Source organism: Lacerta agilis, chromosome 15, assembly GCF_009819535.1.
Source record: "Lacerta agilis isolate rLacAgi1 chromosome 15, rLacAgi1.pri, whole genome shotgun sequence".
In the NCBI taxonomy this organism is placed as follows: Eukaryota; Metazoa; Chordata; class Lepidosauria; order Squamata; family Lacertidae; genus Lacerta; species Lacerta agilis.
In genome coordinates, this window is record NC_046326.1 from 27,358,982 (window position 1) to 27,503,160 (window position 144,179).

Sequence of the window (144,179 nt, forward strand, 5' to 3'; positions counted from 1 at the left end):
GATAGCACAGCTCAGAAACGGCACCGAAGCTCAGGAACAATGAGTGGAATTTCCTCTGCCCAGCGCGGGCTCTTCGTTTGCCACAAGATAAAAGTCCCGGGTCAGGAAAGGAGGGTTATCAGGAGGGCCCAGAGTCCACTCAGGAGAGATCCTGGAGGAAAACTCTTCCTGTACTTTGACATCCCATGGCCATTAAGAGAAAGTTCGTTTGACAGGATAAAAATAAATGTAATCTTCCAGAACAGGCACTGGGGGTGGGGGAGAGGTTAAAAGCAGGGTGGCCTTGCAGTGGCAAGGAACAACAAGGCCTCAGCCTGTTTCCAGCCTCCCACTATGTTGCAATTTGTGTTCAGATCATTGTGAGGCACTCAGAGCAAAAGTACTTCAAACAGCAACACTGGACGAAGCCCTCAATGGAACCTAAGGTCGTGTGTTGAACAGGGCTAGCCCGAGATATTTTGCTGTCCAAGGTGAAGGACAAGATGGCCGCTCTTCCAATCGATGCATAAAAGCTACCTGAACTGGCAACTGATTCTTACTTCAACCCTGGCAATGAGAGGGTGTTCTCCAGGGCACATGAGGGCAGCAGACTATCTACTGGGCCACTCCCTGCCTTTCAGAATCTGCTGCCTGAGGTGGCCACCTCACTCTGCCTAATGATAGGCCAGCCCTGATGCTGGAGCCAGACAATCCTGGAACTGAAACATTTTCTGTTAACGATTATTCACCCCCAACAAATTGTGGGATGTAAAACGCAGGAGCAGTCAAACACAACATTGCTAGAGTGGACATAGAAAGGGAACTCTAGGCCAGCCAGTTGGAAATCACTGTTTCCCCTGGGCTGGCATGGACTTCCTCTGTGTAACTGGAGATGGGTGTGGTCTCACCTGGGCAGGTTAACACAAAACCACAGAGGTGAGACTCCATCTTCCTCTTTTGGACCACACTCTCAAGGAAGGAGCATCACTGAGATGCTCTCTTGGCTTCCAGCCAAGAGACCACAAAGGAGATGTTTTTCCCTTATGGAACAGTCCCCTGAGTAAATGTTACTTTTACTAAGTTTAAGCCTGCTGTCTGGGATCCAATTGTGAACAGATGATTTCTCATGAGTAAACGTTTTATACTTTTATAGAAGACTGTGTAGTGTCTTATTTTGAGAGGGATTAATGGGGAAAATACCAGGACATTTATTACAGAGGTTTCAACAAACCTGAGCAAGCTATCTGCTGCGTGTGTGTTTAAAGGGGAATGAGAACTCTGTTAATTTCTGGGACTTGTAAACACAAGTTGGAATAGGATATCTTAAACAATATATCCTCTCCTGCATCCCAAAACATTCCCACACAAATGACAATGATTCAGGTCCATTAGGACGTTAGTGGCACCAAGTTTTCCTTGGATCATCGTAGTCGTCATCACCACCACCATCTTGGCTGATTGTCATCGCTCGGTTCTTCAGCTATGGCAGAGTTCATTCTGATACCCAGTGGGATACATTTTGCGCAATTGCAGGGGGTGGGGTGGGGAGAGAAGCTTTGGTGTCAAAGGGGAATTTAAGATGAAGTTAGGCTGCTCCTTGAAAAGGAAAGTAGGAGGAAGAAAGACAACACAAAGCAGATAAATACTTTTCCCTTTAGAGGGTAGATCCAGACACAGCTTTAAAATGCTATAAATAAGTCAGAAATTAAATTGTTACAACAAAAGGGAGGGGAAGCCTATGTAAAAATCCACATAAATTCCTTTTGCTCTCTGGCACCATCTGGTGTGGAAGTTTATAACACATTCAAAACGTATTATTGTGACAAATGTAGCTGAGTCCCAAGTCTTCATAACCTAATACTAGGAATCCATTAGAGTCGTCCCTTCCTTTTCCAGCCCTTGTTCAGGTTCCTTAATTCTTCATGTTTCTCCAGGAAGTCTTTCTCTCTCTCTCTCTCTCCCTCTCTTTCCTCCAATACATTTTCTACAACACTACTTTAAACAGCCATGGCTTCCCCAAAGAGAATTCTGGGAACTGTAGTTCATTAAGGGTGCTGAGCAGGGCTTTTTCTTCAGCCGGAATTCACCACAACTCAGTTCTGGCACCTCAGGGGGGCACCATTGCCCCTCTTTTTCCAGAAAAATACCACTGGTGCTGAGAGTTGTTAGGACGCTGCTGTCCCCCTTTCAGCTACAATTCCCAGAGTTCCATGGGAAGACAGCTTGATAATTAAACCACTCTTCGAATAGAAGGCTGCCCTCTTAACAGCCCTTCAAATAGAGGTCTGTCATTGTCATCACCCAGCCCAGGACTGGCCAGCGGGATGCTCTCCTGATGCTTTTGGAGCCCTAACCCCGGGGCTGATGGGAGTTAGAGTCCAGCAACATCTGTTTGGTGCCATGTTGGATCCAGCCTCTGCCCTGGCTCCTTCGCTGAGCTATCTATTAGGAGTGCTGGGTCTTTATAGACCTCTCCCCTGCCCTGCCAAATCTTCTTGTGTGACTTCGAATCGAGGGCTCTGTGAGCAGTTCTATCCTGTGATCCATTTGCCAGGGGTTTGGGAGGTAGGAGAAGAGGAGCAGGGAGCAGGGAAAGCCACAGAGAGGAGCTGCAGGATTGAAGAAAGTGAATTCATGGCCATGTGATTAGAGTGAAACGGCCACCAGGTGGCACATCTCTTTCCCATCAGCTACGTCTGCAGGCATAGGAAACACTCAGCAGAGGCTGGAGGCAGCAAAAGAAGAAATACTTCTAGCCCTTTCTTGATTGCATTGCTTTGCCTGCATTTGAAATTTACTTTTTTTAAGGCTTCATCAAAATTCATCAGTGTTTTGATGTACATTTTTTCCTAATATATACATGTTTTCTAATATTTTTGCAAAACCATTTCCACTAATATAAAGCATCTGTGTATATAATTTTCAGTAATATATACTTGCACACACCACTCCAATCTTCAAGTGGTGTGAGGTTCCAGGGGTTCCAGGCGCTTATCCAATATTTGCGTTTTCTTCGGAATGAGGCTGTGGTGTCTTTCTGATACCTGGTTTATTTACACATGTATACAACCTGAGCCTGCGATGGAGGGGTTCACGGCATTTACACCCCTAATGGGTCTTGCTTGCCCCCCATAGCCACAGCTGTGAATTCAAACAGAAATCAAACATTGTTCTTCTCTCTCTGTCCCCAGCTTGCTGCTTTGCTTCTCGTGCATATCACTTAAAACTCTGCAGCCTTTTGTCTTTCTAACTACCCGTGAGTTGAGGGAGGGGGCTTCATTCATTCACCATCTTGCACAGAGCCACTTCATTTGTTCCCCTTAATGGCTCATCACCTCACCAGGAAGCTAGCTTGGCTGTTCCAGAAATCAGAAGGGGGTCCAGGTTTTCAGCCTAATGCCCCACCCCCTAAACTCATAACTATATAGGCATTGTATGCCCATTTACCCCATATATATGCATTTTGTACACATTGTTTGGCTGGAGAACTGCACTGCAGAATTCGAAGGAGCATGGATTTCAGTTAACATCTTGTTTGGGAAAATATGAATTAGGCAGCTCCAGCTTTAAATGTGAATTGAATCGAATCTCTTCCCCATCCCTTGCTAAGTCCCGGCACTGGAGCCTCAATGCCTGATCTATGGCTAACATCAAAAACTTCAAGAGACAACGCATCAGCAAACTGGGGGGTGCATTCCAAAAGTGTGTTCTTGTGAGGTTGTTTCCCATAGCAACCCACAGGGTCCAAGTCCTGGGGTAGGTTAGGGACCCCTTTCCCTAGGTCTGGAGGTCCTGGGATTCCCGGCACAGGAGGCAGTGCAAGCCCATTAGCCTGAGGGCAGGGGAGACGAAACTAAATGTTAAGCTTTGCTTGAGGATGTTTTTGCCGTTCTGTTTCCTTGTATCTGCATGGTGGTACAACCTTGCGATAATTGCTGGAGCAAGCAATTTTAGCACAAGACATGCCACACTTAAGATTACTGACTGTTATTGCTTACATGCGAATAAAGGGCAAGCATCGTTTTGAACAATCGTCCTGCTAACTCAGACCCTCCTTTAGAAAGAGGGGAGGTAGTGATTTAGCTCTGATTCCTGCATTGCAGGGGGTTGGACTAGACAATCCTTTTGACTCTATAATTCTATGATGCTATTAACCTGAAATGAGAAATGACTGATGCCTTCCCTTGTTTCGGTGGAGGGAAATATCTGCAAACTCCCCATCTAATGTTCCCTGTTACGGGAGGAAGTGCTTGTGCAAAGAGAAGTCTCGTCTGGCCCTTTTCCCAACCAGCTCGCATTCCACTCCAGTGGCATCAGGCCTGACGGAATTGTTTAAGGTGGTTAAGGGTACAATATACGTTTTAATATTTCCTTCCCATTTCCCTCCTTTGCTAATGTGAAAACAAAGAGGCGTTAAGGCAGGAAAAGCCCTCACATTTACAAAGTCTACAAAAGCCAGGGAGTTCATTGTCAGAAGTGTGTGCACAGTGGGTGGAATAATTCCTCGGTGCATAAATATTAGGCTACAAGCCCGCTGAGCCTCATATTTGGTTCTTTGATGGTGGATGCTTTGGGTGGTGGGGGGGGGGAGTGTGGGTTATTACAGGCATATTCATGTGATCAGCTGGCCCAGGGTAACTGCGAGAGAAGGGGGAGTGCTCAGGCTTTGCAAGCTGAGCATGAAAAAGGTCTCAGGTTCAATCCTTGGCATGTCCAGGTAGGCCTGGCAGTCTCCAGGCTGGAAAAAATGGAGAGCACCTGGCAATCACTGCAGACATGAGCTTCCTATATTTTCATGTAATCTCTGGACATGGTTTTTAAGCAGAGGTGGGATGGCCGTCTGTCATGGATGCTTTAGTTGAGATTCCTGCATTGCGGGGGGTTGGACTGGATGACCCTGAGGGTCCCTTCCAGCTCTACAATTCTATGATTCTATGCGCAATGAAGTTTGCTTTCTGTAGGGCTGCCCAGAGGCTGCAGTTTCTGCAAAATGGAACATCTGCGCAAGACCACACTTGACAGGTTCTCAAGGATCGGTTCCGGCTTCCCATTTGTCCCTGGGCCTAATTTAAGGTAGGGAAAGATCCATCTGTTTGGGCCAGCTCCAGTTCTCGTTTTACCCGTCTTAAATCTAGCTCTCCAGATACCTGCGGCAACCTTAAAAAAATAATAATAATCCTCTCGGAAATTCTTCCAGCATTTCAGTGCAGATTTCCCCTGATAAACACAGCTTTGTGTGAGATTTTGACTAAAGGACACATTCTTGCAGGCCATTTCTCCTAATACATTTTATATGTTCTTTTCACTGATGGATTCATTTTTATGAATTCTTTTACCAATACCCATCAACTGTACTGCTTTGAGTGGTACATCCTGGAACCCAGGTTGTCTCATTTTGGCTCCAGTGAGAGCACATCCAGATTTCCAACTGAGGCATGTTGGAGGGTATTCTTTACCTAACATATGCATTTTTTATAAACAGGGTTTGGTTGGAGAACTGTGCTGCAAAATTCAGGTAAGTGCAAATTTCAAATGTTGGCTGTGTTTCAGTTCTCATATTCTTCAGAAAATGCAGCTTTTTATGGATTCACCTTTAAATGCAAAACAAGTCGAATTTCTCCGCCATCCAGAATGGTAACCCATAAGCAGGGAATCTATACCAGCTGCTGGAAACCACAGGAGGGGAGAGGGTTCTTGTGCTCGGATCCTGCTTGTGGGTTTCCAACAGGCATCTGGTTGGCCACTGTGAGGACAGGATGCTGGACTTCATGGGCCATGGGCCTGATCCAGCAGGTTCTTCTTGCGTTCTTATGTTCAAGGTCTTAAGACCAGGCATGGCCAAACTTGACCCTCCAGCTGTTTTGGGACTACAACTCCCATCACCCCTAGCTAACAGGACCAGTGGCCGGAGATGATGGGAACTGTAGTTCCAAAGCAGCTGGAGGGCCAAGTTTGGCCATGCCTGGTCTTAAGGCCTTGGATGTGGGCCTCTGAAAAAGTTCCTCTCCCCTTATCATCCTTTCCAGCCCATGAGGTCATAGAATCATAGAATTGTAGAGTTGGAAGGGTCATCTAGTCCAATGCCTTTCAATGCAGGAATAATAGCTGTGAAGGCTCTCTTGGTGGTGCTGAATGAAATCTGTGGCTTGGCAGTGGGTCCTCTTCCCAGGCCTGGGACCTCTTCTTCTCCTTGAGTTTCAGCTTATGACTGCTGAGGTTGCCTTTCAGTGTCAGTTGAATGCTTTCCTCTTTCATCAGACTTTCTGTGAGACCTGGAAGGCTTGCTCCCTGCCTTGCAGGCCCTTTCCCACCAGGCAGGGTGGCTTGGAGGGCCACACAAGGTCCCCTTTCCCCACTCTCAAGGAAAAGACCCTCCCATTCAAAAAGGCAGCCAAGGACACACACACACACACACACACACACACACACTGGCTCTACGCCTTATCTGTTTGAAAGGATCATCCTGACATGGTTAGAGCCCTGCAGCTTATACAGTATGCATGAATGGTCAAGAAACACCACCATACAGGGACAGATTTAGGTTTGATGAGGCCCTAAGCTACTGAAGGTAATGGGACCCTTTATATGTCCAGCTGTCCTTTGTCAACAACAAATTGTTGCTGGTTTTTTGTGTGTGGAATATATGGTGATTTATAGACCTAATAGGTATCTAAAGCCATTTGCACATAACAAATAGGAGCCTACACAACACAAAACACTGTTGCTGTATGTAGGTTTTATTTTTATTTTTTAATTGGAAATGTACATCCAGGTTTTTTTGCCTTTTATTTTTTTTGGGGGGGGGCACCCAAGGGAGTAGGGCCCTAAGCTATAGCTTGTTTAGCTCATACGTAAATCCGGCACTGCCACCATATATAAATATATATCTGAAGAAATCCTCAATTAGAAAAAGAACCATTTATTTTATCACTTTTAAAACATCATAATTCAGCATCATCATACAACAGTCTTTAGAAAAACAAAAGGCCCCAAAGGTTACTTGCAAAATTATACACACACACACACCCCAAAAATACACTGCATATATAAAGTAGAAAATACATCTTTAGGGAATGTTTCATTTTGCAAAGTATCTTGCAAGCATCGCAGTAGGATTGACCCACATTCCAAAGAGCACAAACAGGTAGAAAGATTACCTTGGCCTCTTGTTTCTGTTCAGCAAATAAACAGCATCAGTGCTTGGGTTGTATCCAACCAGCGTCTCCTCAAGAGTAGTTGCATTTGGAATTAACAAAACTAAGCTAGCCACGTGTGTTTATTTCAATGGGTCTACTCTGAGCAGCACTAGCATGGGATACTGCCCGTTGTCATGTAAGCTTTTCTACATTGTGCTTGGGATGGCACACGCAAATTGGAGGTGTCAGTCTTGTGGCTAGGGGAAGACTTACAACCAAATTTCTGCCATGATAGCCCAAGTTTGGGGGGACCTGTGGCCCTCAAGATGCTGTTGTTGGACCCCGCCAAGCCCCAACAGCCAGCATGACCAATGGTCGGGGATGGTGGGAATAGTAGTTCAGCAGAATCTGGATGGCTACCAGAGGTTTCCCATCTCAGAAATCAATTTTTATGGACTTTTGCCCCCTGTGGTTTTTCAGGTTAGATCTTCCGGGGACCTTTTCTACACTGATTTGTCTTCCGAGGAAACCCTGGCACACCTGCCATGGGACTCGTGTCTCGTGGAGGGTTCTGAGAAGGCTTCTGGGGAGCACTCTCAGGTCTCTGAGGCCCCACCTTCGTCCTTCTTGGGACACACCCATGAGAACACTCTTGTTGGTGTGGATTTTATGAAGCGGCTACTTGTGGTGGGCAAACTGGTGGTGGTGGTGGTTTTTTTTGGGAAAGTGTTTCCATCGTTAGGAACACAGGGAGCTGCCTTATGCCAGGTCCAGCCATTAGTGGAAGAAGTTCAGGGACCCACTCAGCAGAAGGACTCCCAGACACAGCAGGACTGGCTTACCAGGCACAAGAAATGGGTGGCCTTTATTCCCAAAGTGGAAACCAATATGGTGCCCTCACAATGCCATCAGCATGCCTGGTGGCAAGGGATGGGAGTCCCAACAACCTCCAGAGGGGGCGCCACAGTAGCTGCTCCTGTTTTGCTACCTAAAGAGGCCCTTTGCTCAACACAAGAATAAGATGGATAGCTCAGCTGGTTAGAGCATGGTGCTGATAACGCCAAGGTTGCAGGTTCAATCCTCGTATGGGGCAGCTGCATATTCCTGCATTGCAGGGGGTTGGACTATCATCCTCAAGGTCCCTTCCAACTCTATGATTCTATGACATATTTCTATGAATCTGGAGCTTGGGGGGGACCCCAGGGTCCCCGGGAACACAGTATAAAAACTAGGGATTTTAAGTCAACCAATTCATTGTTGAGTTTGAATTATGGCAGAGGTGGGGAGCCTATGTATGGCCCACCAGATTTTGTTGGGCACCCAACTGCCCCCCCAACAGCCCAATCCAGCTTGTTCAATGGTCAGAGATGCTGGAAATTGTAACAGGTTCTGCTGGACTAGGGAGAAACAACAGGTCCCAGTTTATAAGTGACGTGTGCTTATTTTAGGTGACAAAATATATATCGGTGGTTGTTTGTTTGCTTTTAGCCTGGTGCCCTGCAGGAAAAATTTATCAGGGTGAAACAAATCTCTGCGTCTGGACGGCAACCAGAAGAGCTGGGGCAAATGTCCATTTTAAGGAAATGACAAGCCAAAAATGGTTTGTGTTGTGTGACGTGTTCGTCATCAAGTTATTGCATCCATTCTGCTCTCCTCTCATGGAACTGAACCCTATTTAATCATCACTGTTACATACTCACGGCTTGAATCAAAACACCAGGTAACAGGCATTAATCAGAAATAAACTCAAATGTAAATTGGTATTTTAATTACCCAGAATGCCTTAAGACATATCTACACTTTGAACTGAAAGTGGTTTTAAATGCAGTTACAGGTGGGTAGCCGTGTTGGTCTGCCATAGTCAAAACAAAATCGAAAATTCTTTCTAGTAGCACCTTAGAGACCAACTGAGTTTGTTCCTGGTATGAGCTTTCGTGTGCATGCACACTTCTTCAGGTATCTTCTTCAGGTATCTGAAGAAGTGTGCATGCACACGAAAGCTCATACCAGGAACAAACTCAGTTGGTCTCTAAGGTGCTACTAGAAAGAATTTTCGATTTTGTTTTGGTTTTAAATGGGCATTTTCTCCCTCCAGGAAACTCTGGGGACTGTAGTTCTGTGAGGTGATTTAGGATTTCAAACATACAGCCGTACCTCGGTTGTCCAACTTCCTGCAGCCAATCAGAAGCAGCAGCAATTGCATTGGACATTCAGCTTCAGAAAAACATTCGCAAACCGAAACACTCGCTTCTGGGTTTGTGGCGTTCGGGAACCAAAACATCCGATTACCAAGGCATTCAAGAACCAAGGTACGACTGTACTCCTGTCCCTCTCATCAGACTTCATTTCCCAGGATTCTCTGGGGGTAGCCATGGCAGTTAAAATGTTATAAAATCAATGTAAGTTTGTAGTGTAGATGCAGCCTTAGTTTCCGGATATAACCATTGTTCTTTTCAAAACCACGGGCTTGTTTTTTCCAACAGACACGTTGCATACATTTTCCTTTTTTTAAAGTTTATTTTTTTTAGCAAAAAAAAAAAAAGTTACAAAGCTGCACCCCAAATGTACAGATTGAAAAGATGTACAAATTACATTTTTTAAAAAACGACAACAACAACAATGGATTTGATAGTAAAAAACAACAACAACTGCATTTGTGACCGAGGTCAACTCGTTTTAGTTTTCATCTTTCCTTTTTAATACTGTGAGATATAGGTAAAAACATAACTCTGCATAATTTATACAGTAAGTTGCCTTCTGACTTGGTTGACCCTCTGAGTAGCGGCCTGACAAACGCACAGCGCTCGTGAATCGGTTATGCTCTCGCAGCCCCTGAAACCCTGGCCAAGCTTGGGAGCCGCTGTCATTTAAATTAGTTCCATTTTGCATTCATAAGACTACCTGCCCATGATCCACTATAACTTCTTCTTTTTCCCTTGGTCTCAGATGCTTCTGGAGATATTAACAAAACTGACACAACAAACAATGCACATTCTCAAAAGGTCCTTTCAATGCCCTTGTCTTAAAATATACATATTTATTTATAGGAATATATATATTTATTAATTTCTCTCTCTCTCTCTGTCTCACTTTTTTCCAGTTGGGTGAAAAGCAACAAGCCACAATTGGCTTCATAGCTAAGATTCCAGTTGGGTGTCTCCAAACCAAGTCCTATAATATAGGAGCTTGCTTCTGCTTCCGCCCCCAAACCGGAAACAAAACAAAACAAAAAAACTGGTCATCGCCATTAGTCTGGAACAAACAAACATTTATCTTCTAAGACTTAGAGGTCTTGGTCTTTTCCTTCCAAAAAAAAAAAAAGAAGTGCCTTGGACTTTACAACACTTTGTCTAAGATCTGAAGCGATAACTACTGCAAATTCCAAAACGCATTCCACTTGGCTCTAGAGAGGATATAAGGCTTAGAACCAAAATAAAACGCGTAATACTGGCCCGCCGCAGAATCCACCTGCCTGTCCAAGACAGTGTTACAAAAAAGAAAAAGTTGACTCCAATAATAATTATAATAATAATTATAATAATTATAATATCCAGTTTTTTTTCAGCTTTCTTCCCAACGGAAAGGCACATGTCCAACAGCAACAAGAAATGTCCAGAGAAATCCACGGATGGAAAAAGAACAGCTCGTCCCGTGGAGAAAGGCCACCTAGTAGTAGCTGCCCAGGTGCGATGGCATATGGGAGTTGGCATGGCGTGGCATGTTTGGGTTGGGGTAGATGCTTCCTGCCGGGGAAGTCCAATAGGGCGATGCGGCACCAAAGAAACTGGAGGAAGTGACAGGCATGGAGGAAGGGTGCGGGGGCACAAAGTTCACCTTCTGCTGGTGCGCGTGGTACGAAGGCACGTAGGAGAGATCCGAAGGGTATTTGTACATGGAGGACTCGGTGGGGTGAGGCTGGAGCGCCTGGGCGATGCCGTGAAAGTCAAACTTGTAGGCATACCTCTTGCCGTGCACCTTGGTCATAATGTTCTTGTCGTAATAGTAGCGCAGGGCCCGGCTCAGCTTGTCGTAATTCATGTTGGGCTTGCTCTTGCGCTCGCCCCAGCGCTTGGCCACCTCGTCGGGGTCCGTCATTTTGAACTCCCCGTTGGTGCCTTCCCACGTGATGCAGCTGGCGTTGGAGCTGTCAGACAGCAGCTCCAGGAGGAACTGCCAGAGCTGGATCTGACCACTCCCTGCAAGAGAAGAGGCCGCAAGACGTCCAGTTAACAGGAGGTACAAAGCCCCAAAGCCAAGGGGCCGGGAATATCATCTGCCGAGTGACAATTGATTGAGGCCAAAGTGGTAGAGTGGTTAGAGTGCCAGACTGGGACCAGGGAAAGACCAAGGTTCTTTTTTTAATATATAAAAATTATTTATTTGGGTTTTCAAATTAGAATTTTACAGAGATATATCAAAAATAAATCATAAAAACAAGATTCTAAGGAATCTCCTGGACTTCCATCCTCCCCTTTGTGGGTCCTGTTATTAATCATTTCCTTCTGCATCTTTTATGATTATCCAAATCTTTTACATTTCCATTGTGTCCAGAATTCACCCTTAAACTACAAGTGATATTCCAATACTACTAACAATTTTAACTGTTTACAATGATCTTCAAGATCAGTTATAATTTCCCCCCATTCCTTATTAAAAATTTGGTCTTCCTGATTTCTGATTCTTCCAGTCATTTTAGCCATTTCAGCATATTCCATCAACTTCATCTGCCATTCTTCTCTGGTAGAGAATTTGTCTTCTTTCCATCTCTAGGAAAGACCAGGGTTCAATTCCCCTGACTTGGCCATGAAGCTCCCTGGGTGAGCTTGGGGGCTGGTCACTGCCTCTCAGCCTAGTCTACCTCACAGGGTTGTTGCAGAAATTAACTGAGGAAGGGGAGAGGACCATGCAGGCCACCTTGAGCTCCTTGTAGGAAAAGGTGGGCTATAAATAGAATAAAAATATCAGTGGTGGTTTGCCTCCAATGTCCTTCCAAGTGGCTTGGAGATGTCTGTATCCTATTAATCCCAATATCTCCTGGATGTGAGTTGGTCAAGATCAGGCATAGGCAAACTCGGCCCTCCAGATGTTTTTGGCCTACAACTCCCATCATCCCTAGCTAAGAGGACCAGTGGTCAGGGATGATGGGAATTGTAGTCCCAAAACACCTGGAGGGCCGAGTTTTCCTATGCCTGGTCAAGATGATACATGGAATGTATCTTCTCTATCTGTTAGGCTGTGTGTGTGAAATGGTAGCCATTATGTGGGGTTGCTAGTCAGGACTGCAGCTTTAGGAACTCTTTTCTCTATTTACTGTAGTCTAGACAAAAACCTCCCTCCTCTGAAGCTGCCATTGCCTATTAGTTGCTGGTGGCAGCAATAGCCAGTTTCCTCTGGTGGATATAACAACCCCCCCCCTTGACACAGAGTGACAATGGACTGTTCCCCATTAAACCAGTTGTTCCCAAAATGGGTGATACTACCCCATTGGGGGGGGGTGAAATTACCAAGGAGGGCACTAAGAGGCAAGAGGTGCTAGAGGTGTAAATGACTATCGGATTCGGAAAAGCTGATGTCACTGGATCAAGTACATCAAATTTTGTTGAATTAAACTAAATAGTTTTAATTGGATTTTGAATAAATGTTCAGTTAATTGTTACTGTTGCAAATTTTATTGCACTGTGTTCTTTTGAATGATGCTTTTTATAGAGTTGGGTATAGGGAACTGGGGGTGAGTTTATGGAATCAAGGTGGTGGGGGCCTCAAAAGGTTTGAGAACCACTCAATCAAATAGAAGTTTCAGAGGGGATTTTTGTTGTGACTTCATAGGGGTGGTGAAAAGGGTTAAACCCTTCCTCACAGCTTTACTCCTGGTCAAACCTGGTCAGGCTTCCTCCCCCTGCAGCTGTTTTTTTTTTAAAAAAACAAGGATGACCAATTATCCCCAGTAAATTTTATGTGTCCCTTTGGGGCCCCTGGACAGCTGGTCTACCTGGTGGCTCCCATGAATGAAATCACAACACTCTGCTTGATTGTTTTCTGTTAAATAGCAGCCATTGGAGAAGGAGGACATTTGCCTTGTGAACATCCACTCTGGTCGGCTCCCAACGGAATATTAAAAACACGATGAAACATCAAACATTAAAAACTTCCCTAAACTGGGCTGCCTTTCAGATGTCTTCTAAAAGTCAGATAGTTGTTTATTTCCTTGACATCTGATGGGAGTGTGTTCCACAGGGTGGGCGCCACTACCGAGAAGGCCCTCTGCCTGGTTACAATGTAATCACATGCTCAGAGCAGCTGCAGAAATGCAAGCTACTATTTTGTGAATGAGCAAACTGGATGTGGTGAGGTATAAATGCAGAAGTAAATCATAAGCTGATCCATCAAGTCAATGCCATACATTGGTTTATTATTTCTTGGACCAGATGAAACTGACAGAGTTTTTTTGGGGGGGGTGTTTGTTTGTTTGTTTGTTTTGTTTTGTTGCCAATGCAACTGTGACCCACCCATACCTGCCTTTGGAATTAAACAATGGCATTCCTTGTGCTTAGGATGTCTGTGCTCAGGGTATGATTTTTCAAGCCTTGTGAATCTTGGCATTGGATTTAGAAAACTCCAGCTAGCCAACATATATATTCAACAAAACTCCTCTCTCTTTCTTTCTCCAAAACGAATACTGTGCTCGTACCCCCCCCCCCAAAAAAAAAAGCTCTCAGCAAACAGGAATGCTCTCTGGACAGAAACCCAGTGACCCCTTAAACTAAAACAACATGTGACCCAAATAGTTGGTGAGTATTTCATTGAATGGGCTGGGGGGGGTGGGACCCAGAGTGAGAATTGCAGCCCATACAGGAGATGAGAGCCATAAGGTATTGATCTAAGAACTGGAAAGATAGAATGAGCCCATGGGCTGTTAACCTGTTGACCCACTAGACTCACCTGGGTTGGCTAAACGGCTGCTGGTAGGTCCTAAAATCTGGTAGGGATCTAAGTAAAGAGTCCAACAAAAGGAAAAGAAAATTAGACACTGTTCAATCCTCTGCACCAAAGACTACTTATCACAGCTGCAAACTGCAATGTTATTGTTAGCTCCAACGTGATGCTATTTCCCTGTCCATAAGAGCACCTGACAGATCCCTGGTTGCTGTTCGTTTCCTGGATAACCAATAGTTATATATAGAATATTTATTAAGGGTGTGCATCACCTCTGTGTACTTTCTGAATTACGAGGCAAATAGGCATGATTTGGGTAAGCTTAAAACCACTCTTGTGCCATAGTGGTATAATAATAATAATAATAATAATAATAATAATAATAATAATAATAACAACAACAACAACAACAACAACAACAACAACGCTCCACCCATCTGGCTGGATATATACGTATTTTTCTAAGGGAATAAACTTCCGACACCAGTACCTGGCTGGGGTCGCTGTTGCTCCACATTCTTGCTCACAGCTTGCGTCCCTCCTAGAGGAGGACCTGGGGGTATCAGAGAAACGAAAGCATTTCAGAACGCAGGAGAAAAAAGGAAACAGATTCCATGCACAATAAAAGAAGACAATGTAATACGGTATTTGAAGGCAGACCTTGTCACCATAGTCCGTGTTTTTCACCAATGAGTGATGCTGGTGAAGTTCTCCAGAGCCAGGCCGAGCAAGAGACTTTCTGAGCTCATAAAAGTCTGCCTCGGAGAAGAGGTGAGCTTTACCAGCACATGAATTTTTCTCTGGTTTGGATTCAAATCCAATCCAGAGAAGAATTCCCAGTTGCCCTGCCCCACCTCACCACTAGGCCACTCTGTCCACCTCACCACGAAGCCGCTCTGTCCTTCAACTCCAACAGTCCTGCTAGCTCCCCCCCCCCACTACCCTAAATATTCTCAGAAGGTTCTCTTATTTGTGGTCTGTTTATGTGGGCCTTCCAGACAACCTACATAGTTTGGGTCTCTCTGTTTTTGTAAAACAACCCTGTGCATTTTAATCATAGGAGTATTCTGTGCCCTATTTTCATTGCATTTGTTTAGTTGATGTCAGTCAGTTTTATTGTATATAGCCAAAGGCCTTTACAATGGAGAATAAAAGGAAACTTTCATCTAAAACAGGCATAGGCAAACTCGGCCCTCCAGATGTTTTGGGACTACAACTCCCATCATCCCTAGGTCAGGGATGATGGGAGTTGTAGTCCCAAAACATCTGGAGGGCCGAGTTTGCCTATGCCTGATCTAAAATCATACAACATAACCTGTAGCAGTTTACAGCATAAAAAGAAATTTACAACATTAAAACTTAAGGTTGGAATGCAGTCACATAGCTGGAATGGAGCTTCTTGGCTGCAAACACAAATTTGTCTACCTGATGTGTAATATATACCTGTAGATGTATATCTGCTAGGAGTTCAACTGCTATGTCCTGTGCAGATTGACCTGGAAGCCATTTAAGAATTGGCAGTATAAATTTTCCTCTGGGCGTTGTATACAGGGGGCAAATAAGCACATAGTGTGTGATGGCCTTTGCCAGACTGCATCCATGTGTACATTTGCAATCCATATGGGGAATCTGTTGAAATCTTAGTTCCGCAAAGGCCCTGCATACAGTAGTTGTGGGAAGGTCAGAGTCTCAAGGTAATGGGGCCCTGATTGATTGGTCTTAATTTGGGGGTACCAAGTAGAGTAACGGGCGGCAATGATGTATGCTCTGTCTTGGTTGGCATCCTGATCAAAAATAGTAGTTCTCCATTTGAAGATTATAAGCACTAAGCTTCCCTTGGCACTTTTGTGCTCAGTCCCCCGTCCTTAGTTGCTCTAACCAGCAGAGCTTAAGTTACAGGTAGGTAGCCGTGTTGGTCTGCCATAGTCAAAACAAAATAAAATAAAAAATTCCTTCCAGTAGCACCTTAGAGACCAACTAAGTTTGTTCTTGGTATGAGCTTTCGTGTGATCCTCAAAGGCATTTAGCCTGTGCCAGTATCTCAGATAGGCTATCAATTCTGGCTGCTAGTGAGGGGTGGCCCAACTCAGCTTTGAGGTGGGCTGTCGGTGTCCCACAGGGAAGCCCCAAAATCTGCCTATTGTAGGACCTCTATTTCAGATTTAACACCAATTCCCCATATCTCAGCCCCGTAAAGCCTTTGGGCAATGATCTCTCTCTCTCCCTCTGTCTGTGTCTCTCTTTCTCTCCCTTAAAAAAACAAAACAAAACAAAAAACACCTAATAGCTGGGTTGATTAACTGTCCGTCCTTTTACAGGTAGGTAGCTGTGTTGGTCTGCACATGTATCTGAAGAAGTGTGCATGCACACAAAAGCTCATACCAAGAACAAACTTAGTTGGTCTCTAAGGTGCTACTGGAAGGAATTTTTTATTTGTTTTGTCCAACCTTTGAATGGAAGAACTTATATTTGAATGGCCCAGTAGAATGGCCCAGCTTAATTGCTTCCAGGTGGGATTTCCATGATGACTTCCCATTGATAAGTAATCCTAGATATTTAAGTCTGGATACTTGCTCAAGGGTGTGACCACCTGGACTTGGTAGTCCTCTTGTTTTATCGTAGTTAAGTTTTAATGCTCTTTTTTTTTTTTTACACAGCTGTCCAAATTTAACCAGCATCCTTCTAAGTGCGATTTTATTCTGAGATAACAAAATGAAATCATTGGCGTAGAGCAGGATTGGCATTTTACGATTACCAAGGGTGGGGGCGAGAAAAGATGGGTATGCCATATCAGGGATGAGATTATTGATATACTAATTAAATAGGAAGGGTTCCAGTATACAACCTTGCTTGACATCTCTGTTAAGTGGAATTGCTTTGAAGGCCCAGTCTCATGAGGTTCCCTCGAAGTACTTGTTGGATGAGCCAGTCTTTTATCTATATGTGAATGGGCCAGTTTGTTCCACAGCTGTCCCCTAGCTATTAAATCAAAGGCTGAGGAGAAGTCAACGATTGCAGCATAGAGAGTCTTATGTGGGCTTTTGGTGAATTTACAGATTAGGTGGTATGAAACAAAAACTTGGTCTGCCCTTCATAAATCCTGCTTGCATTTATTTAGTTGTGATTTTAATGCTTTCTAAAAAAATGTTTCATTTTATATTTTATCATTGTTTTATGACTCTAAGCTGACCAGAGAACTTTGTGCTACGAGGGGATGCTAAAGAAAACATCCCTTCCGCAATGTTAACTGATGACTGAAACTTTTTGATGGTTTTTATTGTATGTTTTTAAAGCTATAAACTGCTTTGATTTTTTTTATGATACAGCGGCATTCAAATATTTTAAATACATGAATGAATGAATGAATGAATGAATAGATGAGTTGCTGAGCAGAACTCCCACTGAAATTAGGAGGATTCAAGTGAAGTCATGCCTAACTTGTCATGGGTCCTTTAATAAAGCCCATGTTTCATAAAGCAAGTCTGAATCCAACTCAATATTTATGCATGTTTACTAACAGAAGTTCTTGAGATGGCTGAAAATAAATAACACAGTAACACAGGCGGTCGGGACTTCAGCGTCACTTAACCCCATTCCTCCATGGTATGAACATCAACAGAGCCAATGACACTGCTCTCCCTTTCTATATGTCAGCTGAACACCTTATGTTCTCAAGCCAAGATACAGATGAGAGTGACAGCTGAGATTCCTAACCGAAGAAATCTGCCAAAGTCTCTGCTTATTTTGAGGTCAAAATGGGTTAAAGGCTCTCTCTTTCCTTTGTGTGGGAGGAATCGGTAGACACAGCCATTGTTTTAGTGCTTAATTTAATTTTTTTAAAAAAAGTTAAACAGGGTACAACGAACCCTTGGGGTGTGAGTCTAAGGGCTCGAGAACAACAAACATGGAAAATGCAATATGTACCGGAGAGTGGGGGGAGAGATACTTTATGACAATGTCAGAGCAACTACTTATCAAGAAGAAAGCTACAATCTGGAGGAGAGGAAGCTACAACGAAGAACACCAAGTTTAAAACTGAACATGAAGGAAATAACAGAAGAAGAAGAAGCTGGAAAGGGTGAATTTGGGTGGGGGGGACTTGTGGGGGATGGGAAAGGTAATGGGAAGGGTTGTGATGGACAGGAGGGGGGTGGGGTAAAGGAGGATACTTAAAGGGGATATTATAAAGGCTGACCACGGAACTCTGAAACCAGAGGGAAAACGGTGTATGAGACTGGAAGAAACATTTAGGTAAATGATAAGATGTGATTTTTTAATATTTGATAATATTTTAATATTTGATAATATTTTAATATTTAATATTTGAAATTGGAATCAGAAGAAATATAGGCTACAGCAGTGTTTTTCAACCACTGTTCCGCGGCACACTAGTGTGCCGCGAGATGTTGCCTGGTGTGCCGTGGGAAAAATTTGTTTATTTGATTCCTATTCAAGAGAATTGCTTTATATATAGTCAATATAGGCACAGAGTTAAATTTTTAACATTTTCTAATGGTGGTGTGCCTCGTGATTTTTTTCATGAAACAAGTGTGCCTTTGCCCAAAAAAGGTTGAAAAACACTGGGCTACAGTATAACAAAGTTTACTTAAGAGAGGATAAAAGAAGTTGAGATGTGGAATTTGATGTTTTGTTTGATAAGAATAAGATTTAAGATATGTTGATTATAATTGTAAGATTAGGTGTAAGAAAGTAGATTTTACAATGTTACAAAGTTACTAAAGAAGATTAGAAATGAACGCAGAAGAGAGGACGCAAGGAAGTCCCAAACTTAGGATTATAAAGAGGATAAGGATGGATAAATAAGTGTTTTGCTTGTGTGTATTTTGTTTTGTAGTTTTTGTAGTGTTTGTATTTGTGTTTGTGCATGTTTATTATTAAAATCCAATAAATTCTTATTAAAAAAATAAAAAATAAACAGGGTATGCCAGTTGCCATCTAGGCCATCGGCAACTCACTTTTGTTGTTGTGGCCAGAGTTCATGCTATTGCCCCATCCTGATCTTCTGACTGCATCATAGGAAGAAGCATCTAGGAAAAAAGAAGAAGCGAATGTTTCATTTAGAGCAGGGCACAGAGGCAAGAACGAGAGAAAAGAATGGCTGGTGTTAGGAGGTGGTTTAAAATTTGTGCTTGCTTTTGTTACAGTCTAGGGATCGAGGTTAGCTAGTGCTCTCTGAGATGTCGATGAGCCATGGCTTCCGCCTTCCCTGACCATTGGACATGCTGGCTGGGACTGATGGGAATTGGGAGTCTGACAGCATCTTAAGGGCCACAGATTCCCTCGCTCCTGTTGTCCTGGATATGCTGCAGCGAACCAGTGCGAGAGGTGGACATCATCGCCATCGGCAGCTGTGAGGTGCTCTGAGACACCTGAAAAGTCAAGCTGAGCCCAGGAGGTGCAGCATGCAAATAACGGACGTAGCCAATAGCACCTTGAAAGGAATATGTAGGAAGCGGAGACAGGGGGTGTCCTGTTTCACATGCAGAGGGTGCTCATGCCGTCCGGCAGCATAGACCACAGGCACCATCTTCCTGTGGAACCTTTTTTTAAAAATGTGAATACTCTTGTTGACACGCAACCCTAAGCCAAATCGTAACCTCTCTTACCATTTGCCTGCCCTCCCTCAGTTCTCCTACTTCCCTTTGTTGACTCACTGTCTTGTTTTGCTTCTTGGTGGCAGCTGCAGCAGCCCGAGCACATTGGGGTTAGACTCGATGACCGCTGGGGGTCCCTTCCAAGCCCACATTTCCATGATTCTATCATCTGAATACTCAATGGGTGTACATGCTGGCTTTGATCTTTTCCAGCCAGCAATTCCACTAAAATAATAATAATAATAAAATCCTGGAATTTCCATGTTCCAAGAGAGCAAGAATTTTGCCTCAGGGTAACAGCTCTGAATCAACAGGATCTGAAACCGGGACATATTCTCGAATGAGTATCCACAGGACCAAAGCCTAATACTGTACCAAAAGGAGTTAACAGGGTGAGCCACAGCCTTACTCAACAATAAAAGAACCAGCATTTCTAAAAACTAAATGCTTCCAACATTTTACCATCAGCAAATGAGATGCCCTGTTTTTGTGGCTCATTGTTTTTTGGGGTTTTCTTTTTCTTCAAAACAAAACAGCATTGTGGAAGTATAAAGCTACAACAGTGCTCCCTGCACAGCACTTCTGTATACTACAGGTTCATTAGACTCTGGTCCAAGGTCACCTCCATGCCATGCATTTAAAGAAATTGTATTCCACTGTTAACACTCACAGAGAATCCTGGTAGGCATAGTTTGTTTTTTTAAAATGGTGCTGCCCTCCCGGAGCTACAGTTCCCGGCACTCTTTGCAAACTATGGTTCCCAGGATTCTTCATGACTGTTAAAAGCTGTATAATCATGTATTAAATGTAGAGTAGATGTGACCACGCCGAGTCAGTGAAATAATACACTTTGCAAAGAAGAAGAAATTGACAACCTGCCACCAGAAAGTTTGAAAAGACTTTTGGTCCTTGTCAATTATTTTCAGTTACAGGTGGGTAGCCGTGTTGGTCTGCCATAGTCGAAACAAAATAGGAAATTCTTTCCAGTAGCACCTTAGAGACCAACTGAGTTTGTTCTTGGTATGAGCTTTCGTGTGCATGCACACTTCTTCAGATACCACACGAAAGCTCATACCAAGAACAAACTCAGTTGGTCTCTAAGGTGCTACTGGAAAGAATTTCCTATTTTGTTTCAATTATTTTCAGTTCTATTTGTAAAAAAATAAAATAATAAAAACACCACCACTCAGCAGCAAAGGGGTCTTTCTGTCGCTTTCCTTTAGCCACAAGAGCAAATTCCCATCCCTGCCATCTGGTGAACATGGCACTTGAGAGACCCTTGAAAGGGCAGCTTTAAAACCAGTCCTGAGATGATGCTCTTGGGATGGGAAGGAGAACAGCTTTAATCTCTCAAACGAATTAAAGCCAGGAGATCCTATTGTCTGCTCCTTTTGGGAATGACAAAGACTTCAAAAATTGTCAGATGGAAAAAACCTCCTCATGTTGTTGTCTGTTCCAGCTGGCGTGGGGAAAGCTTCCTTGGTATTTCCCTGGTTTCGTTTTTTAAATGTTAGAAGCTGGTGTGGATTTTTTAAAACAACAACAGACAAACAGAGGCCGAGTCATCTGTATGCATGATGCATGTTTTGCCAGTTATTTGTGTTTATGCGGGATTTGGGATGGTTGTGGGACTGTCTCATTGCCTAGGGATTAGCTCGCTAGGAACACAGGAAGCCGCCTTACACTGAGTCAACCTATTGGGCCATCCAGCTCAGTACTGTTTGCACTGACCGGCGGTGGCTCTCCAGGATTTCAGGCACAGATCTCTACCAGGTGTACCTGGAGATGCCTGGGACCTCCTGCATGCAAAGCAGATGCTCTACCACTGAGCTACAATCCTTCCCTTAAAAACAAGCAAGATCCCAGTCCTCATCGTTCTGCGCTGGTTTAAATAGAAACAGAGGAATCTGCCTTATATGGAGTCAGGCCATTGGCCCAACGCTACAGCTAGAATGGAGAAGAAATGAGGCTAAAAGCTGGGGCAGCTTAGTAGATGGCACATGAGACTCTGAATCTCAAGGTCATGGGTTCGAGCCCCACGTTGGACAAAAGATTGCAGGGGGTTGGACTAGATGACCCTCCGGGTACCTTTGAACTCTACAATTCTGTGCTTCTATGATTCCAGCTGAGACCTATGAGGGAGACATGACCCTAAGGAAGAGCAGCTTTGGGATGGGCATTTTGGAATCAGCAACAACTGGGAACTTAATGAGTGCTTTTCCACATCTTTCCAAAATGACAATGACAATAGTTGCTCAGGGAAGCCAACATTTTTCCGGTTCTCTGGCTCCAAAGGCCCCCCCCCCCCACATCAGCCAAATGAATGCAATGTGTGCACCACAGCAGCACTCGACAGCCACCTACCCCGGAGCCTTGCAAAATGTGTTTCAAACACAATGAGGCATTCTCTGCCAGGGAAGCAATCCAGAGCACGGGGTTTCTGTTTATTTATTTTGCAAAAACAATCCCATTCTTGTGACAGAGCTCGCAGTCAGCCTGTTGAGTTGGGCAAAGTTGGCAGCAGACGCTGGATTTCAGCCCCCACCCCAGTCAAACAATGAGATGCAACTCTGAGCTATGGAAGTTGGGGATAGGGTCGGTCTGAATGATGCTTCGAGGCCCTTCCCAACCTCTAGTTCTAGGCAATGGCCATGGCTGACTAGTCAAGCAAGTGATTAATGTAATGAAAAAAATTGCTCTGTGCCATAGAACAAATGGATGTGCCTTACTGCCCCGCCCACAGAATGAATGGGTGGTCCCAGGGGTGTAGCAAGGGGGGCGAGGGGGTGGTCCGCCCCGGGTTCCATAATGGAGGGGGTGACAAAAAAAAAATAATTTGTTTTGATTTTTTTTTTTTGAAAATGCCTGCTCTGAAGGTCTTATCTTACTATACTAGGGATTATATAGCTATATATGAATTTTCATGTATATCGGTTAATATCTTGACCCTCCTCCACCAAAATAGCTGTTCACTTGGCTGTTTTCCTATGTCACGAAGGCTGAAATTTCAGTTCAGAGAACACTTACTGTTCCCAACCCTAACCCTGTGGAAAGCCATCTAATTAGACTTAAATTTGATTTTGAGATGTTTTTAGGAAGTAATTTAATTATTGTTTGATTTTATACCAATGTTATGTATCTGATGTTAGCCACCCTGAGCCCGACTTCGGCCAGGGAGGGTGGGATATAAATAAAAGGTTTTTTATTATTACTTGTTATTATTCCTTTGTAAGAAAATATGAAATAACGTAAAACCATTTTTGCGGGGGGGGGGGGGAATCAATGGGGGTGTTGACAAGAAATTTTCCGCAGCGGGTACCACCTGACCGCCCCATGCCTCGGGGGGGGGGGGGGGGTGACAAATTTTTTTTTGCCCCCAGGTACCAATTTAACTTGCTACGCTCCTGGGTGGTCCTTCCCCTTCCCCTAGCTGCAAGGTGGGGGGGGGATAGGGAAAGAGAGGGTGTGTGGGAGCTGATTAGAAAGCAGGCTGGAAGCTGGAGACACAGAGACATGCTTGCTCTGTGCTGGATCCGGACCTGCAACTAATGGAGAAGCAGTATCTGTTGGGGTATTGATGCTGGGAACCCCTTCATCCTATGCTCAGGTTAAGTATATGTGGAAATAAAACCATATATCCAACAGACACCACAGTCTCTGCTGAGCTTCATTCCAAGGAAACCAAACCTGGGTAAGCGCCTAGAATCCCTGCAGTCTCTCACCACTAGGTGACCCTCCAACTGTCCCTATTTTCCAGGGACAGTCCCAGATTTACAGAATCCGTCCTGGTTTCTGATCTGATCCCAAAATGTCCCGCTTTTCCTTAGGAGGTCCATATTTTCATCAGAGAAATGTTGGAAGGTACAGAACCCCTGGTACGCTACCCCTGAGCCAAGGAGATAAGTTGCAACTTTTAGAAGACCTCTGAAGGCAGCCTTTTAAATGTTTAATGTTTTATTCTGCTGTTATCTGTATGCTGGAAGCCGCCCAGAATGGCTGGGGCAACCTAGTCAGGTGGGTGGGATATAAGTAATTAAGATTATTATAATTATTATGGAATAGGGCATCCCTATTTTCATCAGAGAAATGTTGGAGGGTGATGTAGGAGACGGAGGTGGCACGTAACAATATTTTGCAAATGATGAGGGAAAAAAGAGCTGCCCTCTGGTGTAGCTCGCTGCCATCCTGCCAGCTTCAGCAGAGATGAGGATCTCTGTGACGGCTCCCGTGACAAATGTGCGTCCAATTCCAAACAAAATTAAAAAGCACAATATAAATCCTACGAGGCTTCCAAGAGCCGTCATCTCGCAGCCATCTGGTTTTCATCCAGATGGTCCTTGAATGAACACAGACTCTATTGCAAACCAGAGAAAAGGGATATTAAACAACGTCTACAGCGTCACAGACCCTTTCATCCAAAGATCTCTCAGATTTGCAGACCATTTAGGCCTCATTGATAATTTCTGGGAGCAGCTCTGCCTGCCGCCTTTGTGCTGGTGTTTCCCTCCCAGTTAGCCAACTGCTGAAATGTGCACTGGAAGTTCCTTGGAGCAGGGACCTCTTCAGCTGCTAACCTTGGCCTATAAAAATACTTCAAGCCTCAGTAACTCCCATGAATTCAGTGGCGCTTACTTCTGATTTATATAGTCAGGATGCGGAACCTGTGGGGAGGCACTCCGGATACTGCCACACTACAACTCCCATCATTCTTGACCTCGCTCCAAGCTGGATGGGACTGATGGGGTTTGGAGTCCGGCAGCATCTACAGGGATACCTCTGGTGTACAGGATGCAGTGGAAATCACGGCTTGCCTAAAGAAATCGAGTCCTCCCTAACAAAGGGTAAGTGTTGCTGTGCAACCCGGCAACCAGACCCAGTGTTGTGCATGAGGATCGTTTGGATAGCCACAACACCCTATTGGTAGGTCCCTCGATCCTGGGAGCAATCTGGCCAATGGGACGCAAGGAAAGGGCATCGAGGGACCTACTTATTTAAGCCCATGCACGTGCACCTGAGCTTCCTCTTGGGGCTGCTGCATCGGAACACCCACCCACCTCTCCCTATATTTAGGGCTTGCGCTTGACATTGCTAAGCCGTCGTGTGTGTCGTCTGTCATTGGGGCAGGGGCACGGCAGGGATTTCCCCACTTAGCTGATTGGCTGTGGCCACTTGGGTTTCGCCTGCCGCGTAGCAAATCGTCACAACTTGTAAGGTTGTGGATAGGCTCTGGTTCAAGTGATAGGGGTGGCAGGACGGTCTGGCCACTCCTATGCAAAGGGTATTCCGGTAAAGGAATCCATGGGACTCAAGGTGGCTTTGAAAGTGGAATAGGCAAATTCATGGAGGAGACGGCTATCGATGGCCACTAGCCACGATGGCTATGCTCTGCCTACACAGTTGGAGGCAGCAATGCTTGTGGATGCCAGTTGCTGGAAGCTGCAGGAAAGGAGAGGGCTCTTGTGCTCGGATCCTGCTTGTGGGTTTCCCTTTGGGACCCCTGGTTGGCCCCTGTGAGAACAGGATGCTGCACTTCCTGGGCACCCATGGACCTGATCCAGCAGCCTTCTTCCTATGTTCTTATGAATCTGGGGAGCTGTAGCTTACCCTTCCCAACACTACGGTTCCCAGCACCCTTCAAACTGCATTCCTTGGGATTCTCAGGGGAGGGGAAATGGGATTCAATTGCATGGTGTGTATGCAGCCAGAACTGTGCGGAAACACAGCACTCATACGCATGAGCACAGGCGTAATGCAAGCTGGAGATAGACACACGCTGTTGGTCTGTAGAAACACACCATCAGGAAACGCATTAACTTTTTGTCTTAGGAAAAAGCCCGGATCAGTCTGGGATCTTTCTGAAGGGGGCAAAGGTATCCCCTCCAGCGCATTCCTTGCACACATGTGCCAGAGGACTGTACTCCATGCACTCAAAGCGGAGGGAGGGAGGGAGATGGATGGGGGCAGAGAAGCCCCCTTATTTAGCAAGGGGCAAAGGAAGGATAATGGTTACTTAGAAAGTGCTCCAGACAAGCTGTCAGGTTGAATTCAGCACACTGGAGTCTCGCACTGGGACAGTCCTGGCCTTCAGGGATCCCCTGTGAGCAGTGTTTCCTGCCTGCTCCAGCGCAGAGACAACAGGGCTTTGTTTCCAGGAGGGGTTGCCTTCCCCCCCTTCCCCCCCTTCTCTCCCTCCCTCCCTCCCTCCCTCTCTCTCTCTCTCTGAAAAATGCACATGGCCACCTCCAAAGAGGGTCAGGGAGAAATGCAGACACAACACCAGCCCTGGAATTTCAAAGGAAAACAGTGGTGTGTTTTTATATTAAGCCCCCAAGAGCAAGCTACTGTTTCTCCTGGAACCCAAAAAATCCCAACTTTATAGTTCCACACAGGAGGAGCAGGACCAGGAGCAGCAGCAACAACAACATAAAGTATACGTGGTGGTGGTTGCAGGTGGGGGGACGACAGCAAATTTCGGTGCGTCAAGTCCTGACATGGATTTGGGGTTGTTTGGCCAGTAAAAGGGGGGGGGGAAGAATGGTGGAAAGAAGCAAAAGGTTCATGAGAGGGAGAGGCGGTTAAAAAGAAAGGAGATCCCAACTATATGTCAGGAAGAACATAATGAAGGGAAGAGCTGTTTGACAGTGCAACCGACTCCCTCGGGAGGGGGGTGGAGTCTCCTTCCTTGGAGGTGTTTCAGCAGAGGTCGAATGCCCATCTCTCATGGGTGCTTTAGATTAGTTGATATTCCTGCACTGCAGAGGACTGGACCAGAAGACCCTCGGGGGTCCCCCTCCAATTCTATGAAATCTCTCAGGGTTAAGCAAAGGTGTGTTTTTCTATCTGCAGAAGGTCTTCCTGGCAGGACGGCCTCGTGCATTCACAGAAGATGTTTCAAAAACCAACATATTACTTATGGGGGGGGTGATCCTTCCCTTGTGGAAAAAGGTCTAGAACTCATTCTTTCTAGAGTAACTCTACTTCTGAGGGCGCAGCGAGATGTGCTATTTGTTAAAGAGTTTTTAGTGTTACATAGCTGTTGCTGTTTTAATTAAATTGCCGTGTTTGGACCTCACATGTGGGGTAGGTTGTGGGGTTTTTTTTTAACTCATTGCCCTGACTGCCATCCTCGTTGGAACAGGAGTGGCGGTGTCTGTCTGCTATCTGCAATAGGCTAACCACTTGCACATTGCAACTCCCCCCACCCCGCCCGCAAAAAAGAAAAGGAGGAAACACATGCACGTGCTGATTTATATACAAATCTATAGAAAATTACAATAACCTGAATAGAATTATGTCCTGTTTGTGCCTTTTTAATGCAGAGGGGTACATGAGTGCCTGCTTTGCATTACACTGGGACATCAAAGCCATCAAGGTCATAGAATTATTCATTCATTCATTCATTCAAACAAGGTATGTGCCACTTAATTACAATGTTCTCTAAGCGATTTACAAAGATACAAAATAAAAATAAGTAACAACTATAAAATTTAGCGGGGCAGAGAGGCATTACTACCCCCATCCCAATCCCAACGCCAATAATAATTATCTTCAGGGATAACGAACAAAACAACTCAAATTTGCATTTTGTGTGTATGTTTAATTTTCATTCGGTTGTATTGTCTGTCTGTCTGTCTCTTTTCTTTCTTATATTGCATGTTACTTAACTGTACGTCCTTTCTTAGATAAATAAACAAATCAAAAACTATAAAATGAAACTACACACACACACACACACACACACACACACACCGCCTGTGGTTCCCCTATTGTTATGCCATTTTAACAAAAGGCACTGGTGCCATCTCCAGGGGGTCATGGATACCCCCAAAGATTTCACTCTGGGTGCCCATTATCTGCCTGCCAGCAACACCCACTGCCTTAGCTCCAGCTCTCCGGCACCACAGTGGCAACTGGGCTGGGGCCTCTGCCTCCACCATGGGTCCTCTGTTGGTTTTTTGTGTCCCCAACCCCCCCGCTGCCACCCCCCCCCCATTTTAAAAACTGTGTGGCCAAAAGCTTTCTGCGGACTCCCAAGACCCTCACCAAAATCTGGCCTTTTAAAAACAAAAATGTAACTTCCCCCTTTAAAAAACAACATTCCTGAACGTTCCTGTGTGCTCACCGCTGCGATGCCAAAAGGTTTTCATGTCTTCTGCACACACCCCTTACGTTTGTCCAATTAAATTGTTGTCGCTGCTGTTTGCTGAATTGAACGATGGATGATAAAATAAGGATTTAAAATGGCGCTGAACAGCCAATGGGCAAAGAAGAAGACCTGAGAATTCTAAAGTTCTCACCCCACCCACTTTTGCACATTGGCCACACCCACTTTGATGAACGGCCCTCAGAATGTTGACAGGGGTTCAATGCCACCCTCAGCCTCAAAAGATTTAGCCACTCCTTGCATAAGCCATGCCATTTTGCACTGCCGTATTGAAATCTGGGTTTGGCAAAACGCGAACGGTGTTCTGAGGATGCTACCTTGCCTGCACATAAACTACCTTGTGGTGTCTCCCATTTTCCTTATTTGCCTGCAATATCTGACCTGGTCTGCCAAGTCATGGAAACCGAAACAGACTCTTTCCCATTAAAACAAAATAAGCAGAGAGGTCCAAATCGTTCCACTTAGCGATGAGAGGAGCCTCATTTCGTTTGCAAGAAAATTGTTCCTTGGCCAGGAAAGCCTGATGATTCTCATTAGGACCACTCAGGTCTCCAAGGCAGCTGAAGACAATTTGTACCAAGGACGTGAAATCCCGTACATTTGTACGGTTGGGATGCTTGCTAGCGGGGAACCTCAGCCAATGTCCAGAGGAGGCTGGGCTTGATCCCAAAGGAACCTGCCACACGAACCACAAGGCAGACTGTTGTGGAGGGAGCCAGAGACAACCTGAGCATGTTCCCCAGCAAAACCACAACCGCCTGTGATACTTTTAGGAGCAATCTGCTCTCTGGCTTAGTGGCTTGGCTCCTAACCATGAATGCTGATTAATAGCCAATTAACACCAGCAAGGAATGCATAGCACAGCCCCTCCAAGCGCCCCTATTTTCCAGGGACAGTACTGGATTTGCAAAAGTCATCCCAGTTTCTGATTTGATCCTGGAATGTCCCGCTTTTCCTTGGAAAAATCTTGGAGGGTATGATAGCATACCTACCAACTAAGGGGGCAGCCAAGCTAATTGTTGTTGAGGGGGGCTGTGTGTGTGAGAGAGAGGGGGGGATCTCCTAATTTAGCAGTAATTTCTGTTCCCCAGTTATACTGTGCAAATAAACACAACCCCTGAAATGCTGACGATGAGTTTCATGGTCTTTTGGTTCCACAGTGTGCAATATCCCCTGCTAACCTGTGGTGCATTTCAAGTCCTGGTCTGCAATACCACTTAATTCCGGAGTGCCCTTTAGATTGTTGCTCAACTACAGTTCCCATCATCCTACGGACAGTGGCGTCGCTAGCCTCTGCGCTGCTGGGGGCGGCGGCAGCGCAGAGGCACCCCCCTGGGGGAGGGGCACGATGCGTGCGTCGTGACGTCGTCACGACGCACGTGTATGCAGAAAGGGGGGATTTCCCCCTTTCCGAGGCTTTTTTCGGCAGGGGGTGGTGACCAGCGAGGAGGGGGTGAGAAGCGTGACCCCCCCTCGCTGGTCGGCCCCCCCCCCGCCGAAAAAAGCGGGCAGAAAGCCTGGAAAAGAAGCAGAGCGGCGCTTAAACGCGGCTGCTCTGCTTCCTTTCCAGGCTTTCCCCGCCCCCCCGCGGTTTTTTTCGGCGGGGGGGTGACCAGCGAGGAGGGGGTGACAAGCGTGACACCCCCCCTCGCTGGTCGGGCCCCCCCGCCGAAAAAAAAGCAGCGGAAAGGGGAAAAGGAAGCAGAGCGGCGCTTAAACGCGCCTGCTCTGCTTCCTTTCCCGCCCCCCCCCCGCGGTTTTTTTCGGCGGGGGGTGGTGACCAGCGATGAGGGGGTGACAAGCGTGACACCCCCCCTCGCTGGTCGACCCCCCCCGCCGAAAAAAGCGGCGGCAGCACCCCATCCGTGTGCTGCTGCTCCTGGGGTGACGGAGGGCGCAGCGGCGCGTGGGAGTGGCGGGAGGGGCCGCCGCTTGTCACCCCCACCCGCCGCTGCTCACCCTGTCACTGGGGGCGTACCGCCCCCACCGCCCCTCCCCAGCGACGCCCCTGCCTACGGAAACAAGCCCAGGCCCCATAGCCTTTATCAGATATCCTTCACAGTGTTCTCTTCCAGGGGAGGTGTGGAGGGTGGCCACATGGACATGCTCTCCCTGGGGAAATCTGCCTAGTGCCATCCTTGACCATTCTTAGGCACCAGGCTAGGATGTTGTTGTTTTTTTCACCTAGCCCTTTGGTGGTTAAATCATCCTCTCCTGTGGTGCTCATCTTTTAGTTCATTGTTGGATGCGCATTTTGGGAATGTTGTACTTTGCACTTTTTAAAATGTGGTTTTTAATTAATTTTTTATCTATATTTTATCTTGAGACGTTTGAGACCCTTTTTTTGGATAAAGCAACTAAGAAATGTGAATAGCAAAAGCAAAAAAACAACAACCCACAAAACATCTCTAACCACTGGGCATGCTAGCTGGGATTGATGGAAGTTGGAGCCCAAGAATATCTGGAGAGCACCAGGTTGGCTGCTCCTGACTGCATCCCATAATTCACTTTCTAGTCCAGAAAAAGCTTTCCTTATGTCACACTGGTTGCTAAACTTAGAACACCATGTACTTGCACAAGATAAGTGCACTTGGGGAAAATCCAAATTTTTCAAATATGGGATCCATTTGCTGCATTCTGGAAGTCTTAATTTCAAGAACTGACAGCCAAGTTGTTACTGTTGTTTGAATTAAAAATTGTTCTGCCCTTAAGTGGGGTGGGGGAAAGACAGCATTTCCCTGTGCTAGTTTCCAACAGATTCTTAGGTCTGCAAAAGGAGACCTTTTCTTTTTCTTGGGATTTTTGTGGGCAATTTTTTCTTCTTCATTCGACTCTGATCCTTTCCCCCCCTTTTATTTAGAGGCAGACAAACGAGGAAAGCATCCCTGTACATTAACGGCGTGAAGGCCAGACACCAAATAAAATGCAGCCTCTTGCATACTCTCTGCACAAAAAGATATCTAACCAGGTTGGCTTTTGAAAATGAACACAGGGCTACTCTCGAACAACAGAAGTTACGCCAGATTCAACAAAACCGCACAAAACCCAGAAGGGTCACTTTTGCAGCCTGAGCGCTCTCTCTCTCTTCTCTGCTTGCCTTCCTGTGTTTACATTCACAGCACCTGCCCCCCAAGGGGTCCAGAAAGGAATGAGCCTCAGCTCTCTCAGTGAGGTTGATGGGTTTGTGTGCACTCCCCGCTTGCAGACGGAGGCTCCGGGCTCTCCTTGTTTGCTTCGTCCAAACAAGCTTTTGTTATTATTTTCAAACAGATACCCATTCACCCAGAGAAGGAGATGGAGGCAAGCATGGTGAGCTTTGTTGCCACCTTGCAGCCGGGCTGCTCAGAGGAGGGCGAGGAGGGTGCAGGGCGGCTCAAGTGGGCGGCTGCTGCGGAGACAATGGCAGCACCTGCAGGGTTGCCGCATTCAAACCCACCCCCACCCCGTGTTTGCGTGCTGCTTCTCTCTGCCTGCGAGGCAGGTGGCGGCTGAGGTTAGAAGGCGCAGCAGCGGAATCAGATAACATCCTCTGCTGAGGCCGAAAAACCACACAGAGCAGGAAACACGAGGGTGTCACCCCAAGCAGGCACCCTCGTGATGATCTCTCACCGCTCGGGCCGCAAGGCCTACGCTCATCTTCACCTCTTCAGGGAGTGCATCGTCACAACCTGCAAAATCACACCCCGCTGCTCACTGCAGCCGATAATGATGTGGTGGTGGTGGGGAGGGAACTCAGAAGAATGCAGAAAGAAGAAGCTAGTCCTCATCAGCACCAGCTATCGAGGTTTAGTTCCACAGACCCTCCTAGTGTCTCTGTTTACAGAACCCACCCCAGTTTCTGATTTGATCCAGGAATGTTCCACCTTTCCTCAGGACGTCCCTATTTTCATCGGAGAAATGTTGGAATGGTATGCGTTCATTGCAGCCGTCACGGGCTTGGGTGCCCTCTGCAGAGTTTTGGACCACAACTCCCATCAACCCCTAAGTTGTCAGGGAAGGTTGGTTTAATGAGAAGCTTGAGGCAGTCCCCTCCTCCAGGAGCAAGCTTAAGGCTTTCTGAAGCAGCTTACCCAAATCTCTGAAGCAGGGGATCTAAAAACAAACAACCCCACAGGCCTCTTGTCCCTGATAGCTGGTACCTGCCACTTTCTCCTTTTTGCATTCTTGTTGCTTTCATTGCCTCCTGCCTGTCTTTTTGCCTTCCTGGTTGTAGAAAATCACAGTCCCATTTCAGAGCCTTGCCTTTTCTGTAATATGCAATGAAAACCCTACAGGTAGGGGAGGGCAAAGATAGAGGAGCAGAGCTTTTTTATGAACAGGGCTGATGATGTCATCTGCCAGGGCATTGAGCTTCTAGACGGACCCTTCTTGCTCTATTGACAGAGGTGAGGGTTTTATTAAGTCTGCACTAGTTTTCTTTCTGTACAATGCCCTGCAATCATAAGATGAAGGGTGGTACATATATATTCATATAAATAAACAAAGTAAGGAGGCTTTCAAAAATTTTTGAACTTGGGAGAATCAGGGAAATAATTAAGTAGAGGCTAGGTCCTTCTTTCCTTTTCTTCAGTGGGGTTCCCAGTTCATGCTAGCAAACTTAATGCTAAGCTTTCTTTGCAAGAGGGTTTGCATTTCTAATTAAAAGGTTAAGCCAAGGTTGCATTTCAGTTGGCTGAAGATCTTTTGTTAATGCTAATGCATCTTTATTTTATTTTTTTACAAGTAGAACCTACGCAGGCAGCAGTAAGCACACCTGAGCTCAAAAGAGCCCACTCCAAGCACTTCATACAAGCTTGCGCTGGGTTCCTTTTAGAATCCAGTTAAACCCTAAAATAATATCTATGTTACTCTGATTAACAAAACAGAGCTTTTTTAAAAAAATGTACAGTACGTGGCGAGAGGTTTTGGCTTCCGTCTTTATCAACTGCTCTGATAAAAAGGAAACGACACTGTTTCCAAAGTGGCAGTTGCGGAGACTGGAGGACATCGTCCATGATGCAGAGACCATTCTCCAGCCTGAGGCCACGCTAACATGTCCTGTATACACACCCAGAGGTTCTCCCTCCCACTATGCTTGTGTTGTTGTCATCCCTACAGCAATTATTGATCAATCCAACAGGCTGCACTTCTCTGAACTGAAATATTTTGCAGCTGGTTGCACCGCTTCTTTTAGTCAAATTGCAGGTTTGTAGTTCCTAAAATGCGTGTGTAGGCCAGTTGTAGTTTTACCTTATGTACTGGATATATCCCTGCCCCCCCCCTTTTTGCACTCAGTTATATATTATATTGCAGGTCTTGCATGTGATGCCCAGGACAGGGCCTTCTCTGTGGCAGCCCCGAAGTGGTAGAACTCCCTCCCAAAGAGATACATTTGGCAACTTCACTATATAGCATCCAGAGGATACTGAAAACACAGCTCTTTACCCTGGCTTTTGACACCTAAGATGTATATTTTCAGGACCCACTCTATTTTGGGTGGCTGCATCTTTTAAATTCTTAAGATCTTTATTAAATGGTTGCACCCAAGGACCTTAGGGAGAATGGCAGGTAATAAATTAAAATTGTGATATTGAATTGCATTGTTTTGATCTCGATTAGTATATCATCGTTTTATTTACGGCTGTAAATATGAAAAACATATCTAAAAAAGAAAATGTAATCAATGAAACATCAAGTTATAAAAAGCCCTGGCCATTTTCCCTCCCTCAAAATCTCCTAGAGCCAAACCCATCAACCGTCAGCACACAGGAGATGTTGGCAGAGCTTAAACTGAAACAGATAGCTGCTTGCTTCTTCTTTTTTTCTGTAGGTGGGGAGGGTTAGCCTTATAAAGCTAGGATGAAGCTGGGATTTAGATTAAGTGATTGCTAAGGGAAATGGGCTCAGCGGCTGCAGGATGTGGGAATGTGGAAGTACCACAAGGCACAACACTTTGCAGAAGGGGTTTTTTATATAGAATGTGGGCTTCGTGCTGAAACAGACAGTTGCAAAGGCATGAATTAGCTAAAATTCAGGGCCCCACCCCCCTTGTCAGAGAACAAGCAGGCACTGGTGGGGTGCTGTGCCTGGAAAGTCATCAGGAGGATTCTTCGCTTGTTGGCCTCTAGGCGATCAGACGTCCAAAGAGTAAATGTCTGGCTTCAACATTTGAGTTGATCCACAGGACATTTTCTCCGTGGATCTAGAGAGCAATGCAATCCCATGGGGCACACTTATCTGAAAGTAAGGGCTCTCCCAGAGAAGTCATTGTTTAGTGGGTAAAACTCAGATTGCATACTGCCAAAATTCAAGTTGCAGGATTAATGTGGGTTTGGTGCTTTTGTGCAAAAAACCTGCTCCCCCGCTCCCCAGATATGCAAGAAATATTTTTGCATTAAGGTAAATGAGCAAATCTGTCCATTTCGGTACCCCTCATTTTTTCCCCCAGGCTTAAATTTAATCTGCCGCGTTTCCACATCCGTTTGCAATTTTTCCTGTACAAATCTGCACAAACGTTTTTGTATCCAATTTGGGTCCATTTCTGCAGTTCTCCAATCAACTCTCCTTATTATAATACACACACACACACACACACACACACACACACGTATACTTATACGTTTTATATATATTACACATTTTTTATTTTTTTATGCATCCTTTTAGGGTAGAGAACTGCCTCACAAATTTCAGAGGAGGGAGGAAGAGAGGTCAGGTAGGGATGGCGGAGGGGGCCAAGCAGACTTGCACCATGCTAGACACAATACAGTGGTACCTCAGGTTGCGGACCCGATCCGTTCCGGGGTGCAAAAAGTCTGCAACCCGAGCGGCGCTTTTTCGCATGCACGAAAGCGCAAAAGAGCGCTTCTGCGCATGTGCGAACCGTGCAGAACGCTTCTGTGCATGTGCGTGTGGCGAAACCCCCCCCCAAAAAAATGCAACCCGAAGCGAATGTAACCCGAGGTATGTATTTGATCAAAGTAACTGTTGAACTGAAATACAATTAAGAAGTATATTAATATTGATATGGGGGGCAAGAGAGTGGGGTCCCAAGCTATAGCTTGTTTAGCTTATACGTAAATCTGGCACTGGCCACGAACGCAACGCAAAAGGGCACATGAAGATAAAAGCCCACAGGGGGACAATTACACACCTGTTCAGCTGCACTGACTAATGCAACAAACAGAAAAGCAGAGCAGGATCAACACACTTGGGTGCATTAAAAGCAATATACAGCAAAAGAAGGCAAGTCTCTGCCCCAGCGAGGTGAGGATCTGAACTTCAGACCAGGAATAAGGGAACCTGTGGCCCTCCTGAACTTCATAGTATCATAGAATTGTGGAGTTGGAAGGAACCTCAAGGGTCAACCTCTTACAAGGCAGGAATTTCAACTAAACTACCTATGATTGATGCCCATCCAACCTCTGCTTTAAAACCTCCAGTGAGGGAGAGGCCATAATCTCCTGAGGGAGTCCACTCCCCTGTTGAACAGCTCCTAATGCCAGCAAGTTGCTGGACTGCAACTCCCATCAGCCCCAGCATGCATGGCCAATGGGCAGGGTTGGTGGCAGTCGTAGTTCAGCAGCTTCTGGAGGGTCAAAGGTTCCCCACACCTGCTTTAGACAATGGGGAAGAAAGGAAAAGGAAGCAGATTCTGTGCATTTCCAAACTGAGTTCCTTGTTTGGTGCTTTTTACAGCAAAAGAGCCTCAGACAAATTATCAAGATCCAGAAGAAGGAACTCACCTTCTTTGGCATTGAGTCGAGAGGATTGTTCCGTGTGGGCTGGTGTGTTGTAAGACAGCAAGGAACTACCTGGAAGGGGGGGAAAAATAAAGGACAAGAAGAGGTTTAGCCTTTGCAAAAATGGGTATTTTTAAAAACAATGTGTGTGGGGGGGGGAGCCTTTATTTTGGATGGGGGTGGGGTAGAGAAATGCTGCAATTAAGTATTCGTGATCAAATTATTTGCTTGGAAGGGATCTGTGCACTGAAAGGAAGGAGAAATGAACGGTTTCCTAGTTCCCTCCTAGAGCTGGAAGAATCACCCCAAGGATCATCTAGTCCAACCCCCTGCAAAACAGCGAACCACAGCTAAAGAATCCCTGGCGTTCATTATCTCAAAAGGAAAACCAGCAGGTGTTCTGGAAAGTGCATCATCATAATCAGATATCAACATCAGGGATCACTTCTAATCTTGATGGAGCACTATCTTTGACTAGTTGCCATAGTCTATAAATGAAGGCCGTAAATCAGTTCAAAGTATCTAGCCAATTAAATCTCCCTGTCGGAATATAAACGAAACAATAATTTTGAAGTAAAAAAACATCCCCGTGTTAGAGAAGAGGCATCATCTGAGAAGAGGCATTTCCCCCATTCGGACAAGTGTTTTAAAAACTGGGGATACCTTTTATGCTATGACACATACCAAAACTACCGTTAAGTATTTCTATCATGTATCTATGGGTTGTATCCAATGTTGGTCATACTCAGAGTAGACCCCCTGGCATGAACGGACATGACTAATTTAGGTTTATTAATTTCAGTGGGTTTGATCTGAGTAGAACTTAGACACAGCTAAGGTTGGGAAACAGTGATTCAACTAAAAATTCATGAAACTGACCTTGTAATTTGAGATGAAATCAGTTTGCACTGATTTCTTCAATGGAATCTAATCTCAGATTCTCCTCTCCTCTCTCTCCAAGTGGCATATGATTCCCATCATGCCCATACGATGCCCATTAGGGGAAACGTGCAAGCAGGATTCAATGCAAAATAGCAACTCTCCCCTCCTGTGGCTTCCAGCAACTGGTATTCAGAAGCATTGCTGGCTCTCAACTGTGGAGGCAGAACACAGCCAACCTGGCTAGTAGCCGTCAACAGCCCTCTCCTCCTCCATGAATTTGCCTAATCCTCATTTGAGTGCCAAGGTCTCCTAACGGAAACACATTTGCAAGCAATTTCCCTTAATGCTATTTTCGCAAATGCTGGCCTTTTTATGCACATTTCTCCTTACAATACAGATTTTTGTTCACATTACTTGTTTGGAGAATCACATCACAAACCATCAGAGAGGTGCAAATCATAGAATCATAGAGTTGGAAGAGACCACAAGGGCCATCCAGTCCAACCCCCTGCCAAGCAGGAAACACCATCAAAGCATTCCTGACAGATGGCTGTCAAGCCTCCGCTTAAAGACCTCCAAAGAAGGAGACTCCACCACACTCCTTGGCAGCAAATTCCACTGCCGAACAGCTCTCACTGTCAGGAAGTTCTTCCTAATGTTTAGGTGGAATCTTCTTTCTTGTAGTTTGAATCCATTGCTCCGTGTCCGCTTCTCTGGAGCAGCAGAAAACAACCTTTCTCCCTCCTCTATATCACACCCTTTTATATATTTGAACATGGCTATCATATCACCCCTTAACCTTCTCTTCTCCAGGCTAAACATACCCAGCTCCCTAAGCTGTTCCTCCTAAGGCATCGTTTCCAGGCCTTTGACCATTTTGGTTGCCCTCCTCTGGACACGTTCCAGCTTGTCAGTATCCTTCTTGAACTGTGGTGCCCAGAACTGGACACAGTATTCCAGGTGAGGTCTGACCAGAGCGGAATACAGTGGTACTATTACTTCCCTTGATCTAGATGCTATACTCCTATTGATGCAGCCCAGAATTGCATTGGCTTTTTTAGCTGCTGCATCACACTGTTGACTCATGTCAAGTTTATGGTCTACCAAGACTCCTAGATCCTTTTCACATGTACTGCTCTCAAGCCAGGTGTCACCCATCCTGTATTTGTGCCTTTCATTTTTTTTGCCCAAGTGTAGTAAAAAAAAAATTGCCCAAGTGTAGTAAATTCCAAGGAACTACTGCATTTTGGTTCACCGATCCGTTCCAGAATGTGTGATTTATTTAGGTTGGTTCACATTAAAATACAAACCAAACCAAACTTCTCACCCACCCCCTTATCCTTGGTTTTCAGTTGGTGTTTCGTTTCGCTTTTAATTTGTTCCTCTCAAATATCTCAGCGAGGGAACTAATTCATGCCTGACACGTTTTCTGGCTTCTGGTTGGAAACGGATCCAGATTTTGATGTTCAGTACGACCAGCATCAGCCAGCCAGCCAGCCAGCCCAGTGCCCCATCAGACAGACAGCCTACATGGCTGAAGTTGCAGACAGTGGGGCAGGGAGTGGGGCTGGCAAGGGAGAGGGGGAATTCTCGTCTAAGTGAACTTGTCAGATAAAACAAGGGCCACTCTCTGCTGAAAAGCACAAGTTGTGGCCGTCAAAAGGGAGAGAGTCGCCCCGGGTTTATTGCTGAAAGTTCTCACCTTTGCCCGACAGTCTGAGGTTTCTAGTTGGGAACACCAGAAAAGGAAGAAAAATGTGTTTCCTATTAAGATGCTTAAATGAAAAAAGGAGGGGAATGTGGGGGGGGGGGGCGGCGACGACGAAGCAGACATCAAGACTTTAAGGGCACTGAGACCAGCAGAAATACCAGACCTGGAATCCTTAACTGACAACTTTTGCATTCTAAAAGGCGGCTCGTGCCGGAATGGCAAGCCCTCACTGCTAATTCCGGGTTATTATTCACTTTATAATTTTTATCGGAGTAAGTTAAACAAAGGAACACGATAAAAACAACAGAAGTTCAAACACACGACAAAGAAGCAGAGTACTTAAGACCATTAAGGAAATTTCACATTGTACTACGGAAAGCTGATAAATCATTTGGCTGCGGAGTGCAGGGCTGCTTGAAAGCCCTTTTGCAAACAGCCCCATGCTGCCTTTTAAACCTCCACTACCCAAACATTTGGAGCTGCAAAACAAATGGTGTGTGTTGAACATCCCTATGCTATGCTTTGAAGCCCAACAGTTGGGGGCTTCAAAGCACAGCATCACCTGATGTCACTAAGTTATTGTGCGACTGACAGGTGGGTGACCCCGCCCATCTGTCAGATTTGGTCCTTCAAGGGTAGGGAGGAAAGGATCTGTCCTGCTGGGCAGAAAAGGTCCTCCAAGCATGGTGTTTCATTTCAGAAAGTGCAAATGTGTTAAGTTTGCCTTTAGATGACAAGCGAACCAGATCTCCTCCCACCTCACCCCTTGAGACTGAAAAAGGATGTGGCTGATCTCCCTGTAAGCTGCTTGTCTGTGATTCTTACCCTAGTGCCTTCAGGGCAGGACTCTGGCCCAGGACCCCATTCAGCTACCATAGGGCTGGCTTGCCTTACTTTTAAGCAAGTGACCATCCAGAGAACCATTAAACCCAGAGTCTAAAATTCCCCAGCTGCTCCACTGGTCTCTGCAAAGTGTTGCTCACTCACTGCAGTGGATTAAAGTGCCCCCGATGTCTCTCTGTTGTGGGGAAGTAAGGAGCCATCTCCTCGAGTGCCCTTCTTGGTTCAGAGATGCAGCGCAAAACATCCAGTGGAAATTAAGTCTGGAAAAACAATAAATTCCCTTCAAAGGCATGACGCCACAAGGGAGTTGCCCAGAAATCCAGAAACCAGACTGTCATGAAGCAGACATAGGAACAGCTGCTTGGAAAGGAGTCATGTCCAGTAGCCTGGCTTGGCCTATGAACACGCTTTAATGAGAACAAGGCTTTGCCCTATCTCCCTCAAAGCCCACACCTCTTCCCACCCCCAATTACAGCCAGAGATGCCGGCAGCAAGAAAGCAGCGCAGAGGATCGCAGCCTCATCCCATGGAGTCAGTGTGCAAAACAGAAGAAAGGAACAGATCAGGTGCCCAGGGAGGCAGGCTCGTGCAAGTCATTGACCACAGCAATCAAGCTGAAAAGTGTGCAGAGGAAGGCAACCAAGATGATCAAGGTTCTGGAAACCAAGCCTGAAGAGGAGCGGAGGAGGGAGTTGGGGATGCTTAGCTTGGAGAAGAGAAGGATGAGAAGTGATATGAGAGCCATCTTCAAATATCTGAAGTGTTGTCACACAGAAGACGGAAGAAGCTTGTTTTCTGCTTCTCTGGAAGAGAAGATCCAAACTAATGGATTCAAGTTACAAGAAAGGAGATTCCAACCAAACATCAGGAAGAACTTTCTGATGGTAAGAGCCATCCAATAACGGAATGGATGAGCTTGGAAGGCGATGGACTCTCTTTCATTGGAGGCTTTTAGAGAGAGGTTGGATGGCTGTCTGACAGGGATTCTTTAGCTGTGACTCCTCCATTGCATGGGGTTGAATTAGATGACCCTTTGGGTCTCTTCCAACTCTACAATTCTATGGTGGTTGAGCGCAGGTCACTGCACTGTGATGGCAGGAAAACACCAAGAAAGTGATGTTGATCAGCGCAACTCTCCTAGTTGCCAAGTCAGACGTGGGTGGAAAGAAGCCTCAGAACGTGGCGGTGCTGAGCATTACGTCCTCAAAGTTGCTGCACTCCAGGAAACCACATTTTGAGGAAGATAAGAGTGGGAGGCTGCTGCACTGGGGGTTGCTGGCAAATCCGTTTGGCTTTGGGTTGCACTGAAAAAAAGACTTTGATGCGTTCACTCATTATGAACAGAAAGGATCTAATTGCTTTGAGGGGCTGGTTGAACCCCAGAACTGGGAGCCAACTAACGTCTATGCAGAGTGGACCCACTGAAATTAATGGACCTAAGCTAGCCATGCCAGTAAATTTCAGCAAATCTGTTCTATATTTGATACAAGTCTTCGGGACTGGATCTTACAAATTGCAGTTGTACAGAAAGCACTCTCCCCTCTTTTGCACTCTCCCCATGCAAAACAGATTTGCACGGATCTCATTTCTGAGTTCACATGCATATAGGCATTCTGCTCTAGCTCTTTATTATGACATACATCTGCATGCAAGCCCAACTGCACATTAAACTAGCCATGGGACTTGCAGCCAATCAGGTGATAAAAAACAACAACAACAGCATCCTAGGCACACATCCCATGGATTTCCATTGGGAATACACCATGCTTGGAGGGGGCATGTGAACCTTCCCTCCCCAATTGCAACCCTAATAGAAAAAAACTACCCTGTGCTGCAATTAGCAATGAGGGGGAAAGTTCCCATTGGCCCCTATAAGTGTCATGTGTGCTGTGCCCCTAAGGAGAGGCTCCCCACACACTTCACTGTATATCGCTTGCACAGGGACAGAGCTTCTATAACTATTTAATCTTTCCATCAATTAATTGGAGACACCTTTTTTCAGTCAGACAAAATGTTTGCGGCTTGGTGTTTTAAAAGGTTGTTCTCAGTGAGATAACAGAGCTAAACAAATAAGCAATTGATTGATCTGCATTTTCAGAGGAAACCCGGTGGATCTGCTCTTCCACACCGCCAGCTAGGCGGACTTTGGGGTGGACTTTGGACTTTCAAATTTCAGAGGTGCCCTGTGTGAGGCCAAAATTCAGTGCCCCACCACCTCTCCCCTTCCTTTCTGCTCAATTCATTACTATGTCTTTGTTGCAATGCCCCCTTGGCTCGGTGCCCAGCGTAGTGGAACCAGTTGTGCTGCCCTAAATCCACCTCTGAGAGCGGGTACAAGAAAAAACCAGGCAGAACAAGTACAGCTTGGGAGATTTTGCTTCAAGCTTGGAGAGACTTTGGCCCTCCAGATGTTCCTGGACTCCAAATACCATCAGCCCCAGCAAGCAGGGCCATGGGCAAGAAATGATGGGAGTTGGAGTCCAGAAACATTGGAAAAAACACTGTTTTCTTGCATTTCTTGCTGTATTTATTTACGTGGGATGTGAAACATGGGAGCAGTCAAGTACAACATCCCTAGAGTGGACATGAAAGGGGATCTCTGAGTCAGCCAGTCGGAACTTCCTGTTTCTCCTGGGCTGAAACAGACTTCCTCTGCGTAACTAGAGATGGGTGTGGCTTCACCTGTGCAGGGAAAAAACAAAACCACAGGCTAGCCACCATTTCTCTCTCTCTTTGACTCTCTTTCAACGGGGCAACATGTGCTTAGGCAAGATGCTCTCTTGGCCTCCAGCCAAGAGACAAGAAGGAGCTATCACCCTTAAGGGATAGTCTCCTAATGTATATTATATTTTCTAAGCTAAAAGTCTGCCTTCTGGGATCTGATTGTGAACAGATGATACTTGTAAGTAAACTCTTTATACTTATATAGAAGACTTTGTCGTGTCTTATTTTAGGAGGGAATTAGAAGGGGAAGATACCAGGGCAGTATTATTATAGAGGTTCTAGTGAACCTGAGCAAGCTATCCACTGTGTGTGTTTAAAAGGGGAATGAGAAGTTCTGGGACTTGTTAACACAAGTTGGAATAAGATATAATAAACAATATATCCTCTCCGGCATCCCTAAACACTCTATCTATCTATCTATCTATCTATCTATCTATCTATCTATCTATCATCTCTTTATTACATTTATCTATTTATTACATTTATATACCACCTTTATTTTCCAAGGATCTCAAAGAGAGGCACGTGGTTCTCTTCCTCCCCATCTTCATCCTCACAACAACCCTGTGAGGGAGTGAGTGGGTGGCCCAAGGTCACCCAGTAAGCTTCATGGCTGAGTGGGGATTCAAACTCTGCTCTCCCAGGTCCTAGACCAACACTCTAACCATTGTGCCACACTGGCTCTTGCTGTTGACCCTGGCCACCCTTTCAACCTCTTTTCCTTCTCTCCTCCCAGCTACCCTTCTGACTTCAGCTCTCGGCCAAAGGAACCTACTCTTTGTTTGACATGCCAGGCAGGCCTCCCAAGAAAGAAGAAGGCAAAACAGAGCAGTCACTTACTTTCCCTGAGGTAGCTGAGGTGAGACAGCAGAACTTCCGTGTTGTAGAGAGATGTGGTCCGGAGGAAATCCTCCTTGTTCATCTTGCAGAGCTCCTTCCCGTCCATGTTCTGGAAGAGGTTGGTGTCGATCTCCATCAAGCCGTACTCCTTGATAGCCCACTCGAGCCACTGGCGCACATGCTCCTGGGTCCATAATGTGGGGTCTGCCAGAAGGAAGCAGGGAGGGGGGGCACTGATAAAGCAAGAGTCATCAAGGTTTTTCTCTTACAACAGGTATGGGGGACTTTTGGCCCTCCAGAAGTCATTGAACTACAATGTCCATCATCTCAGGCTGTTGGCCATGCTTCCAGGAGCTGATGGGAGTTGTGTCTCAGTAACATCCAGAGGACAAAACAACAACAACACCCCCACCCCTGCTTTAGAGCAACAGTAAAACTGTTATCCTCCTCCACCCAACAATTTGTATAGCCTTTGAGATTCCAGGTGTTTGGAGTGGACTGTATGCCAATGTGTTTATTATTGATTCAACAAAATTTATGTACTTCAGTGCTGTAAAACCTGCAATTATGCTTTGCTGTAAAAACCTGCAATAGCAAACACATCCTGGCTACCGGCTTGAATAAAACCACCACTTCCAGAAGATGCACAGGCTCTGGCTTTAGAGAGTCTTCAGGGAAAGGAAATTCTGAAAATGAGGAGCAGCCACTGAGAACATTTCTCTGTGCACCTTTGTTCTTATGTAGGTCACAGTTAATCACAGGAGTGAAGACAGTTCTGCAGGTAAGTTGGGCCAGATTGTTTAGGGCAGGCATGAGCAACCCGTAAAGGCCTCTGGATGCTGCTGGACTCCAGTTCCCATCGGCTCCATCCAGCATGGCCTATGAACAGGGATGATTGGAGTTGTAGTCCAAAGTCATGGGCGGGGGGTCGCCAGGGAAACCCCCCATAGCTTTCCTGCCCTGTCAAAGTACAGGTAGCTAAGGACCATTTCCCTGTGTGACTGTGAGACTGAGCTATGAGTTGGAAAAGTCCACAGTGCAAATCCCACCTCTGCTATAAATTGACCACTTGGCTTTAGGAAAGCCACTCCCTCTCAGCTTCAATCTCCCCTGTTTGTGATATTCAGAATAATGACACTGACTTACTTTACAGGGTTGTTGTGAGGATTGCAACTAAAAAAAAAGCAAGTGGGGGGCCTCTGGGCACTTGAAAACGCAAACAAGCACCAAAAGATTGTTGGAGGTGGTGCTATTTCTATTGATGAGAAATCAGTTTCAGATACTGAAGAGATTAGAACAGGGGTCAGCAAACTTTTTCAGCAGGGGGCTGGTCCACTGTCCCTCAGATCTTGTGGGGGGCCAGACTATATTTTTTTTGGGGGGGGGAACTATGAACAATTCCTATGCCCCACAAATAACCCAGAGATGCATTTTAAATAAAAGCACACATTCTACTCATGTAAAAACACGCTGATTCCCAGACTGTCCGCGGGCCGGATTTAGAAGGCAATTGGGCCATATCCGGACCCCGGGCCTTGGTTTGGGGACCCCTGGATTAGAATCATAGCATCATAGAATTTGTAGAGTTGGAAGGGACCACAAGGGTCATCTAGTCCAACCCCCTGCAATGCGGGAATATTTTGCTCAATGTGGGGCTCAAACCTGTGACCTTGAGATTAAGAGTCTCGTGCTCTACCAACTGAGCTAGGTGATAATTTTTTTTCCATCAGTAAGACTTCAGTGGGACTAAGAGAGTTGCCTATGCCTTCCTCTCTCTCTTGCTTCAAACTGGCCAGTGGGCTAACCTTGGCCGGCCAGGGCTCCCAATTTGGCCTCCAGTGACCTTTGCCCCAAGCCACGCTCACCTGTCACTCAGCGGACATACTTGTGACATCAGCGGATGGGAGAGCAGAGCTCAATTCTGCATTAGCTGTGGGTGCTTGTGCCAGAAGCCAAATCGGCAGGATTTGACCCCACCACTCCACAACTCACTGCATTCACCATGCTGACCCCATCGCAGCACCTCTGTTTTCTGAAGAGCAGGAGGTCTTACTCCCCACCCCGCCCCACCCCCTTCAGCTACTCCTGCAGGTCTCCAGTCGCAAAGCAGCTACAAACAGGCAGGCCAGCACATTTGGTCCTACTCTCGGCCCCGTTGCAAATCTCGTACAGATGGGTTATTAAAATTTTTGGACGGATGTTCCTTACTGCGCTCCAGAAAGTAGTAAATTCTGTGAAAATGACCTCTCCTTGCTCAGACAAGCTGGCTTCCTTGGTCTGAGTCATATTTCCAGACCCTGCTGACAAAAACAAACTCTCCCCCGCCCACTCACCCTTCCCTTCCCTTGCCACGCTAGCCCTGCAGAGTCAACACAGAAGGAGGAGGGCAGGAAGAATGATGGATTCCGTCCACAACGACACATTGCTGCCAAGGACTGACATACAGAATGCTAACCGCCAGTGGCGATTCTAGGAACTGATAGGGCAATTCCACGCTTGGCTTTTGCAGGCTGGAGGAGTTTAGAGTACCAACTACATTAGGCTGGCTTTATGCCAACTTTATTGGACTCTGATATAGCAAGATCAGAAAGCTGCCTTAAGTGCAGACACATTTGTGTAGACACAAGCCCATGGTTGCCTACTCTGACGAGCAGCAGCTCTCTAGGAAGAGATCTTTCCCACATCTCATTCTGCCACCTGTTTCTTTTAACTGGAAATGGCAGGGAGGGAACCTAGGTGGTTCAGACTGCAGCGCACATGCTCTACCACTGAGCCATGGCTTCTTCCTCCAAAATCATTCACTCTGCAGAATCTGCTGTAGCCATGTTTGGTCGTAATGCCAGACCATGGTTTAGTGGAAGGTCACATGATCCTAGATTTCCCCAGGCTCCTAGATTTGCTCCCTCCTCTCTTCCTTCCACACAGCTGAGGAGTTCAGAAGCATGCTCAGCTGAAACAAGCCAGCTCCATAAACCATGGTTGGGGTTATTTAAAGCTAACCATAGTTACCGTGAACCACAGTTAACTATAAAACAAAGTAAGTCTAACTATAAAGTTTCTACTTTAAAAACAACACCCTCGTGCCTCTCCTTAGGGAGCAATATATCAGGGTCTGAAGCTGTTTTTACAGAGTTACCTATCATTGCATGTCTGCCTCTTTATCTGCATCCTGTGCTATTTTTCTCATGACTCTTATCTAGACACGCAGGGGTACCCTTCGGGAAAAGAGTCAGAGCAGAATATATTCTGCATGCCCTTTACTTTCCTTCTCTGCTCTCCCAGATTCTGTCCTCAGGTGAACTCTTGCAATTGTAATTACAGCACGATAGCATCTTGCATGGGGGTTATGATCCAGGGTTGGTGCGTATAAGCAAAAACATGTGCACTTGAACCATCTCCTTGGAACAGTCCTCGCATGACCATCCTTGCTTACCAAGAAAAGTTTACGACAATGAAACATACAGAATGTTAAAATAATAAAACAGGTTGAAATCCAGCTTGGCACTTCCAAGCACCTGGACAGTCTTGCCTGTTTTTAGCAGATGCCAAAAAGAGTACAGTGACGGTGCCTGTCTGATGTCAAGAGGCAGGGAGTTCCATAGCACAGATGCTGCCACACTGAACAACCAAGTTCTTACAAATGAGGAACGAGTGTTATTTGGCACGTGTAGTAGTGCCAATTCAGCAAGTGGGCACATGTGGGATAAGGTGATCTCATAGGTCCCAAGTTGTTTAGGGCTTTCTAACCAATAGCAGAACCTTGAACTTGACCTGGCAGCAAATTGGCAACTGGTGCAGATCTATGAGCACAAGGTGTTATATGCTGGCAAGGCCTTACACCTGGCAGCAATCATGCTGCAGCATTCTGCACCAACTGCAACTTCTGGATGAAGCGCGAGGGAAGCCCTACATAGAGCGTGCTGCAGTAATCCAGTCTTGAAGTAATTCAAGTGCATGAACTTCTGTGGCAAGGCTTTAGGTCAGGGATGAGGATCCTGTGGCCCTCCAGGACTATAGCTCCCATCAAACCTGCCCATCAGCCATATTGACTGGGACTGATGGGAGCTGGAGTCCATCTGGGGGCAGGGCAAGGGCACAGGTTCCCCAAGTTTGGGACCAGATTCATGCATCTTCAACTTGCCATCTTGCCATGGTGTTTGGATTCATCACTGACCCCAAATGGAGCGTTCGGGAGCAACCACAATAACCACCCTTCATTGAAGGCCTACAGTATTCCTGTTCATTTCTCTGGTGAAAGAGGTCGTGTTAGCACCGAAACCCAATTTGGGCCATGCAGATGGGTGTCAGTGTCCCAGAAACTGTTGAGCCCCTACCTGCTGGCACAATGACTCTCCTCTCATTGGTTGTCATGTTGGGGGGAGGAGGTCCGTTCTTCTCATCCATGTAGGTGCCATAATTTAAGGGGTTGGATTCAGTCCCGGCACCAACCAGCTTGTTGCATTTGCTGACGCTGCAATCCACTGGGGACTCCCTGAAATGCAAACACGGGGGGCAGATCAGTACCAGGCAATCGTCAGCTCCGGTGCAACTACACAGAATAGTAGAGTTGGAAGTGATCCAATGGGTCATCTAGACCAATCCCCTGCAATGCCACCTGATCACTGAGCAGAGGAAATAGGGCTTCTTGTGCCAAGAAGATAAAGTGGGACAGCAAAAATGTGTTTGGAAAGCCCTGAGCGGCCATGATGAGCCCCCCACCCCCACCCTGGCCTGCCCACCCTGGGATGTTAAAGCAACTTCCACCTGAAACCATTGAGGACCATGATCAGTGTAGACAAAGTTTAAAGGGAAAGGCTGTAGCTTAGTGGTTAGAGCACTGTTTTGCATGCAGAAGGTGCCAGGCTCTATCTCCAGTGGAGGCAACTCAGGTGGGAGTGGGAACATCCTTCACCTGAAACCCTGGAGAGCTGCTGCCTATCAATGTCTCAGCAAGGAGCTAGATGGACTAAGAGTCTTCCTTCCATGTTCCTTTTACATGCCAGCCACACCCATGGAGGGCAGGGGATGTGAACACAGCCTGTGTTACCCATGGAAAGCAGAGCTTGCCCATATGGCACAGTGGACATTATACATCATATATTATTTCAGGGTGTGTATGTGTGTGTCATCTGAACTTACCACCTCTCACATTCACACACACAAACCCAAAAAAACCAGCGTTGAAATAATTGCCCCCATTCACTGCAAAGGGAAGCCTTACAACTCTGTGCTGGATTCCCATCTGGCGAACAAGCCTGAAGGATTTTCCAATTGAGAACATTAAATTTGTTTGTTAAGGCGCAGAGGCAGAATTACTCTAGCATAGTTATCGTGGCTAGGAGATAAACGTTCCGCTGAGATATTCTCGAGGCGGATGGTAATTTTTTCCTCATGTCTTTCTGGGGAGAAAGGCTGCTTGGAAATGGAAATAAGATGTATAACTTACACATGTTAGAATTTAAGGTTGCACTATTTCGCCTACTGTTTTTCCAGGCACCGAACCAAAGAAAGTCTTTGGAGAGGCAAATTGCTGGAGTTTTAATGTCCCCGTGGCAGTCGGGGGTGTGTGTGTTGAGGAACTGCAGGGCAGGCAAGCCTTGGAGACAGAGAGAGAGAGAGAGAGAGAGAGAGAGAGAGAGAGAGAGAGAAGGCCAGACCATTTCTCAGTGGCAGCAGAAATTCTCAGTGTCAGGTGTTAAAAGCTGCAAGTATTTGGAGTGCAAAATCCTTGGCATGCTGCAAAGTTTCTCTGGAGGGATTACAGCCTTCTCCAAAGTAATGTTTGGGCTGCCAGCAGATGTATAAGATGGGACAACATCAGAGAGCAGAAACTGCTGTCAGGGTTTCAGGTTCAGTTGTCTGGTGCTGCAAGGCTGAGGGGTTGAAGCTGTGGTCCTCTGGATATCATTGGCCTTCAGTTCCCATCAGTCCCAACCAGTGCTTTTTTTCTTAAAAAATATGCTTAGGGGTACTTTTCCTACTCATATTGAAATACTGCCCCTCGATGAGGCCAAACTTAGCTTCACAAAATATTTAGGGGTATGGTCCCCCCTCCCAGGAAAAAAAGCACTGGTCCCAACCAAACAGACCAAAGGATGATGGGAGTTGAAGTCCAGCAACATCGGGACAGCAACTGGGTATGTTTAGCCTGGAGAAGAGAAGGTTAAGGGGTGATATGATAGCCATGTTCAAATATATAAAAGGATGTCATATAGAGGAGGGTGAAAGGTTGTTTTCTGCTGCTCCAGAGAAGCAGACACAGGGCAATGGATTCAAACTACAAGAAAGAAGATTCCACCTAAACATTAGGAAGAACTTCCTGGCAGTGAGAGCTGTTCAGCAGTGGAATTTGCTACCAAGGAGTGTGGTGGAGTCTCCTTCTTTGGAGGTCTTTAAGCAGAGGCTTGACAGCCATCTGTCAGGAATGCTTTGATGGTGTTTCCTGCTTGGCAGGGGGTTGGACTGGATGGCCCTTGTGGTCTCTTCCAACTCTATGATTCTATGATTCTATGATTCTTCAGCAATCTAGGAGGGGACCGGAAGCTGAGACTCTTAGGTAGCTACCATGCTGTGACTACCCTGGTGTTTCTCACAGTGGGAAGGGGAGATCTGAATGCGATAAACACTCAACAGGACATGTTTGAGAGCAGCAATTGGTCACAGTGCTATGAGCATTGACCCATTGAGGATAGTGAAAGCCACAAACGGTCTCTCTGATGAATATGAGAATGGCAGTTGTCTCAATTATTTTGTTTAAAAGCCACCTAAGGTTTTCAAAGGATCTTATATTAGGTCAGTCCACTGGGGCTTCTAGCTCACCACTGTCTACAGTGGCTAGCAGTTCTTCTAGTCCAGGTAGAGATATAAAGAACTGGATGCAGGGCATGTGCCATGGGCCTTCCCACCATCTAAGTTCACAGGGCTTTGTAGATGGATTCCTGGAGAAGGAAAGGACTACCAAGAGCTACTAGCCACGATGGACATGCTCTGCCTTTGAAATTCACACTTTTCTGAATTTTGCAAGCAAGGGGTACAAAAATGCATTTACTGGGGTAAAATGTGCATGAAAATGGACCTGTTCGCAAAATAGAGTGCCGCAAAATGGATCGCATTTGGGGAGATAGCTTTGCAAAAAGGGGAAAATCTATATTGGGAAAAATTGCATACAAATTAGGGGAATTTCACATGCGGGAATGAGGATGAATTTTCACGAAGGCTTTAAAAAAGAAATTGCAAACCGGTGTGGAAATGTGGAGAACTGATTGGCAGAAAGGCAGATCCAGAGAGCAAGTGGTTTTTTTCTGGGGGGGGGATGCAGGGGTACGCATACCCCTAAACATTTTGTGAATCTTTGTACTTTTGTCCATTTACTGTATTTATTTTTCCCGACTTGAACTATAAAATGGTAATTTTCTTGAGTCAAAATGAGAGTACCCCTAAACATTTTTTAAGAGAAAAAAAGCACTGGATTTGCCCATCCCTGGCTGGAAGCACAGGTGAAGAAGAGAGTAAAGGCTGCTTCCTTGGGAGGCAGCTGGAGCCCTGTAAAGAGGGGGGCTGAGGGAGAGGCAAAAAGAGAGAGAGAGAGAGAGAGAGAGAGAGAGAAAGAAAGAAAGAAAGAAAGAAAGAAAGAAAGAAAGAAAGAAAGAAACCATGCTTATTATTCAGAATCCAAGAGTCACAGCTCTGCCAAACAATTGTGGGGTACAAGAAACAGATGAACTTGGTGGAGGTGGAGGCAGACCCTGCATACCGCAAACATGGGGTGTCAGCATTATTTGGGGGGGCAAGGCCTTTCTGCAGGGCATGATGCCAAGGACACCAGCTACTTTGCCAATGAGGGGACTCAGGCTATATACAAAGATGACCGAGTCTTGAGCCTATTATCAAACTCTCCCCTTGCATTTGCAAAAGGAGGAAATTTCACAAAGATTTCAACTGGCCTTCTGTGTCCCCGTCCCCCCCCCCCCCGCCACCCAAAGATGGGGACAATTTGCCTTGCTTTACAAGGACCCTCCATCTCCTGTAGACTTGTTGTTGTTCAGTAATTCAGTCGTGTCCGACTTTTCGTGACCCCATAGACCAGAGCACGCCAGGCACTCCTGTCTTCCACTGCCTCCCGCAGTTTGGTCAGACTCATGTTGGTAGCCTTGAGAACACCGTCCAACCATCTCGTCTTCTGTCGTCCCCTTCTCCTTGTGCCTTCAATCTTTCCCAGCATCAGGATCTTTTCCAGGGAGTCTTCTCTTCTCATGAGGTGGCCAAAGTATTGGAGCCTCAGCTTCAGAGAAATCAGAATAGCCAAGATAACAATGAGAGCAGGCATCTGAAGCCTCTGTTTCTTTCACGGCTGCGGTTGATAAGTAGGCGTTTCTATCTGGATCAGTTTGGCATTATCAATGAATTAATCCAAGGAGAAAGGTAAGTATTCTGGGCCCTGATGTGAAGGAGCCAGGATGAGTGCCATGAAGAGGCTTCCCAGCTATTGGGATAAATCAAGGCCACTGGAGATTTTAAAGGGCTGCTTAAACTGGGTCCGCCTTGTCCGAGGACTTTCTGTGCTGGTTTACATACACACACATGCACACAGACACACACTCTGTTTTCCTGGAAAGATAAATCACCATTCCACATGGAGAAGGGCACTTTCTGAAAGTTGCAAACTCCATCCAATGGGACAGATAGTATTTTTACAAGGTGAAATACAGAAGTGAGGAATTGGAGGTGGGTGCAGTTGTGTGCTGGATTTTCCTCCACCTTCTCTGTTGTTTTTCTTAACTTTGATATGACCATGGTGCTCCCCCATTTCAGTGGTGGGCAGCTGTTAGACTTAACCCATGAGGTAATTTTGAGACCCTGGCCTGAAATGGTCTTGCTCTATAATACCAACAAAGGAAGAACACCAGAGGAAATGGATAGAATATGTAGAAATGGCAACATGGACTAATAGAATAAGAAACCAAGATTTTTTTAAAATTTTTTTTAAAGAAGATTGGAAATGTTTTGCGGAATATCTGAAAAATTATTGTAAGCCTATTAAAAAGTTAACAGCAATAGAGTAAATTCAGCAGTAACAATTATTGAGATAAAAAACGAGAAAATGAAAAGTTAGGGGTTAATTAGAATATGCTGTGGGAAATAAAATAATGAAGCGAACCATAGAAAGGGTGAGGGATGTCAACATTAAATGTTTATTTGATATTGGGATTATTATCTAATGTTGCAATTGTAAAATGAAAATGAGAAATAAAATTATTTTAAAAATGAAAAAATGAAATGGTCTTGCTACCCCCACCCTCTCAAATTCTACAAAATGCATTTTTTTTTGTAAATCACTTTCACGGTTTTGTGTGTGTGTGTGTGTGTGTGTGTGTGTATTTAACCATCAAGCAGTATATAAATTTGGTGAAGTAAATAAAATGTAATAAGATACAACACTACATAAGAAAAAAAATTGTTGTTTTGTTGTTGTTCAGTCGTTTAGTCATGTCCAACTCTTCATGATCCCATGGACCAGAGCACGCCAGGCACGCCTATCTTTCACTGCCTCCCGCAGTTTGGCCAAACTCATGCTAGTCGCTTCGAGAACACTGTCCAACCATCTCATCCTCTGTCGTCCCCTTCTCCCTGTGCCCTCCATCTTTCCCAACATCAGGGTCTTTTCTAGGGAGTCTTCTCTTCTCATGAGGTGGCCAAAGTACTGGAGCCTCAACTTCAGGATCTGCCCTTCCAGTGAGCACTCAGGGCTGATTTCTTTAAGGATGGATAAGTTTGATCTTTTTGCAGTCCATGGGACTCTCAAGAGTCTCCTCCAGCACCATAATAAATAAAATAATAATAATAAATAATAAAATAAGTAATTTAAATATAAGTTAAAAGCATACAGCACCTAGCACGGTGCATTACAATGGCTACAACAGGCAGATTTTTTTAATTGATTCGCCAAAACCAACCACAATGGTCTGTGGAGGTAGCAGGAGTTTGCTGGGGCTAAAGATTGGCCTTGGGAATCTTTTATCAGTTCTTATTTTTGAATTGTAAAGGTTGACATTCCTACTGTCTGGTGTTTGTTTGTTTGTTGTGGTTATTGAAAACAACAATAAAAAATTGTTTCAATGTAGAAAATATCCCAGGGGCAGGCATATGGAGTCTGCCAGCAGAGCCCAGAATTAACATTGTTGTCTCTAAGGTGTCGGGGTTAAGATTCCCATCCCAATAGTTCCATAATCCTAAAGCAACCTTAAAATCAAAGCACCGGGCATTATTCTTACAGAGTTGTCCTGTTTGCAAAAACAATAACAGCTGCTAATCCAGCACAGACTCAGGCACTAGAAAATATTTACCTGGTTCTCGCTGTAAGGATAATAATTCAAATTGCCTTGGCTCACGGAGCCGGACATATTGTCCCCATTTCTTTTGGAGCACAAGATTCCTCTGAACGAGCCACCAGTTCTGTTTATCTGCCTCTAGGTGCTGCTTCTGAATTTTCTTATTTCAGGCGCAGGGAAGAAGAACGCCACAAGAAAAGGTGGCATCGTACGGGAGGCTAAACAGCAAGTGATTGGCGAGTTTCACCCATTGCTGATCATGGGATGAAAAGCTCCATCAGGGCAAAACCACACCACAGCTAAGATGCCTGTTTGTAGCCCCTCTGAAAACAAGCGTAGGAAAGGGTGACCTATGGCCCGACAGTTGCTGGCTCCATTTGTCTGCCTTTGCATTGGGATTGGCAAGGATCAGAAAGGCGGAATGTGGCGGGCTCTTATTCATTGGAGATTTTTAAGAAGAGATTGCATGGCCATCTGTCTGGAATTCTTTAGCTGTGGTTCCTGAATTGCTGTATGGTCCCAGGGGGTCCCTTCCAACTCTACAATTCTATGAGGTGCAAAGGCCAGTTTGCCAAAACTACTGGGGAGAAGAAAGAAATTGTGCTCTACAGAGAAGCTCGCTGTATTCGCAGGTCACAGAACAATTTTGTTCTCTGGTGCTGGGTTTCCAGGTTGTGATGCAGAGGGGACGCAGCCGTGGGTGGTCCTCATGCCACACACACACACACACCCCAAGTCCTCTTTGCCTGCTCTCCTCTTGTTCTTCCCAGAGTGCAAAAATGAAGTCCTGGGGTTGCATCCAAAGTAGTGATACAAAATTCATATCATCAGTGCTTGCACAACGGAGCTCCCCTCTCTTCTCCTCCTGTGACCTCTGTTCTAGGGATTCCCCCCAAAACTCCAGAACAATTTGGGGAGGAGTTCAGAGAGCACTTGGGATGGGGCAGAATTTCTGCCGGACAAGCAGAAATCCATGCCCTGATGGGACACGTTTATTGGATACTGCACTAAGCAGATGCAGAAGCGAGGCAGAGACTGGAAATAGGAGAGAAATGGAGCAAGCTGAAGGCATCCCTGCACCAGCTCTGATTCCCCTGACATATCTAGAGGCAGGTGTCCTGTATATGTATGTAGCACCTCTGGATCACAAACTGACAACCCTAAAATCTTATCCTGGAGTATGAAAACCAATGGCCAAGGATGATGGGAGTTGTAGTCCAGCAACAACGTTTGGGGGGGAGAGCAAGTTCCCCACCCCTATTTTTCAGTGTGTGCTGGAATTTCATGCAACAGCTCTCCCTTTTTTCCTTCCACGTTATGGCAAGTTGTCAGAGGCTCTTATCTAGAACCAAATTATATTCCAGGAGGGAGGATTGGCATTGGTTACCTGGATGTAGGGAGAACACACACACACACACAGCTGGAGAAGTGAGGAGAATTAGCGACAGTTTCCAGGTTCCAGCGAGATCTCACAAGAGTCCTGTGAAAACTTGCGAAGGCCTCGTGCAACTTTACCAGAGTCTTGTGAAGGCCACATGAGGTCTCTGAGGGATCTTGCAGAGATTTTGCCGGAACCTGGAAGCCACAGCAACAGAACTCCAGTAAGCAGCGAGGCTGGCAAGGGTGGGGTGGGGTGGGGTCTGTGCAGGGTTTCACTTTCCCATTTCACCTCAGGAGGGGGGGGAAAAGACTGTTGGCCCTGCAGTAGGAGAGTGCAACCTGAACTCCAGAGGTGAGGATCTCCTCCATGTGCCTTTCTGAGCTTCCCCACACAGAATCCCAAGCTGGAACCAAGGTTGACACATACCAAGGCGGCCATTTTGTCGGGGCTTTTTTGAAGTTCCGGTGGGCACCGTTGCCATTATAAGAGAACAAGGGAAGTGTTAATGGTGAGTTCTAGCACCTCTTTTTTCTAGAAAAATAGCACTGCCTTTAGTCCTTCCTCACCTGGATCCATTCATATGCTCGTATTCCCTCTTGACGTTGACTCGGACTGGCTGGTTGATCCACTCCTGCTGAGGAGGCAAAGGGTTGATTTTGTGGGGCTGGCCGTAATCGGGGTTCCCTGAGGCTGTCATGTCTGCTTTGGGGAGGTGAGCAGCCGCGCCGTAGGTGGAATCAAAGAGGGACTGATCTTCGCTCACCACGGAGAGGGCCTCCTGGGTGCCAAAGAGAAGAAAGCAAAAATTAAAAATGGTTGTCAAAACTAGACTAGAAACTCAAGTTATGCTCCCTCTTTGAGCTGGCAAGCAGCTGCCCAAGCAGGCTTTACCTGAAACTAGCGTTTGCCTCAGAGTTGCAGATTGAATCAGATATTTTGCACCTCCACCCAACTGTTAAGTGAAACTCCTGGGCTCTTGCTCTTAACTGGAACTTACTGGAACCAGGAGCAAAAGATTCACCGACAGTCTACTGCCTCCCCCCCTTTTTTTGGAGAGGGTTCTGGAGTTGAAATAGCTAAGAGCTCGGAGTGAGGGTGAAATCCAGTTATGCTCAGATTTTAATGCGAACCTCCCTAATTCACACCTTCCAAAGCAATATGTGAAATAAAGACAGCTGTCCTACAAAAATCTGCAATTCTCTGAATCTGGTGCACTTCTCTAACCAAATCATATGTCTTAAAATATGCTAGGGGAACCCAGCCAGATGGGCAAGGTATAAATAATAAAAATAAATTGTTGCTGTTGCTGTTGCTGCTATCATAATCATCAGTATCATTTATATTAGTCAAAATAGCAAACAACAACAACAACCCACAGCATTTTATTAGGGGAAACAGCTTAAGAAATCTACACCAAAATGCTGACGCGGATGTGTGTGTGTGCCCCCCCACACACACACCTGAAAGATTGGAAATCGAAACTGCAAATTTGCAATTTGAGACTGGAAGAATGAGAAACTGAAAGAACCCAAAATCAACAGTTTAGCCCATCCTGACTGAGGGCTGAGACATATGAAAAACCACTTGGTGGAGGCAGTTTGATCAATCAGGCCCCATGACAGTAGCAGCCCTCTTGTTCGCCATGACTTCATGTGCAGAAGGCTGCTCATGGGAGAAGATTCACCTCATACTGGAAAATGCTAATGCATAGAGTGTGCTGTGCTATGATGGAAGCCCCAACTCTGGTTACTCTTAGTGTCTGCATGTCGAGCATTTTGAAAATCCTGGACAAACTTTGTAAACATCCAAATACTCAAAGGAGATGCAGCAACAAAGATGCTCATCAAATTTGCAGGTGGCACCAAACTGGGAGGGGTAGCTAATGCCGCAGAAGACAGAATCAGAATTCAAAATGACCTTTACAGACTGGAGAAGTGGGCCCAAGCTAAGAAAATGAATTTCAGTAGGGACAGGTGTAAGGTTCTGCACTTAGGCAGGAAGAACCAGATGCACAAATATAAGATGGGGAACACCTGGCATACTAGCAGTGCATATGAAAAGGATCTAGGGGTCTTGGTGGACGACAAGCTCAACATGAGTCAACAGTGTGATGTAGCAGCAAAACAAGCTACAGTGGTACCTCGACTTACGAATTTAATCCATTCCGAATGCACATTCGTAGGTCGAAAAATTCATAAGTCGGAAAAAGCGATTTCCCCATAGGAATGCATTGGAAACGAAAAATTCGCAAGTCGAGTAAACTGCATCTAAAATTCGTAAGCCGAGTAAACCCCATCTAAAACCGCCAACGGATGTCCATTCGTAAGTCGAAAAATTCATAGGGGATAGGGAGACGATTGTGGGGCATCACTAGGAAAAACACCTTAAGAGCTCACAGAGGTATGGAAAGAATTCATACAGAAAACATGTAGAAGGTGCTGGATAAGGTGGAAGAGGCAAACATATCACCAGCTGGTCAACCAGAGCTACAAATAATTCTAACCCTTTTGTGGCAGCTCACTGTTACACACCTGTGCGTGTACATTTTTTTGTAGACTACGAAACAACAACAAAAATTGTCTAATCTCCAAGAGCAAGCAATCCTTTCTAGGAAACCACCCAAGGGTCCACAGAGTTTTCCAACGCAACGCCAAATTTTAAAAGTCCCAAATCTAGACATCTTGTTATCCTAGCTCCTTGGCTGTGTGTACAATTCACCTCACAAAAGATCAAGAACCTGATCTAAAGCATTCTTCATCCAGGAAGGTTGAATCCTGCAACCTTAATTTGTTATAAAAACTGGCACAATTTAGTCTATTTTTGCTAGCGATGGGGCAGGCCAAAGAGTTGATAGGGGTGCTGAAGCCCCCATTCACTGACCACTGTACCCACAAACCCCAGCACCATCAACGTCTGGCTTCTGAGAATTTGTTGCAGGCGTAAACACTTGATGGCTGTCATAAGAGAAAGGAATATACTGTTCAATTTAAATAAACAAAACTGAAACTCATTGAAGACTGAATTCTGCGCTCTGGGCCATATTATGCATGTTTCCTGTCTACATACAGCTATTACAAAGGGAAACCAACCACATGGAAGGTGTGGGGAGATTCTCATTCCATTCACATTTTATTGCCAATCTACCCAAGGTGCACTTCATGAACCAGTAAGTGAACTCAGTTGCAGCTAACTTTCAAAATTCGCACTTCTCCGAATTGTCAACACAAGTTTATTCATTGCGCTTGTTTAGTTCCCCAACCAAAAAACTGTGTCCCAAAATGCATTATTTTAGGCGAAAGCCTGGGCATACCAAAAATACATATATTGTTGAGACTAATGTACACAAAGATGTGACATTCAGGCAAACTGTTTGCAAAATGCACACATCGAGAAAAAATACTCACAAAAATTCTTGCCATTTGTTGCCTACTAACTGATGTGGAAATGGGGTGAACTAAGTTGAAGACTGAAAATATAAGAAGCCTGAGGAAAAGACAAAATTGGTGGGTTTCTCCATCCCTGGCAATAAGTGGCCGATGATGCTCTTAGTTTTGGAAGGTTAGAGCATATATTCCAGTGGAATAAGTGCACTACACACAGGAGGCAGCAGATGAGCTAAAGGGAACTCAGAGGGAAGTGAGAAAGCCCTGGGAATAATTCAGATTGGGGCTCTTAACTCACTTCTCTTTCATCTCAAACTAAGCAATCAAGGAAAGTGCGGCAGAGTTTTTATCTGCAGCCTGCAGACCTGGGTGGGGCGAAGACTTCCGCACAACTGACTTGGGAACCACTTAAGTCCATCAGATATAGGGGGCGGCTGGTTCACATCGGCAGGGATTGTTGTTTCACAATAACAGACCTGACTTTGGAACTTCTGAATGCCTCTCAGGGCAAAAGGAGAATCCGCCCAAGCAATTTTGAGCTGTGTTTTGAAACGACTCCTTGAATCAAGTGTTGGCCAGATTGCAATTTGGGAGCCAACGTCCAGCTGACGTCATACCAAAGCACATCTGCTGAAACAGAGGAAGTGAAGAACAAACCGACAAAAAAAAGATAACCCTTAAAAATAGACAGTCAAAATGTTTTAGAGCAGCCTTAGCCAAGCTGCTGCCCTCCAGATGTTCTGGACATCAACTCCAGCCAGGGAGTTTCATATTGCCTTTTTCAAGCACAGTGGAGTTGTGGTGGTACTTTTCACAACTCTTTCCATCTCCACCCCACAAAAGCCGTTCACATCAGCACAGCTCCATTAGTATCAGATTCGTTTCCACTTGGATACCTTCCCTCTGTGCAAAGATGTTCCCACCTTGGACAGAGACTGGATTAGGAAGAGTTTAAGGACTGCAGTCAGGGTGAAGCTGGTTTGAGAAGCAACACATCCAGCAACAGTATCCTATAAAAAGGAACGCAGATTAAAAGCAAAGCACCAAACAGTGAGGATCCAGCCGAACATGGCCCACACCAACCTGGGTCATCATTTTGGCAAGGGCTGTATTCGAATCCTGCCACACCCAAGTCAAGAAATGTATGGAGCAGATGCGACACCAGACTGAAGTAATTGGAGGGTCACGGACTTCGTATAGACACCAAACTTCTGTTTAACCTCATGAGCACAAGCCTCTGGAGTGTGCAAAACCAAAAGGGGGATAAGCCACGAATCCACGCATCATACAGGCATGTGTACTATAAGAAGCGGCTTCTTCCTCCCCTGTCACATTTGTATTACAGGCCCAGGAGACACCCTGCCATCGCATACAATCACTTTTCCATTCATGACTTGAAAGGGCACTTCATCCTGCAGAAGCTGGCCCCACATAGGGGGGAAATAGTGGGTGTTTTATAGTACAGTATATAAAGCCCTTTGCCGCTTGGGGCATTTTCTTGCCTTATCCCACAAGTGCCCACTCGACTACTTAAATAAGCAGGAACTAACATTGTTACAGGTGCAACACTGCACTTGTTCCATAGCTGTAAGAAACTGAGCACCTACACTTCGGAACTCACTGCCACTTGATTCAGATAGGCACCTTCACTCTTAAAACATTGGAGGGGGAATAATCCCTTACTTCTCAGCAGCCCCTTACTCTCCAACCACACCTAGATCCAGGTCTAAATATGCAGGATCATAGGCACCAACTACAGGGGGCCTTGGGGGCCCAGGCACCCACCCAAAAAATTGTGGGTGCTCAGCACCCACAGCATGGGCTCCGATGCAACTTCTGGTTTCTACTGAAAGTCACGTCGGAGGCCCTTCCCGGAAGTCACAGGGGAAGATGCGCAAGGCCTCAGGGATCACGGCCGAGGCCCTGCCAGTCCTCAGAAGCGCCGCTGCGGCAGGTTGATGTAACATGACGTCATGACGTCACAACATCATGACGTCACACTATGTCATGGGTGCCATTGGGCATCCACAACCTGGGACCCAGGTTGGTTCCCCTGTGCAGAATCTATGCAAATCTGTATCATCTTTTGACTTTTGGGGGGGTGCATTTCTTGAGCCATATCCAGAGGAGACCACTTAAATTAATGGCCCTACATTAGCTGTGCCTGTTAATGCCAATGGGTCTACTCTGAATAGGGTGAACAGGGTTGGATACAGCCTCCTCTTTTTTTGACAATGCATAAGTGTCCACCTCACCTTCCCAGCCGTGAAACAGGCAAAGCATTCCTTGTTGCTTCATCTGTATGCCAGGAAAATATTCCCCCTGCATTGTGGTCATATTGAAGGCGGAAAAATATGGCCTGGCTGCTGTTGCTGCTGCTGCTTTTTAGAACTCCTTTAAACCTCCTGGCCCTGTTGGGACTGCAAAGGCAGCAGCCTTGCATTGACAACCATCTGGCAGGACCATTCATCTGGATTCATCAGCTCGGTAGGTCATGATATGTGCAGAGCTGGTCCAGAGTATACAGACAGATCTTACCACACTTAAAAAAAAAAAAAACCCAACAGCAACCAGCTGAGCGACATTCAGCTCTTCCTTCTGAAACCCGTTTCACTTCTGTAAGGCTGCCATTTTCCATCCACTGTCCATCCCATCCCTGTAAATCTCTCCTAGCCCAGATCATAGAATCACAGAATTGTAGAGTTGGAAGGAACCAAATATGTCACCTAGTCCGACTCCCTGCAATGCAGGAATGATGCTCAGGCATATAGTTAGGGAAGGAGGGAGGCCTGAAGAGTGAACGCAAAATGGTTCGAAATAAATCAATAAACAGACAATAAAACACACACACACAAACACACACACACCCCTTCTTAATCACAGAATTGTAGAGTTGGAAGGGACCCCTTAGGGTCATCTAGTCCAACCCCCCTACAAGGCAGGAATCACAGCTTAAAGCATCCTTGACCAAAGGCCACCCAACCTCTGCTGAAAAGCCTCCCGTGCAGGAGAGCCTTCTGCGCTCTGTTCTCGGTTTGGAGCAGAAGAGCAGAGGCAGCCAAAACCGTTGCAGCTGATTTGGCAGCCAGGCTAAAGTTGTCATACTAATCCCAACAAGAACCACCTGGGCCTGGTGCTGGATTGATCCGAGCTGGCAAATCAGTTCAAGACTCCGAGCCTTGCCTCTTCCACCAAATACGCCCCACTTTCCCCTTAATGCTCACTTACATCTGGTATGTACATAACAATTTACAGCGCCGCTCAATTGCCCACAGACCAGACCCAGGGCGCGGGGGGGGGGGGGGAGAGCATGTTCTCTCTCTCTCTCTCTCTCTCTCTCTCTCTCTCTCTCTCTCTCTCTCCCCAAGCATGCATGCATTGATTCACTTTCTCTCCCCACTCTCCCTCCCTCTCCCCTGTTGTTTCTTTCATTTGGGGGGGGGGAATAATTAGGCATCCCTATTTGTCAGCATTGACCCAAGGCTATAAATACACAGTCGCATATTGCAGACACAGTTGTAAATATTGTTTTAGCAGGTTTTATGGTCTTTTCAGCTGGAGATGCTCGGGGCCAGGGAGAAGATGGTTTCAAGAACTGGCTACTTTGCAAACCAAACCACTTCCTCGAGGAATAAATAAGTGCAGCACGTTGCATTGCAGAAAGCGGCAGCTTTCTCTACTTTCTGTCTCCCTTACAGCCAGAATTTAAAGGGCACTCCTCTTGCAAGAAAAGGAGGGAAGTCATGAACCCTATAGGTCTTTGGAAGAAGGGGCTCCTACAGGTGACTTGTTCACTGAGCTTTCACCCTGCTGGTTTGCTTGCATAAAACACAGAGAGGTTAGACTATGTTTGGTCACCACTGAGCATTCTTTCTGCTTTGAGCAAAAGTTATATGGCAAGGAAACTTTATTCTGATTTGCTCACATGATGGCCACACACCTCCCCTTTCATCATTCGTTCACCTTGGGGTGCATTTCTGCATCAATTTCCTAACCACAAAAAACCCCAGTTTTTTGTTTTTTTTTAAGAAGTAAATTAGTTGTGCTGGTGTGAAAGCTTTACTTTAAATTCATAAACCTAAATTTACGAATCCCACCCACAAAATGCTAGCAACCTGGAGGGGAACATCGAATCATAGAGTTGGAAGGGACCCCAAGGATCATCTAATCCAGGGGTGGCCATCTCCCAAGAGACTGGAGACTGTGATCTACTCACAGAGTTAAAAACTGGCGGTGATCTACCCCCTTTTTTGGCATTCAGGTCAAATTCGTTGAGATTTTTTTCCCATTTTTTTAGAGGTTCAGGTCAAAGATGTAGAGCTTTTTTGGGGGGGATAAGCCCCGTTTCTTTCTTTGGGGTGCAGGGCAAAAATGTTGAGCTTTTTTTAAGGAGAGCCAAAGTTGTTGAGCTTCTTTGGGAGGAGCCAGTGATCTACCAGTGATCTACCACAGACATCCAGTGATCTACCAGTGGATCACGATCTACCTGATGGATGTGCCTGAATTTCTACTCCAACCTCCTTCAATGCAGGAATCTCAACTAAAGCACCCACGACAAGCTAATAATAGTATCCAACACCATCTGCATGTGAGCAGGTTTTGTCTTGAATAATAATAATAATAATAATAATAATAATAATAATAATTATTATTATTATTATTATTATTATTATTATTATTATTATTATTATTTATTTATACCCCGTCCATCTGGCTGAGTTTCCCCAGCCACTCTGGGCGGCTTCCAACAGAATGTTAAAATACAATAATCTATTAAACATTAAAAGCTTCCCTAAACAGGGCTGCTTTCAGATGTTTCCTAAAAGCCTGGTAGTTGGTTTTCTCTTTGACATCTGGTGGGAGGGTGTTCCACAGGGCGGGTGCCACTACCGAGAAGGCCCTCTGCATGCAAAGTTGAGAGGTTAAATGAAGTGCACAGTTAGGTAAAATGCCTGTGAAGTTGCTCATGTGCATAAACAACTGCATAGCCTCCAACATTTCTCCAAGGAAAATAGGGATGTCCTATTCCATAATAATAACAACTGGACTATTTATACACCACCCATCTGAGCAGGTAGCCCCAGCCACTCTGGGTAGCTTCCCAAATATATAAAAACATAATAAAACATTAAACACTAAAAATAACCTTCCCTATACAGGGCTGCCTTCAGATGACTCTGGGGGTGGATAACTCCATACCCTCCAACATTTATCCGACGAAAATAGGGACATCCTACCATACCCTCCAAGAGTTATCCGATGAAAATAGAGATGTCCTAAGGAAAAGCAAGACATTCCAGGATCAAATCAGAAACTGGGACAGCTTCTGTAAATCCGGGACTGTCCCTGGAAAATAGGGGCACTTGGAGGGTCTGCAACTGGCCGTTATACACATTTAACATGCCCCATAGAGGGAATTGTGCACATTTCCCAGTCAGTGTACATACTCTCCAAAAAAGGAATGAGGATCATGCATATCTCAATAACATTTTATACATTATCCAGTCAACAGACACAATCTCCAACAGGCCTTGGATATAATGCATGCATCTGAAAAAAGGTTTTTGAACATTCTCTCTTAAAAAAAAAAAAAAAACCATAGGCTACATTAATTAAAAACTGACCACACAGGTATTTTCATATATTGCACGTTGAGAACTGCAGGTCAGCCACTGCTGTAAAAGCAGGCTTCAGGTTCGTCACCAAAAAATTATATGTGCATCCCAAGAGGATGAACAAGTCCTCATTTAAAGGTGATCGAATGTGTGTTGCTAGAGAAATTATTTCTGCAAAGGAGAAAGAAAGAAAGCAAAAAAGGGGGGGGAGCTACATAGAAAACAAGTCCAGAGGGGGAAAGAAAAGTGGGTTCTGAAGCCACTGAAATCCTCCCCACATGAAACGTGATGGAAATGAGTCCAGAAATCCAAAGTCATGGTTTCTCTTCAGCATGATGTGCAGAATCCCGTGATCTAGCTGGGGATAGGGGACCGGAAGGACCTCCTAGATAGTTATTGGGTCCTGGAGGTGGCAAGTCTCTGGCAGGAGGAGGGGGGTAGTCCCTTAATCCTTACAGAGGTAGCCATGGATGGCCTGGAGGATAATCTCTTGGGTATGGAGGCCGAGAAGGAGGAGGTCCTTACTGATGGTTTTTGAACATTCTCTGGGTAATATGCACATTCTCCAGTTAATATGCATATGCTCTCCAAGAAGCACATCCTTCCTTTCTATGTCTAGTTCAAAGGTGGGCAAACGGTAGCCCACAGGACACATGCAAGGCAGTGCCCAATTTTACGTGACTTGTGGTGCTGCTGCTCCAGTTGCCGCTGCCCAGCACCTGCCACCTGAGGCAACTGCCTCCCAGTGCCCCATGGCAGGGCCAGCTAAAGAGATGAGAAGGGTTAAACTTCCTCCGAGGAAGGAGAGGAAGGTAGGTGGGTGATGTGGAGCCAGCGGCGGAGGAAGCCTTTTGGCTGCCTGGGCGCGGAAATGCCGCGCATGCCCAGTCCATCCGGGCCGGCGCTACTGCTCCCGTGGCGACTGGGCAAGCGAGCGGTGGGTCGTGGGGCTGCCCCATCTGTCCGTAAAGCAGTACAGACAGGTGCTGGGTGGTGGGGCTCGGTTTGGGGAGGGGCCACCAAGTGTCACCCCCCTCCCCTGGAACTCAGGGCACCCCGCCCCTATGCCCCGCCCTTCCTACGCCACTGTGTGGAGCTGGTTGGGCTGCGAAACCTGGCAAATCATTCCGAATAAAATCCATCTCCACCTGCAGCCCTGTTTGCTTCTCTGATTTAATCTGAAGCTTGAGCGTTAAGTCCTTTTCGCTTCCTGAAGCTTTGGTTTTTATTCCTGGTGCAGGAAAGTTTAGAAACCTCTCTAGCCACGTGCCCAACCAGACCAAGAGACACTCTGTCCAGCAGTCCTGCGGTTTGATTTCCCCGGTCAGAAGGTTACCTTTTGTTAGCAAGCCACATCAGAAGGAACTAAAAAGACGCAGAACCACAGCGGACATCAAATGTCCTTTTGAACAAAACCAAGCCGGCCGTTTCTAAACTTCCTCTCTTCAAGCAGAGCTGGCGTGGAAGGCATTTGGAGGAGCTAACTGTTGTTTCGATACGTGGAATCGCCGCATGCTTTGTTGTGGCTTTTTATGTTAAAGAGGCCGTTCTTCGTTGCGAAATTGCTTTGAGATGCTTCATAGGAAGAAACACAGGAAGTTGCCTTGGACTGAGTCAGGCCATTGGCTCATCTAGGCTGGCACTGTCTACACACCGACTTGCAGGAAAGACTCTCCAGCGATGGCAGGGATTGAACCTGGGGCCATCTGCCTGCAAGACCCGAGCTCTGCCACTGACCTATGACCCCTTCCCCAAAGGAAGCTGTTGATAAATGAAGTAAAAAAAAATGGCGCCTCCTCAAGGCAAGGCACAAACTTCCCAACGGCAGTAAAAACACAACAATGAATTAAGTGCTGCCCTTCGAAGACCCCAGAATGGGCTGCCTGAGGCAGTTGCCTCTCACTGTGCGGTCAGCCCCTTTCCACACTGATTGATCTACAGCAGTGGATCTCAAAGAGTGTGGTGCGCCACACCAGTGTGGCAGGAGATGATCCGTCCTTTACCTATAGCATTATTTCAGCAGTGGAAAGGCTCCAAAAAATTCCAAATTAAGTGCGAGATCCAACCTAGCATAAGCAGGCAACTCTGTCCTCTGCTTGACCCTCCTAGTCCCCCAAAATCTGCCCCAGATGCATGAGAAATCCTGCAGAGCAGACTGAGGACTAGGGACTTTGCTCAGTGCTGTGCAGGAGTGGAAAAAAAGACCAGACCAGAGCACCTGTGAGTTCTTCCCCATGGACTTGCCTGCTTTCATGGGCCCAGTATGTATATTTTGGCTCAACTGACAATGATCCACTTTCGTTTCTAGGATGGTTGCTAATAATTCTTCTAGCAACTTGCTTAGCTCTTAAATGCCTCTGTTCTCACTGTTAGCATAACTACATTCATTTTCTTCTTCCACTGAATGACTTTCTTGTATGTCTATCTAAGGTTCATCAATCTCACTCACTGCTTCGGTGAATCTGTTTTCTTCTTCCATGTTTTCCACTTTTCTCATAATTTTGCTGTGCACTTCTGCTTTCTGAAATACCTTATTTATCCATTATGGATTTAAATCCTTTTTTAAAAAACTTCTCTCAAACATATTTAGTTTTAATTTTATTTCTGCTTTTATCTTTTCTTCTTATTTACTAATTCATCCTTTTTCAAAGCCTTTAATATTATCACTGAAATCATGAAACCTATTCTTCACATCCTAGAGAACACTCACTAACACTCCTGTGAATATTCGGTCTCATGTTTATTCTGTATTGATTTGTTCTTAATGAGGACTGGTTCCCTGAATAGGTTACATCTTCACTTATCTATTTATCACATTCCTCAAATACACAAATACTTCCTCCAGACCCTCTATAAAATTCACAAGCCACAATAAGCACAGCTTTCTATATATTGCACAATCCCTTTGTTTTGAATAACATTGCACTATTCCTTTAATAAATATATTCCACAAACCCCACCATGAATTTCACTAGTATCTCAACAATTTCTTATAAACTACCCGACCCCCTTGCAAATGATCTCGACCCTTATTCTAAAACTTCATTTTCCAATAAACTACTACTCCATCAGTCAGGATCACAGTGCTGCGTAATGTCTACTTCAGTTACTTATCTCCTTGCCCCAGTTAACAGTATGTATCAATAGGCTACTCCAATTCAGTTCCTGGGCATAGATCTCCATATTTGTGCTCACTGACTGGGCACACTAGCAGGAACTCTCGGTTCTAATTTGCTGTTGTTTCTCTTGCCTCAGTACATCACACAAAGCGATCCTTCCAGAAACGCTCTCCCACTGCAGCTCTGCTAAATTTTGCCCTGAAGCTTGAGGCTACCCATGCAACCTCAGCTGGAGAATGGTCAGGCGAAGCTCATGAATCACCATGGAGGTCACAGAGATGGCTTCAGAGCCCACACCCCTGTTCACCACAACTCCCCCAGAAGTTCAGGCTGTTTGCCCATCTCAACCAGTATTCTCTATTCCAGCCTTCCCCAACCCGGTGCCTCCTGATGTTGTGGGACCACAACGCCCAACAGTCCCGGCCAACATGGTCAGGGATAACGGAAACCAAAGTCCCAAACATCTGGAGGGTCAGGGGGAGGCTGGTCCACTCAATGAGGCAGTGGGCTCTTCAAGGTCTCAGCTGGAAGTCTCAAGGTCTCAGCTGGAAGATACTATGGGTTGAACCTAAGACTTTATCCATACAAACAAGTGCTCAGTTACTGAATTTTGAATCCCATCCCACACTAGATGAAATGAAAATTTGCCTTAGAACTAACCCAGTGCTATCTTGTGAGTTGACCATTATAACAGCAGTATTGGACATCCTATCTCCTAGGGAATCTTGTCCATCATGACTGATCTTCTCAACCAGGAACAAAATGTTCCCCAGGAACACAGTTGGGAAGCCACCAGTCTATACAACTCATTCAGAGAAGCTGAGGAACATACGTAGCCACTTCTGAAGTCTGCTATGTGGATCCACCATCTACAAGCAATGCCCATTCATTATTTTTCTTAAACCAACCCGTGACGCTATTATTCCACCTACATTCATAAGCATTGTGTGGCAACATCCTGTTTCCTTATCCCAACGCCGTTTCCAGAACAATTAACGGAAGCCCATTAGGAAACATTCACAAGGTGTTGCTGATAGAGTCTGGTTCAAACACCAAAACATCCACTTCCAGCATGAGATGTTTTATTGAAGACTAATGGGGGGGGGACAATCAAAAACAAATAAGACTGCCTAAAGAAAAACTCACAGGAAGAGAAAGAATGTAATCTGAGGATGTTCACAGGCCCAGTTAAAAAGTCAGGCTCAGTTGGTGAGGCTTGAGAATGTGGACAAGGTGCTCGGATCGGTCAGAGCGACCACTAGTGCTCTAACCCTTTCCCCTCTTGGCCGATAAAAACCAGCAGGGAGGGAACAGGTGGCTGGGCCAGGGAGGTGATCAATGCCTCTTTAGGAGAGGGAGTGTTCCTTGCCTGTTTGAAGGAGGCAGTGCTAAAACCACTCCTTAAGAAACCTTCCCTGAATTCGAAAAACCTAACTACCAGTCAGTTGCTAATCTTTCTTTCCTGAGCAAGGTTTTGGAGAGAGTGGTCGCAGATCAAATTCAGGCGCTTTTGGAAGAAACTGATTTTCTGCATCCATCTCAATCATGTTTTAGGCCTGGTTTTGGCACAGAAACTGCTTTGGTTGTCCTGTATGATTACCTCTGTCGAGAGAGAGACAAAGGAAACATGTCCCTGTTAATTCTTCTTGACCTCTCAGCAGCTTTCAATACCGTTGACATGGTATCCTTCTGGAGCAACTCTTCAAACTAGGGGTGGGTGGCACTGCTTTGCGGTGGTTCCAGTCCTACATGGATGGTCGTTCCCTGAGGGTGTTGCTTAGGGAATACTTTTCAGCCCCGTAGCACCTTCAATGGGGGGTTCTGTAGGGCTCAATCCTATCCCCCATGTTGTTTAACACCTACATGAAACCGCTGGGTGAGGTTATCCGGAGGTTCAGAGTACATTGTCAGCAGTATGCTGATGACACTCAGCTCTGTTTCACCTTTACATCTGCAGGTGAGGCAGTGGAAGTGCTGGACCAGTGTCTTGCCGCAGTAATGAACTGGATGAGAGCCAACAAACTGAAACTCAATCCAGATAAGACTGAGGCACTGTTAGTGGGTGGTTCTCTAGACCGGATGGGTGGGAGATCGTCTGCTCTTGATGGGGTTACACTTCCTCTGAAAGAGCAGGTTCATAGCTTGGGGGTCCTCCTAGATGCTTTGCTGTCACTCGAGGCTCAGGTGGCCTCAAGTGGCCCAGAATGCCTTCCATCAGCTTCGGCTGTTGGCCCAGCTACGCCCCTATCTGGACAGGGGTAGCCTAACTACTGTTGTCTACACTCTGGTAACCTCAAGGTTAGGGCTGCCTCTGAAGACGGTTTGGAAACTTCAGCTAGTGCAGAATTCAGTGGCCAGGTCGCTCACCGGAGCAAGATGGTTTGAGCATATTACACCGATCCTCAGCCAACTGCACTGGCTACCAATTTCTTTTCGGGCCCAATTCAAAGTGCTGGTTTTGCCTAAACCCTGAAGATCTTTGTCATGGCAGCTTTCTGGTGCTGTGAATTCATGTAACACATTCAGCAGCTTGTCTCCTGCTGGGGGCATGTAATACCAGAGGGTCACAACACATGCCACCACTGCTCCAACCCTCCCATTGGCTTCCTGTTGTCTTCTATACATGCAATGTGTTGTTTTTTGACTGATGACTGAGGTTGTGCACACACTATCCCTTTAAAGCACTTCCAAAGCCCATTCTTTTGCTCAGAGAATTCGGGGAACTGTAGTATTCCCCCTCTAGGAGTTACCATCCCTACCAACCCTCAACAAATGACAGGGCCTAGAATTCTTTGAAAGAACACCCTTGCTATCAATGCAGACCCTCCAAGTTGCTCCTATTTTCCAGGGACGTCCCTGATTTAGAGAAGCCGTCCCGATTTCTGATTTTACCCCAGAATGTCCCCTTTTCCTTAAAGGGTAAAGGGACCCCTGACCATTAGGTCCAGTCACAGACGACCCTGGGCATCTTGCTTTATTGGCCAAGGAAGCCAGCATACAGCTTCCGGGTCATGTGGCAAGCATGACTAAGCCACTTCTGGCAAACCATAGCAGAGCATGGAAATGCCGTTTACCTTCCTGCCAGTGCTGTACCTATTTATCTACTTGCACTTTGATGTGCTTTCGAACTGCTAGGCTGGCAGGAGCTGGAACCGAGCAACGGGAGCTCACCCCATTGCAGGGATTCGAACCGCTGACCTTCTGATCTGCAAGCCCTAGGCTTTGTGGTTTAACCCACAGCACCACCCACATCCCCCCTTTTCCTTAGGATGTTCCTATTTTCATTGGAGAAATGTTGGAGGGCATGGAGTTATCTGACCCCCTAAGCCATATGAAGGCAATCCTGTATAGGGAAGTTTTTTTTAAAAAAATTAATGCTTTATTATGTTTTTATATATGTTGGAAGCTGCCCAGTGTGGCTGGGGCAACCCAATAAGATGTGTGGGGTATAAATAGTAAAATTATCATTATGGAATAGGACGTCCCTATTTTCATCGGAGAAATGTTGGAGGATATGTCAATGGCTATTAGCCACGATGGCTCTGCTCTGCCTCCACAGCTGAAGGCAGCAATGCTTCTGAATACCATTTGTGGAAACCATAGGAGCCAACGCCTAGGGGCTGAGAATATTTGAGGAGGATGGCCCTCTCCCAAAATTAATGGGCATTGCCATTCAAATGATGTGAGTATGTCACATCTTATGATTGATTGTGTGGGGGCAGAGCTTACCTTCCCCCCTATTTTATTCAAATTGGCACCCATATAGAGGAGAGAGTACTTTTGTGTGTGACTCCTGCTTGCTGACTTTCTGCAGGCATCTGGTCAGCCACTGCGAGAACAGAATGCTGGACTAGACGGGCCATTATCCTGATCTAGCAACTGTCCCCTGGGTCTGTCCATGAGAGACAACTGTGTGATGAAGAAGAGTTTGGATTTGATATCCCGCTTTTCACTACCCAAAGGAGTCTCAAAGCGGCTAACATTCTCCTTTCCCTTCCTCCTCCACAACAAACACTCTGTGAGGTGAGTGGGGCTGAGAGACTTCAGAGAAGTGTGACTAGCCCAAGGTCACCCAGCAGCTGCATGTGGAAGAGCGGAGACACGAACCCGGTTCCCCAGATTACGAGTCTACCGCTTTTAACCACTACACCACACTGGCTCTGATGAACCTACATACCACCACGAATTATTCCAGGCCATCTCCATGTCTCTCTTTGGGGAAGGGGGAGGAAATCATCATTTGTCTTTCCAGCTGTGCCCTGAGGTGGACAATATTGCTGCTGCCCACGTCGAGTTATTTGGCAATCCACTGGTTGGCCTCTTCCACAAATATGTCCTTCCCTTGAATTCCTCTGCGTCTCTCCCCTGACTGGCCCCCCACATTTGGCAGCCCAGCCCAAATCTGCTGCCCCCACTGGGCTGGCAAGCGTCTGTGTTTTCTTTCCACACCCAGTCCAGCCTCCGGCTCCACGTTGGCCAGTTTGCCTCCACGCACTTCTACGAGTGTGTGCCGTGGTGGTGGGAGTATAGACTTTCTTTCTGTGCGTGCGCGTTGCGAACGAGTCCTCTCGTGGCATTCCAACAAAAACATCTCAATGGGATTACATCAAGCTATTTTCTTTGTCAGTCCCAATCGCACCGTGGGGGATTGAAAATCCAGCTTCAAACCGCCGAAACTTCTGTCGGGGGAGGCGGGTTTGGCTGATCTCATTTTCCACAAAAAAGATTCATTAATGTTCCAATCTCCAAAAGAGCAAAAGGGTGTCCCCTGGAGGGGCTTGGTGGGTCGCAGGCTGGGATGGAATGTTGGTTGGGGTGTGTGTGTGTGTGTTTCAGACCATGCTGGGCACAGACCCAAAGTTAACACAGCAATGTGTCACTCACTTCCAAGGAGGGTGGGGCAATGGTCCGAGCAATAAACCAGTTTCCCTTCAAAGGGAAAGATCCACTCCAGAGATCCTGCAGTGATCTCGGGGTACAAAATCTTCCCGATGTCCTAGTTCTGCAAAACAGCATCTTTGCTAGGATGCAACAGACACACACTTGGTTGTACTTTCCAGAAACAACCGAAGAATATTTTCATTTCAACAAACCTTTCCAGCTTATCCTTGGGCGGTTTTTTTGTGTGAGAAAATAAACAAGTGTAGTTTCCCCCCTTGCCATTTATGGAGTTAGGTAGGTTGGGGGAATCCAGATTGGGAGGGTTTGGAATAGGCAGTTTAGTTTGGGGAGGGTGATCGTGTTTTGATCATGGCTATTTTGTCTGAAAGAGTGAAGTGTTGTTGTTCCATTTCCTCAACATTAAAGTCTCACATCGAATATAACTGATCTGCAGAGAGGATTTTACGATCTGAAAATAGAGACGATGCATGTAACTTTCATAACCTAAGAAAATCTTTAATAAAAACAATTAAAAACAAACAAACAAAAAACCATTCCAGCTGAATGCATAAGGGCTTCTCCTTAAAGTGTTCATTGAGCCATGGGTTCAAATCCAGGCTCAGGCAGGCAGCTTAGAAAGTGACTTTGGGTCGGCCACTCAAGCATACCCTAGCCGACCTCACAAAGTTATTGTGAGGACAGAGTAAGAGGGATAATCATGTAGGCTATCCTGAGCTTTTGGAGGGCATAAAGAGAGGCAGGGTGGTGTAGTGGTTAGAGGGCCAGACTAGGACCTGGCAGAGACCAGGGTTCAAATCCCTCTCAGCCATGAAGCTCACTGGGTCATCCTGGGCCAGCAGTCACTGCCTCTCAGGCTGACCTTACCTCACAAGGTTGTTGTGGGGATTAAATGAGGTGGGGGAGAACTTTGTACACCACCTCGCACACCTTGGAGAAAAAGGTGGGATACAAAGGCAATAAATAATAATTACAAGCAAACAGACCAGATGGAGTCCTATTCAGGTTTCCCTCAAAAGTTTTGCAAGGTAGAGGCTTGGATGCAAACCTAAACACTTCAGTGCTGTTTGTGCCCAGACTCCACATCCTATTCCTCCTACGACTGGGTGCAATGAGTATAGGAAATTGGTTGGCGTTTCACATTTGTGGGGATTTTGGTGCTTTGAGCACAGTCTCGATATGTGTAACGCATACCAAAGATGAAAAAAGGATGACTGCACAATCAGGGAAATGAGAGAAAACTCCATTTGACACACTGGTTTAGGTGTTGACCTCAAAATTTGCAATCACAAAAATCTGCAATCAGTAATAAAACACATAAGATTCCTGTTGTAACAGTTGGTGCAGGACGGCTGACTTGGTCAGAGAAAGCTGGATGGTGAAACATATTGCCCAAAATTGGGTGACCATCTGCCAGGGATCCTTGAGCCATAAACCCTTCATTACAGAATTGGGGTTCCTCCCAGCTCTACAATTCTATGATTCTAATATGTTTCCATACTAGATTTTCTCCCATCAGTGTAGTGGGGGGTAGGCAATGTAGTGTTGTCCAATGCTGCTGGACTCAGCCGCCCACCAGCCCCAGCCAAGATCAACCTCATTGGGCAAGGGGACTCCATTGACATGCCTGTGGAGACAATTCTTGCTTTGAGCATAAGAGATCTGACACTCAGCTCTCTGCCAAGTCTTCCAGTTGTTGGGGAGAAATGCCAGGGGACTCCCCCCATTGTAGAATGAGTGAGAATGGGAGTGTGGATCACGTAACCCTTTTGCTTGCTGCCAACTGTCTACTTCTTTGCACAACTGACAGTGTCTACTCAGAAGTAAGCCCCATCAAGTTCAATGGGACTTATTCCAGGAAAGTTGTGTCTAGGATTGCAGCCCAAGTTCCACACCTAGGGATGAGTAGGGCGAAAATGAATCCAGTTTGCACTGAAAATGCAGCCCTAATCCTGATTCACACTTTCTGAAACTATACACAAACCCAAACGCAGCCATTCACTGAATCTTTCACATCTGCAAAATTTGCAAGGCAATTAGATGCAAGCGTAAAGTGTGCATGAAAATGCATATATTAGTAAAAACAGCATACAAAAATAGGGAAATGACCTGCAAAAAATGTGTATATTAGTCAGAACTGCATACAAAAAATGTGGATATTATTAGGAAAAAATGCATGAAAATGCTAATAAATTTTCATGAGGATTTTTAAAATTGAAAACTGTTGTGGAAAGGTGGAGGCCTAAAAGTTGGGGGAAATGAGAAGCTGAAGGATACCAAAATTGACATCTAGGTCGCCCAGATGTGATGGTTCTGCATGCATGGATGTGATCATGGTAACCGAATTGCATATATATCTCTGCATTAGAATTTCAACAGTTGTGTAGGGAAACAGAGCTGTGGCAAAGGTCTATGGGGATGTAAAGGATATGAAAGAGTTTTTCTGTTTTCCCCACATCTGTTCTTTTGCATATATATTTCAAATGCTCTTGGAATTGGGACTACCCATTGAGCCCACCCCAAAACCAAAATATTTATTTCTCTATTTATTTTCATAACATTTATTTCCCACCTTTCTTCCATCAATAACTCAAGGAGGAGTCGGTGATCTAAGCTCCATCATCCAGGTCACATGACCTCAAAGTGAGCCCTAGGCATAGCAATAGACTGTGAGGTCACTTGCTGTGACTAGAGGTGCTTGAGAAATTAGCTCTTTGCAAATTCCCATGCTAATCAACCTGTTTTCAGTTCCGTGGGATTCGCAAACGGATATTTTTTCCTGGAAGCAAATGATATGGAAATAAGCACTATATTCCACTATAATTCCAGTATTTCAAATATAGTCTGGAAATTGACAGTCAGGGAAATGTTGGGGAACTAGAAGAAGAAGAAGAGTTTGGATTTGATATCCCACTTTATCACTACCCGAAGGAGTCTCAAAGTGGCTCACATTCTCCTTTCCCTTCCTCCCCCACAACAAACACTCTGTGAGGTGAGTGGGGCTGAGAGACTTCAGAGAAGTGTGACTAGCCCAAGGTCACCCAGCAGCTGCATGTGGAGGAGCGGAGAAGCGAACCCGGTTCACCAGATTACGAGTCTACCGCTCTTAACCACTACACCACACTGGCTGCATGCACACGTCAGAAGAAACTGACGTGTGCATGCAGCCACTTATCCGATGTCTTCTAAGGGAGCATGATCCAGCCTAAGAGGGCAAAGTACTTGCCCAGAGATGGAAAGACGACAAGGTCCCAACCAGAGAGGAATGGCAAACTAAACTGATGGACTATGCTGAGATGGCAAAAAATGACTGGGAAAATCAGAAACCAGGAAGACCAAGCTTTTAATAAAGACTGGAGGAAAAATATATTGTACCTAGAAGACCGCTGTAAACAGTTGAGCTCTTTAACAGGACTTAAATTACACATGTGAGTTAACAGAGACTTAAGATATAAATGTTAAATGGAATAAATGGAGGGCATAAAATATGCAGCAGAAAAGGTTAAATATGGAACCCATGGAAGGGTGGAGGGAGGTCCAATGATGATAGAGAATCTTGTATCTGTTTTTTCTTTCTTTTGCTATTTAGGTTTGATTGAGAATGTTTAAAAATACTGTATATTCTACTTTTTAATCCAGGAAAATCTTCTCAAAAGTCGGGGTCGTCTTATACGCCGGGTGGAGAATCTGCGGTCGAGTATATCTCAAACTCTATATTTTAACTAGCAAAGTTGGGGGTAGTCTTATACGCCCAGTCGTCTTATACGCTGGAAAATACGGTAATTGGAACATTCCTTTTTTCACATGTTTAAAAAATAAAATAAAGAATGCTAGGTCATAAAAAGATGGCGAAGCACTTTAGCAGAATCATGTATCTGCAGAGGAAAAGAAAAAAGTCCTTCACTCAGCACATAGTTAAAACTGTGGAACTCCATCCCACAGGAAGCAGTAATGGCCACCAATTTGGATGGCATTGCAAGAGGATTAGACAAATTCATGGAGAAAAGGCTGCCAACGGCTATAGCCACAGAAGCCATGCTCTGAACACTGGTTGCTGGAAACCAAGGAGGGAAAACCACAGGGCAGGAGAGTGCTCTGGTGCTCAAATCCTGCTTGGGATTTCCCACAAGCCACTGTGAGAAGCAGATGCTACAGCCTGATCTACCAGGGTCTTCTTAGCTTCTTACAACACTGACCTAGATGGATGAAGCCTCTCTTACGAAGACTGGACCTCTCCGTTGAGTTCCTCCGTGGGCTGATCTGCCCCACCTGATCTGGCAAAACACTAGGCAGGTGTTGATGGGATGCTTTCCCCTGATGAGGCAGGTTGGGGACAGGGGACAGGAGACACACCTTGACCCAAGCCCTTGCTTTGCACCTGAGGGGCAACGGAAGAGGGGCAGGCTCTGATGGAGAGGGGCAAAAGGAGTCGTCTGCCCCTGCCTCCCTGCAGCCGCAGCGCTGGGCTCTTTGCCCCGACAGGAACCCCTTGTCAGAGAGAGCTTAACAATCTGCTAACCTTTCCACGCAATTAAGAGGCCACATCTGCCTCCCAGGCCGGCTTCTCCTCCTCTGCTGAGGCGCAGACATGAACTAAACAGCCTGTCTTGTTGATCTGGTCGGGGAACAAAGCCACCCATTCATGGAGCAGCCATTTGGGCCACGTGTGGGTGTGCAAAACTAACTTTGCTCAGAGGGGTGGGGTGGAGAGAGGGAGCCTTTGCTGCAAAGCTCGGCCCTGCCCTCCCCCAGCCAGCATAAATCAATCGGTTTCATTGGTCCAATAAGACAGATTGTTTTTTTAAAATAAAAAATAAAAATAAATCCCCACTATACCGAACATTGAGGGGAGGAGCGGAGTCAATGAAAGGAAGAAAGAACATCGGCTTTTTTCTTTCACGCGTATGCCACCTGAAATATAGCTTAAAATTACTTGAAATAAATTCCTATTGAACTAAAATTGGACAAGCTTGTTGATAACATTTACCCAGAATGGTTTTATTGTATATTTTGATTGTGGAATTATTAGTAGTAGTAGTAGTAGTACTGTAGTAGTATTTATTAGTATTCCTTTTTCCTGACAAGGACACAAGGCAGAATACAGCTAAAAAAGTAAAGTCTAAAAACATGGCAGGGGAGAAGACATTAATAAAAAAAAAAACAATTAAGCATTAATAGAATCAATATATTTATTTCATATATTTTTATGCTGTGCAATTGGCTTTTCTACTTTGTAAACTACTTAGAAGCCTATTTTGGCAGTAAAGGGGCATATAAATTAATTAAATAATGATCGTTAAATAAATCTCACCACCCAGCACCTAGATCGGGGTTGGTGGCTTAGGGCAACCGCCTTGAATTCCAGCCTGGAGAAAAAGGTGGGATAGAAATATATTAAATCAAACAAATAAAGGATGTTAATTACCTTTATTTGTTTGATTTCATGGTGTTGTTGCCGGGTGGTACACTAGCTCGGGATTCAGGGGTTGTTGTTTTTTTGCTGGACTCAGTTTATTTTGTCTAATCTTTTGGCTTATTGGCTCCCATTTGGAAGAAACCCACAAGCTCCGTAGTTTGTGAGCAGGTTAAGAAAGCCTACCAAGTATACTGAGAGTCCTGTCTTGAACGAGATAATCTGAAAACAAGTAAACTGGATAAAATGTTATGACATAGCCCTCAACCCTCCCAATGGGAGGAGGACATCTCGGAATTACAGAAGCCTTCTGAATGCGTCCCGGAATATCCCATTTTTGGGTCTGGTGCTCTGGTACAAATCAGCTGACTCCCACAAGAGCTAGGGACCAATCAATCAATCACTCAAAATAAGCTTTCTTATACGTACTCGCCAAAGACCATGACAAAACTCTACAAACACTGACAGGAAAAGGAATATCTAGATAACTGTATATAAAAAGCAGTGCCACTTCCTGAACCATCAATACCATAAAATGCAGAAGCACATGTAGACTGGTGACTCCACACAGCATACAAACACTAATGTCCTGATTATGATCATTGTGGTGTTGTAGGGTGTGGCATGTGCTTTGCAGTAGGTTAAAAGAAATATGCTATGTGGGCGCAGTTCATAAAGGATATTGTAAGAAGGTTCGAGGGGCTCAAATTGATTATGTCTTGTGCTCACAAGGCTCCAGGCCTCCTGACACACATAGGACACACATCCTGCATTCATCTGGCACTGGACACAAACCAACCCTGAAGTGCTAGGAATGCTTCGCATTTCAAAAAGTGCCTGAAAAGTAGATGGGAAACACCACGGACCCTTGGGTGGGTGGGCTCTCCTTCACTGGAGGTTTGTAAAGAGAGTTTGGATGGCCATCTGTCAAGGATTCTTTGGCTGTGATTCCTGCATCTCAGGGGGTTGGACTAGATGACCCACGGAGGTCCCTTCCAACTTTACAATTCTATAGATGCAGCCCCCACCCCATCCGGCATCTTTGCCTAGCCCTTGGGATTCTCCTCAGGCCCCACACCCTCTGTCAGGTCAGTTCCCTCCTTCCCCCTGCTTTGCACCCTCCTTCTGAGATTTTGCCTGGTTGTAATGAACTCTGGTTGTGCTTCTTGCTTGTCCAAATGCAGGACAGAGAAAGGTGTGTGAGTTTGTCTGTAGAAACTAGCCTGCTGCAGCAAGCAACCTCCTCTTTGGTCCTTCTCAGTCTGGAGCTCAAAGTAACCACTGGAGGCGTGGAGAAGATAATTGGAGGACACCTGCCCCATGGCTCAGCTCCTCCAAGTCCAAGCCTTGATGAGCCTTTGAGAAGCAAAGAAGCATCACTCCTCTCTCTCTCTCTCTCTCTCTCTCTCCTACCAAATCCTCCGTTAGATGAATAAGCTTCTTAGGGCAGATGTATGACCCTTTTGGTATATGCCGAGCATCATGTACAGTACACCAAAGGTGTTGCAGAAAAATGGATCACAAATACAACTACACAATTATACATGGGAACCCACGAAGCAGGTGGCCAATAGGTGGCAAAAGATTGCCCCTTGCACAACAGCTCAGACACAGGGGGATTGGGTTTAGAGGGTTAAGTCCAAGCAAGTTCTCATCAGAGTACACCCATTGAAATGAACAAACCTGTTATCATAGAGCTGGAAGGGACCCCAAGGGTCATCTAGTTTGACTCCTTGCAAAGCAGGAATCATAGCTAAGTGATCCATTCATGTCAATGGGTTTTCTCTGAAGAGCGCTATGAATAATGGATATGAATTTCAAAAGGGGAACCATTCTCACCCTTTTAGGTATTTAAAGAGCAATTTAAATGCTCCCATTTTTCTGCATCCCAGGGCCTTTTTCCATTCCCCAGCCTACTTCTTTGAGAAGTTTTAATCCAGGCCAAAATGACAGCTGCCCCTTCCCTCACAGAACCTGGACTGAAAGCTGCTGTGTTGCCAAAGTAATTCAGTGCTCTGTGCTGCTTGCACGCAACACAGCACAGATAATGAATGCCATCAAGTCTCCTTTCTTAACTGGGATTAGGTTGTTTGGTAATTCAAACCTGTATATAATCAAGCCTATTGAAATCAAAAGGGTGATTTGGCCTGTGGTTCTATCCTGCCCCAGTCATGCACATGGGTGTGTCCACATGTGTTAAAAATGGCACAATGCAAATGATCCTGAAACGGCATGTGTTCGATAAATGCATATGATGCCTTGCAGAATGGTATCCTGGCCAAATGGGAAGATAAAAAAAACCTTGGGAGAAAGAGGGAAGATTTGCAAAGTTATTCCAGCCCACACAGCAAAGGACCTAAGAAACCGAGAGAGGACAGTTCGCATATGTCAGTGCGTGGACAGCAGGCACACCCTCTGCCAGGCTCAAAGCTCTCGCAAGCTGCAGCAAGAACAACAACAGGAAACGGCCCGGAGTATTTATAGCGCAATTGTGTTTATCCCAAAAGTGACATTCTGAAAATATAGCGATGCACGTTCAAAAAATAAGAAATAAAGGTGGAGATGCAGAGGGGAAAAGAATAGACGAGCGTTGACCCCATCCTTCGCACTCAGATCCTATAGGGGCTTGTAACTAGGGCTGTGTGCTTCCCCTCCCCCGAAAAAAATAATAAAGGCACAGAACTGCGTGCCTTTCAGCCAAAACTTTGTGGCTTGCAAGACTAACAGCAAAATAAGGCATTTTCAATTGAAGATTGTAAAGACATTATCAACATTATATTCGTGAAGACACAGTAATGTGGAAAGAGAAGGGGTGGGGAATCCCAATTTTTACTGGGGTGTTTTATGATGTTATTAGATTTGCTCTCTATCTTTAAAAAAAAAAAAAAAGCCTTAGTCATAGTAAGAAGAAAACAAGCAATTTTCCACCCTCCTCTCCCCGCAATTTATTCAAGGGCTGAACCAAAAATGCTTCTCCAACTTTAACATTTTATACATATGCAATGGTTGAGAGGGGAGAAGTTTGGCAAAGGAGGGTAGCGGGGGGGGGGAGTGTGTTTTGTGAGGAGGGGGAGGTGCCACAATTTTAATGCTGGTGAAAATCGCAATCCTGCGAGTTGCAGTGGCTGTGAAATGCTACTTGCCTTCCATTTACCACCACCAGGTCAATCAATGTAAGGCTACTCCTGACCGCCCACACTCTCCAGCCTCCTGGGGGGGAGGAGATGGTGCCCCCCCAGCACCTCCGTCAGGGGCATGATCATCACTGCCAGGACCACAGAGGGTATCCTCCCTATTTTAGCTGGAAAAATTAGAATTATAGTATCGTAAAGAAGGCTGATCGCCGAAGAATTGATGCTTTTGAATTATGGTGCTGGAGGAGACTCTTGAGAGTCCCATGGACTGCAAGAAGATCAAACCTATCCATTCTCAAAGAAATCAGCCCTGAGTGCTCACTAGAAGGACAGATCCTGAAGTTGAGACTCCAGTACTTTGGCCACCTCATGAGAAGACAAGACTCCCTGGAAAAGACCCTGATGTTGGGAAAGATGGAGGGCACAAGGAGAAGGGGACGACAGAGGATGAGATGGTTGGACAGTGTTCTCGAAACTACTAACATGAGTTTGGCCAAACTGCGAGAGGCAGTGAAGGATAGGCGTGCCTGGCGTGCTCTGGTCCATGGGGTCACGAAGAGTCGGACACGACTGAACGACTGAACAACAAAGTTGGTCATCAAGTCCAATCCCTTGCAATGCAGGAATCACAGCTAAAGCATACCTGACATATGGGCATTCAACCTCTGTTTAAACAGCTCCATTGAAGAAAAGTCCACTTTTAAACAGAGGCTGGATGGCCATCAGCCAGGGGTTTTTTAGTTGTGATTCCTGCGTTGAAGTCCTGAACGCAACTTTCACCTCAGTCCTAATTCTGCAGATTATTGTTTTTTTAATTAAACACCTCTATTTTCATGTTTTATTCTGATTTCTGCTAGTCACGGGGAAAGGCAGGAAGTGATGCAGGATGCTGGGAGCCCCACCTTACAACCGCTGGAAACCTTTCGGCACCTGAGATGTCACTAGGCATATTGCCCACAGTTGAAAGCAGATTTTGGAAAGGTTTTGAAAACACACACAAGTGCAAAGTTTCTCGGAAAGATGAAATTCTGCACCCCAAAATCTGCATGAAGCGCAGCTGAAATGCACTTACGGTCCATCTGCCAAAGAACCAGGCACCAGCACCTTGTACTTAAAGGGGCTTTGGATGTGCAAATCTCAAACACCAGCAGGGCTGCATTACCCATTTGGCTAATGTGACTATAATTGCCTGGGTTGGGCCTCACTTTTTTTTAGGTCCGCCGTTTCCCAGCTCAGCCATAAACCTGTTTGTGCATCAGCAAAAACGATGGAAGGCATTGCCATCAACAAAAAAAAGATTAGCACAAGGCTTCAGATTTGCACAAGAAATGCGGATATGCAAATACAGAGTTGCTATGGGGAACGTGTGGTGATCCAGAAGTTTTATTTATTTTATTGCTTTCATATCCCACCTTCTTTCCCTCCAAGTAGCTGCAGGTTGCGTATATGGTTCTTCCTCCCTTAATTCAATCCACACAACAACCCTGTGAGTGAGGTAGGTTAGGCTGAGAGACAGTGACTCGTCCCCAAGGTCGCACCCAGTGAGCTTCATGGCCAAGCAGGGATTCGAACCTTGGTCTCTCCCACATTTAGTCCAACACTCTAACCAGGTTTTTGCAAACTTGGTTTTCCAGCTGTCGTTGGACTACAACGCCCATCATCCCCAGCTAGCAGGACCAGTGGTCATGGATGATGGGAACTGTAGTCCATAAAGGGCTGGAGACCCTGCTTTCTGCCAGTTAGAGAGCCAGTGTGGTGTAGTGGTTAGAGTGTCAGACTAGGGCCTGGGAGAGACCAGGGTTCAAATGCCCACTTGGCCATGAAGCTCGCTGGGTGACCTTAAAGGCCAGTCACTGCATCTCAGTCTAGCCTACCTCACAGGGTTGCTTTGGGGATTACATGAGGTCGGGGAGAACCACATAGACCACCTTGAGGTCCTAGGAGAAAAAGTTGGGTTATACAGGTGAAACTTGAAAAATTAGAATATCGTGGAAAAGTCCATTTATGTAAGCAATTGTTTTCATTAGCTACTGGAGTTTAATATATGAGATAGGCTCATGACATTGAAAGCAAGATATGCCAAGCCTTTGTTTGTTATAATTTTGATGATTATTGCATACAGCTGATGAAAACCCCAAAGTTGAAATTGTTAATTTGGGGTTCTCATCAGCTGTATGCCATAATCATCACAATTATAACAAACAAAGGCTTGACATATCTCGCTTTGCATGTCGTGAGTCTATCTCATATATTAGTTTCACCTTTTAAGTTGAATTACTGAAAGAAATGAACCTTTCCGCGATATTCTAATTTTTCGAGTTTCACCTGTAGATCTGTGATTTCCCCATCTGCATTCCAGGGAAAGCTTTATTGTACGATACTGCTAAATTTATGAATCACAACTCAAAAATAGAAGCAGAACTCAAGGGATGGGGAAGGGAGGCGAGCTTTCTGCTGACACCACCAGAAATTCTAGATTTCTAGACAGAAAGAGGAAGGGAACTGATGAAAATAAGCAAAAGAAGCATGTGGGGGAAGAGACTGTTGGCAAAGTCACTCAAAGAACACCAACGGAGTCCAGAGAGAAATGTCCTGGTAAAACTTAACTAAGCCAACTGAACAAGAACAGCGGGTAATTGAAGGAGAAACATTTGAGGGAGACATTCAACCAAACACACAGAGGAAAAGAACCCTCAGGACTACACAGCCAATCAGGGCACCTGCTTCCCCCTGTGAAAATCATGCCACTCTGCTTGGTTGCTAAGCAACACCTGTACCTGCCCTAACCCTTCAGTTTCAAGCTGAATGACCCATGCCGCTGCACTTCTAGCAGAGACAAGTAATATGTGAATGTGAAGACACATCGTGGGCACCTTTGGACACCAGAACCTGCTGAATCAGGCCAATGGCCCATCTAGTCCATTATCCTGTCCTCACAGCAGCCAAACAGATGCCTGTGAGAAACCCACAAGTGGGATCTGAGCACAAGCGCCCTCTCTCCTCCTTTGGCTTCCAGCAACTGGGATTCAGAAGCATTGCTGCCTCCAGCGGCGGAGGCAAAGCATATCTTACGATGGCTAGTAGCCATCAATAGCCCTCTCCTCCATGAATTTGTCTAATCCTCTTTCAAAGCCATTGAGGTTGGCAGGCAATGTCCCCAGGATCAGTTTACGATACTTATTAAATAGTACTATTGGTGTACATGGTGCTTCACGCTATCACATGATGTGCTTCATAATGTCACATGGTGAAGCAATGACGGCGTATTTGCAAAGCACAGCAACAAAAATCCAGGCACCATCGTATTATCTTAACTCACTCCTCCATTTCCCTTGCAAATTTTAGTGGTACTGTTGAGACCCTGGGTGCCCCATAGACTCCCATAAATGCAGACTTGAAAGCCACAATCTGGAGAAAAAACATATCCAGCCTGTTGCTGCTATGAATAAGCGGAAATCATTTCTCTGCAATTTAAGCTTTCAGCAACAAAATTCCTCTCTCTCTCTCTCTCTCTCTCACGCACACACCACCACCTATCTGTGGAACACATCAGAGTCCCTGGAGCACATTGCTTGCAGAAATAATAAAAGCTCTTCCTCATCCATTCATTTATTTAAAAAGAAAGGAAGCCAAGCAGCAACACCCCCCCCCCCAAAAAAAAAACAAGAAAGAAAGAAAGCACTGAGAATTCTTTATTTTGTTTTGTTTAATGCGCAGGGGAGCAATGCTGCCTTTTCCATTCTGATGCGTTAATTAATGCAATTGAGTCAATATGCAAGCCTGGCCCCGTCTAACGGGGGGGGGGGGGAGCCATTCAGAAGCATTGTCATGTCTATTAGCTTCATTGTGGCCTCTGCTGATCAAGCTCAGATTTGGCTTATTTGCATCTTTGCTGTCTTGGCAGGTGCTAACCCAGGTGTCCCACTGGCATTCAGAGAAGATGAGCACTGAAGACAATCTAGTCTCTAAGCATCATTTGCATAAAAGGGAGCCTATACATATATATATATAGTCAGACTAATTAGTTCTCATCTGTGGGGTCAACTCACATTACCCTCAGGCACACAGCTAATGTTCTACATATGTCCTACTCAAAAGCTTCAGAACTTTACAGTTGCATACCATTGATGGCTACTAGCCACAGTGGCTTGACTAGGGCCCCCCCAGTCATTGGCAGCAACGCTTCTGAATACAGTTGCTGGAAGTCACAGGAGGGGGGGGGGACACCAGGCAGGATCCCTCAACCCCCCACCCTTCCATAGGCCAACTTTGGCAAGCTAATCAACTGTCCCAATGTCATCAGGGGATAGACACCTGTCCAAGTTCAAAGGAGGTCGCTGCAACAGCCACCCCATGCTTTGAATCCAAATAATTTCCTCTACAGATTGGGGGGGGGGGTTGTCATTAAAATTTTCATGGGTGTATGTTGGAGGTATGCTGTATTCACCTACCAACTCAGAAGATTTGACTGTTTGTGCTTCTGGGAAGGAAGCTGAACTGAATCTGGAGAATGACCCAAATCTAGCAACTAACACTTAACAGCATTTCAAGACGGCATCCTCCAAAAAGGCAAAAATAGGAAGCACAATGGTGGCAGAGATTTTCTAGTGGAAGGCAGCAAAATATAGGGGCTGTCCCCAATAAACAGGAAGCACTGAATGTGTTTCTGGCATCCTTTGCCAGCCACACCCACCCAGACGTTTTGAACTACAGGTCCCACCTACAACTGATGGGAGTTGTAGTCCAAAACATCAGCACGGCACCAGGCTGAAGGACATAATGAGAAGAGCCTGCTGGATCAGGCCAATGGCCCATCTAGTCCAGCATCCTGTTCTCACAGTGGCCAGCCACCCAGAAGCCTGTGGGAAACCCACAAGCAGGATTAGATCACAAGAGCGCTTTGCTCTCCTGCAGTTTCCAGCAACTGGTATTCAGGAGCATCACTGCCTCTGACTGTGGAAGCAGAGCACAGCCATTAATAGCCCTCTCCTCCTCCATGAATTTGTCTAATTCTCTTCTAAAACCATCCAGGTTGGTCGCCGTCACTGCCTTCTGTGGCAGCAAGTTCCTTAGTTTAACAAACTTCTTTCATGTTGCCTCTTACCGTACTTTCCTTTTCTCTGAAAAGTCCCAAACCCTGCCTAGGGGAGTTTGCAAGATGAATTCCTATTGGTTCACTATCTATCTTCACTGTGTGGAAGATGCATATAGATCAGGGGTAGGCAACCTAAGGCCCATGGGCCAGATGCAGCCCAATCGACGGTCCGGGAATCAGCGTGTTTTTAACAAGAGTAGAATGTGTCCTTTTATTTAAAATGCATCTCTGGGTTATTTGTGGGGACTGCCCGGTGTTTTTATATGAGTAGAATGTGTCCTTTTATTGAAAATGCATCTCTGGGTTATCTGTGGGGCCTGCCCGGTGTTTTTACATGAGTAGAATGTGTGCTTTTATTTAAAATGCATCTCTGGATTATTTGTGGGGCATAGGAATTTGTTCATTATTTTTTTCAAAATATAGTCCGGCCCACCACAAGGTCTGAGGGACAGTGGACCGGCCCACAGCTGAAAAAGGTTGCTGACCCCTGATATAGATTAACACTCTCCCAGGATCTGTGATGATGTGTTAGGCTCTTGAGCCTGTACTGACGGCAGCAGATTTGAGACTCATTCCCACATGTGTCTCCTGCAGCATCTAAATTTCTGAAACAAGGGATGCAGAGGATGGGATGAGAGCAGATGCTGGAGAGTTTTCTTTGATCAACCTTTTTAAGTAACCTGGCCCAGCTTGCACTTCCTGGGTTATCCCCTGTATCAGAGCACAACTTATCCTTTGGTTTACACACTGTTTTCAATTTTGCAATACAAAAATAAAATAAAAAATTGTACCAATATGCATATAGAAATTGTGTATGCCTATAACAGTATTATTTTAAGTAAGAATTACCGGTACATTTCTGGGGGTAAATTGCCTACAACGATGCGTATTTCAAGCAAAAAGATTCAAAAAGAATGTGAAGTTTCATGCATTTTCCCCCTTTAAAAAAATCAGGTTGCTACGGAAACAGGATGGAATGGAGTTATGAACGAAGACATGCAAAATTAACACAGATTGAAAACAGATGGATTCATGCATCCCTAAGAAGATAGAAGCATAGCCCTCTGGCTCAGCAAAAGGAACCTCTGGAAAAATATCTCACCTGGGAGCTTGACCCTTTAAAGTGGACCCAGGTAACCCCCCCTTTTTCCCCCCAGAGGTAGAGAGCCTTTGGGCTGACATGGTCATTCCATTCCACAATTAAAGCATTTTTTTAAAAAAGAAACTGTTGAAAACAGTATGTGAAATGAAAAACATGCTAGCCGGTATTCAGACAATGCTAGAAAGAGAGAGAGAGAGAGAGAGAGAGGAGAGAGAGAGAGAGAGAGAGAGAGAGAGAGAGAGAGAGAAGAGAGAGAGAGAGAGAAAGAAAGAAAGAAAGAAAGAAAGAAAGAAAGAAAGAAAGAAAGAAGGCAATGTTCAATGCAAACATTATGTGAGGTTCCCCAGGAGAGCTGGAACAGGAGCAGCTGAGAGTTATAGCTTCCTTTGTTCTGTTAAAAGGGAAAAAGGAAACGCATCAGGAAGCCAGTCTGTAGAGCGCAGGAAGCCTCTCTCAGCCTGATATAAAGAACTGAAGCGAAGTGGGTTTGGATGCAGTTATAAGTCAATCAAACCTAGACAGAGAAGTTGCAGCAGAAAGATTTTAAATTTGTGCAGAGAACAACCAAGTTGTGGCATTAAATGCAACCCAAAACTAGTTTGTTGAGCAAGCACTGGACCCCAGACCCGAGACAGGGGAGATTGGGCTTGGCCTGCCTGCCACCTGCCTGTTGACTGTCCTCACCACTGCGGGTGGGATGAGAGAGAGGCAAAAAACAATTTGTGGGGAAGACAAAGAGAGTGCCATCCTCGTACCTCTGGAGCGAGAGAAGATCTGAGTCTACCTGCAAACAGAACAACACAGAGATGGAAGTGACCCTGAGGGTCATCTGTCTAGTCCAACCCCCTGCAATGCAGGACTCTTTGGCCCAACATGGGACTCAAACCCACAACCCTGAGATGAAGAGTCTCATGCTCTACCAACTGAGCTATCCCAGGGCTCCCGTGCCCAGGAGAATCACTGGTTGACCAAATGCAGAGGCACTAAAAGAGGCACAAGCAAAGCAGCTGGAGGTGCCTCCATAAGCTCTCCCATGCCAGTTGGTGTGTCCTGATGCATCATGAGGCAAGACTGTCAGTGGCAACCCGTTCCCCTTGCAAACATCATTATCACACCAACGGCACCATTGGGTTGACAGTTCTGGCTTCAGAATCCCCACCAACCCTTTGGGATCTTAAAGCATGCCATTGCCACAGGTGAGGAACCTGCAAACCCTCTAGATGCTATTAAATACAGTTATCATGTCCCTGGTCGTAAGCCATGCCAGCTGGGGCTGATGGGAGTTGTAGTTCAACAACCTTTGCAGGGCCACAGATTCTCCATTGTTCAGCTCCGTCGGGTTCTCAAAAAAACAGTTCTTGACTTGGAGAGGCTTAGTGTGACAACATTCACCAGCCTCTGGGAAAGGTATGACTCACCCAAAGCCACCCATTTCATATCTAGGTTAGCAGGTAGGTTAGCATTTGAGCTCTTAGCAGGTGAAGTTGATAAGTTTAGGTTAGCATGGTTTCATTTTTTTCAAATAGAACAACTTCACAGACAACAGGCAACTACAGCCCTTTCGCAGTTTGGTTCTATGTTTGCTTATGGCACAAATGTTTATTTACTTATTTAATAAATTGGATTGCGGTGTGGAAGAAACTTCCGTTTCCTTCTATTTCTGTTGATGTGAGACTGGGTCAAAGCTGATGCCTAAATAGCACTTGGCTCCTATAAAACTTTATAGGTTTGATATAACACATACTTAGGGGAGAAGCTGTGGGAATGTGGGTGCCCTTTTAAAGTCATGTGTCCAAGTATAACCTTACTGGTGTGTGTGTGGAAATATCTTCAGAGAAATATAACTGATAATTGATCATTAATTGAGATCTATGCGTACTTAGCACTTCTAGGCAGGCAGGCAGGCAGACAGACAGAAATTTTATTGCGGCTATAAGCCCATATAGACATATAAACATAAACACAACAAGGAACAGAGCATAAAAACACGGGGATACACAGAAATCACAATGACACTTCTAGGCATGTCTGACAATGAAGATTATTCTTATCGAGACTTGATCACATTTGGCTTATTAGCAGCCAGACTCAAGATTTCTCAACAGTATTAGAGAATATGGAGGTTCTCTCTTGTGGACAAACTTCTACAGATAATCCATTCACTATGACAAAAAATATGGCTATGTTGAGCATTGGATCCCATTGATAGCATGTGCCTCTAGCATGCCACCTTGTGCTCCACATTCTGGAAGGAGGTGATCTCTCTGCAACATTCAAGAACATCACCTAACACATATACTTTCACATAGAACTCTCTTTTCATCTATTCGTTTAGCAAAGTGTGCCTTGCTTTGATATTGCCCAGTCTGGTTGATTTGACTTTCTAATTCCAAAAGGCTTCTTATTTTCCAAACAACCTGCTTTGCCTAGGCAGAGGTCAGGCCATTTCTGGGCTTTACTGAGCATTCATTCCAATATGCTTAAAGGGAGGTTATACGGCAACGAGCTTTCACCTTGATTCACTTGCCGAGTGTTTGGTACATCTTCCTGTCAATCATCCATCCTTCCTCCCCCCCCCCCCATTTTTCCATGCATCTCCCTATCATTTTCCCAACCACAAAAGTCTGGATTTTCTAAATTTGTTGTGTTAGGGTGACAGTGAAGTTTCACCCACTTTAACTGTGCAAACCTAAATTTTGGGTCTGCACTTGAATATGGACCATCTGGGGAAAGCCGAAGAGGAGAATCCCAGGGAAGCTGGCGACTCTGAGCCTTTCTGCTTACTGCTACCATTATGGTGCCCAGACTAGGAGCCATACCTAAGGCTTCCTGGTGTCCAGTCCCACCACCAATTGGACACCAGTTGGTCTAACTCAACACTCTTCTCTATGACCCCAATTTCTGGAGCTCCACCAAACTGTATAAAACTCTAGTGGCGTTAGATCCAAAAGTGACACATGCCAACCATTCCCCCACCCGACCATGCAACTTTGTTCAATGTGTGCCACATATTTAAGCAATTTTCTGAGGTTATTGTGCTTCTTAAGAGGTTATGGAGGAGAATGGGAAACATCAGAGAGGAAGCTGTGAATCCCTGAAAGGCAGCCAACCATTTCTTGACTGCAGTTCGCTTTTCCTTTGCACGTAAAATTAATTTATGATGCACTCAAGAACTATCAATGATACAGCCAGAGGCTGATGTTTTCCAACAGTGGCAGCCTAAGATGGCTTGCAGGTGCGAGAACACATCTTCAATCCTCAGGCAGGTATTTGCAATTTTACCACTACTGGGTTAGGAAAGCAACCAAACACTTTTGTATCCCATTTGCCTTAGGACAGAGGCAAACATTCAAAAAGGCAATTTGGGTTCTTTCCATGGGATGAGAAAACTACTTGTTTAATAAATGAAAGTCTCCTGTTGCTCCATTCACAAAGGAGGCTGCCCACAGCACCTTACACACCAACAGGGAGCTTAGGTTTTTCAAATTTGGATCCTTACGTAACCAAAATGGCACCATCCTCACATAAGTGGGAGATATCAACAGGCTTGGGGAAATTCAAAGGTTTGCAGTATTATAGAATATCTTCAAAGGGGGACGGATGGGGAGATTGTAATGCAGGAATCGAAAACACCAAAGAGCTTAGTGAAGGCTGAGCATGCCCAGTGGACACAGGATGTTGCAGTGGGAAGGTGAGGAGGAGGGATGGAATGGAGTCTTTGGAAAGGGCATCACTGTCTGGCTGGAAATGATGGAAATCAGCTGTGATTCCGGCATTTCAGGGGGTTGGACTAGATGGCCCTTCAAACTCTGCAACTCTACTGTTCTATGAAGTTCATCCCTAGCAACCTTGTAATGCAGAGGAGTGGGAACAGAAAGGGGATGTGCAACACACCTTGGCAAATCGTTTTAACCACAGCAGCAGCAACCACAACAACGAAATAACCTCATTTCCCAATCTAGATAAGTCTGTTAAGATGAAGCAACCTAACCAGGCATGGCTTTTTGTGGGAGTTCAGTACTGATACTAGAAACAAATCCTTAGGCTCAGAAAGTGCTCAGAGGTACCATGTTATTTGATTTTTTAAAAATGCATTTTCTTTTTTATTATCCTTTTTATTCTTATTTACTTAGCAGCTGGCTATGCTTGGGAAATCTGGTTCCAATAAAAACAAACAAACAAAGGACGTCCGACAAGTCTGAAGGCTGCCCTGCCCCCCACCTGTTCTAAAGAATGAAATAATTGTGACAACTAGAAGAAAACATGGGAGGGGAGGTATTATTGGCCCCAGTGACCCCCACCTATAGGATGCCAACGAAGGAGACACACACTTACTCTGCTGGCGACTTCTGTGCCAACTTTTAAAGGCCTGCTAAAAATGTTTCTATTCTGCCAGGCCTGTTCAAGCAATTCATAGAACTGTAGAGTTAGAAGGTACCCACAGGTCATCTACTCCAACCCCCTGCAATGCAGGAATCCTGCCCAAGGCTGTCCCTGGGTGGGCTTGAACCACCAACCTTCTGGTTAACAGCCAGATGCACTGACCCACTGTGCCACAGTCTAGCCCATCCACAGTAGTCTGTTGGTGTTTGTTTTTAACTTTTTTCAGCTCAGAGACCTGCACTGTTTGCTGGTTTGCTACTGGGCCAGGTTCCAGGGGTTACTAATAGAATATAAAGCCCTTAACAACCTGGGATCACTTTCCCTACGAGATCGCCTTACCCCACATGTGCCCACTTGACTGCTTCAATCAATGGAATTGGCACTAATACACGTGCCACATAATAGCCTCTCGGCATTTATAAGAACTCGGTCATTTAGTGTGGCAGCACCTGCACTTTGGAACTCCCTGGCTGTTGAGATCAAGCAGGTGCCTTCAGGGTACTCTTTCTGACACCTGCTAAAGGTTGGCAGTTTGAATCCCCACGACGGGATGGGCTCCCGTTGCTTGGTCCCAGCTCTGAAAGCATGTAGTGCAAGTAGATAAATAGGTACCACTCTGGCGGGAAGGTAAACGGCATTTCTGTGCGCTGCTCTGGTTCACCAGAAGCGGCTTAGTCATGCTGGCCACATGACCTGGAAACTGTCTGCAGACAAACGCCAGCTCCCTCAGTCTATAGAGCGAGATGAGTACACAACCCCAAAGTCGTCCGTGACTGGACCTAACAGTCAGGGGTACCTTTACCTTTACCTAAGCTGCCTGGAGTGCCAGTTTAAAATATTATTATTATTATTATTATTATTATTATTATTATTATTCAGACTAATTTTCCCACCCCTGAGTCCATGTTGGCCTCCAGTGACTACAGAGTTGACTTTTCCATCACCTACAATCCTGCCCTCCTAACTAAAGCAGGTCCTCCAGAAGTTACTGAACCACAACTCCCATCAGCTCCAGCAAACATGGTCAATGGTCAAGGAGGAGGATGGGAGTTGCAGTTCAGCAACAACTGGAGGGCCAAAGGATCTCTACACCTGCAGAGCACGTGCTGCATAGGAGCCAACTCCTAGGGGCCACGAGAGCTTTGGTCCCTACGATAAAATATTTGAGGGGGCCAGCCCCCCCAAAAAAGTTGATGGGCACTGCCATCTATATGGGGTGTGTGCACCGCATCACGTGAATGATTTTATGCTGGGAGCGGCTTACCTGGATGCCCACAATATTCTATTCAAGTTGACACCCCTGACGTGCTGTGGCCCTGAGCTGTGGCCCCCAAAAGTGTATGCAGGATCACTCTGCATCACAGACTTGGTTGTCCTTTAGCTGCTTAAGAGAAGCACATTTAAAAACACAGCCAACGTATCATGCAAATTAAGAGTTGACCACTGACAAACTTTTTTTTTTTTTTAATAGCAAGCCCCTGTTCTAAATGACAGGCAGGCAGACGGTGTATGTCGGTTGCATGTTTCAGAGGACAGAAATAGGCACAGACCCTCAGGAAGCACAAAGAGCTCTGGCTCCGAGGTTGGACAAATTACCCAGCCTTGCGGGTAACTGCTCTTTCCCTTGCAGGCTGCGCTCAAGGGTTCCTTCCCTGTCCTTTCAGAGATCTTCCCTCCTCCATCTGTTATGTTGCGGCAAACCAACTTTGCACAGAGGAGCCGCAGCTGCAGAAAAATGTCCGTTGCCGTTAGGACTTTGCCAGGTGCATCGAGAGTAGCCTCCTGTCTTGCGCTGCACTCATCTCCTGGTGCTTTCTAACCGGGTGGCCCAGAAGCAGTAATTCCACTTGGAAAGCTTTCTCACTCCACCAGCCTCTCTGGCTTGGTCGACTGGCAAAGGACGAAATTGGGTTTTCTCCTAATTTATTTATTTATTGCCTGCCTTACAGTCCCAGGGCAGGTCACATAATTAAAACACAACATTAAAAGTAGCGTAAATTTAAAGCAATATAAAGGTCTTCTTGGTGCTGTTTTGCAGTCCCAGATTCTTCCAGAAGAAGAAATGTTCATCGTTCCTCAAGTAAGTACACAGATGTGATGATTTGGACAGGATTGTTTCTTGTCTTGGAGCCCCAAAGGGGTGAATTCCAAGATTAACACTGACAGGAACTGCATGTTTGAAGGGGCTCAAACACGCACATGCCATCTTCCGATAGGAGGATGACCTCAGCAAGTGAAGACAGGCCTGTTTGCCAGGAGAGAGAAGCCAACAGAATGCAGCTAGGAGACTTTTTGCCCTCTGCCCCAACTTATACCTCTGTCTTGAGAGCCTCCTGTGTCTTCGTAGCATTAGCAGTCGCCAGATCAGCCTTCGCCTATGTGGTTCCCTCCAGGGGTTGTTGGACCACATCAGCCCCAGGTAGCATGACAAGCACTCGGGGATGAGGCATGTTGTGGTCCAAAGGGAACTAGGCTGAGGAAACCTGCATTGGACCAGTCCCCACCCTCCTCTCAGATCAATCTGCATGATTGGCAATCAAGGGCATCAATTGCCATGCTTACTTATGGGGCAAAGGGGCACAGGTGAACAAATATATCCAAAGGCATCGGTGGAAAAGGCCCATTAGGGCAAATGAAGCACTGCCCCCATCAACATTGGTTAGGGTTGCCATATTTCAAACAGTGGAAATCTGGAAAGAAAAGTTGTTGAGCTTTTTGTCCTCAAAATTGCATAAAAATGCCGTTTTTGAGCCATTTTGATGGGAAAATGGCAAAAATGGCACGGCTGCCATATGCCCAGATTTTCCAGGACATTTTCCCGATTTCTGCCCGCACACTGCTGCTGACTACAGTATTCTGGATATGTCCAGGAAAATCCATATGTATGGCAACATATGGCCTTCCTCCAAGAGCCTCCATCCTAGCTTTCCTACTGACAGCCAGTCCAGCAGGTGGCCCTGCCTATCAACTTCCTCCTCTTCAGTATTGCCCTGTGGAACTCAGCAGAGAGAAGGAGTTGAGCCAAAGCAGACTTAGTTGGCCCTGCCTGTCATTGGCTCTGGTGCCCCCTACTGTTGGGCTCCCTGCCTTCCACCCTACCAGTACCCAATGGGCACCAGCTGCCACTGTAACAAAGGTAAACAACCACCAACGCTCACCCACAGTTCATATTTATGTCCACATTTCCAAATCCATTCCCTCCATCTTCTGGCGAGCATTCTGCTAAAGCAGCTTACGTTTCTTCTCTTTTTAGATGCACTTGGATTTGGGAAAAGGGAGAAGAATGTGGTCGCTCATGTACATTTAGCAGGGATGGGGAATGTGGGGCCCTCCAGACAACGTTGGATTGCAACTTCCATGTTCCCCTAACCATTGTCCAGGCTGGCTGGTACAGATGCCCAACATCATGCAGGAGCAAAACTCGGGTGTTGGTTGCCTCCTAATTCTGCAGACCTGGAGAGATTAATATTTTGCCATTTTACCCAGGGCTACTGTATACAGTGCATGTCAGCTGATGGGAACAACACTGAACTGTTTAAATACAAACTGCATTTCACTACAAGGGCAGACAAGAATGCCGCACTTCCATTTACATGGATGCACATGGTTACAGCTGGTGCTTTTCTTCTAGAAAGAAAGGCGCCAGTACTCACATGAAGATGTTACAGTAAGTGCCACACTTTTAACCAGTGTATTTCCAAAATGTAAGATAAAAAAACAAATAAAATAAAACCTACATACAGCAACAGTGTTTTGTGTTGTGTAGGCTCCTATGATGTAAGGAAAGGGCCCCACCTGCCATATAAAGGGCCCCATTACCTTCAGTAGCTTAGGGCCTCATCATACCTAAATCCATCCCTGGCTGCGCCCCCCTATCCAAAATTCGGTGCCCCCCCCATCACCTCTTGCCTTCCATTCTGCACAATGCACTATGGTTCGGCACCAGTGCGGGGGAAACCTGTCGCACTGCCCTGAATCCAAAACGTAAACTGTCCTTCACATCATGGATTGGGCAACCTGTGGCCCTCCAGATGTTTGTCTAATGACACTTCGTATCAGCCTTGACTCTTGGCCAGGCTGGCTGGGGTTGATGGGAGAGGTAGTTCAGCAACAGCTGGAGGGCCAAAGATCTCCACGCCCCCCACCCCCCACCCCGCTCTAACTGTTGTTAGACTCCTGGCTCCAAAAAAAAAACCTGGCCAACCATCAGAGACACTGTCACTGGAATCCAGCAGCATCTAGGGAGCCATGGGTTAGTCACCCCAGATTATTTATTTGTTTACTGCATTTCTATCCCACACTTTTTCTTCAATGAGCTCAAGGTGGTGGACATGGTTCTACCCCTCCTCGATGAATCCCCACAACAAGCCTTCAGGTTAGGTCAGGCGGAGAGATGGTGACTAGCCCTAAGGTCACCCAGTGAGCTTCATGGTCGAGCAGGGATTTGAACTCTAGTCTCCCAGGTCATAGTCCGTCTGTCCAACCATTGCACCTCACTGGCTGATTTATACATTAGGTCTCGTAAAGCTACACATGGAGTTCAAGCCCATCGAAACAATACTGGGGCCTATTATACAAAAACATCCGTTTTTGGCCCAGACAATACAAAACATAGCTCTTAAGAGTGGTGCTGGGAAAAGTCATAAGGGAGTAGGTGCTCCCCAATATTTCATGTTGCACAGAAGTTATTACAGAGATTTTTAGCAGCAACCACAGCAAATACTTGTAAATGCATGCTGCTGTGTGGCAGTTCAGCTGGGACAGGATACAAAAGCAAGCCTTTGAACCATCCACAGAACTTTTCCTTGTTCCTTTCCCTCTTACCGATTCCCATTATTATTATATGTGAACTATAAAAAGACTCCCCAAGCAGCTACAATAATAACGACACCTTTGCTGTATCTGTGCAACACAGAACAACTAGCAAAGCAGAATGATGTATGAATGATCCAGTATAAATCCACCACTGATGCCCTGGCATTACATCAATGATGTGTTGCTGAATACAGGGAGGGGTTTCCTTTCCATTCAAAAAATTGCCATCCTCTACCGGCAGCCTCAGGGCTCTACCACTTCACTATAGGGCAAGGGCAGGGAACCTCTGGCCCTCCAGATGTTGCAGAACTACATCTCCCACCCTGGACCAGAGCTCAAATTCACCTCTAGGTAGGGAAAATCTTGGAAGCCCAAATAAGTAATTCCCAGAGCCCTGTAGCCTTCTCCTGGTTTTACTCAGGAGTGTTTCTGTAAGAGAGAGAGAGAGAGAGAGAGAGAAGAAGGAGGAGGAGGAGGAGGAGGAGGAGGAGGATTTGGAGTAGTTGGCTTCAGTCAGTGCCTGGGAGGCTGAAGGAGAATCTGACGTTTTCTCTCTCCAGGAGTGGTGGTTAGGACGCAAAATAGCTAAAGGCTTCGTGGTAGTAGTAGCAGCAGCAACAACAGCAGCAGCCTCCTTGCCAGGTCATCAAGACGTCGCCGGCTCCTTCCCCACCGCTCCCTTCCACCCTCCCTGCAGGGTGGGATGCTGCACTTGTTACTCACTACGAGGAATCTGGCAGATTCCGCAAGAGATCAATTGCGGGCGAAGCGGGTTTGGGAGAGGGAGGAGAGGGAGGGAAGCTGCCGCCGCCGCCGCCGCCCCGCCCAAACAAGGAAGCCACTAGGACTGTTTCTCGGCCCGCCCGCCGCGTCCCTGCGCACATTCGTCTCCTCTGATCCGTTTCAGGGGCTGCTGGTGAAGCCGTCAAAACAACAACACAAAACAACTTTCCTGCATTGCAAGGGGTTGGACTAGATGACCCTGGGGGTACCTTCCAACTCTACATTTCTATGATTCCGACAACAACGACGACGAATCTCCAAAAACAGGCAGATACGTTTGGTGCGGGAGAGCACCCTCCTGGCCAGCTCCCTTTTCCCCTGGGCCCAGATCCAAGTCGTGCGCCTCGCAACGAAGTCCCGCCTGACACGCGGAAGCTTTAAAAGGTCCCTTCCCCGCCTCTTTCTTCCTCTGAAAGGCGACCAAGAAATTAAGCAGGTCCGTAAACGAGCTGAGGGTGGAGGAAGGGACCCCCCCTTGCCCCGCGTGTGGCTTTTTCCCCCCTGTAGTGTTCAGACGGGCCAGAGGATCAACCGTGCCCATGCCTTGAAAGGGGACTGCGCCAGTCCCAGCAACCGAGTGGCCGGGCTCGGGACACTCAGACACCCCACCCCGGTCGCAGCAATCCAAAGAAACCCCGAACAGTGGCACCCCCGCCGTGGGAAGGGCGCGCGCGGAGCCAGGCAGGCGAATAGCAGCGCCCAATCGACGGAAGGCGCTTGGCGGGTAGAAGTTGCCCTGAAAACTGGGGGCGGGGGGGGGGGTGGGGTTGAAAAACACAGAGGGAGGGGAACCGGAGATCCTGACGCCGCACCGATCCCGATTACCCTGGACCTGCATTTCGTTGCGCACACTGCAGTCCTGCAAAAGCATCCCCGACCCGAGCAACTCCTCTAGCCCGGAGCTGCCGGGTTCGGCGCTTCTCGCCCTCCCGCCAGCTTTGCCCGTTCCAACGTGTGCGTGATAATGCTGGTGGGGAGAAGGGGAGAAACGCGCAAGACTAGCCCCCAAGATCCCACCAGATGCTGCCAACCCCGATTCCACAGCCGAGGGGGAGGCTAAGCTGGAGGGAAGTCGAGCAGCTGAGGCTTGCGCTATGCCGCGCGTCGCTTGCGCCCTTCGCGTAGGATCGCAGCCGGCGCCGCGCATACCAAGTAGCGAGGAGAAGAGAACGGGCAGGAGGGGGTGCACCTCGCTCGCCGGCCGGTTTTTAACCCTTCCTGGACCTCCCCCTTCGAAAAGAGCCACAGCAGCCCTCTTCCCAATTCCCCCCCCCAACCCCTGCTCCCTGCGCTCCTCTCGCCCCGCATCCATCCATCCATACACCTTTCCATCCGTCCTGGTTCCCCCAGTTTCTCCCCTCCCCCCGCTTACCTTAATGGTCCCGTCCATCGAGCACGCTTCCCGGCCCGGCGTCCCGGGAGTCCGCACATTGACCCGGTTGAGCTCCGCGCCCGCGCTACGCCGCCCGCTTCAGCCCCGACTCTGTTCCGCGTCCGCCCGCCCGGCCTGCCTGCCTGCCTCCTCCGCTTCTCCTCTCGCCGCAAAGCGAAAGAGCGACAGTTAACCGGATGAAACTTTTTTCCCCAGCTCACTTTGGGAAGTGAAGTCACTCGAGGAGGAAACTTCGCTCCCCGCCGCGCCTGGGCCGGCCCTGCTGGATCCGAAGAGGAGGAGAACTCCCCGTCTCCCCCCCCCCCACTTTTTTTTTAAAGCTAGCAGGATATTTGCTGGAGTTAGATAAGGAGCGAGATCCCGGAGCGCGCTTCAGGACTCGGGGCGCTCCCTTCGGCTCCTGAAGGCTTTTGACTGGCTGGTCAGGAGTGGAAAGGAGCCCCCACTCGGCTCTCCTCTCCCGGACATCTGGGGATTTTTTTCCCCCCGCTGTCCAGACAGATCTATTTAAAGGTACCCGGCGGTGCGATCCTGGCTCTATTTATCCGGAAATTCAGTAGGATACAGATCCGTTGCAGGATCCCAATTTGAGCCATTAATTCCCGTTTTCCTTCACACGCAATTTGTAAAATAAATAAATCATTCATAAGGCGTTTTCCCGTCCGGAGGTTAATTATATCGGGGATGGGAGGAAGGCTCTCGTTCGCCCCAGCCTACCAAATTTTATTTGATTTCTTACGGTGGTTTAGATGACAAAACCACATGGTTGTCAATATTCAACAGGCGTTTCACGGAAGGGTTTCTGGAAGATTTTTCCTTTGTTTGGCTTTTTCCCTCCCCCGTTCCTAACTGGGAACTCAAAACTCCCGTTTATTGCCAGGAAAAGGGCAACTAAGGTAAGGCGCGAGGCAACCGTGGACACGTGTATGTGTGTATAGTGAGAGCTTGAACCTTTTAACTGGCTTCGCGTAAGCGAAAGCCACAAGATTTCTTGATTTTCAAAACAAAATAAAGCATTGTTTGCCATCGAGTTTAATAAGCTAAGAGTGCCATCCTATGCATGTCTACTCAAAGACCACGGAATCCAATAGAGCTTACTCCTAGTTAACAGGGTGATCCTAAGCGTGCTTCCCTGTAAGCAAGTCCCACGGGCTTCAGTGCGATTTACTCCTTTGTAAATTTGTTTCGGATTCCAGCCTGACCGGAGGATTGCAGCTTTGCAACGCGACCCTAACCATGTCTGCTCAAAGGTAAATCCTATTAAATGAAATAGGGTTTACTCCCAAGTAAGCGGAGCTAGGACTACAGCCCTTCTGGGGACCCCTGTTCTTTATTTTCTGCACCTTCTTCTCAATAATACAGCATTTGTACTACGGAATGGTTCCTGGAGCCACGAACTGACCTCTTGAGCAACCTGTTTGGATGATATCCTAGTCAGCACTGCAGCCAATCGGCATTTTAACGTTTTTTGCGTTGCAGGACAGCTTAGATGCAGAGGCATTCCAACGATGCTTACTCGGAAGTAAAGGGTTCCTGAGTTCTCCCAAGTGTGGAGAGACGTTTGCTCATTTCAAGTGTGCGGGACCGTGCCAAATTTACTGCGTTTGGGGGTCTGGGACAGTTTTAGGACAGATTCACATGCGGGCCAAGCAACTGATGTAGTTACTTTTGTAGTATATCTATATTTAAGGAGACGCTTAATTTCGAGTAGGCCTGTGTTTTCTATTACGAAACAACCCACCCCCCCCCCCGCTTACGACTAGGTGCAAGGGACATAGGAGACGTCCCTAGCCGGTTTTGATGGTGGAAATAGGTCTGAGACTCAGGGCGGACGGTGAGGGGACCCAATGTCAAAAAAAGGATTGAAAAGAAGTCTGATCCTCTCTCTGCCTCTTTTCTCGCAGCCCAAACCTGTGACTAGGCAGGTTTACTCATAAGTAAATCCTCAACGGAGCTCAGTCCCACGGAAGTCCCGCCTTACCGGACTAGATGATCCTTGGGGTCCCTTCCAACTCTAGAGTTCTATGATTCTACTCAATGGGACCTACTTTCAAGTAAAAGTACACAGGATCGCGCGACCGGCCAGCAGAACCCGGACGAAAGCCCGATTTGTTTCTGATTTCTCTCTGGGATATTCCCTGCAGGATCTGGAATTTCAAGGTCTGGCAGAGCGTTTCCATCGAACCAATATATATACGGTATGAGAATGATCTGGACAAGCTCCCCAAACACTCAAAGCCATGCACTGTTCAAACAAATCTCTCTCCCTCCCAAAGTAGCCCCAACATCCAACACTTCCACCGTTCTTGTGCAACAGAGAAGAATGGAAAGGCGCGCGGGGGGGTGGGGTCACTGGGTGGGGTTGTCTTCCAAGGAAATGGAGCAGAAATTGGAAAAGGAGTTTTCCCCACACGCAGCCTCAGTCCCCCCCCCCCCGCAGCTCACTGTCAACATCTTTCTCTACAGCCCCCCCCCTCCACAAAAGATGGTTACCTCATGCAAGGTCCAGCCTTTCCTCCCCCCCCTTCCGGTTTTGTTAGTCCAGCCAGTGTGTGTGTGTTTCTGTCTGAAGCAGAAGCCCAAGTCCCTTTGCCCCTCCCGTCCAGAAGGGGAGGTTTGTTTAGGATGCCGCGCACGCGGAGGCGCGGCGCCCGGATAGTTGGATGTTTGACTTCCTCGGCGGCGGAGAAGCCTCCCTGGCCCCTCCGTGTCCTCCAAAAATCAGCCCCCATCCATTCCACTCCACTCACCCCACCCAGTCGGGGTCTCCCGCCTTGCCAGCCAGCCAGTCAGCCAGCCAAAGAGGCTGTCTCGTGTGGGGTGGGGGGCCAATACTGGGGACAAGAGACCACCGCCTCCCCCTGCCCCGCCGCCTTGTCTCCTTTTTAAAATCCGAGCGCGGCTCTGCCGCGGTGTCCCCGGAGAGCAGCCCACATCTGGATGCTGCTAGCGGGGTCAGGTCCCCTCCGCCCGGGGCCACGGGGGCTGGCTGGCAGGCCGCGCAAAGGCACCAGGCTTAACCCTTGGCTGGCCGGCTGCTTGTCTCTATTAACCAACAATTTCCCTCCCTCCGCTTCACCACGACATGGCAAACTCCAGTGGGGGAGAAGGGAGGAGAAGGGAGGAGAAGGGAGGACCCCCCCCCCACAGAATCCTCTTCTGACCCAGATGTCGCTTTCTTAATGTTTGCAACCCGAACCAATGCGTGCTTGTTCAGAAGAACCATTGGATCGGGGGAGTTTACTTTCGAGTAGATGTGCACAGCAGCGCAGTCCAATTCTAAATAGCATCGGTGGGGAAAACAAGTTTTCTATGTGTTGGAAGACGCACAGAGTGGCTGGGGGAACCCAGTCAGATGGGCCTGGTACTATTATTATTATTATTATTATTATTATTATTATTAAGCAATGTCTATGTCGACTGAGAAGAGCAAGCCATCCCGGTCGCTGCCTGGATGTGTTTGTGCGCCTTGAGAAGCGAATATACTGACCTTCAGGTGACCTGAGGTCGCCTGCCATTAAAACCTGGCCGCGAATGTCAAAATCTGAAATCCAGAAAGTTTGTGGAAATGATCCGAGCCGAAGAGAGGGCTAGAAAGCGCTCCGAAAGGGGTCGTCTTCCAGCGATCTGGGCTCCTCTGCCCTTCATACTGGAAGCCGAGATTTGAACCAATTCCCTTTCGGAGTTAAGTTCTAATAAAACGCGGGTGTGGACAAGGGGAGCACCAGAAGGGATCAGGCCGCCTGTTATGCCCCCCCAAAGCCAACAAGAAAAGAATTGGGGTGTCTTTGACAAGTAAAAGGCAGACGAACGTTGGAACCCTTGAGATTCTCACCTCCTTTATACGCTTTACTGGCCGAGGGAGCCAGCGTACAGCTTCAGGGTCATGTGGCCAGCATGACTAAGCCACTTCTGGTGAACCAGAGCAGCGCACAGAAACGCCTTTTACCTTTCCGCCAGAGCGGTACCTATTTATCTACTTGCACTTCTGCTAGGTGGGCAGGAGCTGGGACCGAGCAATGGGAGCTCACCCCGTCCTGGGGATTCGAACCGCCGACCTTCTGATCGGCAAGCCCTAGGTTCAGTGGTTTAACCCACAGCACCACCCGCGCATACACACACACACACACACACACACACACACACACACACATATGTATAGTGATCAACCCAACGAAGGGACGGGATTGGCCGATAGCTCCCCCCAATCCCGGCTCTTTCTTGGATTGATCACTTCCAGCAATTCCTTCATTCTGCCCGTTTGCGTCGGCAAGTCTCCCTCACCTGCAGGAAGATCAGGAGCTAAGCGCAGCCTCAGAGTTAGGCTGCTGAAACCCCATTGACATCAATGAGATCTAAGCCGCCGAGTCGGCGCTGGATCTCCTCAGAGAGGACGCAGCAAGATCCTGAGCTAGCTGACAGGCCACTGCGCACAGTCAGTCACAGCCAGGCTAGGCACGGCTACTCCGAAGTAAGTCCCGTGGACTTCAACGAAACATACTTTCAGGCCGCATCCTTCTCGCAGGCCCAAGAGGTCTGGCTGAAGACTGGCGAAAGATCCTAATCACCCTAAAGTACAAGCGGCATTTCCCGCTTGTCAACTGCGGGAACATTCAGCGAAGTAAACGGGGATACCGGTAGTAGCGAGGGAGGTAAATGGACAAGGAACTCTTTCCGAGCCTTTCTTGATGCCTCTGATGAACCCGGGCCGGCGGCTGCCTTCCGTTCTTCATGCAGCAGCTGGAATACAATTTTTGCAAACTCTCAATTCGACCTTTTGTTTCTGTTTTGTCTCTATTCAAGAGTCCGCCGTGACGATTTACGACTTAATAGGGGTGCCAAGGGATATTTGGAAACAATTTTTTTAAATGTCAGGATAGGTTTCCCCTCTCTCTCTCTTTTTAAAAAGATATTACTGGGGGCCGGGGGAGCGAGCAGCATATCACAATGAAATTTTAAAATAAGATATTCAACAAACTTCGCAAATCAGTTAAAATGAGCGCAAAACCATCCTACTCATTTTGCTGACTTAGAAATAAATGCCATCTATTTCGATGGGACTTACTTTCGAGTAAGCATGCCTAGGAATGGTGGGAAGCCTCTTTCCTCGAAGGCTTTCCCTTTCAATCCGGCGCTTAGTTCCCCCCGCGCCTCTCCGGATGGCTCTCAAACGCCAGACTGGGCGTGGCTTACTTTGCATAGGATCCGGCTGTAGAGGAGCTCCAGAAAATATGGGATCACCGGCGGTCAGTATTTAATACCGTTGTTCAATCAATCAATCAATCAATCAATCCAAACAGGATACTGGAATCCACCACCCCTTACGCCATTTATCGTTTAACACAACCGTGGACTGCACAAGAACGCGATGATGCTACGGATTCGGTGAGAAATGCTTAGACTGCATCACTGAATCATATAATCACAGAATTCTAGAGTTAGAAGGCACCCCAAGGGGCATCTAGCCCAGCCCCCTGCGATGCATGAATTGTCTCCTGCATCCACAATGAACTCTGTGCTTAGGATCGAACCCTATGCAAGAAAGATACCCCCTTGATACCTCGCTGGTGTCTATGTAAATATCACACACACACTGGGAACATGGACACACACACCCTGCTGCAATCCTATGCCTTCTTACTTTGAACTCCGTAGAGCATCTTGGCAAAAATGCACAGGATCCGAATTCTTTGGAACTAAGTTCCATTGACTGCAGCAGAAATCTGCTTCCAAGTAACTATGCAAAATGCTGGCCGTACTACAGAATTGTCGTTTTTGCAGTAACATTTTGTGCATCTATATACCGCAGCTCCAAGTATAAGCTACTGATTCCCCAGGCTGAAATTCTATGCATGTTACGCAGAAATCCCCGTGGATCCAAATGAGACTTGCTTCGGGCTCCGCTCTTCTGGGAAGTCTCCCTTTACCGATCCGATCTGGCTTAAAAAGAAGCCTAGGGAGTCCTCTTTCGCATGCATTATGATTATTATAGAGCACTGTGAACGGACCGGAGGCTTTACAGTTTCAGAAGCGGAAGAGAGAAGTCCTCGCCCCCAAGGAGCTTACAATATAGCTGTCAGCAGTGCGGAAATCAAAGGAGTTTGGAAAGAAGTTATATATTACATTCATTGCTTGCACAATCCAGTCCCCCTAAAATCATTATGGGGGTGGGGGGGCAGTGAACGTCAGACATTTCAGCCGACCCCCGGATGAACGAAGGATCTGGATGCAAGGTTGCCAGAAAAACTGGACGTTCTTCCACTTGGCTTGGATCTGCAAACAGACAGCAGCAGAGAGAGATCCTGGCTCATCATTCACAGATTGAGGGAAAGCCTCTCATTATCTTTGACATAGACAGAATTCCACACCTTGCGCGCGCACACACACACACAAGTCAGTGACATAAACTAAAGACCTCATCCAGAAAGACTGGGGACTTGCTTTCGGCTGAAGTTGGCAAGGTTTGGACTGCAGTCTTCAGCACAACTAGACAGAGTAAACCTTGTTTGTTTGTTTGTTTGTTTGTTAACTCTTCCTTAACAGCTATGAAACAGGCAGTTATTCAGCAGGGGAAGTCCACACACACACACACACACACACACACACACCCCGCCCAGCATGGAGATACAGGTATAGCAATGATAATGAGCCCTTGGGCAAATTAATGTATGCCTAGGATAACAGGCATAAGATTCCTTTGTGTGTGGGGGGGGGGTGCCAACTTGAATAAAACAGGGGGGGGCAGGTAAGCCCCGCTCCACATAATCAAACACAAGGTGTGGCACACTCACACTATTTCAATGGCAATGCCCATCAACTTTGTGGGGAGTAGCCACCTCAAGTATTTTATGGCGGGGAGGCTGGAGTTGCCCCTAGGAGTTGGCTCCCATAGTGGTGGTGGTGGTGGTGGGAGTAGCAACCTCCATAGGTTTTTAGCATTAACAAGGACAAAAAAAACCCCTCACAAAGCAGCACACATATCTCAGCCAAGCAATGGTCCCAACAAAGTAGGAATTTTGCACATGCTCAGAAGCACTGACATCATTAGTTTTCTTACTCCATGCTGGAGCTGTAGTTTAGGTTTTGTCATCTCAAGCTTTTTCTTTTCTTTTCTTTTCTTTTCTTTTCTTTCTTTCTTTCTTTCTTTCAGAATAGATAAGGGATTTCTCTTTAGATACCCCCCCTCTAATCCCAGAATGGGGAGCCCGTGTCCTTCCAGAAGTTGCTGGACTCTCATAATCTCTGGCCGAGGGTCATGTTGGCTGGGGCCGAGGGGATCCAAGAGTCCACCATAGGCTACACATCTGGAAGGCCACATGTAAAAGAGACCCCATTTCGCTCCAATATTGTAAACTTAAAGTGGTTGCGGGAGGAGGGAGGAGGGAGGAGGAAGAGGAGGAGGAAGAAGAAGAAGAAAAAACGAATTCCCAAAAACCAGACTGCAGCACACCAGCTCCAAACGTCTGGCCCCTCGCTTGAGGCCATAATTAATTTGAGATTTATTTTTATTGGAGAGCCCAGTCTCGTCTGACCTTAGCCAAACAAGACTCCAGCTAGACCCTTGATGCGCTTGAATGAAACGGAATATTTCTCCCTCTAACTTCTCTTCAGGCGTCCGTGCCTGCTTTGAATTTGTTCCTCAGACTTCATATATTTGGAGATTTGAAGGAAAGATTTAAGGCTTCCCCCCACACCCTCCCCTAGCATCCCCCTCCCCTACTGAGAAAGGGGGCAGGCGGCGGGGGGGGGGGGAGAGAGAAGTGGCGAGGCAGTCTGGATTGCAAAATGTGCAGAGGAGCTGAAGTCTGTTTTCTTAGAGGTGCATTTTTCTATAAGTCACAGAAATAATGGAACCTTTAGAAGGTCAGCAGAGTTAGTGAATTAACTGAAGGGGGATTTGGTTACTTGGATTCTGGTGTCTGGAAAAGCAGGAGACTTTTGCAGTGTAAAAGCCGATCCCCTGTGCCTATTTTGCTTTCTTGCCTTTTTTTTAAGCTGTTTTCTTTTTAACAGCTTCAGCCTGGTGAATTTTCCAGGATAAATAACGTTGCTCTTTTCTTTAACTCCAAGTGATACCTTTCAAGTATTTTTTAAAAACAATAAAATAAAATAATTTATTGCAGTTGATAATGATTTAAAATAACAAGGTGAAGATTGTCCTCCTAGGATGAAAAAAAGTCGCTAATTTATTTTAAAGCTGTGTGAAAACGGTTCATTCAAATATTTAAAAAGGTTGGCACATATTTTATTTTTTAAATAAGTTTTTGTATTCACTAAAATACATGTTTTAATCTACACTGCTGATTGAAAGGATACAATCCTATACATACATGTCTACTCAGAAATAAGTCCCTCTGAGTTCAGTGGTGCTTACTCCCAAGTAAGTGAGCATAAGGAGTATTTATTTTTCTCTCAAGTCCATTGAGTTTTCCTTGAAGCACTGTAAGTCAGGAATTTAGCAACATGTTTGGCTTAAGGAAGGGAGTGTGGATGTGGATCTAAGAATGAGAATCATGTCAGGCAGCCTTAAGTTTTACCATTTATTGAACCAGCTGTGCTGGCAGAAGAAGGAGCTTTGCAAATTGCACAGGACTTTCCCGGCCCCCTGAAGAGTCTTGTATGGGTCTGGAGAAAAGAAGGGCTTTACAATCTTCTCCTTCCTCCAGATGGACTGAGGATGGTGACTTACTCCAAGTAACACACACAGATGCCACCAAGAAGGACCTGCCACAGCAGATCCCTACTCATTCTCTATTTGACTACCTCCATCCTGGTGTGGGAGGAAAACACTGCAGTGTGTGAGAGAGAGGGGGGGGGAGTGATGGGTGGAGCCAGAAGCAAAAGTGGGTGGGGCAGTGAATGTAAATTTTGCCTTTGCATAATAGGTTAGTTTCGGTTCTCTCTCTCTCTCTCTCTCTCTCTCTCTCTCTCTCTCTCTCTCTCTCTTTCTCTTTCTCTCTGTCTCTCTCCTTCCTAGCTACCATTTAGTCAAGCTAAGAGCACTGGCAGAGGAATGGGGGGGACGGGGGAGCGCACCGCCCCTGGCACCACCAGAGAGGGGGGTACCATTGTGGCTGCCCCCCGACACGCGCCGCGCAACCCCCCCCACCACGCCAGGTGCCCACCTCTGCAGGCGGTGTGCCACACCCCCAGGATGCATGCCACGTCCCCGGGATGTGCAAAACGCCCCCCCCCCGGGATGCACACCAGCCACGCCCCCTGCCTGCCCTCTGCCCCTGGTGCCAGAGCATGCAGCTTTGCCACTGGCTAAGAGACATAATCAGAACAATATTGAGCTCATGGAATCGGAGAGTTGGAAGGGACCCTGAGGATCATCTAGTCAATATCCCTGCAATGCAGGAATATGAAGCTGTCCCACACGGGGATCGAACCTGCAACTGTGGCATTATCAGCACCATGCTCTAAGCAACTGAGCTATCCAGAGTTCAAGGGCACATTCCAGCCAGGAAAAAAACTACAGGGCCAGTGAGGGGTGTGGCTCTGGGAGAGGCCAATTGCTTGTGGTGCCCACTGAGTGTGTCATGTGCCCAGGGCAGATGCCTAGCTTTCATTTATGGGTCCAGGAACACTAGCAGATTCAGAATGAAATGTGTCAACAACAGTTGTTTTAAATTACTTTCTTTTGACCCCCAAGTGCCCAGAAAGAAAATCTGTCAAAATCTTTTTGCTATCTCTACTTTTAGTTAAGTATTTCCATCGATTTCCCTAGCTATACCCATTCCCTCCCCCCACAGTGCAAAGCCTGAACTGGCAAAGACTTGTGGGGAGAAAGGGGCTATCTATGGGCAAGAAAGGGGAACCAGGAGGACAGAGCAACTTTCCTCCTCTGGGCCCTCAGCCACCTGGTCCTTTGCACCCATTCCTGCCCCTGTGAGTACCCCAAATATCAATCACTAACCAGCAAAACATGGAAAACGACTTATGCAACTTTTTCTGTCTCCCAGATGCTTGTTATTAACTGGTGAAATGCTTGTCATTCTGATGAGTGGGGGCAGAGAAAAGGCTGGCATAAGCATATTGCAGGGATCCTGGGGGTCTTTCTCTCCCCACCCCTTCTGGTGCCCAACCCCTTGAAGCCAGTGTTTACCCCATCCCACCAGGGTCCCCCCAGCTGAGCATTTTCCTGTTTTCCATAGAAGTGAATGGCACTCATCTCTTACAGGAGAAGGCAGAAGTGTGTTCCAAGTGATACTACAATGATGGTAAGAGCTGCCCTTGGTGACACACTTTTACTCAGAATTAGTGGGTCTACTCTGTGTAAAAATGACTTGAGTACCACCCCTGGTTTATTGTGGGTTATGCCCCTACTAGAAGGCCTTGCTGTTTGCAAGCTTTTCTTAATTTTGCCCTATAGAACCCAGTGGGATCTATCAAAAAGGGAGTTTGCTTCATCTGCACAACATCACCCTGGGCTCCATATCTTGGTCACAGCAGAGTGTGACAAAAAGACAGAACCCAGAAACAGAGACACTAGCGATGTATCCAGGGCAGGCAGAGACAAGTTTGTTTAGATTGGGACATACTGCAGTTTTGTTTTTTCTCTGATAATTTTTTATTAAAGATTTTCTTGGTTTACAAAAGTTCATGCCTTGTATCTTTTTTCAGGTTGTACAGTCTTTCTTACAGATCAGTTACATTTGTTGTGAGATACTGGTGTTGAGTACAGTATAAGGTTGGGGAAGAAGAGGGGGGAGGGCACGGGTGGGGAGGCATATATATATTCTTTTGCACAGTGTACATGTGGGTTTTTGTGTCACCGTCAACTGGGTAGGTTCTCTTCCTATTCGTTTTTTAGGGGGCAGGGTGTAGTTGGTTGTCTATGGTTGTCTGCAATGGGGTTTGTTTGCATTTGTGAGGGAGGGGAGGGCTTGTTGGTTCAGGTAAGCCAGATTGGTTTGTACGCTGCTGGTGGGTTCTTGTTGTTGTCTTGTTGGGCTGTGTATGTGATAAAGGGGAGCCATACTGGCGTGAAGGTGTCCTCCTCTATTTGTCCCCGTGTCAGTTTCAGTTTATTGGTTAGCATTTCTAGTAAAGCCTCCCCTCTTTCCGGAGGGGAGGGGTTGCGAGCAGGAGCCATTTCCCCGCGTGTGCAGGGGGGGCGTGTTCAACCCCCTGCCTTAGCCCCTCCTTCCTGCCGCGTCATGCCCCATAGCCAGCCAATAGGGCTGGCTGGGGGGCGGTGTCTGGCTGCATTCAAGCAGCCTGGCAAACGCCATCTTACTCAATCTGCTCCCTGCTCCCATCGGGGTGAAGGTGTCCTCTTCTATTTGTCCCCATGTTAGTTTCAGTTTATTGGTTAGCTTTTCTAGTAAGGATGTTTCCCATATAATTTGGTACCACTGGTCCATGTTCATTCCTGACAGGTCTCTCCAGTGTCTGGCTATGAGGCTTTTGGCTGCTGAGAGTAAGGGGTGTTATAAGCTCTGTATAATGTGAGTGGTCTTGGAAGATGTTCAGTACGGCCAGTTCTGGGGTGAGTTCTAATACCTGTTTACAGGGCCGTCTCAAAGGGATCGTGCGCCCTGGCGCGACGATCCCTCGGCGCCCCCGGTGGGCCGCCTCTCCGCCCACCTCCCTCCCGCGCTGGCCGCCCCTCGGGAGGGGGGGTGGGCGAGCGGGGGATGGGGGTGTGGCGCTGCAAGCCGTCCACCCTCCGGCGCCCCAGCTGGAGCGCTGGGAAGGGCGCGCAAAGCCCCGCGCTGCTCCAGCGCCACGTCCATCATCCCCCGAGGGGCGGCCAGCGCGGGAGGGAGGTGGGCGAGCGGGGGATGAGGGGCGTGGCGCTGCATGCCGGCCACCCTCCGGAGCCCCAGCTGGAGCGCTGGCCGCCCCTCGGGGAATGATGGACATGGCGCTGGAGCAGCGCGGGGCTTTGCGCGCCCTTCCCAGCGCTCCAGCTGGGGCTCCGGAGGGTGGCTGGCTTGCAGTGCCAGGCCCCTCAGGGCGGGGGCAGGTTGGGGAGGGGGCGCCCGGTATGCCGGCGGGCTCGCGGGGGCGCCCCTGGGGGGCCTGGCGCCCTGGTGCACCGCGCCACCTGCCCCTATGAATGAGACGGCTCTGCCTGTTTAGTTATTTTGCACATCTCTTGTATGATTGATGTCCAGACGGGTTGGATTTGGGGGCATTCCCACCACATGTGAAGGTATGTGCTTGTGGAGGTGCAGCCTCTCCAGCATTTTGGTGAGGTTCCTGGGTATATCAGCACCAATTTCTGTGGTGTTAAGTACCACCTGTAGGTGAGTTTCAGAGTGAGTTCCCTTCTTTTGGCTGAGATGGATTTAAAGGGAGGTTTAGACCACATTCTAATCCATTGGGTGGGGTTTATTTCATAGCCTATGTCATGTTCCCATTGTTCTTTGATTGTATCAAGGGGGTTTGTAGGATTTTGGAGCAGTATTTGGTATATTGTGGATACCATCCCTTTGTCGTGGCCCTCTGCTGTCAGGAGAAGGTTTTTGAAGGTGTTCAAGGGCCTAGTGGCTGCTGATTTTACTATACTGCAGTTTTGTTGATGGCAGTCTGTGCTGTTCTGTGCTGTCAGATTGCTTCATAGAAATCTCTTGGAATGGTGGTCCAGACTTAACCCAGACAGCATCCACCTGGGCCAGACTGGGCCTACTGAAACAGACAGAAGGAACCTTCTTCCATATGTGGTGGACGTGTCCCAAAGTAAAAGACTTCTGGGAAAAGATTTATAATGAAATGAAAAAAGTGTTGAAAAACACTTTCAAAAAGAAACCAGAAGCCTTTTTACTGGGCATCCTAGGCCAAGATATTTCTAAATGTGATAGAAATTGGTTCATGTATGCCACAACAGCAGCTAGAATTTTGATAGCTAAAAACTGGAAGACAGAAGAATTTCCATCGATAGAAGAATGGCAGATGAAAATGATGGACTATAGGGAGCTCACAGAGATGACTGGGAAACTCCGTGACCAGAGGGACGATGCAGTGGAAGAAGAATGGAAGAAATTTAAATTGTATTTAAAAAATTATTCTATGATTGATAATTAGATATAACTAGGAGAAAAAGCTAAGCTGTAGATGTAAGTAAGGATAAGTTGTTAAGATAGATGATTATAAGTTAAGAAAAATAGATAAGACTAGATATTTAGATAAGTTTTGTTACAAAATATGATTTGGTAAGAGGTTTAGAAGTTACTAAAGATGATAGCTAATTGATGATAATTGATGCTTTTGAATTATGGTGCTGGAGGAGACTCTTGAGAGTCCCATGGACTGCAAGAAGATCAAACCTATCCATTCTTAAAGAAATCAGCCCTGAGTGCTCACTGGAAGGGCAGATCCTGAAGTTGAGGCTCCAGTACTTTGGCCACCTCATGAGAAGGGAAGACTCCCTGGAAAAGACCCTGATGTTGGGAAAGATGGAGGGCACAAGGAGAAGGGGACGACAGAGGATGAGATGGTTGGACAGTGTTCTCGAAGCTACTAACATGAGTTTGGCCAAACTGTGGGAGGCAGTGAAGGATAGGCGTGCCTGGCGTGCTCTGGTCCATGGGGTCACGAAGAGTCGGACACGACTGAACGACTGAACAACAACAACAACAAAGATGATAGACAAGGAACGCAGGAAGAGGAGATAGGAGGAAGTCCATTACAATATGAGGAAGAAATATTAGGTAACAAGATATATATGTATGTGATTTGTTTGTTTTTATGTAATTGTAGGTACGTGTATTTTTTGTACTTTTTGTGTTAAAAAAGGTTTAATAAATATTATTATGTTTAAAAAGCAAACAAACTTGGCCTACTGAGGCAGTCCTTTCCTCTGCCCTGCCTCTACGTAACCCTAGCTGAATATGTAGGAACAGGGTTCTTATCCCCCCCCCCCAACTCTCCCACAATCATGGGCAGAGCCAGCCCTACCGTTAGGCAGAAGATTTTGGGTTTCATAAAAGGACGGTAACTTGTTAGTTATTTAATGTATTGCTACTGTATTTGTATTTCCAAGGGAGAAAAACTTGTGGGACTTTCTGTCCCGGATTCCAAAAGAACTTGGCCAGACTGGAGTACTAAATACCTTCACATGTGGTGTGGGAGACAGTGGGAATTATCCATCATCATCATCATCATCATCATCATCATCATTATTAAAATTTGTATACTATCCTTCATCTGCAGGGTGGTTCACAACATAAAATTACAATATAAGAACCACAAAATACATAATACAAACCAATAACAATAATACAATACAACAACAAACCAGTAACACCCCCCTCCACACACATTTAAAAGGGCACTGGATGTCAAATAGCCAAAGAGGAACATTTTCGCCTGGTGCCTAAAGGTGTATATTGAAGGCGTCAGCCGAACCTCCCTGGCAAGAGCAGTCCACAAATGGGGAGCCACTGCAGAAAAGGCCTGTTCTCATGTAGCCAACCTGCAGACCTCTCATGGCGGAGGCACACAAAGAAGGGCCTCAGAGGATGATTTCAGGGCTTGGGTAGGTTCATACGGAGAGAGGCAATCCTTGCAGTATTGCGGCCCTGAGCCGTTTAAGGCTTTCTGTGTCCACCAGTGCAAGGGCTGTTGCTCTTGTGAACAGGTGAGTTTTGTGATGGCTTGGGACTCGGGCTCGGAATCAGAACCGGAGGAGGCTCAGTCCGCGCTGGATCCTCTGCCGCAGGCATCAGCTGAACCTAGTCTGGGGCCTGATCCTGAAGAGCCTCAGTCTGCTCAGGTTCCCCTGCAACAAGCACCAGCTGGGCCGAGTCAGGGGCCTGAGCCTGTCTTGGCTCCAGGTGCTGAGGATACCTCATTGCTGTCAGCTGGGCCATCAGAGGTTGAGGCGGCCCCTGGGTCTAGCAACCCTCTGGCGTCTCCCGAGCTGCAGAGACTCAGGGATGAGAGAAGGAGGGACCTGAGTACTCACAAGAGGAGTGCTCCCCTTCAGACAGGGTGGTGAGTCATTGGGGGATCAGGACCAGCCATTACCTCGTCAGAAATAAAAGGGTGGTCAGACCCTGCCCCAGGTTGCGAGAGCAACATTGCTGCTTGCCAGATTCTGCCTGTGTTCCTGTTCCTGACCCTGCCTGGATTCCTGCCCTGCACCCTGCCTCGACTTCATTGGACTTCGGAATGGACTTGGACCTCACCTCTTGCATTACCCTCAGGACCAGTGCAAGTTTTGACTTCCCCAACAGAGGAATCCAGAGCTAACGGAAACACACAGTGCACAATCTGTTCTGCAGCATAGTTACCTGTAACCTGCTTATGAGTTTGCTTGTGCAACAACAACGTTCTGCTCACGGAAAGCAACATTCCGCTTGCATAAAATGTTTTGCCACTGAAAGAAGTATCCCACTAAGTGCATTGGGGACAATCCTTTTTGCTTTTCTGCCTCAGGCAGCACAATGTCTCAGACCAACCCTGACCATGTACCCATGATCAAAGAACTGTAGCAAATGCTGTCCTCTGAAAAGTCACCATTAACAAGTCCAGTCATCATTATTGCCAGTGTTGTGTAGCAGTTAGGGAGACAGACTAGGACTTGGGGCATGGGTGTAGGCAGGGTTTTTGTTAGGGGAGGCAGGACTTGGGGGGGCAGAACTGACATGATTGGTCAGTTAGTTAAGTATTTATATTGTTTTACTTTATCTAGGGGGTGGGGGCAGGTGTTCAAATTCCCCACTCAGCCATGCAGCTGACTGTGTTGCCTTGGAACCAGTCACCATCTCTCTGCCTCACCTACTTTGCACAGTTACAGTGGTACCTCGGGTTACATATGCTTCAGGTTACAGACTCCGCTAACCCAGAAATAACGCTTCAGGTTAAGAACTTTGCTTCAGGATAAGAACAGAAATTGTGCTCTGGTGGCGCAGCAGCAGCAGGAGGTCCCATTAGCTAAAGCAGTGCTTCAGGTTAGGAACAGTTTCAGGTTAAGAACGGACCTCCGGAACGAATTAAGTACTTAACCCGAGGTACCACTGTATTGTGAAGGTAAAAGAGGGAATGGGGAGAATCATGTACAACCCAAGGAAGGAAAAATAGGATAGAAATCTAATAATATGTGGAATGGTATCACTCTGTTGTGCGGTCATTTTGCTAGAGGCAGAAGTTCTCTCTGCAAGCCATTGTTATTGCATGACATGACAGAACACAAAACTGATAAAGTGGAAGTGTCACGATTTGTCAGCAGTTGTAATATTTTTCTAGTGAAAACATCAATGTTTCTAGCTAACAACAATTCATTCTCTCTCTCTCTCTCTCTCTCTCTCTCTCTCTCTCTCTCTCTCTCTCTCTCTCTCTCTCTGGCTTTGCAAACCTTCCAGACAGGCCAATGCCAAGAACAAGCCAAATATTGTTTCCATTCACCCTCCATGAATGTGCTTCTTTGTGAGAGACCAAAAACATTATGGCTGTATGAAAACCCATTTTTGAAAAAGCAAGAAATTGCGCACTGAATTCATTCAGATGGGAAACAGGTCCTTTCTCAAGCGTGGTAGAAACACCCAAAGTTGCCTGCTTTGCACCCCTTTCAGACACAGGGGATTTTGAAAGGCGGGATAGATCTGAGTAACGTTGGTCATTACTTCTCAAAAATTACATCTGCAGCACATCCTCCTCTGAACCTCATTTCATCCCTTTTTACAATTTCCTCCCATTTTACAGGCAGGGAACAAAGACCAAGTTGTGACTCAACGCAAATGTCAAGATTCGGAGTGAGTCAGGATTTGAACCCAGCTCTCGCCTTTCTAACATGAATTTTGTCTTCTATTTCAAGGGATATACTTCATTACAGAGGCGGTAAATCTGTGTTCCTTCTGAAGTTCTTGCCTACAGCTCCCCTCACCCCTGACCATTGACCATTCTGGTTTGCAGCTGTTGGAGTCCAGCAAGATCTACATGGCACAGGCTCCTCACTCCTGATTCATTGCATGCAGCCATCCTTAATATTGTATCTACACAACAGAGAGATGACAACAGTCTGGCCAGCTTAAATTCCCATATCAGCCCCAAAGGCCTTCCTAAAACATCATCATCTTTAAGCATTCATATCGCACCTCTGGAGTGTTGTTGACATGCAATAATAGCTCGTTTCACTTTCCTGCAGGGTCCTAGGCTGTTTCAAACTGAAATACGATGCAGCCAATTCTGCCTCTCAAAGAAGAGCCAAAGTGCACCCCTCAAATCGCAGCATTTTCAATATGCAACATGGACATCAAACTTGTAACTCAGTGTCAACCCTCACGCAATGGCCATCATTCAGTAAAACATGGGTGGGGAATCTTAGACCCTGAATGTAGCCCTCCATACCTGTCTATCTGGCCCCTGAGATGCTCCCCAGGCCACATCCTTCACTGACCTTGCCCCCCCCCATCTTTTTGCCTGGCTGGGATGTGTCCTTGAACTCTCATCATGCCTCTTGCTTGTCTGCCTGGAGGACAGAGAGGGTTGTTTGAGTGTGATAAGCTAGCCTGCTGTACAAGAGTAACTTTCATATTCATTGCCCCACCTACTTTAGTCTCTGGCTCCACCCACCATGAGTATGTGAGCCCTGGAAGCCTGCCCAGAAGGGAACGAGGCTCTCAGGTTGAAAAAGGTTCCCCCTTCCTACAATAAAATGTATCAAGTGGGTCCCAAAGCAAAGCCAAACATTTGCTTACACCACTTCAATCCATTTTGTATTCAAAAGGGCTTTCTTCTTATTTCTGGCTACATGACCAACCAATCGGAGATCACATAGCCAGAGGGATGATGTTATGTACTGAGTTGAATAGGATCCAAAATGCAGCAGTCTGATTGGTCCTAGAACAATAGGATTGAGATTGCAGCAGTCTGACTGGTCCCAGAACAATAGGATTGAGATTGCAGCAGTCTGATTGGTCCCAGAACAATAGGATTGAGATTGCAGCATTCTGACTGGTCCCAGAACAATAGGATTGAGATTGCAGCAGTCTGATTGGTCCCAGAACAATAGGATTGAGATTGCAGCAGTCTGATTGGTCTGCAGGAGCCACCCAATCCAGCTCCAGGTGGAAGTGAATCCGCACTCCGATTGGCATACAGGAGTATCCCGGAATTAGCCAATCACGTGGGGCCCATTGTGTAAATAGTGTATATAAAGCAAACGTTTTGGGGGAACTGCATTCCTCGCTACTAAGAGCTGAATAAAGAGCATGAAATTCACATTTGACTCTGAGTATATTTCAGATGATGATGTCACAAACAGTTCTGGCTACCTGTTGGAGGGTGACATCATGAAGGCAAATCAGAGATGGTCATGCATCTCTTCATTACTACAAACAGGTGAATATTTTCATGTCGTTTTGAAAGACCCTCTTAACAGCCTCCAAAGTGAGAAGGCATGATTCACAGGAGGACATTATTATTTTTCCATGAAACGCCTCTCCCTCCACCCCAATTACTATCATCGTATGTGGCCATCTTATATTCAAATTGACGCTCTTTTCTTTTTTCACCTGACTGCAGTCGATTTAGGAAGAGGGGGTTGCACCTGGTCAAACTCTTGGTCCATCTCTTCCAGTAACTTCTGTGCAGTAGCTGGCAACAACAGCTCTCTGGTTTTTCACACAATCTCATCCAAGTATGAGTCCCCCTACAGATCCAGCACTCCCACAGTAGCCTCAAGCAGAACCCCTGTTCCCAGGCCTGCCTGGGGCAAGGGAAGCAGTTGGATTCAGTAGCTTAAATATGTACAGTAAATCCACAACTTACGCATGATCTACATATGCGATTGCAACTTTGCCTGAGTGGTGGGAAAATAAATAAATGAAGAGAAGGGACAGTCAGAAGGGGGCCATCCGAGATCTCACAAAGGCCCCACGAGATCTCTTGCAACCTTCCCAGAGCCCAGTAAGCAAGGCAAGAGGGCATACAAAGCTCTTTTGGCACTGGATTTTCCTGCCACAGAATAAGGCTTGCTTACAGCGATCTGGGAAGGTCATGTAAGAATGTAAGACCTCTTGAAGGCTGTGGTGTGGTAGGCTCCTGCAAGGTGTCCCGTGAGCTTCCCACAGACTTCCGAGGGTCTCGTTCAACCTTCCCAGAGCCTGATAAGGTAGGGATGGTCAACGCAGGGGCAGTTCCAGGAGTCTTTGCACAATTTTATTTGCTCGCAGACCCCCAGAATGTAAGTTACATAACCCCTGTGCAAGTTGCATTGCCTACAGTGCTTCAATTTCCCCAGGAAGTCCCTTTCTAAACAACTGGCAGACCGCGCTTGACACCCTATGCCTGCTTGAGATGAAGCTTCAGTATGAAGACAGGATTCTTCAGAGCCAGGAGAAGCAAGAGCAGAAGGAAATGGAGGAGGACAGGTGAGGCTGATAGGATCTGGGCATGAATTCTTGGCATTCAGCATTGGCTTTTTGCAAGTCTCTCATTTCAAAATGCATTAAGCGTGCCTGCCTTCCACCAAGTCAGACCAGCTCTTCTACTCAAGATCTAAAATTAGTGACTGGAAGGATGCCCCTATCGTGATGGAAGGCCCAGGAAGAACCATAACTGTTTCCCCAAACCTGGAAAATAGTTTACAGTTATTTCTGATCTGGATTACAAAAAAAAAGTTACCGGTATGTTGTTCCCCCAATGATGTCATAAGAAGCGGAATATGGTCCAATCCCTTCCTCCAATCCTGCACCAGGAAGTCTTAAGCGCTCTTCCTGCACTCCTGATCTAATTGACTCCCAGTCCACCTCTTTTTTTTCTTTACAGCCAGATGGGCAGGGTATTATTATTATTATTATTATTATTATTATTATTATTATTATTATTATTATTACACCCCCATCCCCAGATTGCTGCTTCAGCTGCATATCAGGCTCCAGGAGCACTGGGAAATGTGATTTTCCCAGTGCTACCAATGCATGTGAGTGGATAAATTCTATTTCTCAGAGGGGAAGCAGGGGGGACATAGGCTTCCCTTCCTCCCTCTTTCCACTGCCTATGGAGCAGCAACAAATTTAAGCAGAGGCAGGCGTGGATGGAAGGCATCCTGTCTGGAGAAGGACACCAGAGTCATGACTCTCACCTCATACTGAGGAAAGCATTATGAGCCTACTGAGGTTTGCATTCTGGAGCCAGGAAATACAGATTTTGGCAGCATTACTCGTTTTGACGCCAGAAATAGCTGGGACCATCTGCATGCAAAGCGCAGGCACTGGCTCCAAGGACCAGCAAATCTGTCAATTTCACTTTCCCTCGGTTCAGTTCTACCTGTTTCTACATCAGTTTGTGAATTATTATTTTTTAAGTCCTCATGAAAAATTCACCAGCGTTTTAGTGTGAAATTTTCTCTCTTTTTTTAAACAAGGTCGTTTCTCCTAATACAATGTATTTTTTCACCTCGCTTTCACTAATATGTGCATTTTTATGCACACATACCCTTAAAATGTGCATGTTTAGTACACATTACCCTGGCGAGATGGTTGGACAGTGTTCTGGAAGCTACTAACCTCCACTGCAGGAGGCAGGGGAAGACAGGAGTACCTGGCGTGCTCTGGTCCATGGGGTCACGAAGAGTCGGACACGACTAAACAGCAACAACAACTTGGCTGTGAAACTGCCTTGGAAAATTTGGCAGTTTACCAACTTCAGAAGACGGTTCTGTGTTTTGGGTTCACATATTGTTTTGTTGCTGTTGTTGTTCAGTCGTTCAGTTGTGTCCGACTCTTCATGACCCCATGGACCAGAGCACGCCAGGCACGCCTATCCTTCACTGCCTCCCGCAGTTTAGCCAAACTGGGTCAAATTCCTCCCCCATTCCATAACTCCCTTCAACTCTAATGGGACTTCCAAGTAATCATGCATAGGGTCCAGCTCCATAGGGGATAAGACTGGCTCAGCTCTGTGGGGTCTCTGTCTTTGGATGCTATTGATTTCCATGTTTATAAGGAACCATGTCATGAAGATCAGATCCCGGCCTGGCAAAATGGAAAGGGGCAAATTCTGCGTCAGGTACGGGTTTTATCACAGCCTCCTCCTCCACCTCTGCTTTTTCAGACAAGTAAAAGTAGCAGCAGTCTACATGTTAAATTCTTGTACGGGCTGCAAGCTGGTTTAAAATGTGTAATCCAGATGTCGCAGGCCTGGTTTGTTTACATTCTTCGGCACTGTTTTGGGGAGGCGGGGGGAAACCCCATATATATAATGTAAAATATGATGCTGGGCTCAAATGAGCTTAACAAAAACAAACCCAAAAATCCTGATCTGCAAATCTTGGATCCCACAATGCATGAGGACAGGCAGCCTAAAAAAGGCAGGCAAGTGAGATCCTGATAAAGACTGTTCTCCAAATTTCACATTGTAAGTGCAGTTCAGTGCAAAAGTAAAACAAAACAAGTTATTTTGTTTGTGATTCAGCACAGGAACTGCTCTTCACATCATCCACTGGCATAAAGAACATATGATGAGTCTGTTGAATCAGGTCAATGGTCCATCTAGTTCAACATCCTCACAGTGGGCAGCCAGATGTCCACTATGGGAACCCCACAAGCTCAAGAGCCCTCTCCCGTCCTGTAGTTACCAACAACTGGCATTCAGAAGGCCAAGTTGAGCCATTGTGGCTAGCAGCCATGGGTAGCCCTCTCCTCCTCCATGAATTGGCCTAATCCTCTTTTAAAACCACCCAAGTCGGTGGCCGTCACTGCCTCCTGTGGCAGCGAGTTCCACAGTTAAACTTTGCGCTGTGTGAAGGAATTTATTTTCTCTGTCCTGAATCTTTCAACATTCAACTTCATTGGCTGTTCACAAGTTCTAATGTTACGAGACAGAGAAAATCTTGCCCCTAACCTCTCTCTCCGTGCCATGCATGATCTTGCAAACTTCTGTCATATCCCCTCTTACTTGCCTTTTCTCTAAATCAAAAAGTCCCAAATACAGCAACCTTTCTTCATAGGGGAGCCACTTCATCCCTATGATCATTCTGGTTGCCTTTTTCTGCACTCTTCCTAACTCTACAATATCCTTCCTGAGGGGAGACAACCAGAACTGTGAACCGTCTTCCAAATGTGGTCGCACCATAGATTTGTATAATGGCATTATGATACTGGTAAGTTTTCTTTTCAATTCCTTTCCCCATGATGCCTAACATGGAATTTGCCTTTTGCATGACGGTGGCCGCATGCTGTGTCGAGCTTTTTACTACTTCTATATAAAAGCCCTCCTTATACATATATATAAATAAAATAGAAAATTCTTTCCAGTAGCACCTTAGAGACCAACTGAGTTTGTTCTTGGTATGAGCTTTCGTGTGCATGCACACTTCTTCAGCATGCACACGAAAGCTCATACCAAGAACAAACTCAGTTGGTCTCTAAGGTGCTACTGGAAAGAATTTTCTATTTTGTTTTGACTATGGCAGACCAGCACGGCTACCCACCTGTAACTGGAAATATATATAAATATTATTTTTCAGTTCTTCAAATTAACAATAATCATCGCCATCAAATACATACAGGTGAAACTCGAAAAATTATAATATCGTGGAAAAGTCCATTTATGTAAGCAATTGTTTTCATTAGCCACTGTAGTTTACTGGTAATATATGAGATAGACTCATGACATGCATAGCGAGATATGTCAAACCTTTGCTTGTTATAATTGTGATGATTATGGCGCACAGCTGATGAAAACCCCAAAGTTGAAATTTTTAATTTGGGGTTCTCATCAGCTGTATGCCATAATCATCACAATTATAACAAATAAAGGCTTGACATATCTCGCTTTGCATGTCATGAGTCTATCTCATATATTAGTTTCACCTTTTAAGTTGAATTACTGAAAGAAATGAACCTTTCCACGATATTCTAATTTTTCGAGTTTCACCTGTTTAGACTTCCCTCCTCCCCTTCCTTGGTTTCTTATACAAACATTTTCAAAACTGCATCTCCTCCTTAACTCCTTTTGTTTATTACTCTCTATATTTCTTCCAAAATCACCTTTTAAGTGCTAGATTTTAAATTAATCCTGCTAATGTATTTAATTGTTTGCAGTAATTTTTTTCAGATAATCCACGTATCTCCCCCATTCTTTGTTAAAGAATCTCTTCTTGATTTTTTAATCTTCCCGTAAGCTTTGCCATATAAAGGTTCCCCCTTAGCACCTGTCAAAAGGATGGGCAATTTGTTAGTGGAACCCCAAATGCGACAAGAACATTTCCCATCATCGCACCAGATTTGGTTTCTAGACTTGATACCATTTGGGGAAGCATGTATATTATATATGTAAATCTGAGCAACAGGCTGCTGTTTAATAATGTTTGGAACAAGGTTATATAGTTATTCATCAGCACATTACCTTATAGGACTACTTATAGGACTCCAACAAGGCAAAAGGATGAATATGATATATGCCAAGAAACCCCAACTGACTCCTGTAAACACCACGACATTACACAGCTAATGCAAGGTTTTTTTTCATGAAGCTTCCCTAAACTCAGCCATTGTCACAGAGGCTCAGGTCTCACCTTGAAACAAACACATGTGGTTTACTGAATAGGGGGAGGGGGTTGTAAATGGGAGGATTGTAAATGTTTGACATTACCTGTTTAAAGATGCTGTCATGTCTTACCTTGACGTAAGACGAAGTGTCTGGTACCGTCTGGAACATCCTTATCTGTACAGAGATGTTTGAAAGAGCCCCAAAGTTGGCCTGGAAGAGTAATGTATTTTTTTTATTTTTTAAAAAAAATCCAAAACACAAACCTGTTCGATTTTTATAATAAAAACCAGCAAGTTGAGATACAGTTTGAGAGCAGGTTTTAATCCAGGTTTTTATGTCAGAAGAAAGAACAATTTTGGGGAAACCACATGAAATAATAATACTTATCCATTTTGCAGCGTCTCTTTTGAAGGGGCCAGGAGAATAGGGAGGGCAGGGGAGGTGGAAAACTTTGCACTGGATAATTGCACTAAATTTCCCACATCGACAATTCATAATTAAAATAAACTTTTGCATATTCACGCTGAGACTGACTAGGCATCAACATCCAAATTGGAAGGTGTTTTTTGGTGTTGTTGTTTTTTGCAAATTGAAATGCAATTGTACTAAGTTCCTGTTTTCAAAATGACACATGCTAACCCTTTGCAGTCCTTACTGTGGTTTGCACAAACCTTGTTGATTTGAGGGGTTGGGTGTTGCCCATTCATAAACAAATCAATGTCGTGCAAGTCATATATTAGAGTAAGCAGAACCTGTCACCAGAAAGAACAAAGAAACCCAGTTTCTTAATGTCAGCTCCGCTGGTGGAACAAGTAGCTAGCCAGCCAAGGGTCTCCTGCTGTCTCGCATACTTTTTCTGCTGGCCAACCTTTATGACATCATGATGTCATCATTAATAGCGTTTAATAAACTGTTAACATGATTTCTAATAAGGCAAGGGAACAGAACCCAGTGTGTTCACAGCAAAGCCCCCTCACAGTAGTAAAACGAATAGCCTCAGATTATTTGTTTCTACTGATCACTACACACTTCACACTTGCATGCACAACCAAATATATCAGCAGTAAATAAATGCTATGGGTCTTGGTGTATCTATGTTTGGGACACCAGCCAATTGAAGCCAAGTCCTTAAAGTCCCGTTGAGGTCGATGAGCTTAGCATGTGCTTAACTTTCTCCCATGCAAATCAATAGGTCTGGAAATGTTTAAACTTTGGGTGAATTTCGTCCTCAGATTGCAAGGGAGACAGCTGACATAGTCACACTCAGCCACTATCTTTTAGAAGTCAGGAATCAACGGTGCTCCAGCCACATCTCCAAGCAAGCCCAAGTCCTCAGTGCGGAGACACCAATCTTCCCAAATGGTCCTTTTGCGGACCTGCTGTTCCACGTCGTGCCTGATAAGGATCACTGATAACACGAGTGACAGACAGAGGTGCTTCTGGCCATAGATGTGTGTGTTAAGCTGGTTCCTCACGACTGATTTTGGGACAGAAAAGCACTCTGCAGTCGTTTGCAGCTACAGCTGTGTTTGGTCATGGAAATGCTTACGGACGGGGGTTATCAACACTGCGAGGAACAGGCAGCCCGTGTTATATCTGATGTCAAAATAATGGGTTGTTTATACGGAACTACTTTCCTTGCAACTAAAATGCGACGTCACCGGGAAGAGTTTTATCGAGGCGCTGGTTGCAGGATTCAAGTGAGCAGCGATCCATACCCTGCTTCCTTGGGAGGCGGGAGCAGGTCCCATTGAGTCTAATGAGGTTGCTGAATAAATGTTTATAAGATCTGGGTGTAATAAGGCGAAGAGAATTTCCGAGAGACTGGAAGAAAATGCCATCGGTGCTCAGCTAGGGTGTGTGCCTGTGTGAGTGTCATTAGTTTATTCAGTGTACAGTAGTTTTATTACATTGCTAGGAATAAGTATTGATTTCAGTGGAAATCGTTACCAAGCCATGTCTTTTGGATTGGAGTGCTGCTTTGCTTGAAGAATCCCACACAGCTATTAACAGGTTAGGATCACAAACAAACACACCCACACAAATATGGATTATCAGAAGGGTTGATTCATTTCACGCACACGTAGTAACCAAGATGGGAGAGAGCAAACTCCCTTTTTCAAAGTGCTTCTAAAATTAAGGGGGAAATTCCTGCATCAGAGAAAGAGTGGCTAAGGAAACCGAGCCAGGTGGGCGGGATATAAATAATAATAACATAATAATTGTTATTAAATAGGAATGATTAAACTTTTGCCTTATGTTTGAGCGACTGACAGAGCAGCCCTAAGCATGTTTACTCTGAAGTAAATTCTGTCAAATTCACTTGCTCTTTTAAGATTGTGCCCTGAGAGCACAATTCCCGGAGTACAAAAAAGTTTATCCACGATCTTTGCCTCGCCACCCACCCGCAGCTTTTAAGCAATTTGAAATGCAAACGATATTGATTTTCTACAACTAACTGGGATTAAAAATCGCCAATATGAATGTTGCATTTGGAGGTGTGTGTTTCACGGTGTAAGGGTGGTGTCGAGGGTGGGGTGGGCTAGGGGGTACGTATTCGTGCCAAGTTTCATGTTTGCTGTTTTTGTGAATGGTACTGGCAAAAAGAAATAAAATGCAGCCCCCACACAACGCAGGACCGACGTTGTGTGTCAAATCCAGCAGTTGATACTGAAGCTCTTCGGTTGCGTCTCTGCTGCCTTTGCAGCTATAGGGCACAATCCAACAACGGGAGAAGCAACATTGCAAGCCCGCCCCGCTGAACCGTCCTTCGGTTTGCTGGACCTGAGCAAGCGCTCCCATTCATTTCACTGGGAGAGCTTCTCGGAAGGAGAAATCCTGAATTCCATCCCCTGACCTTCCTTTTGAAAACATCTCCATTCTTCTCCAAAGCCTTTGATTTTTTTTTGCTAAAACATCTACTATTAAAAAGAAAAGTTCAAATAATGTAGAATATACATTTGTTGTTCAGCCAGCTGGCACAAAAGGACGATTGACTCTAAACGGTTCCTTCCTCTAAAACATTCCATTTTTTTACATCTGATTTTTTTTTAACTATAGGGAAGGGGCTGAAAACCCTCTGACTTAAGGAGCAATATAATTTCCCTTGGCCACTTCGTTTTCAGAGGTCAGAAAGGGGTTCACCACCCTCAAATTATCTTTCTCAGATGGGAAATCTTCTCTGCTGCGAGCAGAATTGCTTCCAGAACTCCTCTTAAATTTCGATATAAAACTTTTGGCATTAAGCGAAACCACCCTGGAAAAGGAACAGCGGGTGGTGGTTTCTCCAGCAATGTTTCCAGTCCACACAAAACACAGCCCTCGGTTTACAAGGCAAACTTTTAAAATCCTTTTATTTGCATTGCAGATTTCACTTATTTACTTAAAAATATATATATTTTAAAAGCCTCACCTTTTGTGCACGACCTCTCTCTTTCTCTCTTGCCAGTAAGAAGGCCAAGTTGTAAAGATCCAAGGTGACGGAGAAAATTAAGCAAAGTCTCCCCCAGTCTGGTGGTCCAACATAGCCCTCTGCTACAGAGGCAACACAAGAGCTCTTTTCTGCGGGAAGGAGATTAACCTGGTTGCATCAGAGGCTGTAGAGAAGATGAAAAGGGTCCTTCTGTCTCCAGACTCTCCAGGCAGCCTGCATCAGGTCTCAGGCATCCTCGGGAGTTTTCTGCAGTGCTGTGGGTCTCAGTGCCTCCTTCCCCTTTTGCTCTCTCTCCCCTACTCCCAGACCCCTCTCCCTTCCTCTCCTCTCATTGGGTTTCCTCCCTGCCACCCAGCGTCACCTCTTATCAATATTTCAGCTGCTCCTTTGATTAATCAGCCAAATGTGACCATCTTTGCCTCCCCGTCGACTCTGCTCAGCAACTCCAGTCTTCCACTGGAGCTGCTTTCATCTTCTAGAAACCCTATAAAAATATAAAAAAAGATGCAAGACTGCAAAACTTTTTTGGGAAGGGGAAAAACACACCCAACCCGCCCCCCCCCTTGCTGGAGCAGCCAGTCCAAAAAGCGTCACTGAGTGGAGCTCAAGTGCTGCTTTAGGTCCCCTGCTTCAAAAGGAAGACACTCCAAATATCAGCTCTTAAAATCATCACTCCTCGGTTTGGACTTCTACTTGTTTGGGAGGAAGGCAGTACATTTAAGTTCAAAAAGGAAATGTGCTGGGAACTCAAGCCTCTGTGTAATGTGCAATCTGAGTGACCTAAAAGCCCTTCTCTCCAATTCTAGATGGGAGAGGGTAAGTTTTGCGTACTTGGTGGGGAGGTAAAAAAAAAAAACCCTCTGTGCATGCTCAGAAGTCTCTTGTTTATTTAGGGGTGTGGGGAAGGGGTTGAAACGTGACTTTCAGTGCTAATCTAAGAAAGCTACCATCCAGGCATCTTCCGAATTAGAAATATAATCAAATCATAAACGACTTACCCACATGGCCAAAAGTGAAGCTTATTGAACAGAATATGAAATAGGAAAAGCAGACTACAACTGAATTAAAACGAAGAATGAAACCACAGAAAAGTCAGATCGAATAATAGCAGCAAAAGCACCTTGCAATCTACTAAAAACACAGGCAAAGAGAACTGTTTCCCATCCGGTTCCTTAAAAAACTAGGGGTGGGTATTGGTTGGACATGTTAAAGGAGATACCACTCCTCTTTGTTATGGACTGAATGGACCCAAAGGAATCATAGAACTGTAGAACTAGAAGGGATCTCCAAAAAACATCTAGTCCCGTTCCCTACAATGCAGGAAACATGGCTAGAGAATCCCTGACAGATGACCATCCAACCTCTGTTGAGAAACCTCCAACGAAGGAGAGTCCATCACCTTCCAATGTAGCTCATTCCACTGTTGAACAGCTCATGCCATCAGAAAATTCTTCCTGGTGTTTAGTTGAAATCTCTTTTTTTCCCCGTCATGTGACAGCCCTTCAGAGATTTGAAGATTGGTCTTAGTCTTATGTGAGCAGAGGTTCAGCAAGTTCCAGGTTCAATTGCACAGCTCCATCAGAAATCCTGGAGAGAGCCACTGCTGCCAGTTAGTGCAGAATGCGGACCTCAAGGGATCAACGATCTGACTCTGTGTAAGCCAACCTCCTCTTTCCCATTGAAATAAATAAAGGGGACAAGTTAATCAAAACTAAAATACGACTTCCTCCACGTCCAACCCTTCAGTTGTTCCAACTGAAGATACACTCCTGGTTCCTGAAACCAGTTTGTGTGTGAACGAGCCCTTCATTGGTGTCTTACAACTGTGGGGACAAATTCTGCCGTTCAGCTTGTCAACCGCATTGGGTTTAGCAAAATAGAGAGGCGGTATACAGATTAAAAGTGGAGTGGGGAAAAATCAACCGTTGTGGGCAGGAGAAGTGTGCTTTGAGGTGATGTTTGATGCTAGCTGTTTCAGAGGTGCAAATATTAATAATAATAATAATAATAATAATAATAATAATAATAATAATAATAATAATAATAATAATTTATACCCCAGCCACTCTGGGTGGCTTCCAACAAAATATTAAAATACAATAATCAACCAAACATCAAAAGCTTCCCTAAACAGGGCTGCCTTCAGATGTCTTCTAAAAGTCTGGTAGTTGTTGTTCTCTTTGACATCTGGTGGGAGGGCATTCCACAGGGTGGGTGCCACTACCAAGAAGGCCCTCTGCCTGGTTCCCTGTAACTTGGCTTCTCGTAGTGAGGGAACCACCAGAAGGCCCTCGGCACTAGACCTCAGTGTCCGGGTAGATTGATGGGGGTGGAGATGCTCCTTCAGATATACTGGACTGAGGCTGTTTGCAGCCATCAAGTGAGGGTGCATGAGAGAGAAGCAGAGAGACATGCTTCCCTCATACGCATTCATTACTTGATAGCTGTCATATCAAGTGATGATTTGTGAAGGAATCGTTATCCATCATCATCATCTTGACCTCCCAGTCAAACACACGGCAGCCACTTGTCAGGCAGGTATTGTGCAACCAAGTCAGAGCCGCTGGAGACCTTTCCCCTCTCTGTTGAATGTTACAGTTTAAGGTTCATTACTGTTCCACAGAAATGTGTATCTCTTTAAAAGAAAGAAGGAAATGAACTGACCTAGTTTTGCAGCTGTGGGGCAGTACAGCAGGTGATGTTAAGTTTGTATTGATTTAAGGCATATCAGCAATCAGACGTAGTATATAAGGAGGTCTGCGTACCTCTCTCAGTACCCTGGGTGGTGGGTCACTGGATGGGTCATGTCTCTGTAATGTTCTTATAGCTAATGTAATTTCTGTTATTTTTCCTTTAATTAAATCAACTCCTAGTTATGCTTTACAGTCTCCTCAACCTTCTGTTGCGCAGTTGCTCAGCTTAAATATGCCAACACTCTCCCACCACAAAAAAAGGGAAATCCTTCAAGACCTCAGATTAAGGTAACCAAGTTCATTTTGCCATCGACATATTCGCTGACCTTCTATACAAATATGTGTTAAGGCTGCAATCTTAGACACACTTACCTGAGAGTAGGAAAGGGGTGGGGTGCATATAAAGGCCAACCTACATAATTTCCCCTTTCAAATCAAAACTGCCATCCTTTCAAATTCAAACTTTTCCAGATTTTGCTCTGAGATTCTCCAACCAGGTAACATGCAGCAAAATGCACACCCGAGGATAAAGGGTGCCTAAAAAATGAACTGCAAACAGGCATTATAGTAGAGGAAGCGGCCTTCCCAAAAAGATTTATATTAGGGAAAAAGGCATTCCAAAACGTGTATGTTAGAAGACATTTGCACCAAAATGCTGGTCGATTTTTAAGGATATTGTTTTAATGCAAACTGATGTGGCAATGTAGGGAACCAAACTTTAGACTGGTGGGGGGGGGGGATGACGACAGAGAAAATGAGAAAAATTAAAATTGTTAGAAAAGCCCATCCCGTACCTTGGAATAAGTCCCACTGAAAGCAGGTTTACTTTGGAGTAGAGTGGTTAATGAAGGCAGCCCTGGGCTGATTGCTGTGGTAAAGGAAAACAAAAGCCTTACATGGACTAAGAGAGCATGATTTATTTGCATGTTTAAATTCTAAACAATGTCACTTAAGACAGCATATATATATTTTTAAAGTTATTTATGTATGTTCTTATAAGGCCTACAGAGAGAATATGTACCAAGGGACCTCGTCTAGTGTAAACAATACCTCCTGCCCCAAGTATTTAGAATACCCCCAGCAGCAAATCTCTCCCCTCTTTCAGGTTTACCCCTCTAAGTCTAACATATTGAAACATTTTCCTCCTTAATATATATGTATAAAGTGACAAGGTGAAAGGGCAGCCCAGGAGTCATGTCTATATACAATTCACTCTCCCCACCAGACAGAATTCCTGACAATTCCTAAAGAAAACAATGCTGCCTAGATGTGCATTCTGGAACCAGCAAAGGCATTTTTGAATGTCGGCATTCTTGAGATTATTATTCTTCTTTTTTAGAGGGGGGCGGGGAGATTATGGGCTGATTGTCATGAAACCCCATTTTTGCAGGCAAGGTAAACATTGCAAGTTTGCAAGAACAGGAAAGGAAAGGAAAAGCCAAGACTATCAAAGGCATGTAACTTTCTGCCTTGAACAGTCTATATACCATATACCATTTTGGTTGTATTGACTCCTAAGTAAATGTATTTCTTAAACCTCAGCCTGAAAAGTAATGCAATAAATCTTCTCTTTAGAGAGTCCTAGAAGGGTTGTGTTGTGATTTTGTTGCTGTTTTAACAACAACAGCAGCAGCAGCAGCAGCTTAAAATGACAGATTTTCATAATTCTGCTCAAATGTAGGAAGTGGTTTGATTCCGTATTTTGATGGTGACAGTTTCTTAACCTGAGAATCTGAAGAAGTGTGCATGCACACGAAAGCTCATACCAAGAACAAACTCAGTTGGTCTCTAAGGTGCTACTGGAAAGAATTTTTAACCTGAGAATGCAATCTTTGAACTTCGCAGTACTTACATCTGAGTATTTTGTTTTTTTGTTTTTTAAGGAACAAGACTAAAGCAAATTCAGCCGGCACATTTACTCTAGAGTAGCTCTACTAAAAGACTTGGGAATAAGCTCCTGATGGATGCTGCATGTACTTGGATTTTTAAAACAAAATAAAAAATTATTTCCAGTAGCACCTTAGAGACCAACTAAGTTTGTTCTTGGTAAGAGCTTTTGTGTGCATGCACACGAAAGCTCATACCAAGAACAAACTTAGTTTGCTGCTGACTATGGCAGACCAACACGGCTACCCACCTGTAATTGGATTTTTAATTTTGCACTGAGAGTAACTGCATTTTAATCCAGGGCCAAGTTCACTGCTGTGTAAACCAATATGCATAAGTCCCAATGAAAACTTGTCCATTGATTTTAATAGCCTAAAGGATGCCAACCTTTGCTTAAGGGTAGCCTCCCACCAATCCATTCCCTCCCACTGCCACAAATGTTTTGGACTACAACTCCCACCAGCTCCAGCCCGCATGTTCAGTGCTCAGGGGTGATGGTAGCTGTAGGTCAACAACACCTGGAGGGCGCCAGGTCGGAGAAAGTTGCTTATCAAAATTGGCTGGCTTGACAGTGCAGTCCTATAAATGTCCACTCAGAAGGCAGTCCCGTTGAGTTGAGTTTAGCTTCTCTCTAGGTAAGAAGGTGCAGGACAGCAGCTTGGATAAACCAAACAGAAAAGAACCATTTATCTGAACTGAACATTTCATCTACCTTTAATTGGTAAGTGTGTGTGTGTTTTAAATACAAACCCAGATTTTTATCTCACCAATTTTCTTATTTGTAGGGTTTCCTAACCAAGTTAAAATTGGAATACTAAAGAAAACCAACCCTCCCAAATGAACAATTCTGAAAGGAAGGGAGGTCTAGGATACATAAAAAAGTCTGTGGGGGTGGGGCAGTATTTTAAGAATATATGCATTTCTTGAAGTATACAATTCTTCTGTCTCTGTAATCAAACCTCTGAGCAGAGCCCAGATCCCCCATGTGGCTAGTTTAAGTCATCCCCAGAGCTTTACTAGCCCAGATGAAAATTGCAAGCAAATTGGAAACAGCTGCAGGCCCAGAAACAAAGCAAAGACGGAGGGAAGGAGGGGGGGGGAAATCACCCTGGAGCAGCAGAAAAAGTTCACAGGAGCTTTGTGTACCCCAAACAACTCCCCGACTCAACCTGCCATCTCCAGGGTTCATTGACAAACCATAAGCGACTGGTATGTAAGCAACATTCCAACATCCTCATCACCAGGTAGGCGTCACTGGAAGATGCCCATAGACACCTGAGAGTGGAGCCAAAGTGTGGTTGGGTGGAAGTAAGTTCCTTGCATCTCTGGATGCTGCTGAACTACAACTCCCATCATCCCTGACCATCAGCTAAGCTGGTGGGGGATGAGGGAAGTTGGATTTCAACAACATCTGGAGACCCAAGGTTGAAGAACACCATCCTGGGTGAAACATCAAAACGTATCCTGAGCTGCAACAGGCTTCACACTAAATTTTGGTGGTGGATGTTGTGTTTCAGATAGGGCAAATCCAAGGCAAAGTGAGGGGGGAGGTCCTTATTTCACACCAGAGCTGGGTTTTCCCAGTTCACCATACACACACGCCTGTCTTAGCCTCGCTAAGGTTTCTAAATGCTGGTTCACACGAATGGCATCATCAGAACATGCCAAGATTCTGATGCATGCTACTGCAGAATTTTAGGCTAGACCCCAAATAAACATTAGGAAGAACTTTGGAAGAGGTGTTCAACAGTAGCCCAGACTACTTCAGAAGTTGGTGGACTCTCCTTCATTGGAAGTTCTTAAGCTGAGGTTGCGTGGTCATCTGTCAGCAATTTTTTTGATGTGATTCCTGCATTGCAGGGGGGTTGGACTAGATGGTCCTTGAGGTACCTTTCAACTCTAGGAAGGTCCCTTTCAACTTCTATGAATTGGAGTAACTACCCTGTGTTGAGATGTTGAGGCTGTGCATGTTTAAAAGCAGATTATGGGATCAACAAATGTCCATTTTCACCTTTGTCCAGCGGACTGATTTCTACACACCCTTCTCTGTTCTCCATCCGAATGTGCAAAAGGGCACAATCAAACATCAAGCACACATCCCAGCCAGGTAGGCATGCTCTGAGTGTGAAGCAAGGCCAGTGAGGGTTGTTGCCTGGGGAGCATTCCAGAGGCCAGGCAGAGAGTCCTCAAGGGCCACATTGGCTTGAGGCTCCCCACCCCCACTCCCTGCTTTATTGTCACGCTGGAGAATTATCAATAAAACCATTCAGTTGGAAGTTCTGGAAAGGAAAAGGAGAGCGGCACAGGGTTTTACAAATCACTTGCTACCTTATGAGAAAACAGATCCAAGCCCAACCAGTTCTGTGCACTGCACAGTATTGAAAGAAGCCGGGGTCTGTTCTAGGAGCCGCAGCTGTGTTTGATTACAGCCATCACGGGGGCTACTGAGGCAAAGGGTTACTTGATACCCCAACCCTGGGGTTGCTTTCGGATGAATTACAAACACAAATAGGTCAATATAAACTTAACAATGTATGGCTTGAGCAAGAGCCATAAAGACCAACGTCAAGCCCCAGACAAGCAAATTCTGCTTTCTGGACGCAAGGGATAAAATTTAGGTCATGGGTAGGCAACCTAAGGCCCATGGGCCACAAGCGGCCCACGAGGGTCGTTTAACCGGCCCATGAGCCGCCCGAACCGAGCCGCCCGCCCAGCGAGTCCCCGTGCGCTGCGCTAAAGCAGCATGGCACAGGGACTCGCTTCCGTGGTGCTGGAAATCGCGTCTGCGCAGACACCGGAAATCGCGGGTGCGTGCGCACAATCCGGCCCACAGAGGGATCTCCACTGGAGTGAACCGGCCCAGGCGAGGTAAACCTTGCCGACCCCTGATTTAGGTCATTTCTGGAACCCACCAGTATCAGGGAGTACCATCGATAGCCCTCTCCTCCATGAAGTTGTCCAATCCTCTTTGAAAGCCATCACTGCCTCCTGGGGGAGTGAGTTCCATTGTTTAACTATGTTCTCTGTACCCAGACTCAAAGGCTCTTGAGCCAGCAAATGGGCAGCCCTGTATTGGGAATTTTTTAATGTTTGATGTCACATTATGCTTTAATATGTATTGCAAGCAGCCCAGAGATGGGAGGAAGATGATGATGATGATGATGATGATGATGATGATTCAGTTGCTCTACTGGAAACTCATTGTGCAACAGATTGCGCCATCCATTACACAACAAAGTGACCAGCAATGCGCTTATGCATCTTCTTGCACAGCAAAATCCCACTTGGGCAAAACAATTCACCAGCAGAACAAGCATCCTCTAAGTCCCCTTAGCCTAGTGCTACATTGGATGTAACCCATTGAATTTTAGAGCTGGAAGGTTCCTTGGGGTCTCCTAGTCCAATGGCCTTTGGGGGGAGGGCCATTGTAGCTCAGTGGGAGAGCACCTGCTTTTCATGCAGAAAGCTCCAGGGTCAATCCTAAATGGCATCGCCAGGTGGGGCTAGGAGAGACCCCGCTAAAAACCCCAAAGTGCTGCTGCCAGTCTGTGTAAGCGTATTGAGCTGGATGGACCAACGGAGGCAGCTTCCGGTGTTCCTGCTGCTCAGTGCAGGAATCTTGCAAAGGAGAGCATCCTTGCTGGATGGACAACCACTCAGACTCTGCTTAAATGCCTCAACCTGGGTTCATGCGGCAGATGAAGAAATTTTGTGAGCTACAGGTAGCTATTACCTTGAGATTTCTCTCAGCCATCCTTCCTCTGTCTCCTCTTTCCTCATTTCATTTCCTGCTTGCATATTTGGCATCCTTGCCTTTCATCCCTGCTCCAACAGGACACCCACATTTTCCTTTCCTTAAGCAATGCATTTTTTTCAGAGTGGGGAGATTATATATATATATATATTCCAGCAAGCAGGATACATAAAGGAAACATGGCCCAGCTTCTTATCTCCTTCTCCTTTCATTGACAGCCAGCTGTGAACCCAGATGGGCTCTTCAGATGGAATGGAAAGGTGTGAGAGCCTGCAGGAGTGAGTCTCTGCTAACAGTGAAGGGAAATCTGTTGGGCAAGATAAGTTCAGGAAACCAAGCTGCAGACTGGGGCAGAGTCCCACTGAACCACCCGGCCTACCAGGAACGTATGACTCATTGTTAGACCACCACCTTGTCACCTACAGTTCCCAGATAGAACCCCTGAGGTGTAACTTGAATGATCTAAACAAAATAAAAAATAAAAAATCCTTCCAGTAGCACCTTAGAGACCAACTAAGTTTGTTCTTGGTATGAGCTTGCACTTCTTCAGAAAGTGTGCACACGAAAGCTCATATCAAGAACAAGCTTAGTTGGTCTCTAAGGTGCTACTGGAAGGAATTTTTTATTTTGTTTTGACTATGGCAGACCAACACGGCTACCTACTTGTAACTTCAATGATCTAGCCCATCATGGACAATGACACTATCCTCTCACAGGCCTTGGGTGACAGGCTTAAGAACATGCTGAATCTGGAAAATGTCGCATCTTGTCAAGCATCCTATCCTCAAAGTGGCCAGGCAGATGCCTGTGGGAAACCTGCAAGCAGGATTTGACCACAAGAGGACACTCCCCTCCTATGGCTTCCAGCAACTGCGATTCAGAAGCATGGCTGCCTCCAACTGTGGAGGAAGAGCATAGCCACCATGACTAGTAACCATCAATAGCCCTTCCTTCATCCATGAATTTGCCTAATCTTTTACAGCTGTCGAAGTTGGTGGCCATCCCTGCCTCCTGTGGGAGAGAGTTCCATAGTTTAACTATGTGCTGCATGAAGAAGAGCTTTATTTTATCTGTTCTGAATCTCCCAACATTCCGCTTCATTTGATGTCCACCATGAGTTCTAGTGTAATGGGAAAGGAAAGGAAACTTCTCTCCATCCACTTGTCCTTGCTTACAGAGAGCATCCCTCCACCCAGCCTTACAACACAACAGCTGTACAACAAGCCACACACAGCAGGGATACCCACAGTGATGCCAGAGCCTGCTCTGCTGGCACTATCATTGAAGCTCATTGTGCCATCCACAACCTGAGTGGTCCATTTGCTTGCTCATCTTCCGGTGGGATAGATGCCATTATCTGCCAACAATGCCCTTCTGTCTTCCAACATTGGACAAAGAGGCCAGTTGCTGTAAAAGGTAAAGGGACCCCTGACCATTAGGTCCAGTCGCGGACGACTCTGGGGTTGCGGTGCTCATTTCACTTTATTTGCCGAGGGAGCCAGAGTACAGCTTCTGGCTCATGTGGCCAGCATGATTAAGCCGCTTCTGGTGAACCAGAGCAGTGCATGGAAATGCCATTTACCTTCCCGCTGGAGTGGTACCTATTTATCTACTTGCACTTTGATGTGCTTTCAAACTGCTAGGTTGGCAGGAGTTGGGACCAAGAAACGGGAGCTCACCCCATCGTGGGGATTCAAACCACCGACCTTCTGATCGGCAAGCCCTAGGCTCTGTGGTTTAACCCACAGCCCCACCCGCGTCCCTTTTTTCCAGTTGCTTTTTTTTTAGTTGCTGTACTGAAGAATAAATGGACACCAATCTGGACACCAGAAAGGGCAGGCTAGAAAAGCTGGGGTGGGGGTGGGGGAGACATTTCAGTCTCCCGGGTCAGGACGGTGGAAAATTTGATACATTTCACATTGAACAGCCAACTTGCATAATTCACACTTTTCAAAATGACACAGGAACCAATGCCCCCTACTTCAAATTTTGCAGGATTGTTCTCCAGCCAGGGGATATGTGCAAATATGCATAGACTGGGGTAAATTGTGCATGGGGTGCCTGCATGTAAAAATAGCAGATGAGCATCCAGCATGTTAGAGTTAATTGCTTTTGCGAAAATGTGTATATTAGGCAAAGTCCCATACAAAAAAAAGTATACAGTAGGAGCAATTTGCATTAAAAAGTTAACGAGTTCTCATGAGGACTTTTAATATATCACAAGCTGATGTGTGGGGAACTGAATTTAGGACTGGAAAAGATGAGAAACTGAATTGGTCAGATTTGGCCATCCATATCCCCAGGACACTATATAGGTAAAGGTAAAGGGACCCTGACCATTAGATTCAGTCGTGTCCAACTCTGGGGTTGCGGCACTCATCTTGCTTTATTGGCTGAGGGAGTCGGTGTACAGCTTCCAGGTCATGTGGCCAGCATGACTAAGCCGCTTCTGGTGAACCAGAGCAGCACATGGAAACGCCGTTTACCTTCCCACCGGAGCAGTACTTATTTATCTACTTGCACTTTGACATGCTTTTGAACTGCTAGGTTGGCAGGAGCAGGGACCCAGCAACGGGAGCTCACCCCATCACGGGGATTTGAACCACCAACCTTCTGATCAACAAGCCCTAGGCTCTGCGGTTTAACCCACAGTGCCACGCGTGTCCCCAAGGACACTATATAGCTGACCTTATTTATTTATTGCATTTATTTACCAACTTTTCTTCTCCCAGGAGCTCAAGGTGATGAACCAGGCTCTCCCCATCTTCATTTAATCCACACAACAACCCTGCAAGGTAGGTTAGTCTCAGAGTCAGTGACTAACCCAAGGTCACCCAGTGAGTGGGAGGATTTGAACCCAGGTCCTAGTCCAACACTCTAACCACTATGCCACTCTGGCTACTCATGAACAAAGGAACTTCAGGGAGAGATTGCAACATGAATTATAATTATCAAAAACTCAGTGGTGTATCATGGGAAGTCTCCTGTTTGAAGTGGGGGGGGGCGGCATAGGAGGGAGAGTCGAAGAACCCCTTTGGGGATATATATATACCCAAGTACTTGCCCGAGCCTAAAACAGCTCTTAGGATCTCCCAATCTTCTGAGGTCATGAGAAATTCAGATGGTGAGCAATCAGTTGCATGAGGAATGCTTGAAAGAGCTGGGGGATGTTTAGCCTGGAGAGGAAAAGATCAAGGGGCAATAAGGATAAGTATCTCCGAATATCTGAAGGGCTGCCATGCAGAAGATGGAGCAGACTTGTGGTCGCTTGCTCCAGAGGACAGGACTGGGACCGGAGGGTGGAAATTGCAAGGAAGCACATTTTAGCTAAACATTAAGAGATGCTTCCTCTGCTTGGCAGGGGAGCAGAGCAGACTGCATTGCAAAGAGGGTGGGGGCAGCTCTCTTGGGCTAGAGGCATCTCAAGGTAATAACTACCTGTAGCTCACAAAATTTCTTTGTCTGCCGCATGACCCCAAGCTGGAGGCATTTAAGCAGAGTCTGCATGGCTGCCCATCCAACAAGGATGCTGTCCCTGCAAGATTCCTGTGAGGAACCTTTGGGAAGGCTGAGATCCATATACACGTCTGTCACCATTTTGACTGACAAGACTCATCCAGATGGGGGCTGCTGTCATTGTTGTAGTATTTATTTATATTAAGAGAATCAAAACTTGTGCCATAGCTTAGGGGTGGAGTACAAACTTTGCATGCAAAATGTCCCCAGCTGGAACATGTACAGAGGAGGGTGACTGATATGATAAAGGGTCTAGAAACCAAATCTTATGAGGAGCAGTTGAGGGAGATGGGGATGGTTTGCTTGAAGCAGTGAAGACTGAGAGGGGATGCGAGAGCCATCTTCAAATATCTGAAGGGCTGTCACATGGAAGATGGAACAAACTTGTTTTCTGCTGCTTCTGAGGGGAGGACCCAAACCAATGGATTCAGTAAATAAGAAAGGCGATTCCGGCTCAACATTAGGAAGAAATTTCTGACTGTAAGAGCCATTTAACAGTGGGGTGGACTCTCTCAGAAGGCGGTGGACTCTCCTTCATTGGATATTTTAAAACACAGTTTGGAAGGCCAATGGCCAGGGATTCTTTAACAGTGATTGCTGCTTTGTAGTGGGTTGGCGTAGATGACCCTTAGGGTCCCTTATGCAATTCTGTTATTGTACTTCCACTCTCTGCTGTTTAATTGCTTGGTGAAAGAAAGAAGGGGGAAGTCTGCAGTAATGTAACTTAGGCCTGAAACCCTCCTCACCACCTCAGCTGACAATCCTCAGAACAACCTCAGGCAGGAGCTGGAGGCGGCCAAGCCCACTTTATTTAACTTGGAGCTGTGCACTGTTTTTGCTTTCTGGTGCCCACTGAGCTCATTTCTGCATTCCCAGAGCAGGACAGCTATGCTGACGGCTCTTTGGCCATCGACACGCACCTCCCGAGATGCACGATGCTCTCAGTTGCAATGCATGCACAGAATATCCCTCCACCCCTTTATAAAATGCCCGCCTTTGCTTTCCAGCCTCCCATAAGGAATCGTCTTCCAAGCCCAGCATCTGTCAGCAGCCCAGGGTGCCACCTTAAGCCCACACAATTTATTCCTCTTGGCCAAAGGGCTGGAATTATAAATAATTTCCCAACCATGGCAGTTTCTGGGATGCAAACACACCCTCGTCTGGCATCGTCAGCTCTGGCCATTCACCAAGAAGCAGAAGGCTCTATCAGTTGCGCCTCTGAAAGCCTCAGCTCTCTGGGGCAACGACAAAGGAGACGTGCATCAGTGTGGTGTGGTACTTAGCACACAAACACTGGAGCAACTGCTCATTTATTGGCCAGTCAGTGGGGCCTGGTTGTTCTCCCACTTGCTCTTCCTAGGAGGCTGGAGATCTCCTGGTGGCAGAAGCCAGAGTCTACCTCCCTTTAGCTCTGCAATCCCAGAATCTGGGAACTTCTATCTGCAGAGCATGCATTTTTACTGAGCTATGGCCCCTCTATACAGTAGAGCACAGCTTCCCAAACTTGAGTCTCCAGCTGTTGTTGGACTACAACTCCTATCATCCCTAGCTGGCAGGACCAGTGGTCAGGGGTGATAGGAATTGTGGTCCAAAAGCTGGAGACCCAAGTTTGGGAGACCCTTCAGTAGAGGTTAGTTCTCAGAACGAATTAGGTCATAGATTTGAGATCTTTAAAAAGTCTGGAACATAGGAAACTGCCTTACACTGAGCCAGGCCATTGGTCCATCTGCCTCAATATTGTCTACTCTGACTGGCAGCAGCTTTCTGGAATTTCAGCCAGGTGTCTATCTTAGCCCTACCTGGAGATGGTGGGGATTGAACCTGGGACCTTCTGCATTCAAAGAAGAGTCTCTACCCCCAAGCGACAATAGCCGTCATAAAGGAGAGTTGAGCCATGAACTCAGCTCTTCTTGAAATCCACAGTCAAGTCCTTTGTAAACTGTCCATTGCTTCCATGGGGAGAATTTGGGGGATGCTTCAACTGGGCCAGCCAGATGTCCTGAACATCTGTAGATGGCGTGTCTCTGTTTCATGTTCTCCTGTGGTTCTATAGCACCAAAGCAATGAAAACACAGAGAAATTCTATTTTTGTAGCACATTTTATCGAAAGAATCCAGATATACCAGAATCCTTCCTGAAAGCCAGCTGGCGTCTGATATGGACGGGGGCTTAGCTGGCTGATTGGAAGGGGCCAGCAAAGCAGGACATGATCTGTTTGGGAAGCTTCAGTTAGTTGGAGAGGGGAAGGAACATCATCTTGCTGGAGACCAGAAGCTAAAATGGGATTCTTGTACTTATCAATGGTGTGATGTGGTTTGGAAACTATTGCAAAGTAGCCTCTTCTTGGGGGGAGGAAAGTGGGGGGCTGCTGCTAATGTAAGATCATAAGAAAAAGTTCTGCTGGATCAGGCCAATGACCCATCTAGTTTAGCATCCTGTCCTCACCATGGCCAACCAAGTGCCCCAATAGGAAGCCTCCGAACAAGCAGGACCTGAACACAACAGCAACTTTTTCCGCTTGTGACTCACAGCAACTGAGATTCAGAAGCTTTACTGCCTCTGGATGGAAACTGAGTTTTCATCTCCTGAAAGCCCCACAAGAGATCCACAAAATTTGCCTGGAAGGTAAAATTTATTACATGTATTTCTAGTTTCCACAACTACACAGGTGGTATAACTTTTAATATCTGAACTCAGAAGAAAAAGAGAAATTCTGAGTTCAAAAACTGAATATTTGCAAAACTTTGCCAGGCACCACATCTAGAAATTCACTATGATCAGTGCAATCCTAATCATGTCTAATGAATCCACTCCTTATTCCCAGCGGATTAGGATTGCAGTCTAAATTATCCTCCCCCCCCCCCCAATATTTCAGCTCTAGTCTGAAGGCATGTGAGCAGTCACTTTCTGGGATACTAGACCACAATTTCCATGCCCCACTGAGACACATGTTTTCATAGACCCAGTGTCTGAAAAAGCTCCAAGGGATCCTTCTGATCAAAAGGATCAGTTGCTGCTGGGATCCCAATTGCTGCATTTAACACGATCCCGGCTGAGTGTCCGATAACAAGGTCCAGAGCAAATAACCTTGGAGCTCATCTGCCTCTTTAGACAAATCCTCAGAGGGTTAAGAAGGTGGATTTGGGATGGTTTCCCTTTTGGGGAAGGGTCAAAGTGGCAGCCATGAATCAAAAGGCTAAGCCTCACATCCCAGGAGGCGCTTCTCCTGGTTCAGCCTCGCTGAGTGCAGAGCCCCATTTAGGCACTATCGGGAGATCAGGGAAGTATTAGGAGCTTAGAGGAATTACCCAGGCTTGTCTTCCTTGTGCGGAGATGGCAGGGGGTCTGATGGATATCGGCACGACTCAGTAATCGCATCCTCCTTCCTTCCTTCTGTGGATGGAGCCAGGAGAAAGGAGGCAATTAGATCTGATAGCACCTCAATCTCTTGAGCCTTCTGTACTCACAGCAGCTTTTCCTGGTTTCCTGACAGCAGCTGCAACTAGGGCAATCCCATGGCTGAAGAAATTGGGAGTTGATTAATAGAGCCATATACCGGTATATGTCTGTTTAGAAGCAAGCTACCTTGATTCCCCCTAGGTAAGCGTGCAGAGGATTGCAACCTAAGAGTTGTGGGCTGCATCCAAGTAACTTCTTGTTGTATATATTTTTATTTATAACAAAACACAAGAAATTATAATAACAGATGCCAAACAAAAGAAAGCAAATGTCTGAAGAAGAAGAGTTTGGATTTGATATCCTGCTTTTCACTACCCGAAGGAGTCTCAAGGCGGCTAACATTCTCCTTTCCCTTCCTCTCCCACAACAAACACTCTGTGAAGTGAGTGGGGCTGAGAGACTTCAAAGAAGTGTGACTAGCCCAAGGTCACCCAGCAGCTGCATGTGGAGGAGCGGAGACGCGAACCCGGTTCCCCAGATAACGATTCCAGCGCTCTTAACCACTACACCACACTGGCTGTGGAGTCACAAGTTAAGAAAAATGGACAAGATTAGATATTTAGATAAGTTTTGTTCTAAACATCTTACCAAATCATATTTTATAAGTTACTAAAGAGGATAGACAAGGAACGCAGGAAGAGGAGACAGGAGGAAGTCCATTACAATGTGAGGAAGAAATATTAGGAATAAGATATATATGTGTGTTATTATGTTAGTTTTTGTTAGTTTTTATGTAATTGTAGGTATGTGTATTTTTTCTATTTTTTGTGTTAAAAATGTTCAATAAATATTATTTTTTTAAAAAACAAATGTAGAGTCACAGGAGATATCTAAACATAGAGGAACAGAATTTCATACCAAAATCAAATGTAATAAATTAATATCAAAATGTTCTAAGTAACACAAATGTGTTTGCATTCTCCTGTAGTTTAGGTAAAGGTAAAGGGACCCCTGATCGTTAGGTCCAGTTGTGTCTGACTCTGGGGTTGTGGTGCTCATCTCTGGTGAACCAGAGCAGCGCACGGAAACGCCGTTTACCTTCCCTCTGGAGCGGTACCTATTTATCTACTTGCACTTTTGACGTGCTTTCGAACTGCTAGGTGGGCAGGAGCTGGGAACGAGCAACGGGAGCTCACCCCATCGTGGGGATTCGAACCGACGACCTTCTGATCAGCAAGCGCTAGGCTCTGTGGTTTAACCCACAGCGCCACCCGCGTCCTGTAGTTTACTACTCCATTAATTCTCTGTTCTCTATTACTGCATTTAAAAAACCTTTCTAAATAGTAAAATCAGAGGAGCAGCCAAGATAAATAGATGTATGAAAATTTGATGACATTTCCCTGTGTTTGGCTTAAAAATCAGGTCACCAAACTTTGGTGCCAAACTTTCGTTTTCATTCTGAGTGCAAAAGAACACAGAGTTCTGTCAATAAAATCATATGCCAGTGGTGCTATTTCTCCGCCTGTGGGGTTTTTTGGATAATGCACCAGAAGGATTTTGGCCCTGGGCTTGCCAATGGCTAAGGCACAATGAAGATTTGATCCAGTTTCCCCACCATTTCCATCCTTTTCATTAACAGACCTCCTGTGCTGAAGCTCTTGCATGCCCAGCTATATGTGCAAAGGCTGTCTCCTTGCAAATATTCACACCAGAAAGTGGAGCAAATCGGTACAGGCAGCAAGGGTGAGGCTAGTCAATGTGCATCACATCTTAGATGTCCCTCCTCTCTTTTCATTGTATTCGTGGAATCATATTAGGGACCCCGGGGGTCATCTAGTCCAACTTATCTTATGCCCAACGTGGGGCTTGATGCATTAGCAGTTTCACATGCACAGGGTTTCAGTCTTTCCCAGAGCTGAACAATAGCTCCTTCTAGTCACAATGGCTATATATGACCTCCAGCAGCATAGAGAGACCGAGGAAAGATAGGGTTCTTGAGAAGAGGATGCTGGAGTAGATGAGGTTTTGGTCGGATCCAGCAGCCAGGTTCTCCTTCAGTTCTCCAAAGCATTCAGGGTGGAGATCTTGCAAAAACATGAAGCAGGTCTTTCATTGCACCTCATTCAATTCAGTGGGACTAATTCTGATCCAAAGATTTAAGCAGCAGGTTCAGAATTGGAGGAAAACATCAACATCTGAACTCTTTTAACCCAGATCCTCTTGAAGCAAACCTGAAGCTGAAGAAACCAGCTCAGTTTTGTTCAGATGTCTGGTTTGGGGCCTGCAAAACCCCCAACTTCTTCTTCTTCTTTTTCGTTGTCAATGATCTTTCGAGCAAACAAGGAACTGGGAGTTTTGTGGAAAAGGCTGAAATGTGCCACTGGCTTTCTGTCTAGTGCAAGCGCTGAAACGGACGCCTCTTTGAACCAGAGTTTCCTTTGCCAGGATCTGCCGCCTTCTCACCCAAGTCACATTTGGATCTGGTTGTCTGCTGACTTATGATGCAGCCAAGCTCTGAAACACTGCCACCTCGTGTTGGCTGAGAAGCAGAAAATAAATCCAGAACGTGGAGTGAATGACAGCATCAGGGACAAACTGAGCCAACACAGACTCCTCCTTGATGCAGTTTGTCCACACTTCAGCATTACTAAGAACTTGAGAGCAACTTGAGCAACACACAACAGCCGTCTGCTTCGCTGTAGGAAGAGGGTTGAGTCTGCTGATGGGGTACACAAGGTGACCAGGAAGAACAAGGGCAGGCCCTCCAGGCTGCAGTTTGGAGTGGCAGAGGACCAGGCCACGCGGGAGACATTTCTTTTCTTTCTGAGGAAAACTGTTCTAAAGGGGAGTAGAAATTCTGCAACCAATTATCAACCAATTGAAAGGTAATGTACTCACAAAGGTCATCTTGCAATGCAAGAACCACGGCTCAAGAATCCCCGAAACCTCTGTTGGAAAACCTCTAATGAAGGAGAATGTCCACCACCATCCAAGGAAGTCCTTATGAATCTATTGATTCTAAAGGCTTGGTCAGTCGCTGAGAGATCCTGCATTTGCAGGGGGTTGGACTGGAGGACCCTTGGGGGTCCCATCCAACTCTTCATTTTTTATGATTCTGTGAGATCTCCAGAGAGAAAATTAAAGCCGCTCAATGCGGAGTCTAGGAGGCGATACAGCAAATTTAAAAGCTTCCCAGTTGAGGCAGAGCAGATCCCCTGGTGCGGTTTGGGTTCTTGGCACAAGCCCAGACGTTCTGACTCTTGGCGCCAACCCTGCTTGAGGCTACTGGTCTTCAGAACAATAAATATAAAACGAAGCAACGCCTTATCAAATAACGTATCCATGGGCAATTTGCTTTCAGTCGCTTTGAAAGGAACCTGGGAAACTGCTGTGTAACCAAGTGAGACCTTTGGTTCATCAGCAGTTCATTGAGCAACTCTCTGAAATTTCGGGGGGGGCATCCCAAGCCCTACCTGGGGGTGTCCCTGTGGATTAAACCTGGGAGCTTCTCATACAAAGCAGACCCTCTTCTACTGAGCTACTGCCCCTCATGAATTTTCTCATCAATTTTCAGCTCCTAACCCGTTGGTACCATTCACCTGAGGAATTTTATTTCAAATGATCTCCGGTGCCTAACTACAATGAGTTTGGCTGCCACAGAAATAAAGGTCAGTAGGTTATTCTGCTTCAGATTCCAGATTCCTTAAATTGACAGCAATGCTGGTCAGTGGCATCACTTTTTACCACTATCAAACCCATTCCTGTGGCCACTTATGGCAAAGCCTTGTGTCGAAGGCTATTTTAAAGGGGACTGGAGAAAAACCCGCAGGAGGGGGCCATTAGTCAAAGACAGTGGCACTTCTTAAAAATACCTTCCTGCCCACATCACCCCTTTTTTCCCCTTGTCTGTACTGAGCTGAAAGCCAGCTGGAGTTCATCCAAGATCCTATCTTCATCAGACGCTGAGTAAGTGAAATCGTTTAGACTGAGACCAAATGGAAAGCAGAGTTAGGTCTCCTCGCCCCTTTCCTGCTGACAGTGACTACGTCCATCTGTCCTGATCCACCGTTCCACCATCCACCCTCAGTTGGGGAAGTGTGTTCTGTGCACGTGTTTCCACAGAGAAAGCAAGGTGGCCTATAGTTTGTGCCTTGGAGGGACTTCATTGGGAAAAGGATTCCAAGCTGGTCTCTTTTTATCTTATTTTTTAAAACTGCCCTTTCTGTCTACTATTGGCTTCACAAAGGTTCATCCAGATGAGGGTTCTCTTTACCCCAAAACTTGCACACAATGGAGAAGAGCTCAACCTAACATTCTCCCTGACAACCAGCATTTCTACATGCAGAGAATTCCCCACCCCCATAAAATCACAGAGTTGGAAGGGACCCAAAGGTTCATCTATTTTTTTAATATATTTTTTTAAACAAACAATTCAACAAATTTCAAATTTAGCAATCAATCATTCTACCTATGACTTTATGCTGCATATTATAGTTGCTCTAGTCTATACCTTCACCTTATCGCAAAAGAAAAACGAAAAGTTCACCCCCACTGCTGTTCTTACTCAAATCCCATTTGCGTTTTAACATATTTACACTGAGTTTTTAAGTACAGTATTCTGCAAACATTTTCCAATCTTCTTTAAAACCAGTCTCTTC

At 46.0% G+C, this 144,179-nt stretch overlaps 1 protein-coding gene across 3 annotated transcripts; it reads right to left on the minus strand.

Annotated features, from left to right (window-relative positions):
• Positions 1–9,808: 9,808 nt before the first annotated feature.
• Positions 9,809–121,049, minus strand: FLI1 (Fli-1 proto-oncogene, ETS transcription factor). 3 transcript variants are annotated; one of them, XM_033171589.1, is made up of 9 exons: positions 120,969–121,049; positions 54,824–55,035; positions 46,883–47,040; positions 42,549–42,752; positions 35,552–35,620; positions 19,025–19,096; positions 14,539–14,601; positions 14,055–14,102; positions 9,809–11,311 (listed from the first exon to the last, which is right to left on the minus strand). In XM_033171589.1, exons 1-9 carry the CDS (start codon positions 121,005–121,007, stop codon positions 10,782–10,784), a joined length of 1,395 nt encoding a protein of 464 aa, XP_033027480.1. In that variant the 5' UTR covers positions 121,008–121,049; the 3' UTR covers positions 9,809–10,781. The 3 variants fall into 3 exon arrangements, with proteins under 3 accessions (XP_033027480.1, XP_033027479.1, XP_033027481.1); XM_033171588.1 differs by having other exon boundaries at positions 120,942–121,049; XM_033171590.1 differs by lacking the exon at positions 120,969–121,049 and adding an exon at positions 97,371–97,664.
• Positions 121,050–144,179: the final 23,130 nt, after the last annotated feature.

Excerpts from the sequence above, each read along its gene's own strand:
- FLI1 (XM_033171588.1), bottom strand. The coding sequence starts at position 121,007 with ATGTTCCAGACGGTACCAGACACTTCGTCTTACGTCAAGGTAAGACAT. Across the intron at positions 42,753-46,882 it reads GAGAGTCATTGTGCCAGCAG|ACCCCACATTATGGACCCAG; the intron begins GTAGGGGCTCAA and ends TCCTTCTGGCAG. Across the intron at positions 14,103-14,538 it reads GCAACAGCGACCCCAGCCAG|ATCCCTACCAGATTTTAGGA; the intron begins GTACTGGTGTCG and ends CTCTTTACTTAG.